This window comes from Tenrec ecaudatus, chromosome 7 (assembly GCF_050624435.1).
Source record: "Tenrec ecaudatus isolate mTenEca1 chromosome 7, mTenEca1.hap1, whole genome shotgun sequence".
In the NCBI taxonomy this organism is placed as follows: Eukaryota; Metazoa; Chordata; class Mammalia; order Afrosoricida; family Tenrecidae; genus Tenrec; species Tenrec ecaudatus.
Window position 1 is genome coordinate 110,405,010 of NC_134536.1, and position 144,179 is coordinate 110,549,188.

General features: G+C 38.7%; 1 protein-coding gene, 1 non-coding gene and 2 pseudogenes across 7 annotated transcripts; 1 reads left to right on the plus strand and 3 right to left on the minus strand.

The window, feature by feature from the left end:
• Nucleotides 1-722: 722 nt before the first annotated feature.
• LOC142453849 (U1 spliceosomal RNA) lies at nucleotides 723-885 on the minus strand. The gene has a single exon (XR_012785433.1). It is a non-coding gene; the product is annotated as a U1 spliceosomal RNA (small nuclear RNA).
• A 20,414-nt stretch (nucleotides 886-21,299) lies between these two features.
• PHF3 (PHD finger protein 3) lies at nucleotides 21,300-113,401 on the minus strand. Of its 6 annotated transcripts, none has more exons than XM_075554926.1 (16): nucleotides 113,054-113,401; nucleotides 101,293-101,561; nucleotides 62,323-62,484; nucleotides 56,664-58,410; nucleotides 51,190-51,499; nucleotides 43,546-43,729; nucleotides 41,542-41,692; nucleotides 41,302-41,458; nucleotides 39,469-39,585; nucleotides 36,312-36,443; nucleotides 35,633-35,768; nucleotides 32,205-32,400; nucleotides 31,550-31,697; nucleotides 28,240-28,329; nucleotides 23,891-24,086; nucleotides 21,300-23,670 (listed from the first exon to the last, which is right to left on the minus strand). In XM_075554926.1, exons 2-16 carry the CDS (start codon nucleotides 101,534-101,536, stop codon nucleotides 21,563-21,565), a joined length of 6,078 nt encoding a protein of 2,025 aa, XP_075411041.1. In that variant the 5' UTR covers nucleotides 101,537-101,561; nucleotides 113,054-113,401; the 3' UTR covers nucleotides 21,300-21,562. The 6 variants fall into 6 exon arrangements, with proteins under 6 accessions (XP_075411041.1, XP_075411044.1, XP_075411043.1 ...); XM_075554929.1 differs by lacking the exon at nucleotides 113,054-113,401 and adding an exon at nucleotides 76,617-76,661 and having other exon boundaries at nucleotides 101,293-101,384; XM_075554928.1 differs by lacking the exon at nucleotides 101,293-101,561.
• A 3,263-nt stretch (nucleotides 113,402-116,664) lies between these two features.
• LOC142452452 (RNA transcription, translation and transport factor protein-like) lies at nucleotides 116,665-118,706 on the plus strand (annotated as a pseudogene).
• Nucleotides 118,707-119,786: 1,080 nt separating this feature from the next.
• Nucleotides 119,787-120,174, minus strand: LOC142452883 (ubiquitin-like FUBI-ribosomal protein eS30 fusion protein pseudogene; annotated as a pseudogene).
• Between the last annotated feature and the right edge of the window lie 24,005 nt (nucleotides 120,175-144,179).

Consider the following 144,179-nt stretch of genomic DNA (forward strand, 5'->3'; position numbering starts at 1 on the left):
ACCAAGAGATGAGTCCATAGAACAACTGAGTCATGACGTTGTTTGCCGGCTTCCCCTTGTACATTTTCAGGTGCTCTGGGCTCTGTGGAAATGCAGCAACTAGCACACATACTTTTTCATAGGACAAAAGCAGCTGAACTTCAATCTCTACTCATTTCTCCACCTCTGACCCTATGCCAATAATAAATAGGAGCATGCTTACATACGCACTACTGCTCTGGGTTATAACTTAAACTTTCCTGAGCATCAGGTTTCTCGTGTGTGAAATAGGAATTAAAGAATCTCAGGCTTCGGTGTATTTTTGTCTAAACTTTGAGGAAAGTTCTTCTCCTTGTCAAATCTTAAATTAATTAGCACGATGAAAAACTCTCAAAGACAGACATCTAGGAGCGGCGTTTCTACAACAAAGTCCTTTCCCAGCCCTACAGAATCAGCTGGAGACAGAGTGTGGGAATAGTGCCCAATGTGACCCCATCACGCTGGGGCAAAACACTAAGGGCATGCAATGGAATGGCAAGGGGAGCAAAGTCATGAACTCTCAGAGAAATACCAAAAATAGACTTTGGAGACAGAGTGTGGCACCCCATCAGACTCAACTGGTAAATACTCATAAAGACCACAAACAGACCTGGAACTATTTATAGGCTTTTCCATTATTGCCAGTGGCTTTCTTTTTGTTACTGCTATTTTGTTTTGGGTTTGTTTGTTGTTGTTGTTTTCTTCAGGGCAAAGTGTGAAAACAGTCCCCCACTACCACAAACTATGCAGTCGAGTCTCCCACATGTGGGGAAATCGCAGCGGTCAACACATCGGAGTGCAGTGGATGAGCCCCGCCCTGGGAAAACCATCTTCCTGATCATGGTGTCTCCCCTGCCGGGTAAGTATATGTATAGGATTTTTTGTTGTTGTTTTTATTGTTTTGTTGGTTTTGACTTCCTTTGTTGTTTTATTTAGCTTTATCTGGTTTTTGCACTTACTAATGTCTCTGCATGTCTCTCTAGATAAGAGAGGCAGGATAAATAACTCGGCGATGAAAGGAACAGGACCAATGGCTCCGGGGGAATGAGGGAGAAAGGAAGGGGGGAGAAAGGAAGGGGGGTGCTGGGAGCCAACCCAGAGACAAGGGAAAACAAGTGAACTAAAATCAATGAAAAGAAGGTTGTAGGATGCCTAGTAAGAGCAATGTAGCGGCGGGGAATTACTAAACCCGAATAGAGGCTGATCATGATGGTGGGACAAGAGAGAAGTAAAAGGAAATAGAGGAAAGAACCAGAAGCCAAAGGACATTTATTTAGATATAAATACAGGCATGGAGGACATGTGTGTGTGTGTGTGTGTGTGTGTGTGTGTGTAAACAAGAGGGGAATAGAACTTTGTACTCATATCTATATGTTAAGAATTAAAGTTACAGATGGATATTGGGCCTTGACTCAAGTACTCCCTCAACATAAGAACATTTTGTTCTAACAATCCGGTATTCTGTGATGCTCACCTTCCTGGCATGATCACTGAAGACAAAGGGGTGCATAAGCAAATGTGGTGAAGAAAGGTGATAGTGCCCGGCTATCAAAAGATATAGCATCTGGGGTCTTAAAGCCTTGAAGATAAAGAAGCGGCCATCTAGCTCAGAAACAACAAATTCCACATGGAAGAAACACACCAGCCTGTGTGATCATGAGGTATCGATAGAATCAGGGATCAGGCATCTAAGACCAGGAATAAAACCACACCCTAGGGGGTGAGGGGGGCATGGAGTGGAGACTCAATGCCCATCTGTAGACAACTGGACATCTCACAGAGGGGTCACAGGGAAAAGATGTGCCAGTCAGGGTGCAGTGTAGCACCGATGAGACGCACAACTTTCCTCTAGTTCTTTGGTGCTTCCCTTCCCCCACTATTATGACCTCAATTCTACCTTACAAATTGGTTTATACCAAAACATGCACAGATAAGAGCCTACAACACTGGGAATCCAGGATAGAAAAACCCTTCGGGGCCAACAAGGAGAGTAGAGATACCAGATGGATTAGGAGAGGGTAGGAGGAAAAAGAGGGAATCTATCACAAGGATCAACCTATAACCCCCTCCCAGTGGGATGAATCATGGAGAAGTCAGTGAGGGGCAGTGGAGGACGATGTAAGATATGAAAATAATAATCTATAACTTATCAAGGGTGAGGGAGGGAGGGAGGGGAGGAGAGGGTGGATGAAGAAATGGGGAACTGATATGAGGGGGTCAAGTGGGAAGGAAATGCTTTAAAAATGATGGTGACAAATGTGCAAATGTACTTGACACACTGGATGAACTCTTGGTTATGATAAGAGATGTGAAAGTCCCCAATAAAAGTAAGGGAAGGGGGAAAAAAGAATCAGTAAAGTAGTCTAAACATACCATCCCCACCTTCCACACTAAAAGTTGCCAATGGATCATACCTAAGGTATGGAAAAATAATGTATGAAAGTAGCCAAGAGGTTGAGGTCTTAATTCAGGTTGAATGTCATTTCTTACTGCCTGAAAAGGAAGACCTTAGACTGAGACCTAAAAAATGATCAAAAAGTTATGGGACACTGACGAATCATACAACATTCCTCTCTAGTTCTTTTTTTTAAAACCATGTTATTAGGGACTCGTGCAACTCTTTTCACAATCCGTACATACATTATTTGCGTCCAGCACATTCGTACATATGTTGCCATCATCATTCTCAAAACACCTGCTTTCTATTTTAGCCCTTGGTATCAGCTCCTCATTTTCCCCTCTCTCCCCGCTCCCCACTCTCCCTGAACCCTTGATAATTTATAAATTATAATTATTTTATCGTATCTTACACCAGCCGATGTCTCCCTCAACCACTTCTCCTCTGTCTGTCCCCCAGGGAGGAGATTATATGTAGACTTTGTTATCTGTTCCCCCTTTCTCCCTCACCTTCCCTCCATCCTTCCGATATCGCCACTCTCACCACTGATCCTGAAGGGTTCATCTGTCCTGGATTCCCTGTATTTACAGTTCCCATCCGTGCCAGTGTACATCCTCCGGTCCAGCTGGATATGTAAGGTTGAATTGGGATCATGATAGTTGGGGGGAGGAAGCATTTAAGAACTAGAGGAAAATTGTATATTTCATTGTTGCTACACTGCACTCTGGCTGGCTTGTCACCTCCCCATAGCCCTTCTGCAAGGGGATGTCCAATTTCCTGGATCCCCACTCTGCACTCCCCCTCATTCACAATGCTATGATTTTTTTTCATTATATACTTCTATATTGTTTGAATTTTTAAAATACTGTTGCATTATTTTCAAATTAAGAGAAGAAAAATAATAGTAAAAAGTGGTCAATAGAGATACAAATGGAGATCTGAGGAGATATCCTGCTATATCTTTCAAAACCAGTGAGATCTTAAATGAAAAGATTCGCAGTGTTTATATCTGGGACAAACTACAGTGTTATCTAGTTACTTAAAACCTCATGCAATTCAGCTTCCCTTTAGATTAGGGAAGACGGTAAAGAAAATGAAGGAGTTACTCCAGGCACATACATGTCCTCAGGCTGCGGTAGAATGCAAAGAGCAGAGAGCAGCGTAGCTGCATGGAGCATCTTGTTGGGGACGGCAGGATCCATGGCTCTGACCAGCAGCAGCATTCCTTCTGTGTCCAACATCGTCTTGATTCCAAACTTGTTCATAAAAGCTTTCAAGCAGCGAATGGTTTCATGCTTGGTACGGCTATCATCGTTTCCCGCATTCTCTTCTTTCTCATCATGAGCTCGTTTAAGGATGTCTAACAAGGAAGCCAAGCCCTCAGCACCCAACTGACACGGTTGTTGTTGAGAGAGACACGAAGAGACTCCAGACAGCTGAGCAGAGACATATCCCGCACGCCTGACTGCAACCTCTGAATGTACATCATGGCCGACCTAGAGCTCTCCTTCTGGCTCTTGCCAGCCTTGGAGGTGTGCAAGTACTGGGACGCCATCTCCCTCTTGGTGGTAATGTCTTTCTCCCGCAAAGGCTGCTGTTTCTCCTCATTCAGGTTCATGTCCAGCAGCATCTGTTAAAAGAGAACCAGCACTTGCTCGTCTGAAACATCTTGCAATGACTGTGCTGTGGGATCATCTCCACATGAGGCCGAAGAATTTCTATGAGCAGAATTGGACGATTCCTTTTCCTTCTTTTTCTTATGCAGGTAAATCTCTCCAGAAATTTATTGGATTTGCCGCTGTCACCACCCACCGTAGGCAGCTCGTCAGGGCTCTGGCCCTTCTTGTCTTAGATGCCGCGGCAGGCCCGCCGGGAGGCTCCATGTCCTGGTTAGCGCTGGCTGGTGATGCCGCGCCTACACCGCTCCGCGCCAGCAGCCACCGCTACCGCCACCCAGCAGCTTCTAGTCCTGCTGCCTTGCCCTGCCTCGTTAGCATGCCAGGCTGAGCGCGCCTCATGAATATACAACGACGCCTAGTTCTCGCCTGCCTCAATTTTTTCGGGGGGGAGGGGGCGGGGTGGGGTGGTCTTTGATGCCTGATACCTGATCCCTTCGAGACTAGTCATCTCACAGGCTGGTGTGCTTCTTCCATGTGGGCTTTGTTGTTTCTCAGTTAGATGGCCCCTTGTTCATCTTCCAGCCTATAGGACCCCAGATTCTATATATTTTTGACAGCTGGGCACCATCAGCTTTCTTCACCACATTTGCCTATGCACCCGCTTTGTCTTCAGCGTTCGTGTCGGGGTAGGCTGGTGTGCTTCTTCCATGTGGGCTTTGTTGTTTCTTAGCTAGATGGCCGCCTGATTGTCTTCAAGCCTTTAAGACCCCTGATGCTATATCATTTGATAGCTGGGCACCATCAGCTTTCACCACTTTTGCTTATGCACCTGCTAGGTCCTCAGCAATCAAGTCGGGACAGGCTGGTGTGCTTTTTCCATGTGGGTTTTGTTGTCTCTCAGCTAGATTGCTGCTTGTTTATCTTCAGGGTTTTTTTTTAACATTTTATTAGCTCATACAACTCTTATCACAATCCATACATATACATGCATCAATTGTATAAAGCACATCTGTACATTCTTTGCCCTAATCATTTTTTCCCCCTTCAGGTCTTTAAGACTTCAGGTGCTATATATTTTGGTAGCCGGGCACCATCAGCTTCCTTCACCACATTTGCTTGTGCACCCATTGTGTTCAGCGATTATGCCAGGCAGGTAAGCATCTCAGACTGCCGAATTGTTAGAATAAAGTGTTCTTATGGTGAGGGAGTGAGGGAGTACTTGTGGATGGGCCCATTGTCCATCTGTTTTCTTAATACTCAGCCTATAAATATATATGTACATAGATCAATTTCCCCTTCATTGTATATATTTACATCTTTATATGCATGTATTTAAATCTCTGTGACTACCCTTTGCCTCCTAGCTCTTTCCTCTATTTCTTTGTACTTTCCCCTTGTCCCACTATCATGTTCTACCTTCATTTGGGTTTTAGGAATTCCTCTGGGTTACATTGTCCTTGATCCAGCCCTGCTAGACCTCCCACACCCTCCTTGACACTGATTTTGGATCACTTATTATTCCCTGCTAGACCTCCCACACCCTCCTTGACACTGATTTTGGATCACTTATTATTCCCTTGTCCCTTATTAACACCCTCTTCCTTTCCCCCGCCTCCCCTGCCCCCATGTCCCCTCGGAACTGTCATCCCGTCGTTCTCTCTTCTGGCTGTTTATCCTGCCTATCCCTTCCAGGTAGACATGCTATGTACCATCACAAGACTGAGTACAATGAAGCAACAACAAAAAATAGAACAATAGATACTATAACAACAACACATGCACGAATACACACATAAATATATGGATAGTTCAGGGTCTGTTTGTTTTCCTTCATGGGTGCTTTCCAGTCAAGTCTGATGGGGTGTCATGACCTGGCACCACCTCTATCCCAGGGGATTTCATTGCTCTGCTCCCCCCGCTGCTCTGCTGCATGCCCCATAGGCTGGCTTTGGTGTGGTGAGCTCATGCCAGGTACAATTCCCACCGCGTGTCTCTAGTGTTGTCCCCAATGGTGCTATGGGTCAATGAGGAACACTGTGTCCCATGGTGGGGCGCCAACCCTGTGGTCATCTCTTTGCATTGCTGTTCTTAGCAGGAACATTGTCCTCAGGGCTTGGTGAGCCAGGATGTACTTCACTCTTTTTTGTTTTTTTTTCCCTATCCCCCCTCATTGGCTTCTGTGTGCTCTGACCAGACCAGTCCCTCTCTTCTCCTCTTCTTGAGCTGTAGCTTCAGTGCTGTCCTCTGAAGTGAATTCTTCTTGGGGGGAGGGTGGTGCTGTACACTTAGCTGGTGATGGGGCCGTTCCCTCAAGCCTATCGGTTCCCTGCTTCATGTCAGTGTGTTGTGTTCTTGTCGTGGAGCTCCAGGCTTAAGTATGGTCTCTCTTTCCCTGTGGAGACACAATCAACACCCTCCCCCTGTGTGGGCTAGTGCCCTGTTCCCCCGGCTACCCATACCTTTTCCCCTCCTCTCTAGTTCTTTAATGCTTCTTCCCCACCACTATCATGACCCCAGCTCTACCTTGCAAATCTGCCTAGACCAGAGCATGCACACTGGTACAGATAAGAGCTCTGAACACACAGAGTCCAGGACAGATAAAACCCTCAGGTACAATAGTGGAAGTAGTGATACCATGAGGGAAGGGGGAAAGTTGGGGGAGAGAGGGGGAATCGGTCGCAATGATCAACATATACCACACCCCCAAAGGGTGAAGAACAACAGAAACATGGGTGAAAGGAGACAGAGTACTGTGTTAAACATGAAAATAATCATTTATAATTTATCAAGGGTTCATGAGGGTATTAGGGGGACAGGGAGGGAAAAAATGAGGAGCTGATACCAAGGGCTCAAGCAGAAAGAAAAGGCTTTGAGAATGATAATGGCAACATATGTACAAATGTGCTTAACACAATGGATGTATGTGTTGTGATGAGAGATGTAAGAGCCCCAATAAAAAGGTTTTTTTTTAAGTTATGGGAATTGTTCAAGATCGCTTCAGAATCTAGTATACAAAAGATTACAAAGCATGTCTGAAGAGCAACCATGGAATTTTCATTAAGTTTACCTAAGAATTTACTCTTTGTCCTTGGTTTCTGAGTAATAACCCCTACGGACCTTAGGCGTCCCAGAGGTTGGATTATCTTCTACAAGTTTCCCAGACAACACTAGAGGATTTATGCTAAAAAGCTTACTCGGGTGACAGTTGACCAGCCAAATGACCACCAGGAGCTATCAGTCCCACCTCAGGAGAGGTAGTTGATTGAATCAACTATGATTTACAATGCAAAGGCTCTCTCTAACAGAGCTCCCGGAGGTCCATGGTGGGTGAAAGACTCGTGAATGGATAAGTCATCTCTTTGGGGAATGTTGGGAGTCTTCCATATCTGTAATAAAACTGTAACCATAAGTATAGCACTTTGTGACTTCTGAGATTCACTGTACTGAATTATCAAGCCTGATACAGTGGGAGCCAAGAGACCAGAAGTGAGGGGGGCTGAAAACCATTCAGGCTATGACTAACATGCTGGGCGGGCAGAGGACACTGGTGAATTTGTAGCTGGCAGATCAGAAATGAGGTTGTTGTGGGGACTCTCAAGCATCTGGCTGGTGTACAAGGCCTTGAGCAGACTTGGCAGTCTTGAAGACTGTGTTCTTGAATGTGTGAGATCTGACCTAGTTCCATGAGATTAGGGTCACAGGAGGAAATGATACATCTGCAGCTGGTGTCAGAGTAGAAACAGAACAGAATTTAATTGATTTGATGGATCCTTACAGTTTGGGGAGAAGTGAAAAGTAGGAATTTTATATTTTTCACTAAGCAGACTACTTCTTGATTGACCCTTACCAATCAAGTATAAAAGGATTGTGGTAGGAGGCAATACCCGGACTCCTGTTACAGTCCCAATAACATATAAGGGACGTTTCTCTGCACTGCGGCAGGCATTGCGGGAGAGAGGAGGCTTTCTGCTTCCGTAAAGGGTTCAAGTCTCAGAACCCATAGAGGCCGCTCTCCCTTGACCTGTGGGGTAGTTCTGGGTCAGAAATGACGGTGGCAATGAGTGGGTTTTTTGAGTGGCCTGCATCACCTTTTATTTTACAAGCTATTAAAAGGAGAGAGAAAGGAACAGAGAAAGAGGTACCTCAGTACCACCAGGAAAGATTTGAGTGGGGAGTGCGTCCTTTGGACCTGGGGCCCTGCACTGAGAATCTCCGGGATCCAGGGGGAAGTGGTGCCAGAACACAGGGAAGTCTCTTTGGAATGCCAGGTCCACCGATGTGGAAAAAGACAAGGATGCTCCCTCTGAGCTGACACAGAGGAAACTTTTCGCTCGAGTTGTCACCCTGAATTTGAGGAGCCATGGTGGCATGGTGGTTACTCACGAGGCTAATAACTAAAAGGTCAGCAGTTTGAAAACACCAACCACTCCACAGGACCTTCTACTCCTGTAAAGTGTTGCAGTTTCCGAAACTCACAGAGGCCGTTCTGCCCTGTCCTACAAGGTCACTAGGAGTCAGCATCCACTCAATGGCAGTGAGCTTGTTTCCTTCTGGGTTTTAGCTTCCTAAACTATGAAGGAAGCCAGCCATTTCTGCTGATGAACACTATCCACTTGTGGTATATGGGTTATAGCAGCAATAGAAAACTAAGACACTGCTAGAAAATTAAACTAGAAGGCTGGAGCTCAGACAAGAGGTTTAGACCAAGATATACATAAGAAACTTCCAGTAGAAATAAAAGAAGAGAGGTGAGAACTTAGGAAGCTCTAAATGATTATTAAAACATTGGAGACTGTGACAGGTAAATACTGCTAAAGAGGTAAGATGGGAAATGAGGACAAATGACCTATAAGAACTACAAACAACTTAGATTAATGAGGGAACTTCTAAAAAAGTATGGCACTTAAATATTATGCAAATATATAGGCAAAATATCTTAACATCAAAGATATTTTTTTGATTGAAAAAGCAACTTGGGTACACTAAGCATGTATGTGCTTAACCCATTGCCATTGAGTCGATTCCTACTCAGCTGCTCTCTAAGACCCAGTGAACGTGAACGTGCCTGAAAGACCTTCGCAGGCTGTGCTGTCATACCAGGGGCAGACGCTACAGCTTTTTCCCATTGAACTGCTGACCTTTTGGTGCTGAGCCACTAAACCAGTAGGACTCCTTGTGTATGCATGTCTTATGTAAAAATAAGTCAGGTATTAAATGTACACACATTAAGTATATGAATCAAAAAATAAACTCTGACCATATATACAGCTAATTGTTAACAGTGGTTCTTGGGAACTGAGAGAAAAAAGAACAGTGAAATTTCACTTATTGGAATGTCTCGTAATGTGCATGTATTCTTTCATTAGTATTTCCATCAGTCATGGTCTGAGCACTTTTCTTAAAATACACTTTAATTCAATATTTATAAAAATGTGATGCAAGCAATGTTTTTCTTGTTTGTGTTTGTGGGTTTTATTGTTGTTTGGTTGGTTTTGTCGTTCTTGTTGGTGTTTGTTTTTGTTTTATTTGACCTCCAAAGTAAACCAGAGTTGTTTATAATGCTTGGACAAGCAGATGGATTCTGGGCTCCCAACTAATTCTACCCCCAATCCAAGTACAGTCCGTTCTTTCACTATGCCCTGCTCCATACTGTATCAGGAAGAGATCACTGAAGATAAAGGTGCTACTGCAAAGTGTGAAGAAAGCAGATGGTGCCTGTCTATCCATTGGAATAATGTCTGGGGTCTTAAGGGGTTGTATTCAAACAAGCAGCCATCTCAGTGAGGCATCTACTAAGCCCACAGGAAGAAGCACAACCAGCCAGTGTGATACAAAGATGACCATGAAAAATCCAAGTATGAAGAAGGGGGAAAATATCAGAGCTTCAATTGGATGACAGTGGGAACCCCAAACCCATCTGCAGAGCATCTGGTCCAAATACGCCTCTTGCAGATCTCCTCCGGGCAGTCGAGGGACCCCAACAGTTTCGTTATCAGAGATTATTTGGCCAGTTTTACTTGACAACGGATTACTTCACAACTTGGCCAGTTGTCCTCCCTCTAACTCGATTTGTTCCAAGCTGAAATATTTATCACTTATTTCACGACAGAAATTTCTTCTCTGGCTTTTTCAATATTGTGGGTAGTCTTTTCTTTCTTACTCTTTTTATCTTTATAATTTTTCTTCTGTTTTTTTTGTTTTTAATTGTTTATGTTAAGTTTCCCAGTTTATGAAGTACAAAAGGAGTGATCTAGACAGTAACCGATGCAATGGTTTACGGGGTCAAGGGTGGCTGGGGAGGAGGGAAATTGAGAATCAAATAATGAATGTGGGAGGGGGGACGGAGCACTAGTACTGATTATGCTGTATACACAACTGTTTTTTAAAGCGACTCAACTATGGAAGTTATAATATGTGAATTTTACATCAAGAAAATTACTGAAAAAAAGGTAACCAAATTCGATCAATTATTACCATGGGTGGAGGAGGAAGAGTTTTTGCTTAAGGGACATTGAGTTTATGTTAATGGTGGTGGGAAAATTCAGAAAGGGATATCAATTGTGGTTGTACCACACAAAGAGTATAATCAGTGGCACTGAATGATACATGTAGAAGTTGTTAAATTAGAGATGTTTGTTGTGTATATTTTTGCCACAATTGAAAAATAATACACTAATAACAATGAGTACAAGGAAGGAGAAATGTTCTAAAACTGATTGTGGTATGATTGCACAACTCTCCTTGACATGATTGAATTACTGAATTGTATGATATGTGAATGAAGTGTCACTAAAACCGGTTTTTATAAACATGGCTCAAGGACATCTATGTCAGAGTATCTGGGGTGTTTATTTTAAATATTATTCCTGGGCCCCATCCGAGCTTTAATAAATCAGCCCCTAGGGGGATGGGACATGAAAGTTTACAGACTTAGCAACCATACCAGGGGGTTCCAACTTCTACCTCTGTGAACTGTACTAAGTCAAAGTGAACGAAAGAAGATGCTTAAAAATCACCTAATACCAGCACATCGTGAATTAATACTCACTAGCTGCTTCTCAGTCTAAAAGTGAAAGACAACAGTTAGAATAGGCCTCTCCTAGTTTTAAACTCAAGACATGTGATGAATCAGCATACACTCAAGAAGCTGCGCATGATAACGTTGATAGAACTGATAAATGTCCCATAAAAAGAAAGCTGCTAAGTGACTTTTCATTCTTTTTCTCACACTTCCCATTAAGTGAGCTGTACCCAACAAACAGTGTCCGAGTGATTAGACCTGAGGATAGTGATGTGGTTACAATCCATGTCAAAATGAATTGTCTTATGCTTACTATGGATGGGGGATCCTAAAAGTTATCATTTTCTGTGTAGGAATGGAGCTAAATTATTGTTATCACTGAAAACATATGTAGCCTAAATATTCTCTGGAACTTGAATCAGAAATATAGGAGCTGAAAATTAAAGATGTCTACTTTCCACTATTTGCGTTCTCTCTTCAAAGGCATTATTAATGTCAGACATTCCTATGGATCCTATGTCTAACTAAATACATGTCAGATGTTTGTACCATAAAGTACCAGCCCAAGTATTATGGGGTCCAGGTATTATGAAACATACACATAGAATTTTCATAACAAAAAGCCTGGATCTAGTGGGACTTGGGAACACAAGTAGATTGAGGTGCAGAGTTACGAAGGCTCAGTTTATTCACCTAGAAGCAAATCATTGAAGATAAAAGGTATGCTCTAAATCTAAAATTATGTGGGTAGTTTGTTGCATTCATGAGAATACAGTTTTTTGATTCAGCAGATGATTCAGAGTTTTGTTGTTGTGTTTGGCTCTTCAGCTTTATCCATAAGTGACCCTTCTTTCAGAAGCAATGAATCCTGGATGTCTTTTGCTTCTCTCCTTATTCAAAAGAAGACACATATTCGATTACAATTCCAGCCTATTTTTGAAAATGGCATTCTGTTTTATGTGGCCCAACATTTAAAAGCACAATCAGGTAAGGCTGGCAGAACCTTTGTTTGTAGGTGGGGGAAAAAATCCAACCAATTTCTAGTAGTCTATTTAAAGGAATGTGTAATGGTGTTTGTTTGTTGTCTAGTCATCTCACCTATAAAATATGTAAACACAGGATTATTTTAATATTCTAGTATCACTTCAAGTGTATGTCTATGAATTTAGATTCCCTAAATAGAAGTGCTAATAAAATAGAAGATTGCTGGAATTCAAGCTAGCAAAATCTCTATATAGTATACACTCAACTTTATTAAAATAACACATCCATACACCATGCCCTCAAATCAACTTTGCTTCCTCCCAGTGTTGTCAGAAGAGAACTGTCTTCCACAGGGCTCTCATGGCCTTGTGGAAGCAGATCATCAAGCTATTTCCCCACGTCCCTCTTGTTGGGTTAAAAGCTACCAAGGCTTAATCATTTTCCCCATCTAGGAACTCTCTACTAAACAGCATAAAACCTCATAAAAGAAGCTGAACCCATGCATGAAAGCCCTACATCCAAAGGACAAAATGTGCATTTATAAATAAAGAAAAGTCATAACTTCATATTTTATGTAGCTCCATCTACTTTTATAACTCAAAAATATCTAAATTTCTGCCATAAAATGGCATTCTAAAGATCCATGTTATATTTGCCTATAAAAAAGGACACATGTATTATAAAATAAAATGAGATTAAAATATCTATGTAGGACAACCCAGTTTTAAACACTAATTTTTGAGTTTTTATTATGACTCTTAATTTTCACTTGCATAATACTTTTCTCCAGAATTATGACAAAGACATTTGTATATACAATACCATTACATTTATATTGCAGAATATATATGTATATTTAATTTTACATTTGGGTTTACTCTCATTTTGTTTCTAAGAACATGAAATGTTGGTATTTATAAATAATCAAATCCATTTATAGTTTCTTATAATAAAAAAATGATACCCTGATTTCCATATGCTCATGAAGTCTTAATACTCTACCAACTAAAGAGGTTAAGGAAATAGATAAAAATTGTTTCATCACAATGTACTGTGGAAATACTTTCAAAAAATAGTTTGAAAGAGAAAACATGATTCAACTACAAAATATACTTTAGAAGGAATTCATTCATGAGATTTAATAGTTATACATTCACATTAACTTAAAATCTTCCAATGAAATGGCAATTAAAGGACTTTGAAGAGAAATTTTCTGTTTATTAATCATGAAACCTTAAATGACAAGCCACCTAAACTCTGTTTTATTTTCTTCACTTCAAAGCAAGATCTCTTCCATGATAAGAGCAAAAATATCAAGAGATCTTTAGGATTGTGATTAGTTAGGAATGTCATACTGTAACTTACAATTACTGGACACATATTTGTGGTTATGTGTATAAAATATAAAGTTTATGTTCAATATATATAAAGCTCATAGTTAAATATAAAGCATACATAGAAGGGCAGGGAGACATTTTCTTATGTTGACTAGTCAATTATGTGTATATTTTAGTTCATACTATTAATTTTCTGTTTTGCTGCCATTAGGTGTTATTTACAGACATGAATATTGATTTATTAATTTCATGACATGGTTGATAGTGCATTGAAATTCATGTAAATAAATCATGAATGCTTTTAAAAATACTTAAAAAGGTAAGCCTTTTATTTTTAGACTAAGATTAAAGTAAAGGTAAAAGGCATGTCTTTCAGTTTTCAATCAAATGATGTAACCACTTTATTACAGCTTAATGGAAGCCTGTTTATTTTAAGTCACATAAAATAGAGGCAACTGATATGTACTTTGTACTTTCCCAAAGAGCAATGTCTGAGGTAAACATTAACAAAGTCTTCATAACCCATCCATTGCCTGGAGGAGCTACTAGTAAAAAATGCCCAAAGACTTCATTAAAAAAAAAAAAAGCCTACTGAGCTAATTTATTCAAAAACCAGTGTCAAAGACTGCAAAATAGGTTATCATTAGCCAATTAAGTTTTCATATGCAGCTAGCCAAATTCTTAATTAAAACACTTTATCTCATTTGAAATTTTCAGTAACTAAAAACGGAAACAAAATGATTATTTTACAATTGTTGCAGTTCATTTTAGATCTCTTGATGCTGGAAAGCGACTTTCAAGAGATGGTGAGTTTCTGGTCCCTATTTATCTTAATATAAAACCATTATTTAACATCTAAAGGAGTTCTGGTGGCAATGGCTACGCGCTGAGCTAACTGCAACGTCAGCAGTTGGAAACCAGCAGGCACTCCATGGGATAAAGACAGGGCTTTCTACTCTGGTAAAGAGTTACAGGTTCAGAGGGCAGTTCGACAGTGTCTCTCTGAGTCGGAATTCACAGGATGGCAGTGAGTCAGTGTGGTTTAACATCATCAGGAGCCCTAGCCATGCGGTAGTTACATGTTCAGCGGCTCGCCAAAAAGCCGGGGTTCAAACTCGCCAGCAGCTCCAGGGGAGATGTGGCAGCCAGCGCCTGTGAGGGCACTCTGTACAGCCTTAGAAACCCTACGGAGCCAGTGCTATGCTGCCTTCGGCGTTGTTCCATGATCAGAGCTATCCTGCAGTCATCTGCATAGGATTTTAATTCTCTCATGAAGGTGTAAGAGAAAGGTCATCCCCACTGACACTAAAACGCCTTGCTCCTTTCTTTTCTAGAGAGGCGTGCATAAAAATCCTATTTTCTTAGTCCCTTGGAACCACCAGGTGTGTACAATGTGTGTGACCCATGACAAGGCAGGGGACGAGTGCACAGTGGTAGCACCTCAGGAGGGAGGGAACGAGGCCTCTGCCATGGTGAGACAGGCCTTCAAGCGCCAAGGTGAATTCACCTGCGCCCATTTCCTTTCAGGGATCTTCTCCTCCCCCGCCCGGCCCTGGTCAGCTACCCGCTAGTGGGAGTGCTAAGACCCGCACCGAGCACACCACACCGAGTTCCTGGGAAGAAACACCTGGACGATGAGAACCTGCTTACACAGCTACAAGTGATTTTAGCTTTCAAGGCCGTAAAACTAACAAAATAGAAACAAAAACCCCAAACCCACTGCCACCGACTCCATTCTGACTCACAGCCACCCTGCGCATAGAACTGCTCCACTGGGCTTCTGGGGCTTGAATCTACAGATTGCCTTCCCTCCGCAGTGGTTTCTCAAGCACTGTTCTAGGCTCTGAGGCTAAAACGTTGGGCCAAATCAGATACAAAACCTATCCTCATGAACCCTACAAGAGAAGAGGAAAAGGCCAATTTTAATTACACAATCACAGAAGTAATGACAGAGAGCATTACCAAACAAAACAAAACACCTCACGCCAGCAATTCCAACTCAAAATGAACCTCTAGAACACAGGACATCTGCCTCTTTGGGTTTCCCAGACTTTCATTTTTGTTTTTTAAAGCTGTTTCATTGACAGAAAATGCTTGGACCTCACAACTCAATGGTTTAACTGTATTTTTTAAACGTGTGCGTGAAACCTTAACTATTTCCAGGAGCAGACAGCCGCCCTCATCTGCAGACCTTAAGGTTAACGACTAGTGCTTAGCCCAATATACTACCATGGCTCCAAATAAGAGAATTTTTGCAGTAGAAATTCTCTGTGTGAAAAACGACCATGAGACAACCATCTGTATGAGCTCACTCACTCTGCTCAAGTGGAATTGAGAAGTCTAAGAATATGGAGCTGGAGCGGGAGGAGATGAACCAGTCAGGGGACGATATAGCAACGAGGAAACATACAAGTTTGCTCTAGTTCCTAAATACTTATCTCCCCCGCCCCCATCATGATCCGAATCCTCCCTTGCAAGTCTGGCTAGAGAGGAGGATGTTCACTGGTACAGATAGGAACTGCAAATACAGGGAACCCAGGGTGGATCATCCCTTCAGGACCAGTGGTGAGTGTGGTGATACCGGGAGGGTGGGGTAGAAAAGGAAACTGATCACAAGGATCTACATAAACCCCCTTCCTGGAGCACAAACAACAGAAAAGTGGGTGAAGGGAGCCGTGGCATAGTGTCAGACATGAAAAAACAATAATTTATACATCATTAAGAGGTTGTGAGGGAGGGGGGACAGGGAGAGAAGAATAAAAATGAACTGATACCAAGGGCTCAAGTAGAAACAAAATGTTTTGAGAACAATGACAAGAAATGTACAAATATGCTTGACACAATGGATGGATGGATTGTGATGAGTTGTATGAGTCCCCAATAAAATGGTTTAAAAAATAAAATAAAAAGAATATAGAGCTGACAAGCCTTTCTACTAGTCTAGAAAATTCTGGTGTGGATTACAAAGGAGAGTAAAAAAGTGGGATACCACTTGCAGTAGGCAGATGAGACAGGAAAGTGAAGGGTGGAAGAAATCTTCCTGGATAAGAGATTTTTATTAGCTGCCACAGTGTGAAACACTGGATAATTCAAGTAAGATCTTTAATCTTATATTGAAAATTCGCATTGGGCTCAAGACACTCTCCCCCCCCAATAAAAATGTATCCAAATAGCCAGAAAGGGGAAGGTTTTTAAATGAAATCACATTTTACTGTTTTCACTAATGCTTGTTTTCTTTCTCAACAGGTGATTTTTTTGTGTATTTCTCTAGTAAATCATTCTGTTCAACTTCGCTACAATCTTGCTGATAGATCTAACATTCTTGAAACACTCCAAAAAGTAACTATTAATGTAAGTATTTGGCATGTGATTAAGGCAGGAAGAACTGGTGCCAAGGCTACTGGGATCTGGATGGAACAAATGTTAACAGGAAAAGCCCCCACTAAGATGAGTTCCCTGGACACAAATACAGATTTCTATATTGGAGGAGTACCATCCGTAATTTTGTGAAGCCCATGGCAATGGCAAATGAACCTGTAGGTTGCCTAGGGTGTATTCGAGAAGTTATCATAAATAACCAGGAATTACAATTAGGAGCAAAAGGTGGGACAAATGTAGGTGACTATGATGGGACAGGCTGTGGGTACAATGTGTGCAAAAATCGGGGTGAATGTGTAGTACATGGCACGCCCTTTTCTTGCAGGTGTTTGTCACCATGGACTGAAAATACCTGTGAGCAATCTGTGCACTGGTTGAAGAACCACCTGTGTCTCCAGCAACCTCTGTGTGCCTGACAAATTATTTTCTTACACTTGTTTGTATTCTTTGGGTTGGAAGGTAAGATATTGTGAAAACATCTCATTTTCAATAGCAAAATTTATAGGAAATTCTTACATTAAGTACATGGATCCACTTTACAGAAGGAGAAACCTTCAATCCGTTAAGATAGCCTTCAATTTTAGTAGCAGTGCAACAGAAGGCTTACTTTTATGGATGGGAAAAACTCAAAGTGAAGAAAATGATTTTCTGGCAATGGGTCTCCAAAATCAGACCCTGAAGATGGCAGCTAGCCTACGACAGATCGCCGCTGTCTCCAATCTACAGCAACCGTGCCTTCTCTTTCAGCAAATGGCACCAAATAACCGTAAGTCAAAACCATACTTAGCAAGGCCCATTTATATGGGAAATTAATGCCGTCTGAGGATACTGACCCACGCAAAAATTTTACTGCTTTAAACTATGAGGGTGTTACTTATCTAGGGGGCTTTGAATATGGTCGAAGGGTAGATAGTTACTCAACAGATCTTTAAATGAAATTTTGTTGGCAAAATTAAGGACCTTGTCTTTTTCCAAGATTCAAGAAAAATTGAGTTAGTTAAATCAGAAGGATACAATGTTTTCAATGGAGATGAACACAATTAGGTTACAGAAGCTAACAGTGTCAGTTTGGATATTCCCAAAATATATATGGAAGTATGATTATTTTAATAGTTATTTAGTAAGTTATTTACTATGAAAGATTTACTAGAAATATTTACAAGACATCTCGTTTGTTCTTACCTGATAGTATAAATGCTAAGAACAGCTTTTTGATAAACTTACAAAATTTAGCTGAAGAAAAAGTTTTGTTTTCCTTAAATTTATCAGTAAATATGTTGACTCTTAAGTTTTAACTCCCGAGTTTAATGCTTATTCATCTGTAAATGTTTTGAAATAAAATTGAGATGGGATTTAGTGAGACAAAAAAAAACCAAGTAAGTTATTAACCATAGAAAAATAAGGAGTGAAAGGTGACAATATAAATTACTTGGCTCAGTTATGACTATTTACATGATTTTATTGAATTTGAATATGGACGTATCACTAAAAAATGAATAATTTGGGAAAGGAACGGCGAAGGGAGTGTGGGCTTGAGAGCTAAATTCTCATCTTTCAATACAGTATTTGTGATTTTTTAAAGAAGCATATGCTTGTTGTTTAGAAATATGAAGACAAATGTCCTAAGGCTGTCCAAAAGAATTAAAAGGGGGTTGCCTCTGGGGAGAAAATAAAGGAGACGTTTTTGTTATTAACCTTGTAGAGTTAAACCATATATAACTGATCATATATTTTATATTTTCCATTTACATTTAAGTTCAAGTTAAGACATTGTAAAACGATGCATAAAAAGTATCAAGTGATGCCATTAGAAATTTTTGGTCTAGCCTGATACAATGGATCTATGGATTAGGATGAGTGGTATGAGCCCCCAATAAAATGATTTTAAAAATTGATCTAAAAATATATGTACTTTTAAAAGCTTAACTTGAGAAAGTACAATTTGCGCAAACCAGTTACTAATATAAATATGAATGGCACATACGAACCCCACCCATGATAGCAGATTGGAAGATAGGCTTGGAAAAGGGAAGGGATTATAAACCAAGAAGTGTTGGTGGACTCTAGAAGGTAGAAGTCAAGAAAATGGAATTCTCATTTCAGATCCATGTCAGACTTAGAATCTACACAATTTAAATAATGTATTGTTGTTTTAAGCACTAAGCTTGTGCTAATTTAATACAGCAGGAAAACAAATAAGATGGTTAATACAAACTATGCACATCCATGATACAAAAGCAAATGGTTATCTTGCTCACTTGGCAGGGGAAGGTGTCTGCTCACTAAAGAGCTTTGGAGAAGTTGGTGGGATAGGGAGAAGAGGGTTGTTAAGGGTATCTATACAAAAGCAGACTTATGCTTCTTTTTCTCAAGTCATGGAACACAATGGTCAAGAACATCGGCTTAAGGGAATAAATAGATCAGGATTCCAGCTCCCTCAATAGCAGTTTAATTTGGGGCAATTTTCTATTTTTTGTACCAGATTCCTCAGTTCTAAGACTTCAACTTCCTAGCTAAGCAAGATTTATGTAAAGCACTCAGTACAAGGTAAGGCCTGCCGCTTTCTTATTGCCACAAATATTACATTGGGGTGAACTTGTATGGACACTATGTACTATATTATACTCAACAGAGGTTGAATCTTAAAATGGTCCCATATTTTAAAAGACAGAATTTTTTTAAAGAATGTTTTCCTTAAAACAGGAACTACTGAAAGATGAACTTCATTTAATTCATGTCTGTGTAATGCTAGCTATAGGTGAAACTTAAAGACTGACTCTGGATCTACTCATTAATTGATCATTTTCTCTTTCTTAACAAGGAAGCCTTGAGTCAATATGCCCAGTCTTTCATCTCCCGTTTATCAGAACTTAACGGTCTAGTATTCACTAGCCCTGTAACCCCCAGGCAATGGTCATCCTTAAAAAAGTTTGTTTATCTACCTAGCTTAATAGCTTATCAAGATCTAATTATACAAAGAAAAAAAATTAAATTAAGCATGATGGTATCTATAAACAGTTACCATCTGACATCAAAATTCCTCTCATCTTTACTTGTACCGTGCAAAAGAAATCTGATGCTTGATCAATCCCCCAACCACGTAAATCAATGAAAGCAGTATTACTGACTACATATTTGAAATTAAGACACTAATATTCTCTTATATAACCCTGGCAATTAATTTCTTCATGACTGTGAAAAGACGGCTGACTGACCTTAGGTTTTGTTTGTGGATAAACTTTTATTCTAAATTACGATCCAAAAGAAAAGGAGATCAGAGTTAAGCAAACTTTATTGGTATATAAGTTCTGTTTCAGAACTTCTATAATTAACTCTGTAGTTGTTTTTTTTTTTTTTTTTAAAAAGAGGTATCTCAAGTTGTTGCAAATTAGACAAAACATCTGTTTTCCGCTTCTTCCTTCCAGTGAGAATAGGAAGACTAATTCTGTTTCAAGCCTTATTTTCAAACTCTATATTTTAAACCATTTAGGAAGGCAATCTTAATTTTGTGGCATTATATATATTTTTCTTCCTTAGTACAGTTAAGTAGAAATACTAGTTTCTCGCTATCTCTCTCTTTTTAGTTCCAAGTTTGGTAACTGTAATTTTAAATTATAGCAATCAATACAGATGTTTTCTGTTGGGTGTAAATCTATTTAAATCTGGATTGGTAATAGTCTATGTGCTTTCAATTTCAAACAAACTTAGCATATGAAACTGTACAGTCATCCTAGAAGCAGATTAGGGTTAATTACATATTTTACAAAGTTTCACAACATATTTCTCTTAAGTAAGAGCTCTGTGGTCTTATAATGACTAGCAAGTGTATCAAACTCTGGTGATGTACAAGGTCTCAGAAGCATGTCTATTAAGTGGACTATAGATGAACAGTTCTTTATTAACAGTTCTCTTACTTCAAAGGCCTATAATTAAGATTTTTTTAAGTACTTGTTTTCCTCCTCAATTAATATTGGATACAAATAGCTAGGCTTATACACTACTGGCTGAGTTAGATAACAACAATGTCTGACGGAACTTAAGCGCTTTAAAAAAATTATTTTACTACTGAATTTTAAACCACACACACAAAATAGGTGAGAAAGTCTTTTATCATATTTGGAATCAAAATATCCCTTAAAATATTTACATTTTACAGTATAAAGGATAGCAAAACACAAGATCATGTACAAGCTCAAGTATTCAAGTTTCTGACAAGCCAAAAAAGGAAATTAATCGCCTACTACAAAGCTGTAGCATATGGTAATAAAGCGCCTTCAATGAGTGCCGATTAGAGCAATACATGTACTCCTTAGACTTCTGATTCTTGGTCAAACTGGCTCAACTAAATAATTAGTATAATCTGATTATGAAGTTGCTTGGCTTTCATACTTCCTCTCGAATTTTTATTTTTTAAAACAGTGCAATTTAAAACAAACTTACAGAGCACACACTACTCTCAAATTAGTCATTATATAAAGGACATTCACTAGAGGCAGTAAATATATATCCATAGTTAACCATATTTATCAATTACAGAATAAAACTAAAATTTCTAAGCCTTTATTGCATATTAAACAAATCTCTGAATATACAGCAATGTAAAACTTTAAAAAATATTAAATCCCTACAACTAGAGACCGTTGGTATGAAGAAAGGATGGTACGCACTGGCACAGAACGCCCTGCCAACAGACTGTTTTTCTCCAAACCACAGATACGAACAATTTTAAAGATGGCACAATCCTAGCAGGCATCCTCAGAAAGTTTTTAAGATACATTTAATGTAATCTTGACACCACCTGCTTATTTTACCTTTTGCTTTTAGCTCTGTCAGTGTGGTCCCTGTCCTTGTGGGACCTGTCCCGATCTTTCTCACCTTCCCTATGTTTGCTTTTCTCCCGCTCTTTGTCCTTTTCGTGGTCTTCGCTCTTAGGTTTATCTGGCTTCTTTTCTACATTCCTGCTCTCTCTGCTTGCTTTTCCATCCGCCCCGCGGTCACCATGTGATAACCGTGCCCTCTCCTTATGCCCTTCCTCCCTGCCTTTTCTGTCCCTGTCTTTGTCTTGGCCTCGGTCTCGGCGTCTATGCCTCTCTGAATCCGGCTCCCACTCCTTTTCATTCCGCTCTCTTCTCAAGTGGTGCGAATCACTATGAAACCTCTGGCGATCCCCCTTGCCCCTACTAAAGGCCCTGTCCAGCTGGTCTGGTCTACCCCATGGGTCACTATGGCGTCTTTCTGGTCTCCGACTGTCTTTAACTTGGTAAAAAGTTTGTGGGCCTATAAACCTTGTAGCTTGTGAAAGGGGGCCCAACATACGCTGTGGCTGCCCTGACAGATGAACAACAGGTGGCCAGGGAACCATGGGGTTTTGAGGAAAGCCAAAGCCTGGAGGAGGAAGTAATGGGGGTGGCAAGTGTGGTGGAAATCCAAACATACTCTGTGGCGGAAAGTGAGGAGGTCCTGGAAATGGGAACGCAGGGGGACTAGACTTGAGATGCTGAAGACTGGGCTGCTGGGGCCTTACGGGTGAAAAGTTTACGTTTGTTCTGGGGCTGGTGCTTCGAGAGGTAAAGGTGATGCTTTTAGAAGGAAATTCTGATTGACATGTGCTTCCAACTTCATAGTGAGTCGTCGCTGCTGCTGATCCTCTTCGCAACGGGTGCACAGTTTCAATATTTTGCATTAAAATGTCCTCCTGTAAAGGTTTTGTTTGTTCCGTTTGAGAAGTGTGTTCGTTTTCTACTGAAGATGAGTTTTGTGGAGCACTTGAATTATCACTGTGCTGACCACAGGCGGTTTTCTCTACAGAAGGCAACTTTTCCTCAATACTGGTTTCCTCGGTTAAGTGCTCCTTTTGTGGCAGGCCAAGCAGGGGGTGTTTTTCTCCATTCGGGCCACTATCGCCATCTTTGTTTTCTGTGGAACTTAACTGCTGAGTGCGTCCTGCTGCTTGCCTAGGATCCCTTTTCAGGTTGATAAACTGTGGGGACTTCGTTGTGCTAGCAATAAGGCTGTCACTGCAACTCACACTACCATCCGCGTTCCCTTTGCCTACATTCGACCTACCTGGAGAGCCAGAATCTGAAGTCCCGTTATCTTGTGAAGTCTTCTCTGGCTCTTGCAGCAGCTGGCTCTTTAATGTCCTCTCTTTACTCTCCACAGTTTCCTCTTGTTTGGACTGAATTGATAAATTTGCTAAGAATGCTTCTGTAGAAATATCTGGTGGTTTACCTCTCAGACTGAGACTCATTAGAGGTCCTGGAGAGGTGGGAGAGGGCCCTACTACTGATATTTCTTCTTCTACTGCTACTTCTGTAGCTTCAGAATGATTATCTATGGTGACCTTTACCTCCTTGGCTTCATCATCAGGTACTTCCACTTTATCTATGTTTTCTGCTTTGGAATTGGTTTGCTCATTTATAAATGGAATTTCCTTAATAATATTTTGTTCCATCATTGGCTGAGCCTGTTCATACACTTGACCAGTAGAGCCCAAGAGGCTTTGAAGTATATCATCCACAGGAAGAGGTTTATTTGCTAATTCCAGAGTGGAAGGTTGACTTTCCCAGCCAATCAATACCCCAGGAAGAAATCTTAAAGGTTTGGGCGGCTCCTGTTTGGTGATTTCCAGTAATGGCTCCACGGCTGTTGGGAGGTCTTCCTGAAGAGTAGGCTGAGGCTTGTTTCTCTGCTTGTGTAATACAGTTGTAAAGGAATTGAAAAAGTCATTTTCTTCCTCTGGTGCTTCTTCTGGAGAAACTTCCATTTTACATTTTTTATCAGGTGGCAATGCTGCTGGGCCATTTTCAGAAGCCTCGGCTGGGTGGCTAGTGCTAGCACCAGCACTATGCTGCCGCTTCAGTTTCTGACGAATAATCAAGCCCAACAGTAGATTAGGTCTATGCAGTTCAAGCCCTGGAAAAAACCAAAACCATCAATTAATAGTTCTTTTCATCATAATAACACAGGGACAAGTCAGCATCTAGCTTACTACAGACTATCTCAAATAGGTACGTGTCCCAGTCAAGCCACCTATGGGCCTGGACCTCAAAAAGGCAAACAGAATAAATTTGTCACTTAGGTCCCACCACCCACTTTACATAAATCATTCAGTATCATTAAAATGTACACCTACCAGGTCCATCAAAAGGCACAAGAGGGTGTGGAATTTTATCCGTGGCACCCAAAGGAATAAGGTACATATCCTTAACCTGCTTCATGTTGTTAGCAGCTACTCCATAGCGCTTTCTGCTACTGAAGTACGCAAACAGCAAAGTGTAAGAAATTTGATCTTCTTCAGTTACTGGTGTAAAGCGAACCACACAAATTTCCTATTCAAGAAAAATTACAAATGGCTATTTAAAAATAGGTTAAAGTAGCATCTATCCAGTCTCCTAATAATGGTTATTACCAAACATCGATATGGAAAGAACACGACCCTTAGAGAAAGAGCTTTAAGATTTAATCCTCTGGTGGATGTTTTTCTTCCTATGAAGGTTTCCCATAAGATACTGAGGCTCAGAGATGACAAAGTCAATGAAACCCGAGACTTCTGACAGCTGTACTATAACCTCGTGTCCAAGGCTGCAAGCTCCACCGGGCGGCCATCCCCTGTGCTCCTGGCACACTGGCATCTAATAGCACTCCCCTCCCAACTCACCCATACATGCACACACCGACACACAAAGCCCTATTGATAATCTACCTTACTAGGACTACTTTTAGGTAATAGAGGGGCTTGGTGAAAAGATTTCCAATGAACGGAGGCCACAGTTTTATAAAATGATTTGGCTTGCTCAGGAACTGTTTCGGTTCCCTCTAAGTTTTTCACTTTATTTCAAAGAGAGACGCCATCCCTAAGTTGTTACTAATTTCATAGTGTAAGAAATAAATGCTTTTGCATGAAGGTGTACAATTAAGTGAGGGAAGGTTGTTGGATTTGTTTATAATTGATGCAGGATCCAAAAGTAAGCATATGAATGTGCTCTGGCTTTCATAAAAGCTCCATCATCTAAATTCCCCACCTTTAGATTAAAAAATTTGTAAAGCATAAGATGCACATATACATATATATATAATGATTATTATAGGTTTCAAATCAGTTGAAGATGGAGGCATACTATAAAGTATTGGGCGGTACCTATGGGTATATTCAAGAATGATTTCCAGAATGTTCAAGAGTATTCTTTCTCATTTCCATTAACAATTAGATGTGGTAACTCCTTTTTAGTAGTGCTTCAAGTATATTTATATTCTAACACTGTCTTAATTTAAAAATCTAAAATATACATTGGGGTTAAAACTAATCATATTTTGGATGATTCCATAAAGGACTGCTACTATTCTGACAGCAAGTGGAATTTGACGCATAGCAATCCCATAGGATAAAGTGAACTTCCCCAAAGGGTTCCTAAGGTTATAATATTTACATAATCCAATAGATTGCCTCATCTTTCTCCTACAGAAGGAGTGGTCCAAGTTGATAACCTTTCCGTTAGTAGCCTTTCAGTTAGTAGCTTAGAGCTTAAACACTGTACCACTAGGGCTATTAAAGAAAAACTCTGAAAACCCAGGAGCAACCCTATAGAACAAAAGGAAGTGCCCCTGCGGCTTTCTGAGGCTGTAATCTTTACAGGAGGAGACACCTTCATCTTTCCCCCAGGGAGTGGCCGGTGGGTTTGATACATCGTCACTGTGCACCAAAACCAAACCAAACTCATGGCCATCAAGTTGGGAGTGACACAGAGCAACCCGAGAGGACACGGTAGAGCTGCCCCTGTTGACTTTGTTTCTCCCTGAGCACTGCTAGTGGTTTCAAACTGACAACGTGGGGAGTGCAGCCTATGAATCATCACGACACCATAAGGGATCCTCCTACCATGCCACCAGGGCTACTAAAAAAACAAAAAACTAGAGGATTCTATTTTAGAGAAGGTCGAAAATTAACATTCAGAGTTTCAAAGTTTATTGAATAGCTATCCATCACTTAATGTCTATGACACGATCCATGAAACAGCACATTCTATGACTTGGAAATTGGGCAAGCACTATTATGTAAAGGAATACCCAGTTTACAAATGAGCTCCATTCCTAATTCTCTTCAAGTCAAATGTGTACGTAAGTCCAAACAGGTCAAGTCTATATCTACCGTGAGGCGTTAGTCAAACGTTTGTTTAGAATAAGGGTGGGTCCAAAAGTATTGCTACCAAACCAGAGCACCGCATTTTTCTGGATCTACCTTCCACCTAGGTCTATACATTTCTAAAGGTGGTGTTCTCGTTCTCAAATCCTTCCCTGAAGAATTCTTCATCCTTCAATTCACACGAAGTCAAAATGGCAATTATTGTTATCCTCAAGGAGCTCAACTTTGCTCCATTTAAGTGTTGGGTTCTAGGAACAGAAGAATCTCTATCAGGCACTAGGGTAGATGTGCGTTATAACGTGTCTCATAGTCTAGGGAAAGTTCTTGCTACCCTCAAAGAATGAGCAAGTATACTGTCATGATGGAAAAACATTTCTCAATGGAATTCATTGACTTTTTTTTTTCGCTCTAACGTAGTTTTCCATTTTCTTGAAATGTATTCCTTTTAAGTCCTGTGATAGTCCTATGTCCTTGAGAAAAATCCGTTAAGACTACCTCTTTAACACCCTCCCCCCCAAAAAAATAGTTTCCAAAACCTAAGCTGATTTCTCTTCCTTGAATTTAACAAGTCCACAGGTTAGCGCAGAAGCTTTAACTGGATCTTGCTCTCTAGATTGTATTTATGATTCAGTCCATAACATTATCGTCATTAACTTCAATTTGTTTAAGAGGGAAAGTAAACTGATCTTTGTGCAACCTTTCTGGCAGCCATCAAGTCAAAAGCTTGAGAAGCCAAGTTCATGTGTTTAAAATTAAAAATGCTAAACCATGTGAGATCTCCACTTCAGCAGCTATCATTTCTCCACTTCAGCAGCTATCATTTCAATGGCAATCCTACAATTGTCTTCCTCCAGTTTCTGGACATCGGGCAGTAGGTTCATTCTTCAACACTGACAATCCTCCTTCTCATGGCTCATCCTTAAGGTCTACCTGACCATCCTCAAAACCTCTGATCCATCTAAAACCTGCTATTCTACGGGGGCAATGTTCCCAAAACTTGTTTCAAAGTTTGGGAAAATGTTCACTTTTGTTAAAATTCAATTAGTAACACTGAATACAGATTTTTTTTCTTTTCTTATTTTCTTGAAGGGAATCAAGTAAGATTAAGGCCAGAGTACTTTTGAAAGAACTTGTCTGTAGATATGCACTGAGTGTAAAGCCTTTTTGAACATGTTTTGTTAGACTTAAACCTCTGCAGGCAAGGGGAAAAATGGAACTCTAATAGCAACATTGTTGTACTTTACTTTGTATAGTACAAGGGGTCTTCAAAAAGTTTATGGACCAATTCTATCACCTTTAAATTTCATTTTCCATGAACTTGAAATCTACCTGTATACAGTATACCTTTATATGCACAGAAACATTAAAGAAATATTTACATATACCTAAAACACCTTTAGATAATACATTAATATGAGATTTGACACTGTATCACAAAATAACATCTATTTTTACTATATGCCATTATATGTAGATCAAATTTTCAATACAATCAGTTTCACAAGGTTTGAGACTATAGATACTTATTAGTATGTCCTTATTTATAAGCACTGCCCAAACAAACATCATATAGGCCATGATTGTAATATACTAGGTACTTTGGGGGAGGGTGTGAAAATTACTTCTTTTAATAATTTAATTTTCTATGGCTAAGTTCTTGCCAATGTAAGTTACAAAAATTAAGATAATGACTACAATTTCTAGGTCTTTCCCTTAAAACAACTAGACCTGCGTTTCTCAGTTTTCCCCCCACTGTGTGGATGTCAGTTTTGATGTTTTGATTGATTTGGGCAACACTTTGGGAAATAGCAAAATTAGCAACAGATGGAGCCTGGTATCTCTGGATGATCTTGTAGAACAGCTGTGTAAACACCCACACCCACAATGACTAGCCTATCTCACCTAAGAAAATAATTGATTTCTACGTAATTTTAGGGTTTCTTTATTGTAGTTGCTTAACCTACCTGTGTGCTAACCAAAATAACTCTCTATAAGTGAGGAAAGGCAAAACTCCAGAGCCATTTTCACTATTTAAAGCATTCCTTCTAAAACACTGATATAAACCATAGAGAAAGAATACCCAAAATAAAGTGAATACTGGTCCCCCCCACAAGATTTAGTGAACAACTTTATTCAGTTTTGTGAGGCATATCATTTATTTTAGAATCAGTGTTGATTCTAACCACTGGATTATTCTATAATCTATTATAAAAGATTATAGAATAAGTTATAAAATAATCTATTAATAATAAAGTTCCCTTCCACAAGGGAACTTGAACCAAACTGAATGGTTTGTTTCAAACATTCTCATGTGCCTGTAAAGTGAAAAAAGTTCTCCTTACCTTGGTTCCTGATGCTTTAATTTTTTCCACATAATCCCAAACTGTCTGGGGTGATATCCTGCCACCTACTTGAATACTATCTGGCAGATCCTGTGGTTTAAAAAAAAAAAAAGCAATCACGTATACAGAATATACTTACTACAATTCATACAACCTTAGCTGTTAAGAAAAATATTAGCAAGTAAATCAAACAATGTAATACAATACCAGGATAACCATTAGGTTTTACCTCAAGTGTCAGATTCAATTGACTGAGTATGTGTGCCCAGAATACAGCTATTAAGAAAAGTCTGAAATCATAAGAGGTTCTTAGCAGGAGACAGGTACAAAAAGGGAAGCAGCAGTAAGCATAACACATTTAACAATTCAGGATGGGCGTTCTCTCTCATCAACAGCTAGATTTCAGAGGTTAGAAAATTTAATTGGAATGCAATATTGCACAGAAAAGGCATTAATATGTAAAATATTTCTAAAGCAGTCTTTCTGAAATAAAAAAGTATATATAACACCAATTCAGGATTGTAGCTAAGAACATTTAAATTTTCACCAATCTGTTCCTGTTTTCCTCATGAAGTATGAGAAAAATCATCAGCAGTACCATTAAATAACATCAAATTAGATTATTTACTTAAATATTGGTTTCTTTAAATATTTTACGCATCTTATGAGGCAACTAATTACCTATGCCGCTTTAACTTCGGTCTATACTAGATTTCACAAGAATGGGTGAGCATCAGCCCACACATCAATACACGAGGAAGACCTGTATAACAATAAAAAGCCTTCCTGGTGGGCTAACACTGAAAACCATACAAAAGTCCATCTTTAATGTTTACGTTTGTACTTAGAGAAAATTTCATCTATGAAGACTCGAATTTTTAAAAATGTTTTATTGTGCTTTAGGTGGAAGCTCGGCAAATTAGGGTCCCATTTGATCCGTTTTACATTGATTATATTTTCTCAATATGTAACGATTCTGCTTATTTCTATTCTGTTTCTTCTATTTTCATTCATCTAACTTTCCTGATCCTTCTTCCTTTCTCATCTTTACCTATGGGTAATGCTGTCTGGTCTCGAGTACTCACTGATGCCACTTTTTGTTTTATAAGCCTATCTATCATTAAGATGAAAGGTGGCCTCTGTGAGTGGCTTCAGCTCCTAGTTGAAAGGGCATCAGGGCGAGAGTCTCAAGGATTTCATCAATTTTTAATTCTCTGACACAGTGAGGGACATGTTACAAACCATGGGACATGTGGGGACAATTTTCAAAATCTGTTGAATTCATAATGTAATTAAGCTCTTTTAGAATCAATGTTAGTATTTTAATTATGAATTTTACTATTTAACCATATTTTCCTACTACATCCTGGCCCACCAGGCCTTGAGGATGATGATCCCAATTAGAGCAGCCAGTCCACAGAGAGGACCACATGGCTGGCCCCACCATGAGACATGACGCCCCTCACTGACCCATAGCCCTACAGGGGACACCAGACACAGTGTGGGAATTGCACCCCATCTGATACTGCCACACAGAGGCAAAACACTAAAGGGGTGCAACAGAACAGCAAGGGAATGGAGAGGCGAGGTCCCCGGGAAATGCTGAAAGTGGACTTTGGGGCCAGGGTGTGATGCCCCAATAGATTGGATTAGAAAACACTCCCAAAGGCCAACAAACAATCCTTGAACTAACTACAAGCTTTTCTTTTGTGTTTTGTTTTGTTGTATATTGTTGCTTGATTTTGCTTTGTCTTATTTTTGTGCATGTTATTATCTCCGCTGGTCTGTCTAAATAAGATAGGCTGGATGAACAATCTGGAGAAAACAATGGGACTGACAGTTCTGGGGGGACATGGGAGAGGGGGAGGTGGGGGGAAAGGTAGTGGTATTAACAAACCCAGGGACAAAGGAAAAAGTGATCCAAATTGGTGGTGAGGAGGGTGTAGGAGGCCTGGTAGGGCATGATCAAGGGTAATGAGGAATTGCTGAAACCCTGGTCGGGACTGAGCATGATAGTGAGACAGGAGGAAAGTCAAGGGAAATAGAGGAAAGAGCTGCGAGGCAAAGAGAATTTATAGAGGTCTAGATACAGACATGTATATATGCAAGTATATTTATATGAGAGGATGGGGAAACAGATCTATGTGCATATATTTATAGGTTTAGCATTAAGGTAGCAGAAGGACATTGGGCCTCCACTCAAGTACTCCCTCAATGCAAGAATACTTTCTTCTATTAAATTGGTATTCTATGATGCTCACCTTCCCGACACAACAGCTGAAGACAAAGCGGGAGAATAAGCAAATGTGGTGAAGAAAGCTGATGGTGCCTGGCTATCAAAAGATATAGTGTCTGGGGTCTTAAAGGCTTGAAGGTAAACAAGTGCTATAGTTTATTAACGGTTTATTTCTTGAATTATATATCTATCTTTATAAATATATTTATATATAATTACTAGCAATCTGGTTTGTCTCTCTAGAGAACCCTGTCCAATACAACAAGCGACCATCTAGCTCACAAGCAACAAAGCCCACATGGAAGAAGTACATCAGCCTGTATGATCACAAGGTGTCGAAGGGATCAGGTATCATCCGAACAAAAAATCTTACCATAGTGAATAGGGGGGGTGGCGGGGTGGGGGAGTACGGAGTTAAGACCCAAAGCCCATTTGTAGGCCACTGGAGATCCCCTTGCAGAGGGGTCTCGGGGAGGAGACAAGCCAGACAGGGTGCGATGTAGCAACGATGAAAAATACAACTTTCCTTTAGTTCCTAAATGCTTTCTCCCCCTAATCCCCCCCAGTATTATGAGCCCAATTCTACCTTGCAAGTCTGGCTAGACCAGAGGGTAGACACTGGTACAGATAGGAACCAGAAACACAGGGCCAGGGCAGATGCTGATACTGAGAGCATAGAGGAAGGGTGGGTTGGAAAGGGGTAACCGAGTACAAGGATCTACATGTGACCTCCTCCCTGGGGTATAGAAAACAGAAAAGTGGGTGAAGGGAAACATCAGACAGGGTAAGTTATGACAAAATAATTATAAATTATCATGGGTTCATAAGGGAGGGAAGAGTGGGGAGGGAGGGGAAAAAACGAGGACCTGATGCCAGGGGCTTAAGTAGAGAGCAAATGTTTTGAGAATAATGAGGGCAATGAATGTACAAATGTGCTTTACACAACTGATGTATGTATGGATTGTGATGAGTTGTATGAACCCGTAATAAAATGATTAAAAAATGTATATTCCTCCACCTACTCTGTTTTAAAAGCTCACATACCAAGGGACAAAGGGTGGAAATTCACAGTACCTCTGTCAAGTACTCAGGGGAGCCTGATACAGGGTAAGCTTTGGTGACAAATTTTGCCACAGAAGGCATGTTGATGAAACCTTTCCAGATGAAGTTCAAACGAGCCAGGAATGTAGACTCAACCTCAACAGTCCCAGGCATCTCAAGCCTAGAAAATGACATCCAACATTAGCAGATCTCCAGTTATTTCTTTTTAGCATGTCAAGAAAGTCAAAGTACATATAGGTTACTGATTAAGGAGACTACGTTTTCTTGTTACAAAATCATACTCATATTTACCTACATATGTTGTACACAGTTATCCTGCTTGGTTTAGGCAGACTATGGCCCACAGAATGAAGGCCATTTTTCTTTAATAATTCAAGTTTCCTTGCCTTTTGGAATCAGTATAATCAAAAACCGTTTTAAAAGTAATGTCTCTATATATTCAACATTCTTTTCTTTTTTTTTAAAGATCGCTCTCCTCCCACGAAGACGACCGGCCAAGCCCATATTCAACATTCTAAATGGACGTTCAAGTCATTCTTTTCCCCCACGTAGTTTACAGGAAGTATGGTTACTTTCCCAAAGAGATATGTCACTTGTCTGTTTTTTTACAGTTCTCAAAGTTCAACTCGATAAAAGATCTATAAAAGACTATTATAGAAAAAATTACCGTGGAACGGGAGAGAATGCTGATATTGGAGACTCTTGGTTCTCGTCTTCAAAGAATTCAGAAGCCAAAATATTTGAGGTTGAAGACAACGCATCTGCTATACTTTCGGCTTCATTGTCTGAATGCTTACGTGATACTCCAACAACTACTTTCACCTTTTTTGGAGAAAGATCATCTATAGGAGGTGCCATTCGGCCTAAAAACAGAATACACCAAAATAAAACATTTCCGAAAACTGCAATTTCTATTTGATAAATCTTGACTTCCCAAAGTTATTCTTAGGTCTCTTTTTTTATTTTTGAGTAACCATGTATTTTTATTCTCATTATTGCTTTTAAGGAGTTATAGTAAACCAGTGTTTAAGAATCCACAGGGAATTGACTATAGTGTCCTTACCGCGCCCCCAGCCCTCTTTTTAGACACACAAAAACCTAATTTAACTGAAATGCAATTTATTCTACAAATACTCATGTTCTCGTTTCACATCATTATATAAATATTCTTGTCTAAATACAATACAGCCACAGGCAAATCTGTACTGTGGTTGTTTGTTCCTATCGAATCCGACGTGTGAAGACAGCCATGTGTGCAGAGCAAAGCTGCTCCCGAAGGTGACCTCTGGTAACAGGCTATCAGGAAAGTTCTCTGAGGTTCCTCTGGGTGGGTTTGAACCAACAACCTTTCAGTAAGTAGTTACATACTTAACCATCTGTCCCAGGATCCCTAAATATGAAATAAGTAGCCTAATTTCCCTTTTTCTAATCTGAAGCACCACTTGTCTGTCAGTCTGTCGTACTGTTGTAGCTTGTGTGTTGCTGTGATGCTGGTATTCAGCAGAGCTTTCAGGCTAAAAACAGACTACAAAGTAGACTACTGTCCAATTCAGAGGAATTAGCCACTGAAAACCCTGCGAATAACAGTGAGACACCGTAAGATAAATAGTACCCAAAAATGAGCCCCTGAAGTCTGAAAGCACTCAAAATCTGACGACTTTGAGCTGCATTCTCAAAATAGAATCCACAATAATCACAAGGATGGTGTAAAGTCTTTGGGACCTTCCTTCACTGATGGGCACAACTCAAAATGAGGAGAAATAGTTGTGTCTATTTCTCACAGAAACTTGGAATGTTTGAAATAAACATCTAGAAAAGCTGGAAGTCATCAAAAATGAAGCAGAACACATAAAGGTCCATATCCTACGCATTAGTAAACTGAACAAACTGCTATGGGCCACTTTGAATCAGACCATCATGTAGTGTACCATGTCAGAATGACAGATTCAAGAGAATGGCATTACATTCATCTTCAAAAAGGGCATCACACGCTATGCATTGCCTTAAGTATCAGAATTCCATAACACATGATTGTGCTCATGGAGATCTTAAACAGGGATCAAGAGGCAGTTGTGTAAAGAGAATAAGGGAATACTGCCTGGTTTAAAATCACGAAACATGTGCATCCAGGCTGTATCCTCCTCTCACCACACTTTTTCAATCTGTATGCTGAGCAAATAATCTGAGAAGCTGGACTATGTGCAGAATTCGGCAACAGGAAGAAGCCTGGTTAACAACCTTCACTATGCAGATGATACAACCAAGCTTACTACAAGTGGAAGGTTTTGAAGTACTTGCTAATGAAGATCAAGTATTGCAGCCTTCAGTATGTATTACAACCTAACGTAAAACAGAACAAAATCCTCACAACTGAACCAACGGGTAACATCATGATAAAAAAAAGATTGACGTTGTTAAGGATTTTGTCTTGCTTCAATCCACAATCGATACTTATGGAAGCAGCAGTCAAGAGGTCAAAAGATGGACTGCATTGGGTAATGTGCTATACAATCAATTTACTAAAATATTGTCATAAATGATTATGGTTACGTGAAAACAATTTTGGGGATTATCATCAGCTATTTCTTTCACAGGAAAATTCCTTAATTTATAGTATTTTACTCTTTTAGCATGATGATAAAGGGAAGTTTATCAATTGATACATCCTTTTTTTTAATACCATAGCACAGCAATCTAAACTCTTAATCAATAGTACCTAACTTATGTATCTCAAAGCTTCTACTAATTCATATTTCCATTACTATCACTCTAATTAAAATTATCAATCTCCTACTTAGGTTACTGGAAAGGCCTCTTCTATCAATGAAAATAAGTCAAAAAGTATTGCTATAAAAATCGCAAATATATATTAAACAAAAATATCAAAACGTGAATCTATCTATTGACTTTGATATATGTGTTTTCGGCTTATATACTTCTTAAGGCTGTGTTTTCCATCTCTGTAATCTTTTCCCCAAAGAATTCTGCACTCTTTCATTCACATATCACATAAAAACAGCAATTTTGGCATTCTCAAGTTACTCAAATTATTTTTTTATATGTTCTTTATATTCTGGGAATAAAAGGTAGTGTGAAGGAACATGATCAGGGCTGTAGGGTAGATAGGGTATTAGATAGGGTATTTTTTCCCAGTGAAATGCTTATAGGCCAGCCCTTCTTACCCTTGAATGAGCAGGCACACTATCATGATGAAAAAAATCCCCTGGTTTCACTTTTCATGGCCTTTTCTCTCCATTGTAGTATTCAAATTTCTTTTAAAACTTCATAATAATCCTGTGTCCTTCAAAAAAAAATCTATCAAGATTGTCGCTTTAGAATCCTCCTAAAATAGTCACCAGAACCCTCTCAGCTGGCATCAGAGAACTCCTGGGCCCTTTGTTCTGAAGGCACCCTAAGGAGACTGAGACAAGTGCATTACTAGGGCTTGTCTGTAGTCCTCCAGTAACTGTAGGGGTATGTCGAAGCACGCTTTGTTTGAAATAAACTCAAACATGCATAAGCTGGAATCCTGGTCCCAATACTTCTTGACTTACTCTCACATAATCTATATTCAAAGACGCAAGATTTTCATAAAATTTTAATTTCATGTTATTTGTAATTTTACCTGCTAAAAACCCTTTAATTTAGTCATTATTAACTGCTCTTAGATAAAATATCGAAATCTTTTAACATGGGCTACAGAATTAAGACTTTGAGTTTTTTATTTTAATTTACTATCAGTACATGAAGTAATATTTTAGATCATGATATATTAAATAACTACAAACACTCTTATGTATGTATGTGCTTACAAAAACAGAGGGGGAACCCATTCTAGTTACTATGAATGCCATGAACTTGAAATGAATTCAGAAAGAGGAAAGGTACATGATTCAGCTGAGGAGATAAAGATTAAAATCTGTATTATTGTACAGCCATTTTCCCCACAAACTTCATGTTTTGATTCATTAATAATGACCCCTATAAAACCAATACAAGAGAAACAAAAATCTACTTACACATATTGGTATACAAAGACAAGTGTTTCACTTTCACAATAAAGTCAACATTTTAGGAAGAAAAAATTCCCAATACCTATGCAAATTTTGCAGTTAAGATCAAAAAGATGCTGTCTATGTTGGCTGGTGGTATCTTTTGACATGGAGTCAATGTCCTCTTTTTGCTTTTCAGGTTCCTCTATTTTCTCCAATGACTTACTGGCTGTAGACTCCTAGCAAAAATAAAAAAAGTGTGAAAATTAGTTTTAGCTGATAAAAGTTGGCCTTAGTTCACAGCCACTTTGAACCATGGCCAGACTGCTCCATTAATAGGCTTTTACTATTTCCTCAAAAACAAATGCTACCTACTGGGACTTAAAACAAAATCTCAACATACTCCTCATTCTCCAAGGCTTCTGACAAGTTATTTTCTCATTGATATTTGAAAATAAGACACATCCTCACCTGCTCTCAAACTGTAGTCTGCATAAAAAGCACTCAAAAGATTTCTAAAATTCTTGAAGTCAATGGGAGACCCCAGTAATCTGTATTTTACAAGTGTTTAGCAAGTATGTGTGCAACATTCTATATACTGCCTTGTATGCAATTTCCATACAGAGAAACTATATTCTAAACATATTTTTAAAAATAAACCAATGAAACAGTCTATCTTAAAATAAATGTACTTACAACTTTTTCTTTAAGAACCCTAATCAATCTTGTCTGAATCTTCATGAATAAAGCACTACAGCATGACATTTGATTTTGGTTTTCACCTGAATCTCCATGGCAGCTTCTTGCTCTTTCATCGGGGCATCACTCTCAATTTCTATTTCACCTTTGTGAGTTATTTTTGTGATTGGTCGTCTTTCAACTTCTCTCTGCTCTTTCTCAATCATCTCAATGGTCTAACAGGAAACAAATAAATAAAATCTCGCAATTTATAATATGCATTTCCATATGTATAACTAAATATTGACAGCTTACCTGAAAGCGGGAGAATGTGAACTTTTTTCTTTCATTTTTAGCTTATCTTTTGTACCACAAACAACTACTGCGTACTTGTAGATGACAGAAACTGCTTTTGGTGACGGGACCCTATATCCTAGCCTCGGGAAGCTGACACATACATTAGCAAGAGATGAATAAAGTGCAATTTAATTTTTAAAGCGATGAAACACATAGTATTTATATCTTAAACTTTATTTTCTGATTTAGTACTTTAGAGGTGTCACAAAGGCAAGAGATATATTCTGCTCTTATGCTCCTAAAATAAAAGGTATTATATACTTAAATATTAAAAATAAGGTAGTTCTGTGTCAGTCATTTCCTGATTTAGTTTGCGTAGTGGTAATAATTCATATTTGAACAAGTTCAACAATAAAACAAAAAAACAAAGGAAGTCTAGCAAGAAATAGTAAAGGGCAGCTGAAAGATAATGGAATAAACAGGGATATAATTTATTTTCCATTTGTTAAATATCAAGGAGACTTGGTAGCATTATGAGTTAGGTGTACATGTGTTAACCTCAAGGTTGGCAGTTCAAATCCCCCAGCCACTCGTTCCATGGGAGAAAGAGGAGCCTGTCTTTTCCCATAAAGATTTACAGTCTCAGAAAGCCTCTGAGTCAGAACTGACTGTTTGGCAGTAAGTGGGTTAAGCAGCAATCATTCTCTAAAGAAAGAAATGAAGTACAACATAGGTTCCCAAAGTTATTTGGGCTACCACCTCTTTTTAGTAAAAAAAAAAATTACTCAGCACTCCTCTGGCACTTTTGTGCTATATATAGCCCATAATCCAAAATGAAGTGTAGGTATCTGTTTTTGGATCTCCCCTGAACCATTCCAGTGGGTGGTACAGCCCATTTTGGGCAACAGTAAACTAAAAGAAGTACAAGTTAGATGTGTATGCAAACAAGCAACCATCCAAGTGAGGCATCAACTAAGCCTACATGGAAGTGACACACCTGCCTGTAGGATGCAAGTATGATAAATAATAAAATCCAAATCCGAAGAAGGGAAAGGTATCAGAGATTATATTGTGAACACTCAATTTGCAGAAAGCTATGGAGGACAGTGGGAGCCTAAAAGTAACCTGCAAGGTCCCTATTGTCGTCAGTCATTTCTTTTTCTTGCTTAAAAAAAAAAAAATGCTATTTTCAGGGGATTTTTTTTTCTCGGCATGTTTTCCAGCATATGAAGCAAAGGATGGACAGATGGATCGAGAAAATAATTGGCGTAATGGCTTATTGGGTATAATAGAGAAAATAATTGGTGTAATGGCTTATTAGGCCGAGGGTTTGGCAGGAATTGGGGGGCAAATAATGGATACAGGTGAGTGGGGGATGTTCTAAATAACCCGAGGGTAGTGATGTATATATAACTCTTTTAAAATATGACTGAACTATGGTAATATATGTGGTATGCATCTCAATAAAACTATTGGAAAGGAAAAAAGAAGTACACGCTAGTCTTCAGTGTAGATGAGCCTTGTAGCCATAGTTTCAAAGCAGAGCTGAGACATGTACCTATTTAGGGTACAGAGGCAAACAAAGGTGATTGCGGCTACTTTCAAAATAAAAGGGGGAAGAAAATTATACAAGGTGAGGTGACAAAATACGTGAACACCTTGCTTCAAACGACAGAGCCCCCAGCACAGTAGCACCAAACTGCTAACCACATTTAGAGCTTCAAGCTCAACTGCTCTGCAAGATAAAGAGTTAGTCTCAGAAATCCTACACAAGTCACGAGGGCTCAGAGTCAACTATATGGCTATGGTCTAGGAGCTTCAAGTTACACTCAGCACGGGATCTACATGAAGACTGGTGTTGATTAAGATCTCAGGTAATAAAATTATTGGATAATATGACTATCTCACTATCATATCTAAGCAGGGGTTCTAAAAAGCTGATGGAAAAATGGAAGTAAAAGATCATGGGAATTTCCCACAACTTTTTGAACTCCTTTCTTACAAGTGACTGTGGTAGAACAAAATAGAAGGGATTGGTCCATTTTAGTTGCCAATAAGGATAAGCCATCTTTGAAGCAAGACCAATTGGAAGATCAGACACCAGCTTAGCATGGTCAAGATCTCCGTTTGCTGGGCTGAAGGGGCAGAGGTAAAGAAGAAGGTACTACAGAGTCCACAGCAACGAGGTCATGAGACAGAATAAAAGATGAGTGCCCAGACTGAGATTGTGAGGGCTGGCTTCCTGGCCAATGAGGCAGAAGCCACGAGATCAAGTGGCTGAAAGGTCAAAATCAGAGAAACTTTACTACTGGTTGAGGAGAGGCGCTGCTGTGGATCAATGAAAGTGTTCTTACTGATCACTGATCCCAACTTTGGTAGCTTGTTAACTTCCCTAATAAACACACAAACAAAAACCAAACTCATTTTCACTGAATCTATGTCAATTCATCAGAGTAACCCTATAGGACAGGGTAGAACCACCCCTGTGAATTGCAGGCTCTTTACGGGAGTAGAAAAACCCATCTTTTTCCTGAGAGCAGCTGGAGGTTTTGAACTACAGACCTGGTACTTAGCAAGCTAACACTTAACAACTACGCCACCAGGGTACCTACTAATTGCCCTAATTGTGAGTTAGGTCTGAGTTCTGTGTGGTCACTGCAATTACCAAAAAGAAAATTGTAGTTATTGCCCCCATCCTTCTAATTTATAAAATATGACAAGACATGAGGTGATCTGACAATGGAAGGAATCAGACAAAAGCTATGCAGATACAGAAATATGAAAGACAAAAATTTAAGAATTAGATGGCTAAAAGTTAACTATTAAAAAAAGTTAACCAACAGCACAAAATAAAGCCTGTGTTCTTGGGCAAACTGTGATGAATTATCTCTGCATAAAATCCACCCTCTAACTTAAAAAGATGGGTTTTGATATAGTCAAACACATATGTGCAGATAACCTTACATGTCTGTTTTCTCTTCGTCTCCAAGCAGCCAACTCTTTAGAAGCGAGTTCTTCTGGACTCATTCTTATAAGATGATCAGGCGTTACTTCTCCTTTTAGTACTTTCTTAAATAATATCTGTAAAGGTTCAAAATGGGAAAGAAGGAGAAAGACTTTTTTAAAGAGGGGGCTCTACTTTAGAGGAAATTATAATAATAGTTAAGTTTAAAACCAGATTTATATTTGGTTAATATTTTATATGTAAGGTTTTTTTAAAGTTCATGAAAAAACACATTATCTTTTCATTTCATTTTTCTATAAACTTTTTGACCCCTTATATTATCTATTACACAAAGAAATGACAGCACTGTAACATGGAATTTGTCATCTGAGGGAGAAAAGAATATATACTTCACCCAAAACAAAAACAAACAAAAAGCACAATGGAAAAGCATGTACAGTGGAGCCATTATAATTACGCAAAAATTTTGCTAAGTGTAAGACTCTGATCAGCACCATAAGCTATCTGTAGTACAGCAAGGTATTGCAAGAAGAAAAAAGCTTTACTAAATGTAATGTCTTATATATTTCTAAGATTTTATATGTTCGAATTCTGATGGGCTTGAAGGGGATTCTAGAGCAACGAGCCAACTGTAAGAAAGAAACCTAATCAGGCATCTAAGACCAAGAACAAATTCATGCCCAATGTGAATGCGGAATGGGGAAGGGGTGCTGGAGTAGAGACCCAATGCCCATTTGTAGACAATTGGACATCCCCTCAAAGAGGGGTCACAGGGAAGAGATGAGCCAGTCAGGGTGAAGTACAGCACCAATGAAACACACAACTTTCCTCTGGTGCTTCCCCCCACTATCTTGACCTCAATTCTACCTTACAAATCGGATTATACCAGAACATGCACAGATAAGAGCCCCCAACACAGGGAATCCGGGATAGATAGACCCCTCGGGGCCAATAAGGAGAGTAGAGATACCAGGAGGATTAGGGGAGTGTGGGAGAAGCAAGGGGGGAATTGATTACAAAGATCAATCCATATATAACCTGCCTCCCAGGGGGACAAATAACGGAGCAGTGGGTGAGGAGCAACAGAGGACCATATAAGATATGAAAATAATAATCTATAACTTATCAAGGGTTCGTGAAGGAGGGTGGGGGAAGAAATGGCGAGCTGTTATCAGGGGCTCAAGTGGGAAGCGAACGCTTTCAAAATGATGATGGCAGCATGTGTAAATATGCTGAATGTATGGATTGTGTTAAAAGATGTGAGAGCCCCCAATAAAAGTTAATAAAAAAATAAACCTAAATTAAGTCTTTGTTTATTGAAAAAAGTTCCCAAACTATTTAATCATGAAGTACCTAGACTTCCTGGGCTATAATGGCAAGTATTGTACAATATGCATTTTGCTTAAGTTGCTGTTTTTAAGAATCGAGTTGACTCCCATGAGAGTAGCAAATCCATGCACAAGAGAACACAATGCTGCCTGATTCTGCTGCCATCCTCACAACTGTTAGTTTAAGCTCACTGTTGCAGTCACTGTGTCAATCAAACTCAGTGAGGGCCTTCCTCTTTTCCACTGACCCTCTACTTTTACCAAGTAGGTCGCTCTCTAGGGGCTGGAGCTCTCCTGTTAATTTTTTTTATAAATGAACTGTCCATAAACTCAAAAAAATTACCTCATATTGCACCAATGTTCTACATTCAAAAAAGTTATTTCTACATTTTTCACCACAAGAAATAAATTGCAGATCAATTATATTGCATTCTTAGATCACTTCATATTCTAAACATTTTGAAGTGTAAATATCCATAGGTATGACCAAAAGAAAAAACTTACATTGTTTTTGGGATCTTTCAGATTAAACATCAAACTTCTATATTTGTTCTTATATTTAGCATCTGTGTCCCGAAAAAAAGAGAAAAGTTCTTTTTCAATTTTTGTGGCAACTTTTGCAGCCTTTTCCTCTGGTACCTTCAAATTTGAGTCTGTAAGTCTTAAAATTGAAACAATTCAATTATTTTTCAAACACTTGAAGAACATATTACTTTTCAATCTTAAACAATAATAATCTGTTACCTCTTCATAAGGATGTCTTTGAGGGAATGCCTTACACTTTGTCTGATCTGATCTGCAGAAGGTTTGGAAGCAGGACCAGCAGCTGAATGCACATTAGGCACGCCCCCTTTATCAACCTTCTTCTTTTTTATCTCTGGCTTCTCATGAGCACCTATTTTAAAGGAATGTCAAGCTAATGAAATTGTTTATTACAAGTAATTTTTCATTAAACTGCAAAGTTATAATCAAAATTGACTGCCTGAAAGTCACAAGAAATAAAATAGGAACCATTTCATATTAACATTTCCTTGACACTTAAATTTTAATTATAATATATATAGACAAAATAAAAATCATGACTAATGGCCCTGAATCTATGTGTGTGCCATATATACTCATGTATAAGCAGAGTTTTCCAGCACATTTTTAATGCAGTTTTTGTGGTAAAATTAGGTGCCTCGGTTGATATTCGGGTCGACTTATACTTGAGTATATACAGTACTTTTTTCTCGTTTTAGATAACAGCATTCATAGTGCTCAAGAGGTTATTATTTATTTATGTGTATTTATTAACTTTTTAAAAGTTATTTAGAAATTTCTTCTTAACCTTAGTTGGGCAGATTAATTTAAGGACTTTACTAATACACCAAAATGAATGAGTCTTTTATAGTTTACTTGTGCTTGATGTGATTATTAGGTTCAGTAATAACCTTTTCTATTGATTTTTTTACTTCTCAGTTGTTAATTCCTAAGCATCTTTGAAATCTCATCATCAAGCATGAAACTACTCTCACTTTTAAGTATCATACTATCTCATTAATCTAGGATTCTTTCATCCCCCAATTTTTATATCTACCATTTTACTATCTTTATGTCCTCATTTACCTAAATATCCAACTTAAATTGGATAGTTTAACACTAGCACCATTTCCACGTATAGTTTAACACCTTTAAGTGCATCTACTTTAAACATTTGTATTGGCAAAACCAGAGTTTTCATTCGTCACACAAATAGCCTACAAACAGCTGAAGTTGACCAGGAATGAAAGACAGTTGCTGGCATATTTCACTTGTAATACATAACCACAGCACTCAAATAGGAATCTCATTCTGCTGTCCGAATCTTGTTATATTTGCATAATAAATTTGTCTTCCTATTTTCCAGGAAACCTATTCCACACTTTCTCCTCTGCTCTTAAGCCAACAATACTTCCTTCTCCAACTTTAACCTCATTTGATTTTCTCACCTCATATTACACTGAGAAAATTGAAACTGTAAGCTATTACACCTACTCAACATCAAATCTATTAAATATTACCTCTGCCTTTCCTCCTACTACATACAATGGGATTTCAAAAAGTTTGTGGAAAACTTCTATTTTCAATTCTATTTCCACGAATTTTCAAAAGACCTTCCTGTTAAAATGGGTAAACCATCCCCACTGACCCCCAAATGACCATATGTACTGCATCTAATTCCACTGGTGTCTTCATGATACATTTTGCTCTTCAACTATTAATTCTTTCCTACCTCATAAAGTTCTCCACCTTAACCGAATAACCCCTATCAGTTTTTATAAGTTATAGCATCTCCTTAAAAATTTTTTTTAATTTCTTGACTATATTCACCATAATCTTTCTCTTCCCCTAAACACCAAAACTCCTTTAAGAGTTTTATCGGACATCAGTACCTGAAGTTCCTCCTCTGCCCTTCTTTTGTAAGACACTCAAATTGGCTTGTTTTCCGACTGATGGTCAAAACCACTCGAGTCAACCCACTCCATTTGCTGTCATAGATTACCAATCTGTGCTCAACAGATGACTTGGTTCATCGTGTCTCTGCTTTCTGAAATTTCACCAGTGAGTTTTCAGAATTTAAAGCAACAGTTTTTAATTTCAAGTAAGGTCAAACACCTAAATAATTATTACTGCCATTAAAAAATCATCATTTTTTTCATTTCTCAAATATATGACATAAAATGTAAATACATTACTTATATGATCATTTATTTTAGTCTCAACTACCTGGTTTCGAAGTTTTTTCTCCTGTGCAAATAACAGTAGTAGATTCTTTTGCTACTTTTTCACTTTTTTCTTCTGAGGATTTCCGAGATAAAACTGGTTGCCCCATCTTTCGAACAGGGGCTAGCTGCCATTTTTGAATTTCACTATCTCTACATTCTGATGAGTTTTTGCTTTCACCAGATTCCTGGAAAACAGTACGTCATTCATTAGAATAAAAATCATTAAGCTATCTTTAAAATATAAACCAAGCTTCATGAGTTATGGATGAAAAATATTAAACTTATATTAAAACCTATTAAGACACCAATATTTTATTCTGTCTAACAATTGTTTAAAGACTTTTTAAAGGATGTATGAAAATAACTTAATTATCAGCAGAAAGATTTGCCCTTTTATTCAAAACTCATTTGTTAAGCAAGCACCTTATTTTCTGCAGGACCGTACTTGACACAGATAGAGACCTCAACAAATGCTCAACATAAACTCAAGGGATTAAAAAAGACTTTTGAAAAGCAAGTTTCAAAAGCTACAACCTGAAAAGTGTCAATAAGATTTTCAACAGTTCATCATCAAAAATATGTGGAAAGCAATTCAAAGAAAGCGTATTCTCATTTTCTTTTCTGTTACTAAGTAGATAGAAGCACTTTTCAAAATACTAACGATGTTAATATTATTATAGGATCTTTTTGGCAAGATGAAGACAACTGAGTTGAAAGAAAATAAACTTGGTGCCACTGAGTAGATTCTGACTCAGCATGAGCCTATAGGGCAGAGTAGAACTGTTCCTGTGGGTTTTACATACTACATCTTCACAGGAGTGAAGAGTCTCATCTCCGTCAGAACAGCTGGTGGTTTCAAACTGATGATACACAGCCCAACACATACCTACTCTGCCACCACACTCCCTACTGACAATAAAAAAATAGTCTAAATGTTCAAGAAATTATATGTAAAGTGATGATTAAGGATAAATAAATGATGAGGGATGCTAAAAGCTTTCTTAGAGGGACTCTCAGATCCATATCATCAATTAACTTAAAGCTAACCCAAACAACAGATAAGAGCAATATCAAGCACTAGAAGGGCAGAATCAGATCCTCAAAAACTCATTGAAGACAGAAAAGGTTGGAAGGCCAAGGATTTTGCAAACTGGAACTTAGCCCAATAGATTTTTCTATAAAGTGTCTGGGAAAAATCGGGTTATAAAAAACAAGCAAATTATGAAGAAAACAAACTAATGCCCTTCAAATGGAATTACCCTACTTATTAATTCCTGAGACTTTAGCAAGAAAGTTTCAAGTGTGAAAATATCTGCTCAAACTTAAGAACTTTCCAACAACTACAACTGCTAGAAAATTAAGACGTACCCATTGTCTTCAAATACAATCTAGGTCATCATCAATTAGTGGAAATAATATGTAGAGTATTAACAAATCAAAAATGGTTAGACCAAATTATATGGAAGGCTCCTTCCAATTTCAAAATTCATGTTCTTTGTCTTTTAGATTATAAGACAAGTATGTCAACATGTATTTGTTACCACTGTGTTTCCTTCCCAGTATTAACTGTTATAATCAATGTAACTACATGAGGGGGAGTGCAGAGTGGGGACCCAGGGCCCACCTGGGGAAAATTGGACATCACCTTGCAGAAGGGCTGTGGGGAGGTGAGGAACCAGTCAGAGTGCAGTGTAACAATGATGAAACATAATTGTCCTCTAGTTCTTGAATGCGTCCTCTCCACCACTATCATGATCCCAATTCTACCTTACATAACCAGCTGGACCAGAAGATGTACATTAGCATGGATAGGAACTGGAAATATGGGGAATCCAGGGCAGATGAGCCCCTCAGGAACTTTGGTGAGAGTAGCGATATCGGGAGGGTAGACGGAGGATGAGGGATAAAGGGGAAACAGATGACAAGGTCTACATGTAACCTCCTCCATGGAGGACAGACAGCGGAGAACTGGGTGAGGGAGACGTCGAACGGCATAAGATATGATAAAATGGTAATTATTTATAAATTATCAAGGGTTCACGGGGAGGAGGGAAAGGGTAGGGAGGGGAAAAATGAGGAGCTGATCCAAGAGCTCAAGTAGAAAGCAGGTGTTTTGGGAATGATGATGGCAACATATGTATGAATGTGCTGGACACAAATGATGTACGTACGGATTGTGAAGAGAGTTGTATGAGCCCCTCACAAAATGATTTAAAAATAAATAAATAAATAAAATCATGAATAAGCAGCACACAATCAAAATACAATTCCATGAAATGTTTACTCTTTATACTTCTCTCTTATTGAAAAATTTCACTGCCGTCTAGTCGATTCCAACACATAACACCTTTATACAGGGTTTCCGAAGCCATAAATCTTTACGGGAGCAGACAGCCTCATCCTGCTCCTGTAGAGCAACTTGTGGTCAGCAGTTCAATGCTTTCCCCACAGTACCTCCAGTGCTGTTTTAGAATCTAAATATCTTGAAATGTCTATTTAAAAGACATTTCTTAAAAGTACTTAAAAAATATAAAGCCAGGTAATACAGGCAATTTTAAGAGTTCACATTTTAAGAAACAAATTATGAGATGAAGGCACAAGGCAAATACTGGAATATAGCTCAAAAGAATTAATATTACTATTTTCTAATCGTTTTCTTAGTGGTTCATACAACTCGTATCACAATCCATACATACATCAATTGTGTAAAGCGCATTTGTACATTCATTGCCCTCATCCTTCTCAAAACATTTGCTCTCCACGTAAGTCCCTGGCATCAGGTTCTCATTTTTTCCCCTCCCTTCTCAAAACATTTGCTCTCCACGTAAGCCCCTGGCATCAGGTTCTCATTTTTTCCCCTCCCTGATGAACCCTTGGTAATTTTTAAATTATTATTTTGTCATATCTTGCCCTGTCCGACATCTCCCTTTACCCACTTTTGTTTTCCATCCCCCAGGGAGGAGGTCACATGTAGATCCTTGTAATCGGTTTCCCCTTTCCAACCAACCCTCCCTCTATGTCCCCAGTATTGCCACTGACACCACTGGTCCTTAAGGGATCATCTGTCCTAGAATCCTTGTGTTTTGGTCCTGAAGGGATCATCTGCCCTGGATTCCCTGTGTTTCCGATTCCTATCTGTACCGGTGTCCATCCTCTGGTCTAGCCAGACTTTCAAGGTAGAATTGGGATAATAGTGGGGGGGGGGGCGAGAGGGAGGGGAAGGAAGCATTTAGGAACTGGAGTAAAGCTATATTCTTCATCGGTGCTACATCGCACCCTGACTGACTCATCTCCTCCCGAAACCCCTCTGCAAGGGGATCTCTGGTGGCCGACAAATGGGCTTTGGGTCTCCACTCTGCACTTCCCTTCATTCACTATGGTAAGATTTTTTGCTCTGATGATGCCTGATACCTGATCCCTTCAATCATCTCATGATTGCTGGTATGCTTCATTGCTTCTGAGCTAGATGGCTGCTAGTTTACCTTCAAGCCTTTAAGACCCCCAAATGCTGTAACTTTTGATAGCGGGGCACCATCAGCTTACTTCACCACATTTGTTTATGCACCCATTTGTCTTCAGCGATCGTATCATGGAGGTGAGCACACAATGATGATTTTTTGTTCTTTGATGCCTGATAACTGATCCCTTCGGCATCTCATGATCACACAGGCTGGTGTGCTTCTTTCATGTGGGCTCTGTTGCTTCTGAGCTAGATGGCCGCTTGTTAACCTTCAAGCCTTTAAGATCCCAGATGCTGTATCTTTTGATAAGCGGGCAACATCAGCTTTCTTCACCACATTTGCTTATTCACCTGCTTTGTCTTCAGCGTTTGTGTTGGGAAGGTGAGCATCATAGAATGCCAATTTAATAGAAGAAAGTATTCTTGCATTGAGGGAGTGCTTGAGTGAAGGCCTAATGTCTTTCTGCTACCTTAATAGTAAACCTATAAATATATGCCCATAGATCTATTTCCCCATCCTCATATATAAATATATTTGCATATGTACATGCCTTTATGTAGATCTCTATAAATGCCCTTTGCCTCCCAGCTCTTTCCTCCATTTCCCTTGACTTTCCTCCTGTCCCACCATGCTCAGTCCCCACCAGGGTAATATTACTATTCTTTACACAGGGTAAATAATCCACCCACTTGAAAATAATCGTGCAAACTGGATTGAAACAGACTAAAATTTTTTTTGAAAATTTATCAGTCCAGCAACTCCCTCTACTAGGTATAGATCCTAAAGATTTAAGAGCTGTGATACACACAAGTATATACACACCATGTTCAGTGCATTATTTACAATAACAAAACAATTTAAATAATCCAAATGCTCATATAAGGGTCAAAGTTCTAAAAATTTCTTATATATAAGAAATTTCTTATATCAAACACTTCAGGTAATGAGTTAGTGCTTAGGGACTTAGAAACGGACTTGGGGGTTTAGAAAATAGTCTTAGAGGGTATCTAGGTCAATTAGTAAAAATAATCCCACAAAAATAATGTTCTACATTCTACTCTGGATGTGGTGAGTGGGTTCTAAAGAGCTGGTGAGTAGTTCCTGCCATCAAGTTAATTCTGACTCATGGTGACCCTACAAGGCAGGGCAAAGCTGTCCCTGTGGATTTCTAAAACTTTCTACTGTTCTTTGCTCATTTGGAGCAAAGAAAATCAAAGACTAAAGGAAATAATCAGTCCAGGAGATTAATGACAATCTCCACTTTGCTGAGGCCAGAAGAACTCTATGATGCCCAGCTACCACTACTAATTACTCAGATCAAGACCGTAATAGAAAGTGCTAAACAGCGGGAAGGAGAAAAAAAAAGGACAAAATTAAAAACTGTAAAATGACCAGATGTATAAGTCTGACAATAAGTACCTCCAAGACTGTGGCCTGTAGACACCTTCAAGCCTGAAAATGAGCCCACATCAAGGAAAAGCTCTCCACTAACCTAAAGACGGCATTATTCCACACAGCCCGTGACCATGTGCTTCTCAAACAACCAACCACAGGAGACCACAGGGAAGGATTTGTCCAAAAGCAAAATTCAGAAGGCAGGAAAGGCCAGGAAAGAACAGTGAATGGGACAGAGTACCCTCGGAGGCAGTGGGAAGAGAGCTAGAAACACTGCGGGGATGACAGCCAATGCTATAAAGCAAAAAACAAAACAAAAACCCCTAAACTCACTGCCATCAAGTAAATTCTGACTCATGAGTTTCTGAGACTTCAACTTTTTTTTTTTAATCATTTTATTGGGGGCTCATACAACTCATCACAATCCATATATACATCCATTGTGTCAAGCACATTTGTACATTTGTTGCTATCATTCTCAAAACATTTGCTTTCTACTTGAACCCTTGCTATCAGCTCATTTTTCCTTCCCTCTCTGCTCACCCTACCCTCACGAACCCTTGATAATTTATAAATTATTTTTTCATGTCTTACACTGTTTGACATCTCCCTTCACCCACTTTTCTTTAGTCTGTCCCCCAGGGAGGGGGTTATATGTAGTTCATTGTTATCAGTTCCCCCTTTCTACCCCAGCTTCCCTCCACTCTCCTGGTATCGCCACTCTCACCATTGGTTCCGAAGGGCTCATCTCTCCTGGATTCCTTGTGTTTCCAGTTCCTATCTTTACCAGTGTACATCCTCTGGTCTAGCCAGACTTGTAAGGTAGAATTGGGATCATGATAGTGGGGGTGAGGTAGCATTTAGGAACTAGAGGAAAGTTGTAGGTTTCAACGTTGCTACACTGTACCCTGACTGGCTCCTCTCCTCCCTGTGACCCTTCTTGTAAGGGGATGTCCTGTTAAGTTGCTTACAGATGGGCTTTGGCTCCCCATTCCACACTTCCCCTCATTCTCAATATGATTTTTTTTTGTTCTGTGATGCCTGATACCTGATCCCTTCAACATCTCATGATCACACATGCTAGTGTGTGGTTGCTTCACAGCTACATGGCCACTTGTTTACCTTCAAGCCTTCAAGATCCCAGATGTTAAATCTTTTGAAAGCCAGACACCATCAGCCTTCTTCACATTTGCTTATGCACCCACTTTGTCTTTGGCAATCATGTCAGGAAGGAATTATGGAATGCCAGTTTAATATAATAAAGTATTCTTGCATTGAAGGAGTACTTGAGTCGAGACCCAATGTCCACCTGAGACCTTAATACTAAACCTATAAATATATGCACATAGATCTATTTCCCCATTGTCATCTATATATTTACATATAGATGCCTGTATTTAGACCTCTATAAATACTTTTGCCTCCTAGCTCCTTCCTCTATTTCCTTTTACTTTTCTCTTGTCCAACTATCATGCTCAGCCTTTATTTGGGTTTCAGTAATTCCTCTTGGTCACATTGCCCTTGATCAAGCTCTTATCAGGCCTCTTACGCCCTCCTTGCCACTGATTTTGGATCACTTGTTGTTCCCTTGTCCCTGAGTTTGTTAACACCACATCCTTTTCCCCCACCTCACCCTCTCCCATGTCCTCCCGAAACAGTCCATCCCGTTATTTTCTCCTCTGGATTGTTTATCCAGCCATCTTATCTAGATCGACCTGCAGAGATAATAATATGCACAAAAGCAAGACAGCAAAACAAAACAGTAACAGAAAAAAACAAGGACAAAAAAAGAAAAGCCTGTAAATAGTTCAAGGTCTGTTTTACGACCTTTCGGAGTGTTTTCCGGTCGAGTCTGATGGGGTGCCAAGCCTTGGCCTCAACGTCTAATTTTGTTCCTCCCTAAAGACTTCCTTGCTCTGCTCCTTTTGCTGTTCTTTTGCAGACCCCTAGTGTTTTCCTTGGTGTGGGGGGGTCAGATCAGGCACAATTCCCACAGTGTTGTCCCCTGTAGGGCTATGGGTCAGTCAGGGATGCTGTCTCGTAGTGGGGCCAGCCATATTGTCCTCTCTGTGAATTGGTTGCTCTGAGCAGGGATATTGTCCTCAATGATTGGTGGGCCAGGATGTGCTCCACTCTCTCTTCCTCCCCCTTCATTTGCTGCTATGTGCTCTGATCAAACATGCCCCTCCCTGAGCTGTAGCTTCAGTGCTGTCCTCTGAAGTATATTCTTCGGGGGGGAAGGAGGGCTGTCCACATAGTTGGGAAAAGGGCCAGTCCCTCAGACCTCTCTACTGGTTCTCTCCTTCATGCTGGGCTATGACTGCAACTCATCTTTCCCCCAAGATTGGCTGATGGTTTCAAACTGCCAACTTGCTGTTTGGTATCCCAATTTGTAACCACTATGCCATCAGGACTCCTATACGACAATCAAATGTGTGTAATTTGCTGAATAGAAAATCTCAGCAAACCTTCACCTACACTGCAATTTAAAAAACCATCCGCAAGTTCAATTAGAGTATGACTACAAGATCATACACACACATCCCACACAGAAAATTAAAAAATAAAAAAAAAAATCAGTGCAAACCAAGTAAGACTTGAATAATCTGAACTTGTTATCACCTTGTTTCACCAAGGGATTTTGACAAGAATTTAAAGTAAACCATCATTCATTTTTATGGAAATAATTCAAAAGTATACACTTTAACAGTGAAAGCTAAATAAAAATGTCAACATTCGGTCATCTCATATTATTCTTAAATGGCAAAAGGCGGCATTCATGAACTTACCCGTTTTAAAATTTTGGCCTTATGCTTCACTGCATCATCTATATACTTGTTCTTCTCATGTGCTGAGGTGTGCTTTGAAAGTCCAAGCTTTTCATGTTCCATTGCTTTATCTTCACTATGAGTTTCAACTTTAGCCTGGTTTTCCAAAAGATCTGGATCTAAGAGTTCAGTCTTTTTATCTTCTTCAGCACAACATTTCACACACACATATTCCTTGTCTTCCTCTCCCATTTGTTGTGCTTGGGAAAGGCTTAATCCAACACAATCACCATGGAACCAGTCGTCACATCTCCCACAGCCAACCATAAACCTGGGGGAGGATAAAAAGATCATTAGATTTGACACAGTCTTTAAAAAGACAACTGTCTCTAATATAAAAAAAATTTCCAATCAATACTTGATTTTCCGATCGTCTACATATTCTGCATAATTATTTCATAATTCACTGAGCAAGGTTTCAATGATAAAAACTACCCCGTTATTTCCCCTCTAGTCTAAGAAAATACAGGATAAATAAGTCAAACAAAAAACCACAGGGATGAAAATAAATGACGACCCGGCATGAATATTTTTTCATGAGATGTCTGATGATTTATAACTTGATCACAATCCATGTAAGTTACAAGAGTGTCACACAAATGTGAAATTATACACAAAAGTGGAGAATTCAACAAACCATAATAAATGACTAAAATAGCAAAAAACATAAGAAAACTAGCAAACTATTCACCAAACAGTTCAAACTACACAATTATTTTCTAAGCTCAAAATATTCTGATTGAGGAATTCAGATTCTATTAGTCTCTCTTTTATATACCATTGAGTGTGAATAATGTCTTAGTATTGACCATGTGTGTATATTTTCCAAATATAGATCAGCATAATTTCTTAGCATGAAGATATTTTCAGGTTGAATATTCTTAATCAGTAAAACCTCAATTCCCCTTACTGCATTTTGTCGAAGAGTCAATTTCACTAACCAAAAGCAATTAATACAAAGGTGTAGGACTTTCTTACGTTCAAAATATTTTCTTAAGAGAATCAGGGATTGTTTTTGAATGAAAAATCAAGCAATAATGTCCACTTGAAAATCCCTCTTAAAAACTTTTAAGGAAAACTGTACATCTTGCCTAATATTAAAAATGCTAATATTTTCACTATTCATTCGTAGGGATAGCAATTCAAAGTATATCCCAAAGACTGATACAAGTGTTGGTATATGTATTCCTTAATAAAGGAGCCTTCACCACTGGTAATTTACATGCATAAGCAATGTTAAAGCTCCTTTAAAAAAACCTATGGGCCAGTAGGAAGATGTTATGGCCCAAACTCCTGAAATGTACTAAAGATCTCTCTTAATAGCAAACTCTAAGAAACTGGACCACTTGGGATTTAATCCTTACGTGGTCTTAAAAGGTGTACCCTGCACTGTATCCCTCAATAGCAGTAATGTGTGTCTGCTGTGTACTAAATCACTGCAGTGCATTGAGTACACTTGGCTTCACCATACCTACAATTCCTCTTTACTGTCATGCATTTAACTTTATAAATCTACCTCTCTCCAGTAGTTAAAAAAAAAATTCCAACTCTCTACACATTTTGGATCCACACGGGAATATTTGTAAAAGAGTAGGTTTGAGCTCTTTGTTCTGTTCCTAACTTCTCAGTGATATATAAAGATTTGAATCATGCATGCTGTAAAGTGCTTGCTATTCAGGTTGCAAATTAACAAGAATTGCTAATTCTTGAGAGCAACTAATGTCTTAGAAATACTGAAGGTATGCTATAGAACATCTGCATACATTACTTCTTCAAAGGAAGTTTACAGCTTATAAACCTACAGCAATGCTTTTGCCCCAAAGCCAAGTCAGTCAAATTATAAGACATCATGAAGACTTTTCAAATATTCATTTGACCAAAGAATGATTTTGAGCGTGAAATATGTCAGTTAATCACACCTCATTCCAAGCTTTTGAAATGTCTGGCTCAAACTTCAGACTCTGAAAAGTAGATCTCTAGTACTATCTACAGATTCCTTAGATTTCATGTAAGAGATATGGCAAACAACTTTGAAATCCAAGAAAAAACTATAAGCTGCATGTCTATGTTGTATGGAGTTCCACTCTTGATGAATTAATTATAATAGTATGAATCAGTTAAATGAAGAGTTCCACATTTTTGCTTTCTTCTCTTGATGTTACATGTTCATACACAAAATACTAAAAATAAAAATACTGACCTAAGACCACTAAGGACAATTCATTTTAATTACTAATCTTAACTTTGTACAAGTCAAAAAATACTTAGAAAACTTTAAATTCCCTCCAAGTAAACTAGAGGCAACATTGAATACTTTTCTGAGCAATTTCTTTGTAGTTGGCTATTATAGCTCTTACAAGATCTGCCTTCAATTTTAGTGTCCTTTAAATGACAGTATAAACCCCATGTTATCGTAAACATGTACATATTTTTCTGAGATCAAAGAATTCTATTCCACACATTATCTTTTTAGTGTTACTAACAATCTAAATCTTCAAGAAAAATTTTCCAGACTTTTTAAATCTTGTGAAAAAACAATTCTAGAATAATCCCTTCTCAGTAAAAGGACTGAGTATAAAACTATTAATTCATTTTAGTAGGAAGGCTTGTTTTATTAATTTCATCTCAATATGCTAATCCTCTATAATGTAGTTAAGAAATTATTGCAAACCCCAAAGACACAAAGTCTTTTGGAAAGGCAAGTAAATAATGGAAATATAAGAAGTTACGAAGTATATGACAGGAAATCCAAGGCTTATTCCTTTCAAAATGTTAAATGGTTTATTTCTTTTTAAGTTCAAAGAGAAACCTCTTTTTAAGAAGGATTAGATGTTTTATAAAGTTGAAATGAGAACAACTACATAGAAGAGTGATACAATTTATAAGTCATACCTATTGTCTTTTATTAAATGATTATCATCAAATATAACATGTGGCCATGATATGAATAAAACTTATAAAATAGCTTTCGATTGGAAGTACATACAAGTAAGTTAACCTCAACTGAAACACATGTAAAGTGTTCGCATGTTAAAGTAGCTTTTCAGAAGAAAAGCTGTCCCAAAAGTAGGATTGTCTTGACTACCAAATAGTTTTAATGTGGGTAGTGCAAGAGATCAAAGAATGGAAATTATTTCCACATAATCCTCTGCCTGTAAATTTATAGTCTCATACATGATGTAAAATAGGAAACCCCATGCTACATATGAAGTACATTTTAAAGGTAAATTCTACGTATCTTTAAGAAAAATGCTGTCAAAGAGAGTGATGGATAGGTAGTATGTAAAGAAAAAAAGGCAGTTCTTTAGGCTTCTTTATTAACAAAAGTTATATAATATTAAATGTTGCTTCCAAACCTGAACAATTGTATTTTTACATATAACCCAAGTCAATTAACAGTTTGAACTAATACACCTAACATTACAATTTCCAGACGAGCACCAAAAAAACTTAAAATTTCATCGAAGATCCCCATGGGAGGCACTGAGACGGGTGAGCCAGTCAGTGGCAGTGGTCAATTCCTCGTCTTGACTATGGAACAGACAATGGGTCAAAGAAAATGAGACATAATGCTTCATTGTCATTTTAAGAAAATCATTGATGTTGTAATGCCAGTCACCATTAAAATGCCTGAGCAAAATCCTGATAACCTGATGTTCAGATTATGAAGGTGCTTCAAAAACTGAATAGGAAAGATGTGTTTTTCCACACTCAAGGTCTCTCACATGTTTATCTACCAAGTGCCACAGAATAACCTATATGAACATAATCTTCAAATCTATGCCAGTTTAAGAGTCCATTCACTTTAACACTCTTACTTCTCTGACTTAAATGTGTGTTTTAGAAATCTCTGGCAAAGAAAACTGAACTCAAACTCACTGCCACCGAGTCAATTTTGACTCACAGTGATCCTAGAGGACAGAATGTAACTACTCTTGTGGGTAGCTAAGACTGTACCTCTTTGCCTCATCTTTCTCCCACGGAGTGGCTAATAGTGTCAAATTGCTGTCCATGTGATTAGCAGGCCAACCAATGTGTCAGCCCACTACCCCACCAGGGCTGTCTGAAATGAACACTGAAACGCACTTCAAAACGTAATTGTCAGGCTAGGTCCCACATTAGAGTACTGAAGAAAGCTTTTCAAATCAAAGGCCATCAGGATTTCAAGAGGGCAGACGTCACTGTTTTCTTTTCAATAAATTCAATCGCTTCCAACTCATATAGACCTTACATGACAGAGTAAAACTGTCCCTGAGGTTTTACAATACTGTTAAGTCTTTATAGGAGCAGTAAGCCTCATCTTATATTCTAACAAGTCAAATTTTATAAAATTTGGAATATAGTCTGTAACCTCTAACACTAAAAATAAGCGATGGGTTGAATCACAGAAAAAATTGACATGAAATTTAGTTTTTGTTATGATAGAGCAGTCCCAGTATTTCCCATCCATTCCACCACGGCAACAAGGGCCTCGTGAAAAGGTTGCGCAGACTTTACTAACAGAACTCCCTACAGAGTTTTATTTCCATGTAATCTTGCAGTGCTTATAGAAGTCACTCTAACTTTGATATAAGAATGGTATTATAATATACAAGTTATAATGTTCATTTATCATATGAGTGTTGATAGAAGCTCCAACAGCAATCTGAACACATGAACAGGATAAGCTTGTAGCTGCAATCTCCACTTCTTCTGTTTTTAAAAAGCATGCAAATAAAGGAAAACAAAAAAATACAATGGGGAAGAAAAGGTGAAGGAAAATGTCATAAATTATAAAACACTGAGCCCTACAGACAAATAAGTAAGGGTACTAATTAAAACTTTATAAAGACTAGAAAATTTGATAAAACTTTAAAGATGAGAATTAACAAGAAATCTTTGAAATAAGTATTCAAAGAGAAACAATGTTCTCCCTCTGTCCACGTCACATACAAATTTCATTTGTTATCTGACAATCGACTTAGCTATCAAATTCCAAAGTCCACTTTGATATGAAGTGGTGGCATCAAATCATAATAAATATGCTTCACTTAAAAAAAATTTCCATTACAGCCTTCACTATAATTCGAGCCCCTTCCAAAAGAACAAAATAATTTTTTAAAAATCTCCATCTGTAACTCAAACTACGTTTCGTGTAGCAAAAAGTTTGGTTTTTCAGATGCAATGACTAAATTACTGTGTAACTGGTTACAATGACATTTCCATATATGCCAGCTGATGGTCAAAACTATGGTTTGTAAAATGTTCTACAATGCTATGTTTGTAAATTCAGTAGCTCCATCTTTCTAGCCTTTATCCAGGATTGATGAAGAGGAGTCTGTTTATCTTTGTTTGGAAAACAGTTCTCACAATAACCACACACCCCCCCTCACCCCAAAAAGCAATCTCTTAAATGTACACATATCACACACATACACACACACACACACACACACCTGTTGCCATGTGGTTTTTTGCAAAACCCACACTGCTTGCTGGGAGTCCACATATATTTGCTTTCAAATGAGGAGCTATGCTCTGAGCCTTCTCTTTTTACAGTAGCTATATTATCTGGAATGAACAAAGGTGGCTCATCCAAAGAAAAACTTTTGCTGCTTCTTCTTTGGCGGGGTTGTAGATTTTTCTCACTTTTTTTTAGTTTCAGCTTATCTTCCTCCTTAAAATGCTCTACGCCTGCAGATTCATGCTCTTCCTTCACATGACTATTGGTTTTCATTGTTGGGACCTGCTGTTGGGGCTTATGACACTGCTTCTGGCTGAAATGTAATAAGTGCCCAGTTTGTGCTGGATGATGAGGTTCTTTAGTGCAAGTGGGGTGACCATGAGGCTTATCACTCAAAGACTGTGCTATGGGTTTAGACATCAGTACTAAATGTTGATCCTGAGATGTTTTCTTAAATACCAAATGAGCTTGATTTTTGACAGATCTAGCCCCAGAACTGCTACTCAGAATCTTTAAATCTTTATTATCTTGTTTTTTTCTCACTTTGGCTGGTCTATGAAAATTTTGCTGAGATTCTGGTTCATCAGCATTTCGTTTCACACTTTTAACGTTAATTTTGCTTTTGTTATGCATTATTTCAAGCTTTGTTGCAACTATTTTCTTCGGAGTATCTGTGGTCATGTTTTGCTTAGGATGAATTGCAGGTTTCATGTGTTTGGATTTGTTTTTTGACTCTGCATAAGAAACACTGCTTGACTGGCCGTTTCCATCATCCTGAAGGTCTGTTATTTCATGGGGCTCCATTTTAATACTTTCAGCATGCAGTTGTAAATTTTGGTCAGGAGCATCACATAAAGTATTACTTTCTGGTTCGAAAACAGTAGTATCAACCACCTCTAAGTTTGATTTATTCAATTCAGCACTCTGTGACTGGTTATCATCGGATTCTATGTCTTTACAAGGACCAAGTGGTTCCATTTTGTTTCTTAGGACATTCATAGCTTTATCAGTAATTTCTACAGTGTCCTTTAATTCCAAATTACATTCAGTTGCCTCACCAACAGAAGCTGACAAACCTCCAAGGCTCTTTTTGATTTTATTTGGATTTGGATAAGCAGTATCACCAAAAGCTACAGGTTCCTCAACAATCTGGTCACCTCCATGGGATTTTACTGTCCCCTTTGATTCCTGTTCAATTGTTCCCTTTGTTCTCATCGCTTCAACAATAATATTGTCTATTCTATCTGAAACTGAGTCATGCTCTTCATGCTCTTCTTTATCTGAAAACTTAAATAACGGGCTGCCAACAGGCTTGATTTTACATTCCATCGGAGCTTCAGTTTTCTTTTCTTCAATACTGGCGCAAGCCTCTGAAAGAAGTGGACAATTTAATTCATGAGGTGGCACGCTTGCTTCTCCCTGATTACTACACTTATTATGAGAATCTAGTTCAGCTTCATCCTTCATTTCAAGACAAGATGACACTGAAGAATGACATGAAGACACCAATACTGCTGGTACCACTTCCATTTGTCCAATATGCCGGCTGCTCCTTCTCTCTTTATGATACTCGATGTTTGGTGATGTACAGACTTCTTCTTTACTCTGACACCTTTCTGGTTGTCTTACCCCTGCTTTAGGGGAAGAGACAGTCTTCCCAGATGCTTTTTTTGTGCTATTTAAAGGTGCTGCATTTGAACGCTTGGCAATAGTGCTTTGTCGCAAACTTCTTACTTGTTCTATCACAAGGGAAAAAAAATAAAAATAACTTAGCTATTTTGTCATGTGTTTTTACTTCAATACAAATTAGAGCATACCATTTCCTTATTCTGAACTATTATAAATAAGTTTTTCTCATTTCAATAAAAATTTATTGAATGTACTGAATAACTCGTGGTGGTGATTGATATGTATATGTTATAATCTATATTTATCTATGTTCTCTGAATGGTGTCAAGGGGGAGAAATTCTCTAAAATCTAAACTGATATATTTTACTAACAAAATAAATTTTCATTCAAGTCTCTTTTTAATAAAAGGCTGCCATAAAATAAGTAAAATTAGATTCCATAATAATTGATGCCAATCTTAAGTAAGATTGTTATAGTTTTAGTTATTAAATATTGTTAAATATGCAAAGCCAAACAAGGTCAGGAGGCACTTAATCTAAACTAAAAGTACCAAATCTTACACAGAACCTGCATAAATTTAGAGGTGCAGCTTCGAAAGAACTCTTAATTACTTTATGTCACCATTTTATCATTCAAGCTGAAAGAGTAAAAATTAAGTATACACTAGACTATCACATACAAATCATCCAAAAAGAAACTCTTACAGAGCTTTAAGAACATGATCATAAAATAGGTACAGAAATAATTTAAATATACTTTCTACCTTTAACAACACTCCTTAGCAAAGAGTATTAAATGTTGGCTTTCCTCCATTTCCCATCCTGATACATATCTGACAGGGCTTCAAAAGGCTTACGGGAAAAATGCCATTAAAAGATAAAGAATTTTTTTCCCACAAACTTCATAAAGCCCCCCTGATACTCTAGGAGGAGGAAAAACAAAGAGTGAAAAAAGAATTGGAATAAATAAGACCTAAATAAGTCACAAAATAGAAAATGCCTGTAACCCCAAAATAGTAAATATGAAGAAGTTGGACAGCTAGGCACATCTAACCTCTCTGACTCACTTCTATTGAGATTATAAATTTTTTTAATTAAAGGCCCCTACCTATCCATGAAAAACCCTTATATGTCACAAATTAAGAACATTTCCCTCATTTGCCATTTATTATGAGAAGGCACCATAAAGCCTCATATGCCTGGAGTCGTTCCACAAAATGCTTAAAAATATAATTAATAACAGCCATCATTTTACTCTCATAAGTGTCCGCGTTTGGACAATAAATTCAAAGGCCAATTTAATCTTAAGGATGCATTCTAATTCCTCCAGAAATTAGTTGTCTCTGGTCGTTAGATAAGAAATAACCAACTTTTTAAATTTAGTGAATTTTGAACTGTTTATCACTTACTCAGCTAACAGTATTTTTAAAGTATATAAAATTTAAATGAAGATTATCAATATTAGATGACCTTTAAAGCTTTTAATAAAGCATGTAATAATTCCCAGTTCTACTTTACCCTGAAATAAAATAACAAGGATTTTTAACACTTCCTACCTGATTGCAAAACTAATAAAAAACTTATTTAAGTAGGTTTTTTTTCCCCAACAGTAATTAACTTATTAAGGAAAAGGTAAAGTCACATTTTATCATTTGAATATTTCTGCATTGTTTGACATCTAATTTGTATGGGTTCAAATTTATCAATATTATCACTGTATTTATTTGGCAAAGTAAAAAGTAGATACCAAACGCATCTATGTTTTTCAGTCCTAAAATCTCTACTGAAGCTACAGGAAAGAAATATTTTTCATAGAAATATTTTTTTTTCCAAAAAGAACAAGAGAAGAAAGCAACGACCAACTTTGGAAGTCAAACAAGAGATCATTAAGAAGTAATTGATCTAAGAGAAACAACTGACACAAACACTAATTAAGAAGTGTAAGGTAAGCACACCAACATCATGAACACAAGAAACTTCTCAAAAGACTTAAAAGTTGGTGGCCACAAAAGCAAGAATGAAAACAGATGGTTAAAATGAAGGTGGTTTTAAAGTAGCTAAATCCCCAGGTCCTTTCACTTCTTAAACACCATCCTTCCTTAACATTAGTCTAAGACTACTAGATGCTTATTCTCTAGAGAGACTAAGACAAGGCTCCTGGGCTAGTTCAGAACCTCAAGCACAGTAGAGAACAGCAGTGAAGTATAGTGAACTTAAGTGAACTGGCGTACTGTTAGCTGAGATGTCCCCAGACAGATTTCCTCAATGAACCCCAGAATAAGTAACTTATCATTCATTTAATAGCATCCTAATGAGCCTAAGGGAATACAATATTGGAGATACAGAGGTTCCTCCCCAAAAGACAGTACAATCAGGTTAACATACTGTGAAGAGTTGACATAACCCAAATCTTAGAGATTTGTAATTCTTGTAGTGCCTACATTTAAACATGAGCTAACAAAGAATCAAGCATTTTGGGGAAGTTTTTAACATGAACTATGGAAGCCAGTAGCGATTCAATAGAAAGGGGGGGGAAAAGTGGGTGGCCTCATAAAAAAAACAGAAACAAAGTATGCAACATGAAAGATAAATTATTAGGGAAATAAACACTTTTAAAATACCATGAGCATTTTTAAGAAAGAGGATACTGCATCTACGAAGAAGTACAAGAAATTACAAAACACAGAACTATTCTCAATAGAAAACACCTATACACTAGAAATGTAAGGTCTGATAGGTAGAGAATAAAAAGAAATTTTCTGCAGCTACAGTAAAAAGATGCAAAATGGGCAATTATAGAAAATGGGAAGACAGTTCGTTTTCTCTAAATAATGAAGTCCCCGCAAAGAAATATATAAAATATAAGGCAAATCATCAAAGAAATAATCCAAGCTTCCCAGAATAAAACAATAACCGTTTTCACACTAAAAGGGTCTAGAACATACCAGTCTAATTTGCAAAATAATGTCCAAACTTGGACATATTATCGTGAACTATCAAAAGCACAGGAAATGAAAACAATACAATAAATCTACAGGGATAAAAAATAAAGGAATAACACCAATGTTAGAAGAATGTGCTAGACTACCACCGTCAAATTTCTAAAGGAAAATTTTCAAATTTGAGTTCTACATCCAGCTAGACTGTGTTTTTAGCGTGAGCTAGATTAACTACACTTTCAGGAAAGTTTCACTGTTTCTCAGGAAGTTACTAAATGAGGCATGCCAGCAAACTGAAGGAATTAAACAAAGAAAATACAAATAGAAAATACTGCGAAACACAAAGAACACCATAGTATAAATTCCTCAGAAAAATGGTAAAGGAGCTCTCAAGAAAACATTTATTTACCAGGCTTACTAGACTCCCATCAACCACACTGAGAAAATCAGAAGCCCCTAAGGCTTCTTCAGTAAAATGAAATGGACAGAATAAGTGATATGCATAAACTGTTTGCAAGAAAACTGAGACAACTGGCAAAGGCATTTAAGGGTAATTACTACTATGTACTTAGAAAACTAAGCAAATGGAAAATAAAAGCAGTACATACAGTCAAAATATAAACTACTAATTAAAGTATCCATTAGAAGGGAAAATGTAATTTTACAGGAGGAAGATGAAAGAAGAAAAGAATGCTAAATTCTCATCATCCAGTGTGGGAAGTCAGAGATAAATGCCTAAGTCAGAATAACAAAAACAACATATGGATATTACTTAAAATTATGGATTCAAGTATTTTAAAAAAGAGCTAGAAGATTTAACCATGGCTTTCTCAAGAAGGAAAAATGGAAGTGGTACTAGAAATTTATTTAGTCTAACAAATCTTGTAGAACTAGCCCAATGTTTAAATTATATCAATTGAAATATTTATCACACTAAGGTACTGCCATAATTTCTAAAATGAATTACTATCAATAATGCCCAGACTAGCAAATATCAAATATATCTTCTGCTCAGAAAACTTACAACCTAACACATCTGTCCCTACACCTGATTTTCTAGCTGGACCTCTTCAGAGGGATTACCTTGTGCCATTAAACGAGGTGATTTTCTTGGTGATCTTACTGAATTTTCTTCTACTTTGTCCCTCAAATTCCTGTTAGGTAAAATCAGTTCTTCTTCATCAATGGTATCATTGCCACTTTCTTTAACAACTCCTTCATCCATAATATCGTCAAGACCAACAACTGGGGGGAAAAAACAATAAACAAAAACAAAAAAATTAATTTTTGAAAATACTGAGGGAATGTTAAATATTTAAAAGTGGTACAGAAAAAAATTAAATCCATTTTGAAGTAATAAACAGCTGCCCTGAAAATCTATGTCTATTTCTAATAGAATGTGATGATACCGCCACTACACCAAGCTCCCAATCAATTCAAACTTATAATCCTCTATATTATAGGTGAGTTGGAGAAGAGATTAGCTATAGTATTTCTTCGTTAGACCTCAAATATCACTCTCAGTCACTCTTTTTGCTAACGTCATAAGCAATCATTTCCCAATATTGATTATAAGCATACAAAATAATTCAGTATTTTGAAACACCTATGGGATCCTAAGAGACTTAATGCTAACCGTAGATAAGACTTCTGAATGACAGCATAAAAAAAGAGCACGAGACATAATTTCTCTCTCCCTAAATGCTAACAAAAATGTTTACTACAGCTATATAATTGAAATATCAACTTAATCAAAGAAGCAATGGCCACATATTTAATTTAGGGGACGGTCGAGACAAGTGGAGAGAATTAGGAGACGTCGAAACATATAGAGTATTATATTATCATTGGGTTTGTTTTTGTAACCACCAATCAACCAACATTAACAAGCAATTCTAAAAGTACAATTAAATGAAGTCTTGTAAAGAAATATTTTTTTACTAAATAGCATGTATGTTAGATGATGAGGAATCTTACTTATCAAAGAATACCGTATATACTCATGTAAAAGCCGGGTTTTTCAGCACATATTTTATGCAGTTTTTGTGGTACAAATAGGTGCCTCAGTGGATATTTGGGTCAGCTAATACTCGAGCATATACAGTAATACAAGTATATATGGAAATGATGTGGGGAGGAGCAAAGAGTGTGCATGTGTATGTATATATATAATTTTATCTAGAACATACTTATATTTTAGATACATTATTTCAATAAAATATAATTTTCTTCATTTATATTAGCATATCATTTGTAAATAGATTATCAGAGAAAGTCAAGCTTTGGGCCAAAGGGAAAAGTAGGAATTGAAATTCAGGCCCTGTTCTGCTCTCCAAGTGATGTATTTGGGTATAGGGACTCGGTCACATAAAGAAAATGTTATCTTTTTCTACATTCCAGTAAAGCACTGTGCAACCAATAGCAGTCTGAGGATGGCATCGCTGAAGTAACAAAAACCAAAATACAGGAATGGGTTGAGTATTGGGGGCTAGAGTCGAGTAAGGGAAGAAGGGGAGGACAACATATAGATCAATGAGGTGTCAGGGAAAATTAACTTGTGTCCTTTTGGTCAGAAGGATTTTTTCTCTGAATGAGAAGGAAATACTGTAAACACAAGGGTGGTGTAATCTAACTTACTACAAGTGCTGTAGAAACTCCAAGAAGCAGAGTCAGAAAGGTTAGGTAATAAGCATACAGCAATGATTCAGCTAAGAGATGCTAGTGGCTAAAACTACTACATGAGTGAAGGCAAGTCTGTGGACTGTGTCACTGTAAGTTGAGGTCCATTTAAGACCACAGGATTGAAATTCACATCTCTTGAGCTGAGGAATGACAGTTGGTGACCTGCCTTGTTATTTGCTACCTGTGCTGGGATAGCCTAGCTCTCTCTACAGAGGACTACCTGGTGGCCCTCAAGACTTGAAGGAGACTGCCAGTGTCTCACAACTCTCATGGAAGTGAGTTGCACTGAGCCATTTGTGCTGCTTTATAATTTAACTGTTCATTTCTTGTGTTGTACATCTATCTTTATATATAAATAAAAGATTATTAGCACTCTGGTTTTGTCTCTAGAGAACCCTAACACAGATACCAATCTATAAATTCCTCTTCAGGCTCATGAAACACATGCAGTGAGGCCGAGTACAGGAAGATCACAGGCTAGTAGGTGGGGAGTCTTATGGATTCAGTGGCGTTGTAAGCATCTCAGAACTGGCAGGGGTCTCCATGTGGCTCTTCCAGCTCCGGGCACTAGTGCAGTTCCATGTGTCTTATTAGCTGCAATGTCTCCCACGGGTGAGCCTGTGACCCACCTCCAACAAACTATCTCCTTAGCTCCTCCAAAAGAGGTCATCAAACTATAACCTGATTTGACAGACTAGACTCCATCCCTTCCCTCTAAATCCTTTCAAATGGACAACAGATTATGTTAACTACCACACTGACTTCCTGGCATAAACTAGTGAGTGTTTCCAGCACTGTATTGGCTTTGTGAAACATTTCAATTGATATTCCATCAGTTTGTGGGAGTCTCTTTTTTTTAACACGTTCAGTGCAGCTTAAGATTCTTCCATTGATTCAGTGGTTCTCAACCTTCCTAATGCGATGCCCCTTTAATACAGTTCATGTCGTGGTGGCCCCCCCAACCATAAAATTATTTTCATTGCTACTTCATAACTGTAATTTTGCTGTTATGAATCAGGCGACCCCTATGAAAATGTTGTTCAATCAGCAAAAGGCCGCGACCCACAGGTTGAGAACAACTGCTTCAGTGCCATCAGTGTTTGATCAAATATAACCTGAAATGGCTGAATGATGACCAATTCTTTCTGAATATTTTGTTGATTCTTCCAGCATCACTGAAATTGTTGTCATATAATCTTCCAATATTACAACTCAAGGTTTGAATTCTTTAATTCTTTCGCTTGAGTTGGGTATGTTCTTCCTTTGGTTCTAACTCCAGATCTCTGAATTATTTCCATCACATTACTTTGCCTTCTTCAGCTGTCTTTTGAAAAACTGTTTAGTATTATCATTTCTCCTATTTGCTTTTGTTGCTCTACATCCAAAAGCAAGTTTCAGAATCTCTTTAGACAACTACTTTGGTATTTTCTTATTTTGTCTCCTTAATGACCATTTGCTTCCGTCATGTATGATGTTCCTAATGTCATCCCCAGGTCCTTTGGGCTTCTGTCACAAGCATTCACTGCATTCAATCTGTTAGGGTTGGTCTCTATGCTGATGTGGAATATACAAAGGTCTTATTTTGTTGGTTCTTTTAGGTCTGCTTTAATTTTCTTCAGCTTCAACTTGAATTTGCCTTATGAGCAATTGATGGTGTGTCCTGTGGTTGACCTCTAGGCCTTGTTTTGGTTAATATTGAGCTTCTCCAGTGTCTCTTCCCACAGATAGTTAATTTTATTCCTGTGTATTCCATTTAGTCAGATCCAAGTGCATAGCCCCCATTTATATTTTTTCAAAAAGGATATATGCGGTGAAATTATTGGTCTTACAAAATATGTCATGTAATCAATCTCCTCCTTCAATTTTTATCACAACTGTATTTTCCAAGTACTGATCTTTTCTTTTGCATTTTAATCACTCGTAATTATTAATGAATCATGCTACTTTTAAATCCATTTCAGAATGAATAAATTGGTGGAATTCTTTAATCAAATCACTAGCTTTAATGGTTGATAAATCTGAATAGTACTAATAATCCTTGTAGGCACATAGACATTATCCTATCATGGATAACATTGTACTTCAAGAAAGAGCTTGAGAATGACTGGGGCAGGGAATGTGAGGATGTGCTTTATACAATTGATGTATGTATATGTATGGATTGTGATAAGAGTTGCATGAGTCCCTAATAAAATGTAAAAAAAGAGGAGGAAAAAAAGAAAATGATTAGGGCAAAGAATGTACAGATGTGCTTTATACAATTGATGTATGTATATGTATGGACTATGATAAGAGTTGTATGAGCCCCTAAAAAATTGCTTTAAAAAAAGGGAAAAAAAAAGATTTGCAGCCTCATAAACCGTACACGCCTTGGGGGATTGGTATATTAATAAAATAAAATAACTATGAAGTCCTGCAAAAAAAAAAGAAAGAGCTTGAAATATTCTTTTTCAACATGAATGTGATGTCATTCTTCACAGATTTTTTCATTCCTGGCATTATAATCCATATGATTGTTTAATTCAAGATGAGCAATACCACTCCATTTCAGCCTACGATATAGGTTTCTATACATTTCTTCTTTGACAACTTTCACTTTTCCTAGATTCAGTGCTTTTATAATTACAATTCATGCTGTTCTAAGTCCAAGTTCTAATTACTAATGATGTTTTTAGCTGCTTCTCATTTTGAGTTGTGCTTTATCAATAGGTGCAGCTCCCCCACGTTCTTCCATCCGCATCATGAATGTCAACTCAGCAGCTAGCTTGTTCCCAGTCCAATTTTGAGTGCCTTCCAACCTTAGGGGCTCACCTTCTGGCACTGTATCAAACAAAGAGCCATGCTTGCTCAGAAGAATTTTGGTGGCTAATGTCTCATAAATGGATTGCAACTCTTTATTCTTACTCTATTATTAGTCTGCTAGGTTCACGGAAATATGTTTATCATGGGTGATTCTGGTGGTATTTGAAATACTGGTAGTATAGCATTCACAGCAATATGCAAGCCACCCACAGCATGCCAACTGACAGACAAGTCGTGGAAATTTTGCTGAAGATAATTCAAAATACAAATGGTGCAGTACATCAAGAGGAAGCTGCCAGAAACTCAAGCTAGATTCAGAAAAGGACATGCACAAGAGATCCTCACTAGTGATATCAGCTGGATCTTGGCAACAGCAGAGAATGCCAGAAGGATGTTTACTTATGTTTTATTGGCTATGTAAATGCTTTGACTATGAAGATCATAAAAACTGTAGATGACATTGTAAAGAACAAGAATCCAAGAATACTTCACTATGCTCATGAGTTACCTGCACACAGGCATTCAAACAGAACAATGAGATATCACCTGGTTAAAATCAGGAAAGGTGTGTTTACCATATTTACTCAATTTACATGCTTAGCACATAATCTGAGAAACTAGACTATATAAATAAAACTGTTGCATCAGGATTGGACACAATTATTTTCGATGAAATTCAGGAGAATTTGGAACACTTACTGATGAAAATCAAAGACTACAACTTTGAGTGTGGATTACAACTTAACATTAAAAAAATAATTAAAATGCTTACAATTAGATCAATAAACATTATGATAAACAGTGAAAAAAATCAAGGTTATCCAAGATTTCATTTTATTTGAATGAATAATCAAGGCAAATGTAAACAGAGTCAATAAATCAAATGATGCATTTCACTGTGAAAATGTGGCTTACAAAACCTCCTTCAAAATGTCAAAGAATAAATATGTCACACTGAGGACTACTGTTATCTGACCAGAGCCATTGTACTTTCAATCACACCATGGCGTGAGAAAGTTGTACAATGAATAAGGAAGTTTAGAACAGCACTGATGTATTTGAATTATGGTATTGGAAAAGAATATTCAGACACCATGGATTACCAGAAGAACAAACAATCCGGTCTTGCGGTTTGGCCAGAATGGTCCTCAGAAACAAGGATGACAAGACTTCATATACTTTAGAAATGCTATCTGGAAGAGGACACACTTGGTAGAAAATAGTGAAAAAGATTCTCAGTGAGATGATTGACACAGTCACTTCAGCAATAGGCTCAAATATAACAAATGTTAGAATGGCACAAGACTAGATGTTTCTTCCTGTTGTGTTTTGAGTAGCTATGAATTAGAAGTGACGAGGACAACTAACAACAATGTGAAGGATGTGTGCATGCTACGTGTTTAAGGACTGCTTGTGGTTTTGTTTGTTTTTATTTCTTTTAGCACTCTATGATCCCATAGTTTATTTACACAATCCAATATATATTCGTAATAATTAGGTGAAACACTGTCAACATGAATGTTAACATATAAAGTGCAAGTCTGGGGGATACTACAACTACTCATTAATAGTCAACTGTCTTAATCTGACAGAAGGCCTGCCTACTCATTTGCTGTTTTCTCTTTTGGAATGCACCTGGCTTATCCACAATCTCTAGTCATTGTTACTCTTTAATATGACCTCTATAGAGATGCTTACCCTGACTAACCTACCTCAAATAAATCAAGACACTTTCTCCTCCAAATTACCATATATTCTATGGCATTACACTTTACTAGTAAGCTAGATGAGCGCAGGGACCCTTTCTCATACATCATTATATTTTCCAAAACTGATGAACAGTCTGACTGATATATGATATGGATATAATAATTATATGAATAGTGCCAATATAAGCAAATCACTACTCTCCAAAGAAAATTTTTGAAACCATAACTGCTATAATTCTATTTAGTAAAAATTATGCTACCACAGATGGACAATAGGCCTTCACTCAAGTACTCACTCCCTCAATGCAAGGCTGTCCATGATGCTCACCTTCCCGACACGATTGCTAAAGACAAAGTGGGTACATAACAAATGTGAAGAAAACTGACGGAGCCCGGCTATCAAAAGATATATAGCATCTAGTGGCTTACTGACTTGAAGGTAAATAAGCAACCATCTAGCTCAGAAGCAACAAAGCCACATGGAAGAAGCACACCAGCCTGTGTGGTCATGAGGAGCCGAAGGGATTAATTACCAGGCATCAAAGAACAAAAAATCCTACCATTGTGTGCTTACCTCCCAGATATGATCACTGCAGACAGAGGGGTGCATAAGCAAATGTGGTGAAGAAAGCTATAGCATCTGGGATCTTAAAGGCTTGAAGGTAAATAAGCAACCCAACCATCTAGCTCAGAAGCAACCAAGCCCACATAGAAGAAGCACAACAGCCTGTGTGATCACGAGGTGCTGAAGGGATCAGGTATGAGGCATCAAAGAACAAAAATTCTTATCATTGTCAATGAGGGGTAGTGTGGAGTAGTGACCCAAAGCCCATCTGTAGGCAACTAGACATCTGCAATGTAGCAACGATGAAACATACAACTTTCCCCTAGTTCCTAAATGCTTCCTTCCCCCCCACTATCATGATCCCAATTCTACCTTACAAATCCGGCTACACCAGAGGATGTACACTGGTACAGATAGGAACTGGAAACACAGGGAATCCATGACAGATGATCCCTTCAGGACCAGTAGTGAGAGTAGCAATACTGGGAGGGAGGAGGGAGGACGGGATAGAGAGGGGGAACCGATTATAAGGATGTCCATATAACCTCCTCCCTGGGGAACGGACAGTGGAATAGTTGGTGAAGGGAGACGTCGGACAATATAAGATATGACAAAATAATAATTTATAAATTATTAAGGGTCTGTGACAGAGGGGGGAGCAGGGAGGGGAGTAAATGAGGAGCTGATGCCAGGGGCTTACAAGGAGAGCAAATGTTTTGAGAATGAGGGTAATGAATGTGCAAATATGCTTTATACAAATGATGTATGTATGGATTGTGATGAGTTGTATGAGCTCCCAATAAAATTATTTTTAAAAATCATGCTACCATCAAACAATAGGTTAGTACACACACAGACACACACAAACTCTATTTTTTCTCTTCAAGCTCTCTTTTAAAAGGGAGTTTACCATTAACTTTCATATTACAATGAATAGGCTTCCAATTAGGCATACTGTTCTATAAAACTGCATTCACTTTTACTCAAATATAAGAAAAAACTAATTAAGTTTTAAAAGATCGCATACTTTTCAGTTAAGAAATGCTTAAGCTGTTAACATTCCTAATCTATAACAGCAGCCCAGGAAAAACTGTTAATAGTCTTATACATATGATTAAAAAGGTAAACTTTGTGAGAATAAAAAGTTTTATTGATTTTCCTCTCTTAAGTATCCCCTAAGTGCCTAAAACAGCAGCTTAAACATACTGCTCATTCATAAACACCGCTTGGATGAATATAATGAATGAATGCATGAATGAATGAATGAATTATAAAGTCTCTAAGAGACTTAAGAGGCTCCATGTCCAAATGAACACTGACCATTAGAAATAGAATAAAATGCCTCTACCCCATCAGAGGGTTCGGAGAGGAATTGTATTCTGATTGCTAAAGGTAACTTTCTGATTAGTGTTCATTTGGGCATGGAACTTTTAAATCTCTTGAGACAGAAATTGGGAATCATAGGGTTTTATATTCATTCATGGATTGGTTCATTCAAGCAGTGCTTAAGAGTAAGCAGTATACGTTTCAGCTGACGTTTATGGCACTTCGGGGATACTTCAAAGAAGGAGCCCAAAGGTATAGTAGCTGCGAGTTGGGCCACAATCTGCAAGGTCAGCAGTGTGAAACCACCATTCCCTCCATGAGAAAAACAGGGCTCCTTCTACTCTGGCAAAGTTACAGTCTCAAAAATTCAAAGGGGAAAGTTCTACCCTGTCCTATAGGGTCATTATGAGTGGGCATCAACTCATTGGCAGTGAGCATCCCCCATCCCCACAGTTGCAGAACTGAGTTAAAATGCTAACACAGTAGATACAGAAAGCACTGATTTGACAAAAATGCATGATATGGCACAACCAACCAAACAAAAAATTATTCACTCAGAAAGTGAAAGTTAATACAACATTCAGGGTGTGTTCCTAGAAACTAAAGCCTCTTTAGGTGTATAATTGATAAAATCACTATCTGGCCTACAGGTCATAAGCAACAATAAGGAAAAATGAATTAATATTCATGTACGAAGGGGTTTCAAATGGTTCATGAAAAAAGTTCATTCTCTTTCATTCCATTTTTCCATGAACTTTTGAAGCCCCCTCCTATTTAGCCTTAAGATGCCTGTATATACAGTGAAAAATAGTACTAAATCCCATTGCATAACATAGGCTCGCTGTTAGTGTCAGTCGCCATCGGATTCCATCAAGACCCCATGTGTGCTGAGTAGAACTAGGATTTTCAAGGCTATGCCCTTTCAGAAGCACATCAGCAGGCCAGTCTTTCAAGATTCCTTTGCATGAGTTCAAATTGTTAACCTTTCAGCCAGTAGTTCAGTATTTAACCATTTACATCACCCAGGGACTCCAATGTAGGCTTCAAAACCAAAAGCCAATTCACTGGCGTCCTGTCAATTCTGACTCCTAACGGCCCTAGAAGACAGAGTGGAGTGACCACATAGGTTCTTCCAAGGTGTACAGTTTTATGAAAGCAGATTGACACATTTTCTTCCCAAGGAGCAACAGGTTGGTTTGGATCTGTGGTAGATACATAATTTAATGTCAACTTGAAGATATATAAAAATATAATGGTGGCATTCAACCTGTCAATCAGGTCATAACCTGATGGGAGTCTACTTGTGGGCATGGCCTTCTCATAATGGACGGCCCTGGGAACCTCCCCTTCTCTGTCTTCACCTTCCTGCTGGCTGACCTTGATCGCTGCCAGAGCCCTGTGATTTGTCCATTGCTATTGGGTCCAAATGATTCTGCACCCACTAACCTGTGAGCTTCTGCATGATCACCATTGCATGTGATTGTGTTTTGAGTCTGATGATGGACCTATGAACTAGGATGGACTTGAGTTGGACTGGGCTGGTATGTTTTCTTGATATATAATCACTGCTTGATATAAAGCTCTTTCTTACACATGTGACTGTCACTGGATTTGTTTCTCTATTTAACCCAGCCTATCACAGAATTGCTGACCTTTCTGTTTTCAACTGAGCACTTACACTGAGCCACCAAGCACTCCTCCTTTCTAATGTGGGTTTAGAGGTCAGTAAATACTTGTTTTTTTCTTTTAATAAATTTATCTGGAGTCTTACAAGCTATTGAACTGTGATCCTTTATCAAATTCATTTAAGATCCTAATTTCTAGAAACTTTTCCTAGTCCTGGTGGCATAAAGGGTTACATGTTGGTCTGCAAAACACAAGGTCAACAGTTCAAAATCATCATCAGCTCAGTGGGAGAAAAGATGGGACAGTTTTCTAAATAAACAGTTATAGCCTTGGAAACACCCGGAGGCAGTTCTACCTTGTCCTATGTGGTTGCTGAGTCAGATTTGACTCAATGGCAGTGAGTTTGGTTTGCTTTTCATTTCGTTTGTTTGTTTTTTTTTGGGGGGGGGGGGGGTTCCTTCAAAAATTATCAAGCAACTAGCTGCTCTGAGGTGAAAAGGGGGGAAATATTTTTCTTTTATCATCTGTCCATGTGTTTTACACCCGCGCACGTGCCTCTATTCATAAGAGTATACCTGTTACTGTTATTTTATGTATTTCCTGATGTTTCAATTAGAAAGCTGGAAAATCTAAACTAGATGTTTGAGAAAATTATCCAGTAAGTCTAATAGCATTATTATCCAGAAAAATAAACGACTAAAATTTTTCCCAAGTGTTTCTCTCAAAAGAGCCAAACTCAGCTACAGAAAGAAGACTATACATCTTTATGGGAACAGACAGCTTCATCTTTTCTCAAAGAGCAGCTGGTGGGTTTGAACAAATGACTGTGGTTAGTAGCCCAATGCCTTACCCACAGCATGACCACAGTCCTTAAGTTTGCCTCAGGCCCAGTTGATGTAGGTATCAGAAACACTACCAGCTAAAATAGTATCTGTGGACATTACTAATAAACATCACCAATAAGAGAGGCCCTCCTATCAACAAGAAAGAACTAGGAATAGAAAAACTCTTCCTTTTTACTGTGGTCCTGCACTGAGAAGCTCCTGTAACAGAGGAAGACTGATGCCAACATCTATGGGAATGATGTCCAGGGAAAGGAGACAACGCTTTACTCCCATGCACTGTGAGCCAACAGAGATAGAAAGCCGTCTCCTAGAGCTGGTGCGTAAATTGTAATTCTAGCCCCCTAACCTGAGAGAATAAATCTTTGGGCGGGAGGGATCACTGATAGATTTAATTTCCAAGATATAGTTTTTTTATGACTAAATTAAAACAAATGTATTCTGTGAATGAAAAAGAGAAATCAGTTAAGTATTTTAAGAAGCATTCTACCTCTATCACAGCAATCTAAGTACTGCATATGCTTGTGTATAAGCAGAGTTTTTCAGTGCATTTTTAATGCAGTTTTTGTGGTAAAATTAGGTGCCTCGGCTGATATTTGGGTCGGCTTATACTCGAGTATATATAGTAATGAGTAAAATCTTGAAAAATTATATATCTAAACAATTACACATGAAAAACTTAGGTGTTGAGTAAAAGGAAAAATTAGTTGAACACAATACATATTTTTAAAGTTCATGAATCCATTATAACAACGAAAAAAGAGAGATTAAGAAAAACATTTTCCACCATTGGTATGAGATGTGATTATTTTGCCATCTCCTAACTCTGAGAACCTATATGAAATGTTAATTCTTTCCCCTTAAACTGCCTCTTCAGTAGGAAGTGTGGTGCAGCATAACTAGGTAATGAGGAAAAACTTTTCTCTACCAGAAGAATGCCAGCAAATAAAACAAAAGATCCAAACTTGCCATATAGTCCACTTTGACTCAGAATGGCCCAAAGAGTGTTTCTGAGCCTGTAAATATAGAAGCCAAAAGTCACACCTTTCTCCTGCGGCGCAGCTGGTGGGTTTGAATTGTCTGTTCTGTGGTCAGAGTCCAACACAAAATAATCTACTACGTCACCAAAATACAAACAAAAAGCTCACTCCCATCGAAGTAGATTCCCACTCAGAGCAACCTACAGAAAAACCCCTGTGGGGTACCAAGATTCTAAATCTTTATTGCAATCCATCAAAAACCCCTGTGGGGTACCAAGATTCTAAATCTTTATTGCAATCCATCGCCTTTCTTTCTCACACAAAGCTACTGGAGGATTCAACCCACCGATGACCTCATGGTTAGCAGGTCACTATGTAATCCACTACACCACACCACCAGAGCTCCTAAAAGAAAGACAGAATTCCAAAATCATCACTGTGCTACTGTATTAAAAACGGATTCCAGCAAATACCATCATAGGCATGAAACAATCAGAGAAATGGCTGTTGAGGCCCTACATATTTTCATGTTATAAATGTTACTTCCGTGTAAATTATGTGCTATTCTCAATCCAAGTATGCATCACCTAAACAATCATGATATATTTTGTGAAATAAAACAGTACATGCTTTGGATTTTAAGAACATAATTATTAAGACCGTAGGAGACTCCTCTTTCTAGCCAACCTCATAACCACTTTTGCTGGTGCTGGAGTTGCTAGCAGAGGAAGGCAAGACAAATCAGCCAGAGCAAAAAGAGAGCAGGACAGGAGCAGAGTCAAACCTGCCTTACCCACTGTTTCACTTGCCTGAATAGAAGGAGCAGGCTGGCCCCACCGCTCCTACCACTCACTGCTTGCCTACTGGACCAAGCCCAAGAACCCTCACACCTCAAAGTTGTATCTTCTCCCTCACTGGGCCTATATCTCACCAGTGCTGCAAGATTCTGGGTTTAGGGTATTTAAAACCATTAGGGGAAAATAATAATAATGTTGTTTTCCTTTTACAAAACAACACATACAGCCTTAGTTGGACATTATCCTAAATGGATGCTAAGCAATACACACCTGTAAATTTAGGGAAAAGATATGTAGCTATAATCACCTTAACCTTGAACTAATTTAACAGTCTTCTAAAATAATACAATATTAAATAGTTCACTTGACCTGTAAATTATTACAAAAATGTTTAACCTGAATCGAATCAAGGCTTTATTTTTTTAAATATTTTATTGGGAGCTCTTACATATATCATAACATTCCATCAATCACATAAAGCAGTATTGTACAATTGCTACCACAGTCAGTTTTCTAATCAAGGCTTTAAATCTAACTTTTGATTTGTAGAAATTAAAAGGAATACAAGAACAGATTACTTGATAATAGAAAGAATTTTTAAAATCCAAAACTCAGCACAACCCGTGACATTCGATATTATCATGGGATAAAAAATATAACTACAATACTTCCTCCTTGACTGGTCCTTTGCTTGAACGATGCAGACAAAAACAGCATGTGGAGGGCAATAATAAAATATGAATATGGACTGGATATAGATATTATTAAGTACAGCTATATTATTGCTATCATTAGTCATTTTTCAGGAGATACATGCTGGACACGGGTGGACTGAATATAAGAATTGGCAAATGGATGTAGCAAATATAGAAACAAAAATTTAAACAGTTATATCATGATAGTGAAAGTCTATATGTATTCTTTTGGTTAGTATGCTTTTGAATGATTTCAAAATATTTCAGGGGACCTAAAAAAAAAAAACACCTTAAAATACAAAGTACTCTCAATTACATACCCAAACAGCATATATTTGATTCACAGTCTAGCCTGGTACCACAATGAATTTATTTTGTTGAGCTACCAAGTCACAGGTCTTTAGTTCAAAGGCAGCAGTCACTCAATGGAAGAAACACAAGATTATCTGCTCCCATAAACATCTGCAGCCTCAGAAACCCTATGGATTTTTACTGTCCTATATGATTGCTGTGTCATAACTAACTCAGTGGCAGTGGGCTTGTTTGGGTGATTTTGGTTTCTTCCAAAACAGATATAAAAGTGACAAAATAAAAAACAAACAAAAGGTGACAAAGTGGCTTAAAAATTATCTGCCCTGTAAATCCTCACCTATCACACACACAAATTTTTAAGTATATATGACACAAAGTAAAAAAGGGAAAAAATTAAGGGAAGGCAAAAAGGAAGAGTGGGAGTAAATGAAAACGAAGACAAATTTAGGATGATGTTAGCATTCAAAATGAGTCATAGCATTTACATTTACCAAGAGTTCTCTAATTTCAAGACGTTTACATGTCAAAAGTATAGCAGGTATTCAGGAAACCCTATGTGGTGCAAGCAATTACATACACAGCTAATAATCAAGAGGTTGGAGGTTCTAGTCCAGCCAGGTACCTAAGAAGCCTGGTGATATAAGTTCTGAAAAATTAGCCACTGAAAATCCTATAAAGCATTATTCTATTATGATACACTTTGGGTTATCCAAAGTCAGAAATGACCCAATGGAGGCTAGCCTTTACCAGGTATTCAAAAAAACCAATGAGGGGGTAGAGGGCAAGAGGCACTTATGGAAAAAACTAGTCAGTATGTATTAAAAAGGTACTGTCTCTAAATAACATACTTCATCATTTCAACAGCTTTCATGATGAGTTTAAGAATTTATATAAGCTTGTTACCTATAAGTCCCTTAAGAAACGATATAGATTTAAAGGAGCTATTCAAGATAATCAATCTTGTGTCCAGAAAAATATATGTATTATTTATATTAACATATAAAATGGAAAACAAATTAAGCTTTGCCAATATTTACTCACTCAGATGCAAGTATCCTTGTTGGATTCACATCAGTCACAACTCATCTAAAGAACAGAAAGATTTTGAGAAAACAGTAGGATTCCATAATGTGGAAGAGATGGCAGTATTTCCCTTAAATTGTCTGCCTTAAGCATTTACATTGTTACAGCACATCAAAAATACAGTTCACGTTATATTAATTTAAAAAACAGCCTATTTATGTCAACTTTAATGAAAATAGAAACTACTATTAAAATCTATCATATAAAGTCTTCAACTAATGGAGAACAAAGCCCTTAAAGAGCTATTATACGTAAGGATGAGTTACTTACGAGCCAAGTGTTGTAAAATATTCAGGCACGTATATTAAACGTTAACTATCAGTGGTTTATTTTTAAAAATAGGCACAAATTGTCTGATCCTACTAGATAAAGATGACGTTTTATCAGGCGGACCACCATGAGTTGGAGTCAACTTAAAGACAACTTTTTAAATAAAGTATTTATACCTTTATTGCTATAAGTATGCTAATAACAAAACAGATGTTTAGAAATCTTTCTCGCACTAAGTGATTATAGCTAATAATCACACCACACCAGTAAGTATCTGGACACTTTAGAATTTATAAACAGAATTCAGCATGTTTAATTTTTTCTCAAAATATTGTTTAATTTTTAAATTAATTTACAAATGTTAATTTTTTTAATGAAACAACTTTCTACTTGTTTAAAATAACTGTAACAGAAAAAAAAGATGCTTAAACTGAAAATCTGTGTAATTGATAGGATTGAAATACTAAAATTATGAATTCATTAATAGATTAAATTTTTACATGTGATTAAATTTTTATATTGTTTTTGAGAATATACACAGCAAAAATAACACAATTCATCAATTTCTACATGAAACTCCAGTAAAGAGTTGTGCAAATACTCTCACCCTCCTTTTCTAAGTAGTCCATCCTCCACACCCCCACCTTTTTAATCTAAGCTTTTGAGATGCCATTGTCCATCCTGGTCCCCTTTAGTCAAATCTTAAAAAGAGCACATGCTCAAGACATTTTCTAGTAGTTAGGTTAAACTACTGCTTGGCTTTAAGCCTTCAAGGGGTATTGCATAGTTTAAAGTCAGAGGATTATCTAGCACACAGCAGTAAGAGCTCAGGGGTTCATCCTGCCTCCGTGGCTCCAGAAAGCATAGATTCCATGAGAACCTGAAACCCTCTTCTATACTGTCCCTCTTTTGATGAGGACTTTTCTTTAGACTCTTTAATCAAGATATTTAAAAATGGTAACCAGGCACTAGTTAATTCTGGGGTCCTAGACAACTGCTGTGCTATGGAGAATCATTTGAAAACTGAAAAATCCGATCTATTATTTCACAACAAACTAGAAGATAGAATAGAAGCACTAAACAAATTATCAGTACAATCAAGTGGTATGTCCCATGAATCCAGTCTTGGATCTTCAAACTAAGGAACTAAATCCCATGGGGTATTAGGATATACATAAGCAGTCTCCGTGGTTTTGTTGGTGGTGGTGGTTTTGGTCAGTTAGAAATTTATCACACTTTGGTCAATTCAACATTTTATAAGTGTATAATTTATTGAAAACCACTGCAATATTTGCTGCATAACCTTACCCTAAATTAATGTTTTTCTCATCACTATAAACTGAAATTCAGTATTCCATAAAAAAGTCCCCCGTTTTTCCCTCATCCTCACTCTACGCCTGGTAAGTACTAATAAACAATGGTTTCTACACATTTGCCTTTTTTAAAAAAATGTTTAATAAGCGATATCATATATTATTTGTCCTTTGCAAGTGACTTATTTCACTCAGCGAGTCTTCAACATAATCCATACCAAGACTTAAGTTCTCTTGAGCATATTGCATACCCAAACTTCAGTTGTCTTACTGGAAGAGTAGCATTCCAGCTGTCTGTTCTACATTTTGCTTATCTACACTCACCCACTGATGGCCATTTAGCTGCTTTCCACCTTTTGACTATTGTGAATGGTGCTGCGATGAACACTGGAGAGCACCTATCTGTCTGAGTCTCTGCTTTCATGTCTCTTAGGAATATACCTTAAGTATTGTAGTAGGGTCTTGTACTGGGTCTTGTAGTCGGGTCTGTTTTCAGTATTTTGGGGGTTTATTGCTTTGTTTTGCACAAAAGTTGTTATATGTAACTTTAATGAGTTATCGTTCTCGGCTATGTGACAGATATTAAAGTCAAGTACTGGAGAAAAAAATATTCAACGTAGGGCTAAATGTGTAAAAAGTTGTGATATCAGGAAAAGCCAAAATTTTCAAACAGAATGAAATATATCCAGCCATGGACATGAGTGCAGCCTCCCTTCAGGATGACTGCTTCCGTGCACCCTGTAACCTCAGTCAGCAGTTCTCCAGCATTCATCGCATGCTTGGTAATGCCATGTGATTTGTCCTTCATGTTTTAAAAATAAAATAATTATATCACGTGGCACATGAAATAGAAAAATGTAACTACCGATAAGAGGGGGAGAAGTGGTATAGAGAATTTCTTGGATATTACTCAAGATAAATTATAAATACGAGCTCTGAAACCTAGCACTCATCATAACCACTAAGAAATTATACAAAAAATACAAACACACACACAAAAAAAGGAAATGGAAGCAAACAAGTTCCATACAGCAAACCAACAAAACACAAAAAAGCAAGCAGTACTAAAGAGCAAAGACAAAGAAAGCTTTAAAAAAACACACAAAAAGTAACAAAATGGTAGGTGTAATCTCTAAGCAGTTGTTAAAATGAATGGACTAAATGCTCCAATCAAAAGGCAGAGTGGCAGAATAGATTGTGCTTGTTTTTCTTTTAAGTTATCCAGCTATGTATATTTTTAAAAGATAAACCTTAAATCCAAGACCACAAAAAGGTTTAAAGCCAAAGGAGAAGAAACATTCCATACAAATAACTCCCCAAAAGCTGAGGTGACAACCTTAATATCAAAATAAATGTGAATAAAAATCCATTTAAAGAAATACGTACAGGTATTATATAGTGAGCTGTTACCATTGAGTTGATTCAGACTCATAGAACCCCCATCTAGGGTTACTTCTGTAAACATTTATGGAAGCAGATACCCTCGTCTTTCTCCTGCAGACCAGCTGAGATTTACTTGCCACTAACAGGTCAACTCCTAACCTACCAGGCTCCATAGTGATCAAAGTGCCATTTAATCAAGAAGTCTGAAGAATAAAAAATATACCTGAACCCAACATATAAAACAAACATTAATAGAACTGAGGAGAGAAACAGTAGTATAAAAATAGCTGGAGACTCCAATACACCAGAATCAATTATTAGAATATCTAGAAAAAGACTAACAAGAAAATAAGAGAACTTCAATACTATAAATCACAGATTTAATATACATACAAGGCTGCTTCAGAAAGTAAAAGGCAATGGATTTTCCATGAATTGTTTGAAGAACCTTCACATACATATTAAACACTATACCTCAATACCTCAAAACAGCTTCAGTACACACAGATCAATTTCTAAGATATAACATTATTTCAGGTTACCAAACAAGCCTTAAGACTGGAAAATTGATAAATTTTAAATGATTTAAAATTATTTTCTGACTACCATGGAGTAAAGCTAAAATTCTTGAAGAAAAAAATGTTGAAAAACTCACAAACACATGGACATTGAACAGCACACTGTTGAATTACCAGTGAGTTGAGTAAGTCAAAAGAAAGTTCCAGAATTTCTTAATCACATGAAAACTAAAGCATGATATACCAAAACATAGGGTGCAGCAAAGGCAATACTCAAACAGAAACCTATAGCAATATATGCATAAATAAAAAGATGTCAAGTTATCAGCTCCTTTTGACAACTCCAGGAACTAAAAAGAAAAGGGCAAACAAAGCCTACACCTACCAGAAGAAAATAAATAACAATAAGAGCAGAAGAAAAATAATAGTGAATAAAACCAGAAGTTGGTTCTGTGAAAAGATCAATAAAGCTAGCAAACTTTTGAGCTAGACCAGTGGTTCTGAAACTTCTTAATGTTGCAACCCTTTAATACAGTTCCTCATGTGTGGTGACCCCCACTAATCGTAAAATTATTTTCGTTGCTACTTCATAACTGTAATTTTGCTACTGTTATGAATCAGGCAACCCTTGTAAAAGGATTGTTTGACCCCCCCCCCCAAAAGGGGTCACGGACCACAGGTTGAGAACCGCTGAGCTAGACAAAGAAAAGATGCAAATAACCAAACTGAATTATGAGAGAAATTGTGTACTATTGGCTAAATTAACAAAAATATCAATAAAGTACCTTATACCCCAGAGAGATGATAATGTTCTCTAACATAAAATGCCAATGTCTCCAAAGTGAACCAGACATACATAAACCATAGCTATATGAATTAATTTGAGGGTCGCACACTTAATTCTAGCCCCACCCTAACAACAATTAGTTTTTATGACATGGGTCTACTTGATACTCGTCCTCATGAAGAGAGAGATCACTATAGCAAAGTGTGGTGAGGATATTAGATGGTGTCCAGCTATCACAAAGAATAGTATCTGGGGTCTTAACGGCTTATCTTCAAACACACCAGCTTGTCTTACTTAAGCAATGTAAACAATAGATGTAATCCAAATCCAAAGGAGGGAATGGTCTCAGAGCTTAAATTCTGAACATCCAGCTTGCAGACTGCTAAATGACAGTGCAAGCCCAAAATCCATTTAGAGGGTTCACACGCAGATTAAACCTTAAGTGAATACCCTTTGGCCATAGTTGCGGGATTTGAATGGCCTGTTACCAGACAATAAGTTTTTTTTTCCTAACCCTAGACAATAAGTATTTTGGAAACAGAGTAGATATACCTCAAAATTCAATACCATCAAGTCAATGCTGGACTCAGCAAATGACGCGATAATAGGACAGGACAGAGCAGGCCCCGTGGGTTTCTAATAGTATAAAACCCCGTCTTTCTCTCAGAGTGGTAGTTTCAAACTGCTGACCTGCTGCTGTACATCCCAGGCCAACACATAACAACTATGTCACAGGTGCTTCTTTAGGTTAAAATGTAACATCTTGTTTGATCCCCCTTTTGGCCCATGCAAGGAAAGTTTCATAGGTTTAAAGGGGGGAGAGGAATATAGGGGATTAACTGTTCAATGAATTCCCTCTGAACAAAGACCACGGGTGTGAATAACCTTGCCACCATGTATAGCACATTGGAAAATTGATTATGGCAAATAAAATTTAAAACTTGATCTCCCTTTTGACTCATTTTAAAATTGTTCTGGTTTTTAATATTTTCTGCATTCTTTTCAATTGAGGTTTCTAATTTACTTTGTTATTGGTGTTAGTTTATTTCTGTTTTTCATATGAAATCCAGGTTGAAAGAATCTAGAAAGACAGTAACTAGATTAATGGTTTCTTGGGATATAACTCGGGAGGGGGAATGGGAAGCTAATAATAAGAGTACAAGAAAGCAAATCTTCTAAAATTTACTGTGTTAGTGACTATACAACTCTTATACTGAATTGTATATGTGGATTGTGTACCAATAAAACTTTTTTTGTTTTTAAGTGAAAACCTTATTAAATGACTTCAGAAACAAGGAATTATGCCAAAATATTATGAACAACTATATGGCAACAACCTGGATAACCTGGGTGAAATGAGCAAATTCTTAGAAGCATGCAACTAAAATTACTCCAAAGGGTCTGTTGAAACAATTTCGTTTACTAGAGTTAATTAATCAAATAGAATACTTAGGGCCTACCAATATAATCAAGTACATGAAGGACTTATACAAAACACTTAAGTACTTGGGAAAATGTTCCATGTTCATGGATTCAAAGACAGTATTATTTTAAGATGTTAATACTATCCAAAGCAATCTATAGATTCAACACAATCCACATCAAAATTCTAACAGCCTTCTTTACAGAAATAAGAAAATCATTCTTAACTGTGTATGAAATCACAGAAACCTTGATCAAGTAGAACAACGTTGACTGAGAACAAAATAGGAGGCTTCACATTTCCTGATTTTAAAACACAATATACAGCAACAGTAATGAAAACATTCTAGTAACAGTACAACAGATCTGGAGACCAATGAAATGGAATTGAGTGTCCAGAAATAAACCTATACATCTGTAGTGCTAAGGCCATGCAATAGCAAAAGAAAAGACTCTTCAATAAATGGAGCCAGGAAATTGGGTTTCTACACATAGAAAAATGAAAAGCGAGCCATGCACACTACATACAAACACAAAATATATTAAGTATTTAAATGTACAAACTAAAACCATAAAATTCTTCAAAAAACCAAGGACAACACAATAAAAAAGTAGAAGACCTGGATAGGTATTTCACCAAAGAGGGCATTTAAATGTTCATCAAACACATGAAAAGCTTCTTAATGTAATTAACCATCAGAAATATAAATCAAAACCACAATGATAGGTCATTTTACTTCCACTGGAGCAGCTAAGATTTTCTAATTAATAAAAAATATATGAAATAACAATATTGGCAATGGTATGAGGAAAACAAATCCATTGTTTGTGGAAATGCAAAATGATAGTCGTTATGGGAAACAGAGTGACAATTCCTAAAAATATTTTAAAAGAATAACCATATGATCCATTACTTTTACTCCTAGGTACAAACTCAAAAGACGTATAGAAACTTGCATACCAATATTCCTTGTAGCATTATTCACAATAGCCAAAAGGTGTAAACAGTCTAAAGGGCTATCAACAGATAAATGGATACAACAGGTGGAACAACAAAATGTAATACATACATACAATTGAATACCATTCCATCAGTTCAAGAAATTAATACAGGCTCCAATATAGATGAAATGTTCAGACATTATTTTGAGCAAAATATGATAAAGGGGAAAATATTAAATTACTTCACCTACACTAAAGTGGCTATTACTAAGTGAAAGAAGTCAAAGAGGGTTTGCAGTGGTAGAAAATTGTACTAATAGTAGTATTGAACAATTATTGTTAATTCCTATCAATAATGTACACTTGTAAAAAGCTGAATTAGCAAAAGTTGTATCATAGAGATATTTACAACGGAATATATGAGTGTGTGAATGTGTGAGTGTGTGTGTGTATGTGTGTGTGTGTGTGCGCGCGCGCTCATGCGCATGGGAAATAAGGCTGCTTACAAAGAATTAAACACCTCATGAAACTTGGTTCCTTGGTTTCAGGTTTGAGAGTCACGGTTTCATGGGAATTATATTTAACTAGCCTAATACTACATGTTAAGCTTCTGTTCTACCTCCTAGGTTACTTTGTAGTACCTGTGGTCTTAAAAGCTTTCAAACAGCCATCAAAAGGAACAAGTGGTCTCTATTCACCTGAAGTAACAAGAAGGAAGATAGTCCGGAAAGGAAGATAGTATGGAATGTGTGAATTATGAATTATCTCCATGAACAAATGCTTCCTCTGTCAGGATTCCAGAAGAACTGGATGGTGCCTGGCTACCTTGTGGATCTTTTTAATCAGAACCCCCAGAAGAATTCTGAAAATGCAGAACAGAATTTTAAACCTCATAGACTATACTTTCTGGAGCCAGAGAGGGTAAATGATTTCCTTAACTTCCTGAGATAATCTGTAAACCTTAAACCGAAAACGTAAAATCAAAACTAAATTCATTGCCATCTAGTCAATTCCAACTCATATCATCCCCATAGCAATCTTGAAGTCTGATTATTAAAATGATTTAGCTTAACTAGTGAAAAATGACATATAACGGAGTGGGAAGAGAGGGGAAAAAATAAGGACCTGATGTCAGGGGTTTAAGTAGAGAGCAAATGTTTTGAGAATGAGGAGGGCAATGAAATGTTCAAATGTGCTTTACACAATTGATGTATGTATGGATTGTGAAAAGAGTTGTATGAGCCCTGAATTTAAAAAAAAGAAAAAAAATGACATGAGATCAAAGTAACAACAGCAACTTGAGAGAGGGTTTAAGAATCTTAGGGAGCATTAAGTTTGTTACTTAGGAAAGAACAACTCAGAAAAGGACAGCACAACTTTAAGAATACATTGAATTATACATGCAGGAACTGTGGAATTAAGTTTATATTCTCAGCAACAAAAGTAATACAATTAGAAAAAAGTGTAACTAAGCATTTTTATTTATAGCCCATAATTTTTACATATGTACTCTTTCATGTAAGGAGCGTTAATATATTAATATAGAATAAGTACATACATACTTGTATACCTAGTATTGGTACAATCTTTAAAATATCTTACCAATAAGCATATTATAAGCCACCACCAAAAGTCTGGCGACCAAACATGGTGGCACTATTGGTGACGACAATGTCAGCCGTTTAAACTCTTCCTGCGGAGATTTCAAAGTCACTCATTTAATGAGTAGGATTCATCTTAATGGTAGTGGGTTGGGTTACATTTTCTTAATGTAATGAAACCTCAGATACACAAAAGTAGCAAAGGTGACACTCATACCCAAGGGTCATCAAACAATACAAAAAACTATAAATTTTCCTCAAAATGTTTTAACAATGGGTGTATGACCACAATCCACAATAAACGTGAATTTTACAAACTAAGGTTGACATTCCACTAATTAGGAAGAAAGCAAACATACAGTCTAGAACAGTCTAGTGAAGTAAGATCAGCTCTAAAACCTGCCAAGTATTCAAATCTCTCAAGATGAGTTCATGTAGCAAGAAAAAATAATACTAATTCCAGGCTTCCTAGAACAACTAAAAAATACTAATTCCAGGCTTCCTAGAACAACTACAGAAACTCTGAGATGGCTGTTTGTTACCTAGTCATTCTTCCAAATTCATTACAATTCTTGTATTCCAGCTGGGTAAACGGTCACCCAAAATAAACACACTTTTCAACCTCCTTTACTCCCAAATGTAGCCATTATGAAAATTATGGCCATTGTGATTAAGCAAAAATCTTAAAGGCAACTGTAAGGATATAATCTTAAAGCCAGGAGACATGTATTCTCTTTCCCCTTTAACTAATCAGAATCCACATTCGACAGCTGGGCAGCTATCTCAAATGACAAGATGCACTTCAAAATAGTGTCTATATAAGCAACTGTAAGAAAAAATGAAGTTTGGGTCTCTGGCATTGTGGAGTTCCACACCAGCTTGTCGTCATTTCTAATCTATTACATTACAAAATATATATTTATTATTTTCTACCATTGATTTCTAGGGCTTTAACTCCCAATTGAACCCAATTCTAATGAAAACCAAGGCCAAAATTTTTAAGGTAAGAGAATTTAGAAGAGGGAAAGAAGTTCTGGGGTCAGTCATTCAAGATGTTGAGGAAATGGGCAGTCATGCCAAGGATATGATTCAGGTTTCCTACTTCTCCAATAGCAGGGTTCTACCACTTCTTAAAAATTATAAAGTCAGCCCATGTGGCTAACAGGCACAGGCGCATGCACACACATGCACACACACGCGCGCGCACATGCACACACACAAGAAAGGTGATACAGGGATAGCAACAACAAAAAACTGATCACCATCACGTCAACCCTCTTAGTAACCCTACAAAACAGGGTAGAACTGCCCCAGTGAATTTCCTAAACTATAACTGTTTACGGGAGTAGAAAGCCCCATCTTCCTCCCTTGGAGCACGCTGGTGGTTTTCCAACTGCAGACTTTGTGAATCGCAGCCCAACATGTAAGCACTAAGTCACAGGGCTACTCAATAGGGCCCTAAAAAAGATCCCGCTCCTGGGTAGTAGCTAGTCTCAACCTCTATTTAAAAAAAAAAAAATCAACCACTCTCATCAAATCAGGATGCACTTATCTTTTCTAAATCAGAATTCCTCTCCAGTTAAAATTCTCAAAATAAAGCAGTGTAATCCACTCCTAGTTATGTACCTTCCCTAAACCATGTGACATTACATGCACACCTGTGTACATTAACAGTGACAAAAAGATGGGTGCAACATAAGATGAGTCCAACAGATAAATGCTATATACATACACACAATAAAGACTACTAAGCCACAAAAAAAATAAGTTCATGAATCACCATCCTATGTGGATGAACCTGGATAGCATTATGTGGAACAAAGTAAGATAAAAGAATAAATACAGTATGATCTCAATTTTATGAAATAACAGACAGGTAAATATATAGAGATCAATAATTAGTAGTATTTAACCAGTTTTATTTTCAGGAGTGTTTATGGTCATGGAAAAGGTTGCACTGAAAGTGGATGAAGTTTGCACAGCTCGACTATATAATTGACAGCACTAAGTTACACTCAATAAAAAGGATGGATTGGCAAGATGGTATGTTATATATGATTTTGCAACAATGAACATAGACAAATTAAGAGTTAGATATGCTTATACTTCTCAGAAATAACCATTCACATAACGGGATTAGTTTTCTTGGTTTGAAAATAGGGTCAACTTCTTAAAGGGGTGGTTCTCAACCTGTGGGTTGAGACCCCTTTGGGGGTCAAAGGACTCTTTCACAGGGGTCCCCCGATTCATAACAGTAGCAAAATTATAGTTACGAAGAACCAACAAAAATAATTTAATGGTTGAGGGGTCACCACAACCTGAGGAACTGTTATTAAAGGGTCACGGCACGAGGAAGGTTGAGAACCATGTCTTAAAGAATAATTCAGTTGACGGGCATAAAGTAATTCTAAAAGCTTATGTCCTACCTCCTAGTTGATGAACAGTGTCTAGAGTCTTAAAACCGCACAAGCAGTGTCTAAGATACGACTACTGGGCTGTATTCGCCTGGTGTGAAAAAAGAAGGAAACCCTAGAATCTGGGAATTTCTTAATTACTTTTACTATATCATATACGATGATAAATATATATATATATGTACATAGATATAAAACCACACACCAGTTTTAGCGTCAGAAAGTTTTTTTATTCCAAGACATTTCCTTGTATTTAAGAACACTAATTTTTGGTTGTTTTTGGTAACTTAGCATGTTTTTATCTCACGATGATTATTAAAAATCTGTAAGGCAAAGCAGTGTTCTACCTGCAGCATTTTATTTACCATCTTAATTCCTGTACCCCATCCTATCTAGTTCTACTTTTTCCTTTGACTGCGTTCTTTTCTTTAGTCAAAATGTATTGAATGCCTACCACAAGGAGGCTTCAAAAAGCTCCTGGTATGGCTGAGCATTAGTCTAAAGCAAAACACATGGGAAACATCCATGAACAACATATACAGTGCATCTAGATTAGCTACTGATCTCAAACAGCGCAGCTAATATTTTTAATGTTTAAATATTTTTAATAATTAAAGTGCTTAGGAATAAGTTCATGAATCCTTTATGGAATAACACCTATTGTTAAAAAAAACTATGAAGACTCTTGGATTTTACTCTTACAAACTAAGAGCCACTCTGATTGTTCCATGGGTGCTGGCAGAGACGGCTAGCTGGGTCAGACACGGGGCACTGACATTGGCGCCACAGCCAGCAGCAAGAGCATGCTATGCTATTTTGTAGGACTCTGGTTCCATAGGGGCAACGTAAACGCCTATTCAGACAGTGGGATGGAATATAGGAAAGGAACACTGAATATGGAGTAATTTATTGCTTTTATACTGGGCAATACCAAGCAAGTTTGTTCTTTGTCTAAGGCATGGGTGAGAAGCATGCATTACTTTACCTTTCAAGGTTGTTTGTTGTAAACACAACACTGACAAACTGCCTCAGTAAGGAGTCCCCAAGTGATGCAAATGGCTAATGCGCTCAGCTGTTAACAGATAAGTTAAGTGTTCAAGTTCACCAAGAGGCTTCTCCAAAAGACAGCTAATTCTGAAAAGTCAGCCACCCAAAACCCTTTGTAGTATATTCCTTCTCTCACACATCAGGGGCCTCTGACCCAGAAATGACTAAAGGTAACTGGGTTATTTTACTCCTTTCTTACTTTTTAAAAGAAGTAGTATTCTCACCCCGCCAGGCTCCTCCACCCACCCAGAAGAATGCACTACAGAGAAGAACACTCAAGATACAGCTCCGGGAGAGGAGCGCATCAGATCAGAGCACACGGGAGCAAACGATGAAGGAATGAGAAAGAGTAGAACAAATCCTGGTTCACCAATCCCCAAGGACAATATTCCTGCTAAGAGCAGTCGATGCAGAGAGAACCATAGGGCCAGTCTCACCATCAAACAAAATGTCCCTCACTGACCCATAGCGCTTAGAGGGACCAACCACACTGGAGGCACAGTGCAGGAATTTTGCCCAAGTTGACCCTACCATATCCAGCTGAAACACTAAGGGCATGCAATAAAGCAGCAAGGCGATAAGAGTAATGAAGTGCCCACTGAAAACAAAAAATTTTTACTCTGGAGCCAGGACATGTCACCCCATCAAACTCTACTGGAAAAAAAAACGCTCATAAAAGTCAACAAACAGAACTGGAGCTATGTATCGGCTTGTCTTTTTGTTGTTATTATTTCTTTTGTTTTGTTTTTGTGCTTATTACTGTTTTTGCATGACTACCTAGATAAGATAGGTGGGATAAACAATCCAGAGGAAAAAACAACTGGACCAATGGTTGGGTGGAGGGGGTGGTGGGGTGGAGACATGGGAGAGGGGGAGGGGGGAAAGGGAGTGTCAACAAACCCAGGGACAAAGAAACAACAAGTGATCTAAAATTTGAGGCAAGGAGGGTATAAGAGAACTGGTAGGCTTTGATCAGTAAAATGTAACCAAAAGAAATTATTGGAACCCGAATAAAGGTCAAACATGATAGTGGGACAAAAGGAAATAGAGGAAAGAACTAGGAGGCAAAAAAACATTTATAGAGGTGTAATACAAGTATTAGAAATATATGGAAATATATTTATATGCAATAATAGGAAAATATAGCTAAATACATATATTTATGTTAAGAATTAAGGTAGCATATGGATATTAGGCCTCCACTCAAGTACTCCCTCAATGCCACAAGATCACTTTGTTCTAGTAACCTGACTTGCTGTGACACCTTACCAACGAGATCCCAGAAGACATAAACAAATGTGGTGAAGTGAGCTGATAGTGTCCAGCTATCAAAAGATACAGCATCTGGGGTCTTAAAGGCTTGAAGATAAACAAACAGCCATCTAACTGAGAAGCAACAAAGTCCACATGGAAGAAGCACATCAGCCTGTGTGATCATGAGGTGTCAATGGGATCAGGTTATCAGTCATTTAAGACCCAGAACAAAAAATCCTATCAATGTGAATGAGGGGCGTGGGGGGCAGAGAGGAGACCCAAAGCCCATCTGTAGACAAAACAGAAGGGTCACAAGGAAGAGACCAGCCAATCAGGGTGCAGTATAGCACTGATGAAACATACAACTTTCCGCTAGTTCAGTGGTTCTCAACCTTCCTAATGCCGCGACCTTTTAATACAGTTCCTCATGTTGTGGTAACCCCCAAACACAAAATTATTTTTGTTGCTACTTCATAACTGTAATTTTGCGACTGTTATGAATCGGACCAACCCCTGTGAAAGGGTCATTTGACCCCCAAAGGGGTCGCAAACAGCTTGACAACCTGCTCTAGTTCTTTAATGCTTCCTCTTCCTCCTCCCCACCCCTATCATAACTCCAATTCCACCTTACAAATCTGCCAAGACCAAAGCATGTACACTGGTACAGAAAAGGGCTCCCAATATAAGGAATCCAGGACATATAAACCCCTCGGGACCAATCATGAGAGTAGCAGTACCAGGAGAGGAAGGGGAAGGTGGGGGGAGAAAGAGGGACCCAATCACAATGATCTACCTATAACCCCTCCCAGGGAGACAGAAAACAGAAAAGTGGGTGTAAGACATGAAAAAATAGCAATAATTTATAAATTATCAGGGGTCTATTAGGGAGGGTGGGTGGGAAATATGAACTGATACCAAGAGTTTAAGTAGAAAGAAAATGTTTTGAAAAGGATGATGGTTACATATGCACAAATGTACTTGACACAATGGATTGATGGATGGATTATGATTAGAGCTTTAAGAGCCCCAAATGATTAATTTTTAAAAGTATTATTAACATAACCAGTATGAATGTCCAGGGACACTCAATATTTCTCGAGTGGACCTCCCCTAACAAGTTAAATGAAACAACTTAGTGTTAGCATACATAGAAAAATCAGAAAACAAATTGTTTTTCTACACTAAGCTTCATGAAAAGACAACAAATTTTGCTTAATTCAACATGGTATCCATATCCCCAGTCAGGCAAGTTACCTGGCACAAAAGAGGCACTCAATAAAGAAGGAAAACCAGCATTTTTAACAAAGTTTCTTCAAGTTAACGATTATTTTCCAAACAATTTTTCAAGTGTAATATGTGGGAAAAGAATAAAGATCTGTTTTCTTATATCTAATTGAATACCATCTTAAATCAACTTTACCCAAAAGCTACATTTTTACCTGCTGACACTAATTAAAGACATCTTTAAAGCACCTTTCTAGTATTCACAATTGACTAAATCCCTGGCCTATGACTGTCTCCCTCAAAAACTCCTCAGTCTAATATAACTATTCCCAGCATTCATAAATCTTCCCTTCAAACACATTCTTTGATAAGGAAAATATCTCCCTTGTTCTGTTAAGAAATGTTTTTTAAAGCCTCTTCATCTTAATTTCACTGACCACTAAGTCAAACAAAAAGTTGAGAACTAGTTTAAAACACTTCTGAAACCAATGTGCCTGAAAGCAGTAAGACAAAATCTATTCCAGTTCAACTTTAAACTTACTGATCTTGGGAAATTAGAAACTTCAGCTTACTCAAGAACATAATGGAATTCAATAATAGTATCTACAGCTCTTAAAGGTAAAGATGTAATAAGATAATGCCGGCAAAGAACTTTTGCAGTTTTGGGCATATTAAAATCCACGCTATTACCTATTTCATCAACTTCTTTGACATATAATTCATTTTAAGAAAGGAAATCTCTACAAATCATTGTTGAGATTTTTACAAACTGCCTTTGCAGGCAAAATCTCTCATTAAATCAATTTTCTCAAAGGTTCTGATATTAAAACTAATTTAATAACTATATATGCTAGTATTAATAGGTCAAAGATTAATTTACCAGGTTGAAAGCTTTGTAGCTTTATTAGAATTTTGTTAATAGTTTTATCAGTAACACATAACTAGGAATTAAGATTACTACTCATATTGAAGAGATATTAAAAAGGAAATTATTACAAACTGACGAAGACATAAAGAATTAACCAGGTAAAACTCAACACTGACGATTGTAATATAATAATGGGCATATCTTCAAAATCCTTAGGAAATACTATCAGGTATTTTATCCTAAATTTTATACTATATTGGTGGAAGCCCCAGGAGTATACCCTTAGTCGTCCTTCAAGATTGGAAGGGAACTCACCACCAAGGCTCAATTTCTAGCCATATAATAGGTCTTTAGGAGGGCAATAGTCCTAAAGGGGAACTAAACAGCCATATGAGATTAAAAGGACAGCACGTACCCAAGGTCCAAGTTCAGAAAGGTAAGGAAAGGAGGAATGAAAGCGGACAGGGTAGGAGGGAAATGAGATAAGTGTTATATTGTGGAGACTGCAATCAATGATCTGAAACAAAATGTTTAATTTGTTGATGGAAAACTGATCTGCTCTGAAAAATAAACCTTCACCCAATTCAAAATTAAAAGGCAAAATAAAAAGCGATCCTATCACTAACCACCATTGTTCATATAAAGTATTTCTTAAAAGATAATTTTATACCACTTACAAAAGAGTCCTAATGGCTTCAAGTTAAATAAATTGGTTGAAAAATTAAATGCTGACAGCTGCGAATCCATCCAGCAGTCCTACAGGAGAGAGATTTATTCATCTGTCCCAACAAGGAGTTACTCAAAAACTCACTGTTAATACTGACTCAAAACGACCATGCAGGGCAGGGAAAGAACTGCCTTTGTGGGTTTCCAATCCAAGACTGCTACTCTTTTCAATAGAAAGCCTCATCTTTCTCCAGCAAAGCCAAGCTGGTGGCTTCAAACTGCTGACGTTGCAGTTAGCAGTGTAACACATCTCTAAACACCACCACCATTCCTTAGAAAACCCGATAGGACACTTCTAGTCTGTCACACAAGGTCAGTATTGAGGGGAAATCAACCCAAAGGCACTTTAACACCTTTGGGGAAAATGAAGAAAGAACAGCACTGAATTAATGATTAATGAAACAAAGCATGAAAAAGCCACAGGTTGAGTCAAAAGAAGCTGAAGCTGTGTAGCCAGGCAGCCTGGCCAATAAACTTTTTGAGTATGAGAAACAGAGGAAAGATTGAAGTTGTCAAAGATTTCATCTCACTTGGATCCAATCAAAGCTCATGGAAGCAGCAGTGAAAAGATCAAATAACGACTCATTGCATAATACCTCTTTAAATTGCTGACAGACAAAAGTCCTAACTTTAAGGACTAAGGTACAATTGATCCAAGCCTTGGTATTTTCATTGACTTCCCATGCACATGGAAATTGGACACTGAATAAAGATTTAAGAACAATCAACACATTTGAATTATGGTGCTGGCAAAGGATCTAGGAAGTATCGTGGAATACCAAAAGAACAAATAAATCTGTCTTGGAAGAAGTACAACCACAATGCTCCTTAGAAGCAAGGATGGCAAGACTTGGTCGCACATACTTTAGACCAGTCCCTGGAGAAAGACATCCTGCTGGTAAAGGAGAGGAGCAGCGAAAAAGAGGAAGGACCTCAACAAGATGGACGGACACAGTGGCTACAAAATTGGGCTCAAACACAGAAACAGTAAGGATGTCACTGGACTGGGCAGTGTTTCGTTCTGCACCTAACAACAAATAAAAACATCTAAAGTAGTAAGCAGTGCTTGAAATAAGAAATTAAGTAAATACTCAATAAATCAACCTTTCTCCCCTCAGTCTAGTGCCAAATAAAAACTACAGCTAAACACTGAAGCGTAAGCAAGAGAATACTTCTTAGCCTCACACTGAAACGGAATAAGACAGTCCTTACCTAATAATAACGTGCTTAACTTACTAATCATGAGGTTCCCTAAAAATTGTGAAGATTAGCTCATTCACCCCACAGTAAAACTTGAGTTGTTGTTTTGTACCTCTGCGTGGAATCCAACCCACAGCAGCCCTGGATGACTGAGGTTTCCCAAGAGCAGATCACCAGGCTAAGTGGGTTTGAACTATCAGCCAACCCCTCAACCACTAGGACACAAGGGCTCATTGAAACTTTACATAATTGTCCTATTTTTAAACACCACTAGTCAAAAACAATTAGACATTAAGAGCGAGCAAGGCTGCACCACTATGGGAAATATCGAGATGAACAAATAGAAAAATAAGCTGTAAATGAAACAAAGAAAATTCCAACTATGGAAGAAACTCTTAACATATCCATATGGCAGTAGAATGTTACTTAAAAATGAAATGACTGAAAAGAGTACAAGAAAAGTTCTTAGAATAGTAACATAATTGTCAAAATTAAATTTTACAATCGGAAAGATATGGGCAATGAATCACCATAAGGAGATATACAGAAAAAATGGAAAAAGCAGGAAAAAAATTATAAAACATGAGAAATTATTCAACCAGAAAGGCCAGCATCTGACTAAAAGTTTCCAGAAAGAAACAAAAAAGAAAAATTTTCCAGACCTGAAGGAATCCCTCTTAAAAGTGAAAAGGTTCACCTGATGCAAGGGGCTTAAGTGGAGAACAAATGCTTTGAGAATGATTGGGGCAGGGAATGTATGGATGTGCTTTATACAATTGATGTATGTATATGTATGGATGGTGATAAGAGTTGTATGGGTCCCTAATAAAATGTAAAAAAAGAAAAGAGGAGAAAAAAATGATTAGGGCAGGGACTGTACAGATGTGCTTTATACAATTGATGTAAGTATATGTATGAGCTGTGATAAGAATTGTATGAGCCCTAATTGTTAAAATTTAAAAAAAAATTTTTTTAAATGATTAGGGCAAAGAATGTACAGATGTGTTTTATACAATTGATGTATGTATATGTATGGATTGTGATAAGAGTTGTATGAGCCCCTAATAAAATGTTTTTTAATTTAAAAAAATAAATAAATAAAAATGAAAAAGAAAAAGTGAAAAGGTTCACCAAGTTCCTAACAAAAATAAATGCAAGTCTAAAGCCAGAAATGTCACTATAAAAGTTCAGAACACTTAAAAGATATGGAGAAGATCCTAAAAGCTCGGATGCAAGGCCATTTAGCAATCCAGCAAGATTTGTCTAAGAACTGGGTGAATCATCAGCAATATCAGATGCTGGAAGACTAAGAACAAATGCTTTCTTCCAAGATACACAAATGTTGGGATATTCAAGTCCTTGCACCAAGTAATGCTTACTCAATGCTACCATACAGTGGCTTTCTGACTGTAATTCTGTACAAGAACAGAACGCCTCATTTTTCTCCTGAGGAGTGACAGGTTTCAAACGGCTGACCTTGTGGTTAGTAGTCGAAAGCATAACCACTTTCTATGCCTTCAAGCTCACTGTCATCAAGTCAATGCTAACTCATAGTGACCTTATACGCTAAGGTAGAATTGCCCCTGTTTGAGTTTTCAAAACTCTAACTCTTTGGAGGAGCAGGAAGCTCCATCTTTCTCGCTAGGATTTGCTGGTTTCTAACTGCTTGCCTTGAGATTAGAAGCCAAATGCATAACCACTACACCACCAGGGCTCCTACTACACCATCAGGGCTCAACAGGCACATATGAAGACATTCAGCATCATTAGAGAAATGTAACTAAAAAACACAAGTCAGATGTCACTTCAGATCCACCATGGCTGGTGAAGATGAAGAGAAACTGGAACCCTTGGTGTCTCTAGATGGAATGGAAAATAGTGCATCCACTGTAGAAAACAGTTTGGCAGTTTCACAAAATTAAGCACAGAATTGCCATCGGACTAAGCAATTCCATACTTAGCTATTTACCCAAAAGACTTAAAAAGTATAGGCTCAAAGATAACTGTCCACCAATGTTCACAGCAGCATAATTGGCAGAAGTCAAAAACTAAAAAACAAAACACCTCACTGCCATCAAGTCAATACCAACTCACAGCAACCCCAAGGACAGAGTACAACTACCGTGTAGGTTTCCACGCCTGTGAATCTTTCCAAAAGCAGAAAGCCTCATCTTCCTCCCACATGTGGGAACAATTGAAGTGTCAATTAACAGATAAATGAGCCCTGGTGATAATGTGGGCTAAGCATTCAAATCCACCAGTAGCTCCTCAGGAGAAAAATGAGGCTACATGCTCCCATAATGATAACAAGTTTCATAAGTCCTATTTAGGGTACCTATGAGTCAGAATTGACTGAATGGCAATGGATTGGGGGAAAAGGAGGTTTGTAAAAAAAATAAACAGATAAACAAAACGTGGCATATCTAAACAAGGGTAAAATATCCAGTTGTAAAGAGAAATAAAGTTTGGGTGCATGCTACAACAAAGATGAATCTTGAAAACATGGTAAGTGAAATACGTTGGCTATATGAAGATAAATATGATACCTTTTATAAGAAAATACAGAACAGGTAAATGCAAAGAGAAAAACATTTAGTGGCTGTACAATCATTGGGGAAAAATATATGGAACTACTTAAGAGTAACTGGCAATGGAAATTCCACACAACCCAGCACATACTCTGCATACACCCCCCTAAGCAGTAAGAGACATGAACAGATGTATCCTCTTCCATAGTTCATTCCACGTTCATTTCACAATTCACAAGAGCAAGAAGCTGTAAACAATCTAAATAACCATCAAGAGAAGAACAGGTAAGAAACTCTGGTACAGACACACAATGGAATACTATACATCCTTTAAAAAGAAGCAAAACCATGAAACACCTCATGACATGGATGGCCCTGGAATCCATTATGCTGAGTGAAACGAGTAGCCAATCACAAAAAGTCAAAGGCTGTATGAGACCACTACTAAAAAAAACAAACACCAAGACAAAGATAAGAATCTCTTCTCAAACCATCTAATCTTCTATTTGTTTCCCCAGAAATGAGCTAGTAATACCTACCTAGAGCTCACCAAACCATGATCCTTCCTTATTTCTTCTACATCTTAAAAATCACTTTGACAGGGGAGACGTAAATTCAACTGGGACTGTTTCCCACGATGCAGAGAAAGGGAAAAAAAACAAATCAATTCCTGCTATATAACGACAGTCTAGGGCAGCAGTTCACAACCTGTGGGTCATGACTCCTTGGGGGGGGGGTGTCAAACGACCCTTTCACAGGGGTCGCCTGATTCTTAACAGGAACAAAATTACAGTTATGAAGTAGTAACGAAAATAATTTTATGGTTGGGGGTCACAGCACGAGGAACTGTATTAAAGGGTTGCAGCATTAGGACGGTTGAGAACCACTGGCCTAGGGTCATCCCAAATTAATGGAAACGCCTACAAAAGTGATCAGTGAACCATACACAAAACCCAGGTCAAGAGGTGTCGAGGTGGAGAACATGTGTCCCAAATGAAGGAGACTAGGCTTCATTCAGTCAGTGGATGACCGAAGTAGGTACACATGCCATTGGGGAAAATATAGACCACCACTGGGAGAATAATCTCAGAATTACTATAATGCCCCATGAGGATAATTTATTACATCCTTCAATAAATTAACGTCTTTAAAGTGAACCTAAAACACATATTAAACATAAGTATAGGAATGTATTTTGAGCATGTACTTAATCATAACCCTAATCTAAAAACATTTCTTATGGCATAGCTCTACTCAATACCTAAACTATGAAGTGATCACTGAAGATAACGGTGCTAAGTATAGTGAAGAAAGCAGACAGTAATCGACTGTGAGAAAAAAATAGCATCTGGAGTTCTAAAGTCATGTCTAAAAACATGCAGTCATCCAAGTGGGGCATCAGCTAAACCCACATGGAAGCAGCACACCAGCCTGTGTAACCCCAAAATTCTAAGTAATAAAATCCAACCCAGAAAATAGTACAAAAGACTAAATTCTGAACACCTGGTGTGCAGAAGACAGAGTGGCAATGAAAGCCAAAAACCCATTCACAGGATCCCCTGTGATTTAATCCCCCATGTGAATTAAATCTCTGGCTCCTCTAACTATGGACCAAAGATGGGAAAGGCCTTGTTATCGATGAGTACAATGCAGGGTGGATTATACTGTAGTTGTAGTTTGGTCAAAATATGACACCTGGTCATTGATCTCCTTCTTGATCCAATGTACAAATGTTTTTAATATTTTCTGCTTTGTTTTTTTGTTTTGTTTTTTCTGCTCTGTTTTTTAATGAGGTTTTTTTCTTTTGCCCCCATTTCATGTTCATTGTTGGGTCGTTTGTATTTTGTCTTGATTTCGTGTGTTTTTCTCTATATGAAACCCAGGAAAAGTAAACCTATAGAGACAACTGTTGATTCACCGGGGCATATGATACAGGAGACTGGTAGGAAACGTAGCTGTCAATGTAAAAGATTATCTTTGTAAAATGAAAATATTCAGTCAAGACACTAATAAAGCCAGTAAACACAGCTTCACTGATTTTGAGCATATTCCTCAAATGGTATACACAACAATATGTTTGGTACCTTATACCTAATACTTGAAAAAAATATTCTTTCCTAACTTACAAATAGGCTAACAGAATTTTTTTTCAGAATACCAATAACAGGCTTCATCATCCAAATCAAACATTTCCCCAACACATATAATACAATGTTTTTTCTCTCTCACTGAAGTTTAGAAAAGAAAAAAGTAACGATGTATTAGTGATGTATTACTTACTGGGTATATGTATAAACCACACTAAAACATGACAAATACAGAAAGAAATACTGTAGAATTATAAGCATTCAAAGAAAATATCGGAAATCTACAAGTTATTTCTCATAATGAAAGTTAGCAGTCTAACTTCTGTACATCTGACAAATGTCAAAAGTAATTTTCTTTGTTTTCTATTTTTATAATTTTCAAAGGTACAATTTTTGGAGGTAAATTAAATGCAATATAAGCTATTCAACTCTGTCATCCAAAAAATTGGCCTTTAACAACTACAGCAAATCAAACTAATTCAGAACAGCAAAGAACAAGGCACAGCAGTTATTCTGTTAATTTTAGGAAAAGTCAGGGTTACAAAACATTACACATCTATATAGGCTTAACTGCCTTGACATGTACAAGCACCGTTGTTTCCCAGCTAAGTTTCAGTCAAGACAGTAAAATTTTATAGAGCCAGATACAAACTTCTGGCAAAGATCTATGTGTTATTTGTTTGGTTGGTTGTTTAAAAGCAAAAAGTCGGATAGTTTATGTTACAAAAGTTGGCCACTTTATAAATAGTAGTTATAAAGAAGTATCTTCTTTGCAACTCTCTCAAGTCTAAAATTATTTGAAAATAAAGTTAACACATGCTTTTTCAAATATGTTCTCCACTCTGCCATCATTAGAAAATATTACTTAGGCTTTTTAATGACTCCACCATCTCAAAGGGCAAACATTACTTCCAAGCATCAAGACAAATCTCCTGCCTGAAGCCACAATGAAATACAAACATTTCAGCAGCAGCGCTTTATTGCTATCTTGTTTCTCCCATAAGAGCCCCTTAAATGTATATGCACTACACATTTATAACAAAAACAATTCTACCACAAAAGCAAGATAAGAGAATGGTAGCAATTTAGATTTTAATGTAAGGGAATTCAGAAAATAATTCTTATCGTCTTTTTTAAAAACTTAAGTTTGCGAACTAATATAACTTAAACAACCATGAATAAATAACTCTTTTTAAGTACTCCAGTAATGGTGCTCTAAGTCTTCTATTAGCAAAAGAAATTTCCACCAAAACCGAGGAGACTTTTCATATTCACAGAAATCAATTTTTTCTTTTTTTAAAAAAAGGACAGCAGGTAGGAAGTCTTGTATTGCTAAAGGGCTGGAATTTTGTAAGATATCTAGTGAGATGAGATCTGTGCCAATTCTAGGTCCAGCAAAAACATCCTTGTGGGTAACTGTATTTCCAACAAGAAGCTTATAAATTAAGTGTTTGTGCTGAATTTGGACTAAACCAGAACTGCACATTACCAAAAACAATCAAAGTTTTTAACAATATAAAATAGACCTACTGTACTGACATAGGCACCAGTCAAAAACTTGAACAATGCATACATGAAACAAAATTTTCAAAGCTTTAAAACATTTAGAATACAACAAAAAAACAATGTAAAGCTACGCAATAACACAACACAATGTATTTAATTCACCTATACCATTACCAAACAATTCAAAAGACCTCAGTGAAGTTGTGAAAGTAAAAGAATTCCTAATAGCTCAAAGTATTGAGGTCTTCCAGTAGAATAATCAGACAAATTTAAGGTTGCAGAGCACAACACCTACTTCAACTTTAATTATAAGGGGGCTCCAAAACTTTCATGGAAAAATTATTTAAATTATTTTAAAAATTAAATTATTTAAAAATTTTTTAAAACTTTTGAAGCTCCCTTGTATCACTATGTAAATTTTGTAATATTAAGTAGAACATATGAAAATAAAATTTAAGACACAGAAAAAAATTGTAGAGCAAGACAAGTCTAGAGGCATTGAAAAAACCCCATTACCACAAAAACCTGTAAACTATTCTAGGGAACAGTAGGGAAAAGTCTTACTCCTCTACATTAAAGCTGATTTTCCTTGATCTAATTTTAGTTTACAGAATAGCTAATTTCCCATAGTTTAGAGAAAATTTTCTTTGCTTTATAAAAGAAAACCTACATGTTGTTCCATGGAGGAATGCCCTATTGGTATAGTTCCAAAGCAATTTCTCATTAAAAAGCACTCACTCCTACAATAAGTTACTATTCCCAATCTTTTAGCTACTTATATATCCTAGACTACAACTAGCTGTCCAATGGGAATAAAATGCAAGTGACATATATAATTTAAAATTTTCAAATAACCACTTTAAAATGGGCAAAAATCCTTGCTACTAAAAATACTCAAATTTTATTTCAATATATATATTTTTTAATTGATAGTTTACATTCTTTTTAATAGTAAGTTTCCAAAATCCAATTTGCATTTTAGAGCACATCTCAATTTTAGCTAACCACATGTCAAGTACTCAATATCTATATGTGGTTAGTTGTTACTATCATGGACACCAGAGGTCTAGAGTTATTTGTTTGCAATTTGAGACACATTTCACAAAATACCTAAGGATTTGAAATGGGAGCAAACAATACATTAAATGTGAAAGACTGGGAAGGATACTGAGAATGTGTAAGTCACACAATTGAGTAACAAAAGTCCCAATTTGTTACATAAGCCTAGTTGCCAAGGAGAAAACCAATTTATACTTATTGTCATAATTATCAGCAGTGCCTCTTTAATTATTTCTCAAAAGTACTGCACTTGGTATAATAAATTATATGGCCATCCTATCTCTAACATTCTGGAAGCTAATGCCACATCCCTTGGAAGAAAACTAGCTTCAACTTTAATTATGATGCCTAGAGTAAAGCAGTCCTAAACGCCAAGGGAAAATCCTAGATACACTATCCTTGTCATCATTCAAAAAAAAAAACCTGCTGAAAATTCGCTTTATTTTAAATCGTAGACTAAAAAAAAAAAAAAAAGTAAGAATTACCTGTTGAACAAGCCATCTGGACATTGGGATCATTGCTATCCAAAACAGGCAAACAGAACTGGTTACTTGCAGATCCTAGCATAGGATCCTTATCGCTGAGCATGTTCTTCAGCGAGTCCTCTAAGACATTTTGACTTGAACTAAAATCCTCACAGACTTCATTCTCCAGGTTGGATCCTAGAAATAGGGCATCATCTAAGTGTTCAGTAGGAATTAAATGATTAAATGTATCAACTATATCCATGAAGACTTCTGTGTGTCTTTCAGCCCTATAGAAAGACAAAAAAAATACCATAAGAAATAAAGCTATCAATTGAAAATCACCTAAAACCAAATTATTTTAATAATTTTGAGTCTAAGAACACACTTAAGGTATTTGAGTGGCTATTAGAAAAAAAAATCCTCACTGTTTTTAGAAAACACATTTGGAAATGTAAAACAAATCTTTACTAAATGTTTCTTCATCATGCATGTAGAATATTATTTTACCAATGATGTTATTAAATGTTTACTTGGTTCATTTTTATTTTTAGGGAAAAAAAGCTACATATATCGTCCATTAATTTAATACCTTTGAAAGAAAAATATGGTTTAAATAATAAAAAACATGTTTTTAACCATAACTTTTTCATAAATTATGAATTAGACAATGCTTTTACAAGTCCATATAAAAGAGCTAAAAATCAAAATCATTTAAGATACTGTCTCATCTATTAAAACTGTTAAGTAGACTTATTTATAAAACATTTAAATTATTTTTAAAAGATACAGACAAAAAGTTTTCTCGTGCAGTTAAGGGAGGTAAATAGAAAGACATTCAACAAATCAGACCAACAAAACGGCACATGTACACAGGTTTGTAAAAATTAAGTTACCAGGGTTACTGAAAATCAAAACAGTTCATGTCCATTCACTACCAAAATTTTCCCAAAGAAACTGGCCTTCAATTCTTTCCCCTCTAAGTATGGGGGAAGGGGAAGTTCAAAGATTACCATTTACTAATTATCTAGTATTTGTTAGCACTGTGCTAATAATAAACATTTTACTTATATATATTACTTATAACCTGAAGAAGAAAAAGTACACTATCAACTTCATTCCAATTCAAAATGTCCCTACAGGACAGAGAAAAGCTGTCCCCACAGGATTTCCAAGACTATACTATTTGCAGAAGCAAACGACATCTTTTCCCCTCAGAGAGCTGGTGCGTTCAAACAGTTGACATTTCATTTAACACTTAATCACTGAACTACCAGGGCTCCTTTTAGAGCAATTCGTTATTGTTATTGTTGGGTGCCATCGAGCTGGTTCCAACTCATAATGAACCATGTACAGCAGAACAATGGACCACCCGGTCCTGTGCCATCTTCCCGATTGTTATGTTTCAGCCCATTGTTGTAGCTACGGTGTCAATCTATCTTGTGCAGGACCTTCTCTTTTGCTGCCCCTCCACTTTACCAAGCATGATAGCATTCTCCATGGACTGGTCTCTCCTGAAAACATGTCCAAAGTACGTGAGACAGTATCTCGCCATCCTTGCCTCTAAGGAGCATTCTGGTTGTACTTCTTCCCAGACAGATCAATTTGTTCTTTTGGCAGTCCATGATACTTTCAATATTTTTCACCAGCACCATAGTACAAATGCATCGATTCGTCTTGAGTCTTCTTTATTCATTATCTGCCACGTTTATAAGGCCAGTGAAAACACATAGCTTTGATAGGCGCAACTAGTCCTCAAAGTAACATCCTTGCTTTACAACACTTTTAAAGAGGCCTTCTGCAACAGATTAACCTAACGCAATGCGTTGTTTGGTATCTTGACTATAGCTTCCATGAGGATTAATTGTGGATCCAAAGATGAATTCCTTGACAACTTCAATCTTTTATTCATTTATCATGAGTTGTGAGAATTTTTGTTTTCTTTACACCGAGTTGTAATTCAGAGGGCTACAATCCTTGATCTTCCTCAGCAAATGCTGCTATCCTCCCCACTTTCTCAGCAAGCTAGGTGTTGTCATCTGCATATCATAGGTATTATAGCATTCAGTCTTCAACAATAAATTGGTTCTATTAATATTGCTTACAAAGAACACACTATACTTAAAAGTGTTTTAATACTTTCTGCAAGGTCATGAGTGGATATATCTGCCCAAAAAATCATTAAGCTATCCTTATTAACATAATTTATTATGTCTCAATTGATAAATTTAGAAGCAAGTATGATGTGACTTCTCGGATACTTTGTCCATGTTACCAGGAAAGACTAGTTCCCGGACCAAGGGCTGGTAAAAGATCGGGTAAACAGAGGGTCAGTGAAAAAGAGGCAGACCCCGATGAGACAGGTTGACAAAGCAGTTGTACTACAATGAGCTCAAACATAGCGATTCTGAGGGTGGCAGAGGACCAAGGAGGGGTTCCTTCTGTCGGACTTATGACTCTGTTACCATGAGTCAGAACTAGAGCATCGAACAACAATTAAATTATTTTTAACTTTCCTTCAGCCTCAGGAAAATTAATTCCCTTCTGAATAAATCATAAGAGCTTCAGCACCTCTCCTCAAATTTGACAAATTACATTGTATACTAATAAACCTGGAAATAAAAATGTTCACTATTTTACTCACTTGTTATTTTGTATGCATTTCCTAATAACAACATTAACAGCAATATTGATTAATTGCTCACAACTCTCTGATCTTAGTACCTAAGAATCCAAGATCAAACCTACTGTCAGGAGGATTTAGACTCATAGCAACCCTATGGGACAAAGTAGAACTGCTTTGTCGTACGGTTTTCAAGACACCAAATCATTATACAACAGCCTGATCTTTCTTTCAAGGTGCTGCCGAACAAGGTTGAACCCCTTGCTGTTAGCAGTCCATGCTTAACCCACTTTGCCACCTGAGCTCCTAAGAACTTAAAGGTTCAATTCTATTTCACCATTTCTTCAACAGACTGAATCTACTCAATGGCAACTGCTCTAAATGTTTTATGTTGTTTTTCACCCAAGAATTTCACTAAAACTTTTTAGTTCCAAGATAATCAGTAAATTATAGTTATTAAGTAGTTCACCAATTTAAAAAAACTGTTTACAAATTAAGAACTACCAACAAATTAAGTCATCTAGATGTGCTGGAATACAAAGTTTATTCCCAACCTAAACTATCTCAGATTCAGAGTTTCAGCCTACCTAATAATAACCATAAAACCCACTGTCATGAAGTGGACTCTGACTCAGAGACACTGTAGGGCAAAGAACTTCTCCCTAGGGTTTTACAGTAGCTAGCAGATTGGGATGCATAGCTAACTAACTATGAACTATGCAGGTCACTAGAACTCCTATGTATCAATTATTAACCTCGTCCAGAAAACAAAAATATATTCCATCGGAAGAAATTTTAACTTTTCGTACAAAAAAATTGTATGCTGAATCTAGTTATTTCCCTAACAACACAAGGCTGGCAAATTCTACAAACTCTTCAAACCAACTTCTCAAGGTGCGCATTCAAGTGGTGGAAACATTGAGAACATTCAGAAGTTACATCACACAGATGGAGATCACAAAGCAGTCATGAATTCTGACTCATAAAGACCTTATATGGAGTTTCAGACACTAAATCTTTAAGGGAACAGACAGCCTTCAATTTCTCCCGTGGAGCAGCTGGTGGGTTTGATGAGCAGCTGACCTTGCAATTAGTGGCCCAATGCTTCCCTGACATTGGCACCAGGGCTCACCCATTTCAAAAATTTATTGTAATGAATGATAGTTTTTTTCTTTCCCCAATACTATTAGTGAAAACAAAATGGGTGAACCAAATTTTCCAGAACTATTTATTCATGAAAACCAGAGTTATAGGGGTGACTTATTAGCGTTCCTTTCATTTAAATTAGTATTATCCTTTAATAGACATGAAACAAATAGAAGGACTAGGTTTAACAAAATTACATTTCTTTAAAAATACTTTTTTTTTTAAATTTAGTCAACAAATGTAAACTAAGCTGCTACTATTCGTTCAAACACTTTTAGCAAGGCCACTTAAGACTGGGAATCTTCCAAGACGTGAGTATAAAGCATCCCAAATGTATGGGTCCAAAGATGATGATTTCCAAATGATGCATCACAAGACTAGGGTTTTGTAACAGATATTGTCAGAGAATATGTTATAAATTAATGAGTGATTTTTTCATAGTTCTTTTTTCCCCATTATTTTAATGGGGGCTCGTATAACTTATCACAATCCATACATATATCCATTGTGTCAAGAACATTTGTTGCCCATCATCACTGTCAAACATTTTCTTTCTACTTGAGCCCATGGAAATAGCACATTTTCCCGCTCTCTCCCTCAAGAACCCTTGATAATTTTAAATTATTATTTTTTCTTGTCTTACATTGTCCAATGTCTCCCTTCACCCACTTTTCTGTTGTCCACAGTTCTAAGTGGCTCAGGGGGAAATTCCATAAGAAGAATGCCAAAAATGATAGTATACAGCTATCCAAGACTGTCATGAAAGAAACATTTATTGAAGGTACAGTGTAATTTTTTAAGTTTCAGACTTCAAGAAATTAAGGTCAAAAGTAAAATAATAAAAATTCTCCATCCTAAATTGGAAAACAAATGTTCCATCTATCAACTCACTTAAACATTAACATACTAATGCAGCAACCTGGATATCCTGGATGGACTGTAAAACATAAAATTGGCATTGGTGGAAAAAATGTCAAATCAAAATCAAGTCAGAGGCTTAGTTAAAAGAAATGTACTCATGTTAATCGTAGTTTTGATGAAGGAACTGAAATTATGTCAGGTGTTAGCAATCAGGAATACTGGGTGAGGGGTCATCCAGGAGCTATTTGTACTCTCTATGCAACTTTTCTGTAAATCTAGTTGTTCCAAAATAAAAAAGGCTAAAAGGAGCAAAACAGAACACTAATTTCAAATAGACTGTTCTGTTATTACTAATAATATGGATGGACAAATATAATCAGATCTAATTAAGTCTAATTAAGGAGGGAAATTAAGGGCTGATTCAATATATTCATTAACTATACAGACTGCTGATTGGAACAAATTTCTGGTTCTTACACTGAAATTTTATTAAAATATGAAATAAATGTAGTAATTAAAATATAATAAATCTCCCCATGGTTTATTTTAAATGGCTATTCATATGTATAAATTCAAGTAAATCAATACCAATAATTTGGGAACACATATTAAAGTCATAAACTGTTCCTGAGTTTAGCATCTCATCTCATGTTTACTCAGTAAAACGTTTCCAGCTAAATCAGAGAACTAGAGGATCTGCATAAATCAAAACTGCTTCCTTATTTCACACATTACTAGAAATCTACTACAAATGTATTAAAGACATTAGGGAAACAAACCAGTCTCAAATTCAAGGAATTCACAATCCAACACAGAATATGCACATAAAAACAAATATAACTTGCAAACAACACAACAAATGTGAAAGTATCATGCTGAAGGGCTACAAACAGCACCTGTAGTACCACAGAAGAAGGTGAACCTCGGGAGACCAAGAAAGGCTAAGCAAGCTATGAGCTGAATCCAAAAGATGCAGAGGACATTCCAGGCAGAGAACCTCATGTGCTAATTACAAAGCTTTAGTTCTGTTTGACCATTTATAAGGATTCAGAATACAATCTGAAGAAGAAAAAAACTATTAGTATTAACATTCAGAATACAACTTACTACTGAATGTTACCCATCTTAGAACACTTATTTCATCTGAACTTTCAAAATAGTAAAATTTTGACAAATTTTATTTCCGACAGAACACTAATTAAGCCAGGATACATCACTTTCTAAATATTTTAAGGATGAATACACACCAAACCCACTGCCATGGAGTCCATCAACTCACAGTCACCCTAACAGTCAGAATAAGAACAGCTTCTTAGCACTTATCTGAGACAAGTCTTTATGGAGCTGATGAGTGTGTTGTTAGCAGCCTAATGCCTAACCCACTGTGCTAACATGTCTCCCTCCTTCAGGTATGAGCACAAACCAAACTCACTGCCATCCAGCCAATGCTAGCTCACAGCAACATCCTGTGGGTTTCTGAGACTGGAACTGTTGATGGAAGTAGACAGCTAAGTCTCTCTTCTGCAGAGCTGCTGGTAACTTTGGACTGCAGAACATGCTCATCGCAGCCCAACTCATAATTGCTACTCGACCAGGGCTCTTGCCAAGTATGAATAGCATGCAAAATAAATTTATAAGTATTACTAGCAAAAATTTTTTTAACTAAACATCTATAAAAGCCTACTTTGAGAGCAAGTAAAAATTGCCTATCAAAAAATTGCCTATCAAATGTGCTTGACACATGGATGTATATATGGATTGTGACAACTTGTACAAGCCCCCAATAAAATGATTTTTCTTAAAAATTGCATATCACAAGTTTTCAAGCACATCTTCAAAACTACATAATTTGTTACTAATTTCCTTTTTAAGAAAATAACCACATATAAGCTTAATAATAAATCATTAAAGCTATAGTAAGGTTACCCATGGATTCCCACACTAGTGTGACCAACAGCCCCTTTTCAGGAAAAAAAATTATTCAGTGCCCTCTAAGAACTAAAAAATTATATACCATAGTTCAGAATAAAGTATCTGCTCTTGCCACCCCCCTCCCCCCAATATTGTTCCAGCACAAAGTGGTATCGGCCACTTTGGGACTATCCTATGCTGAAGCTTTCTCTCAAGTAGTTTACATTCTGTGTATATGCCGCGCTTAAGTGTGTGTGACAGAAAATGTGTGTGCTTGTGTGTGTAGAAGACAAAAATAGACATTACATTTGTAGAAATTATATAAATCTCTACAAAATTATAAAAATTCTTCATGTTATAAAGATTATAAGTTCTATGAATAAAACTACACAGTAATAATTGAACACGGTAATAAATAGTGACAGTGATTGGGAGAGGGTAGTGGGAGGTAGTCCAGACATAATAAAATATAAGATATTATTGTGCTCTAACTTCATACCAAGCACCATTCTATAAGCTTTATAACAGCAGTTTACAACCCCGAGTAATTTTTTTCTTTGACTGTCTGGAGACATTTGGGGCAAGTGTCAAAATTGGAAAGGATGCTACTGCATCTAGTAAACAGAGGGCCAGGTAGGTACCCTACTAAACATCCTAAAATTGTTAGGACAGCCCCAAAGCAAAGAAACATGTGGCCCTAAATAGTACCAGCAAAGAGAGACATTATTTATCTTCTCCCAAAACCAGTTACCTTATACTCACTTTCAACTCAAGAAGGCCTCATGTATGTCAGAATAGAACTGTGCTATACATGGACTGATTTTTCATAAGTGGCCCCAGCCATTTATTCTCAACTGAGTAGACTTAACCCTCCCACCTTAATTTGCAGCGGAGAATATTAATCATTTCTATCTTCCAACCATCCGGTGGTAGAAGTCAGGTTGGCCCAAACTCAGGACTATGTGGTTTTCAATGGTTGTGAATTTTTCAGAATTAGATCACCAAGTCTTTCTTCCAAGGTACTGAGTGGATTTGAACCACTAACACTTCACTTCCCAACTGAGAGCTTAAGCCTTTGTGTCACCTAAGGACTCCTTAATCTTAACGCTTTATGATAGCTTCCATTGTGTTTATATGTGTGTGTATACATATTTTTTTAATTGAGGAAGCAAAGAGATTAAATCTCTTGCTATGGTACTTGGTATAACTGAAACTTAAATCTAAAAAAAATCTCATGAGTCAATGTGCTTATCACACATCTTTCTATAAAATTAAATTCATTAAATTTCTATTTTGTGTCAGGCACTGTGCAAAACAACAAATACGCATGTCCTTTAATCCTCACAATTATATAGTGAGTCAAGCACTTTTATCCTCAATTCACAAGAGAGGGGTTATGGCTTATAAAGTTATACCCAATATTACAGATTCAGAAAGTAATAGGGCTGGGATTCAATGTTACAAAATACAATGCTACAGAGTAATGCAACCTAGTCAACAACTTGCTCTACATACCCATTTCAAATGTTTCGATTTCATTAGTTAGAATTTAGTGGCAGGACTTCATAAAAGAAAGCAAAGACCACAACTCCTTTTCTGAATTTATCAGGTACAGGGAGTATATAAGATACCAATGTGTCTGTTGTATGAAAAGTTGACCACAGCAGATTTTTAAAACCCAGAAAAAAAACTTATCAAGTTGAGTTGAAACTGGATACAGATTACATTAACCAACACTACTAAGAAATAGTTCATTTCAAGGTTTATACCTATTATCTGCTGACATTAAGGAAGCTTCTAGAGTTTTGATAAACCATAAAAACTACCTCAATACAACCACGGTCTTAAAAAAAAAAAAATCTAAACTCACTGCGATAGCAACCATGTAGGAAATGGAAAAGCCGCTCCTGTGAGTTTTCACAGGGATGGTGTTTTTAGACTGCAGACCTGCGAGTAGCTGCCCCGTGAGAAATCACACTACCAGGGCTCCTACACTGCCTAGGCAATACAACTTGAAAATATACCGAGCACAACCAAGTGCTAAGCCCTGTAAGAAGTATAACACAAACATTATTCTCACTCGTTCCTCGCAACAGTCCTGTGAATTAGATGCTATCATTATTCCTCTTTTACAGGTGAGCAAACTAAAGTCCAGATATTTAGGTAATTTGCCCAAGGACACATATACAATTTACCTAAGAGCAAAATCTGGACATAGGCAGTGATTTCTGGACTTGGAATTTTTATACTACGATACCTTATGCATTCTACTTGCATAGCACATTTACTTTTACGGTCTTAGTCTACTGAAAACAAGATGACAAACTTTTCTTCCAAAATAAAGCAGAAAATAAACATTTACCCACTCTGTATACAAAGAGAGATAAACAGGCATTACTCTCAATATGTGTAAGCAGCAACACCATTTTGATGGATAAGGCAAGTTAATGACTACAAACTTTGCAACATTTTCAGAGTCTGCAATACTTTAGAGTTTGGAATATTTACATGTGGTCAATTCACACAAATTATAAGTGAATTAAAATTATTAAGTTGATTCTTTCTGCTCAATCTACTGTAACATTTAAAACTTTCTCTAATACAATTAATTACCAACATATTAAAACTTTTGGATCTTTAATTTTTTATACCACTTGACTTTTATTATTTCTCTTGATCCATTATTCACTGTACTAAAGGCCAAAAATTTCAATCCTGACCTGTCAAAAATGCTCTAAATTAACAGTACAATTCAGTGGAATCTCACATCTACACAATTGGCAATTCTTGTAAGTCCTTTTTTAATTCTTGAAAAGCCTTCCCCTTCTAATTTTCATACACTGATTTACCATCTCATGTCTGAATTTTATTTCCTCGTGTAAACTACATTGCCATCCAGTCAAAACTGAAATAGCAACTGACTCTCATATTTTGATCAAACCAACACTCTCAGTACTTCTCCATGTATAATCTAGCAGAAGCTATCAAAGGATGTTCCTTACTAGTTTAAAAACTGTTACCATTTACAAAACTGTAACAACATCTATCATAAAGGTGTACCATCCATCAAGTAATTTTTGTAGTTAAAAAGTACCTATGCTTCTGAAAAGACACTACAGGGTACTCAGGAGGTGCACCAAAGCGAAATAGAACCCAAAGCATACTGTTCTCCAAAAGAAATTCAGGCACTTGCCAGAAAAAAATCCTTAAATGTGAATGAATGAAAATAGATACCAATACTCTAGGAATTCTAAGTTTCCTGACACTGCGTGGTAGTTATAGGCAATTCATAACCTCAGAGGTTGATCAATAAAATAAACCTCATGATCACGTTTAAACGTGACTGTCTAGTACACAAAGGATCAGCGTAGTTAAAGTTAGGGGTACTTCACAAACAGCCCAGATAACTAGATTCAGTCTGGTACGGAAGTCGGAGTGCTGAAGATAACAAATGTTCATTCCTTTCCCAAATCAAGCAGCACAAACAGTACTGTAAAGTACATTTCATGCTTTTCAACAAATAGACCTAAAAAGCATGCAATACACAAGAAAAAATGGTTTTCTCAACTCATTTGTTAACCTTCTGACAAGTCACATGTACAGCTATAAAATGATGATTAAAATCTAAGATTGTGATTCTGTATACTTAAAAAGTGTCACAGACTTTAACTGAGTACAAATCTTTCTGCTGCCAAGGAATGGTGTGTAGCTTAGAGAGTCTAAGAGCCATCGAAAGGTATCCCCCACCCAACACAAACATACACCTTTAATTACATCACAGAAAGATGGAGTACATATTTGAAAAGAATGATGATGGTGATGACAGTGGTTAACACTAATCACTATAAGGCCCATAAACAAAATAGAAGTAATTCATCTAAATGGTAGCATATAGTTAAAAATAATGATATTCACACAACTTTTGTGCTCTGTAATAAAGATGAAACTCAAAGACTGTTGCAAAGATTTTCTGATTCTTTGACTCACAAGTCAGCTTCTTTTTCACAATAACCAATACACTATGCAAGAACCAAAAAATGGTAAAAATTATTAATAAGGCAGGCGTCGTTTTTTAAATACCTCAAGCAACCAATATGTAAGTAGAAAAACAAATTCAACTCGAAAATAGTCACTAGATAGTAACATAATAAACAATGTACTCTTTTAAGTACTCTCCAAGCAGTTTACTGGTTTTGTTGTTGTTTCGATTAAAAACAAAGTTGTAAACTTTGTATTGGAAAACAGCTCAATTATCAATGCTTTTTAAATTAAGTATCTCAAATCATAGCGTTGACGCCATTTACACTAAAAATTATCCATCATCAGTGCTTAGGAATGATGCCTCAATAACACCAATAACCACCTAATGAAATTAGTCTCTCGAATGAGTCTCTGGAAAATGACATTTAAGAACCCAAAGATGGGAAAAGGTCACCTGAGCGGGCAATACAATGCTAGGGGAAGAAAGGACACTGAACTGTACGCGGTACCAACATCCTCTCCTCTTCCCCCTCCTCCTCCCCACCCCCACCCCCACCCCCGACGTGTCAGGTGATCGGTTATTTAGCACCATTAACACGCACGTAGCGACAAGTGGTTCATTAAATTACATGTATTCTCGGAAAGCGCGACTCTAGCTAGGCTTCTCATTTCAAACTGTGCAAAAGGAGTCGCCAGTTTGGTCCCCAGCACAAAAGCGCGCGGTCGCGGGAGGATGGATGAAGCGCCAACTCCTCCGCCCCAAAAGCGGAGGCCGGGCTCAACCTAGCGACCGAGGCCAGCGCCCGCTCCCCAGGACCAGCCCCCCACCCCCACCCGGAGAGGAGGCCCCAAGGGCGGGGTTGCGAGGGCCACGGCCAAGGCCTTCTCGGCGGCACACGCCTGGCCCCCGGGCCTGTGTGGCCGCGCGGCGGCAGCGGGGCACACTCCCCCGGAGGGCCGGGAGCAGAAGCCGGGGGGGGGGGGAGGCTGCGGGCCGGCCTCGCAGGCGGGCGACGGCGCCGCCGGGCTCCCTCCGCACCCTGCGGTCGAAGCGTTCCCCGCTGGCTGAGGCGCGGCCGGGGGAGGCCGAGGACGTTGCGCAACAGGCCCGAGGAGCGCAATCCCCGTTGCGCGGGAGACGGGAGCGCGGCGTCCGCCGAGGAAGGGGCGGGGAGGCCCGCGGAGAGGCCGTGCGAGGGGGAGCGGTGGGGGAGGGGAGTGCTGCCCGTCTCCCTGGCCGCGGCCGCAGCCGCCACTCACCCAGCTCCGCCAGACGAGCGCTACCACTGGCAGCAGGAGGAAGATGGTGGCCGTGGCCGCCGCCGCCGCCGTCGCGGAGGAGGAGGAGGAGGAGGGGGTCCGGAGGGTGCCGCGGCGAGGGGGTACGTGCAGGACGTCGGCGTCGCTGCCACAGCCTCTTTTCCTCCCAGGGCCGAGCGGCCGCGGCTGCTGGCCACCCTATTTCTGGCTTCCGCGCCGGCCTCCTCGTCCTCGTTGCAGCCGCCGCGGTCCAGGGCCTGAGGGTCGCTCGCCTCGTGAGGGCCGTGCGGCGGCGGCGCGAGACCCCGCAGCCATAAGCGTGCGGAGGGGGCTGGAGCGTGGCCGCGTCACGTGACCCCACTGTTTACCGTTCCGGGGGCCGGGGCCTGCGCCGCCGCCGCGCCTGCGCACTGCGGGGCCTCCCGGGCCGCGCCGCGCCGCGCCGCCGCCGATCCGGGCCCGCCACGCTCCCCGGCGCGGCCGCGCCCCGCCCTGCTCTCCGAGGGAGCTGGCGGCGCCCGCCGGCCTCCGGCTTTCCCCGGCCGAGTGGCAGGCTCCAGGTTCGGCCGTAGATGCCTTTGGCTAGACTATGCCCCCTCCGATTTAATACTGAATGTCATTTTCATGGAGAAAACGGCTCTCCACTCACCTCCCAGGTGCTCAATCGATGCTCTGAGGATGTTTTCCAGAAAGGTGGATAAGCTGCTTCACCTGAGCCCCCCTCGCCGCCGTCACGGTATTGTCTTTGGTCCACGTCAGAACTAAGGTCCGATACCGCTCCCTCCCCGCCCGTGCCTCTCCTGGATCCAGAGTCTAAGCCGGTCTCAAAGCAATTTGACCCTAACCTGGAGCATACCCTAAGGCCTTTCAAAGACTCCTAAATTCCTTTGCCAAATTTCCCTCATCTCCTTCCGTCAAAACAACATACTGAAACTTCTGTCCTGTATAAAAACCCACTTGGAATACACACACACCCCACCCCCCAAAAAAACATACTAGAGTAAGTCAGAAAGTATTGCTATAAAAGTCATAGCAACTTTTATTAAACAAACATACTAAAATGGGAAGCTATTATTGTGCATTCTCCTTTCAGCTCTATACACTCCTGGAGGCTGTGTTTCTACACCTTAACCTTTCCCTGAGAAATTCCGCACTCTCAAGATTTATACCAAATCGAATGAGAGTTTTAGCGTGCTTGAGGGACTCAATTTGCATTCCTTTTAAATTATCTTAGAATTTCGGGAACAACAACAACAAAAAAACACTGAAAGGACAACCAACGCGAGTAGTGTTGGGTGGAGAAAATAAACTTTCCCAACTGATACTCTCATGAGCAGAGATTGTGGATCCTAGCAGATAAGAGCTTCACTCTGTCTCTGTTGATAACGATGTTGCCCACTGATCCAGTTGTGAAGATTTTGGTCATCTTTGTATTGAGATGTAAATCCATACTGAAGGCTGCAATCTTGATTTTCATCAGCAAGTGCCTTAACTTTTCACCTTAAGCAAACATGGTTGTGTTATCTGTTGGTTGGAGGTTTTTAATAAGCCATCCTCCAACCCTTGGTGCTGCATTCTTAGAGTGCAGCTTCCCGAATTATTTGTCAGCATAGATCCAATACGGCCAGAGCGCACAACCCTGACCCACAACTTTCCTGATTTAAACCATGGAGTAGTCCCTTGATCTGTGTGCAAGTTCCTCGTGAGCACAATGAAGTGTTCTGGAATTCCTATTTGTCTTTCTCTTGTCTCTGTGCTATTTAAAACTTAATTTGTGTCTATAATTTCATTTGACATTTGGGATTTCCAACAATTGACATGATGGGAAACAAAACCTCCTTCGCACAACTTTCCTAGCCTTATTCTCACCAATACTGTTTTCATTTGTCCTAAAACTTCATAATGAGCCCCTGTGATCATTCTGTATCTTTTGAGAAAACCTCCTTAGAGTACCTTGGTAGTTCCAATAGAGCAGTCATCAGAACCTTCTGAGCTGACCTCCCTGCTTTGAATTGAATTGGCCCAGCAAATTACCTCAAGGTTAATACTAAGGTCGGTCAAAGGTATTGCTACTCATGCTCCAGTTCACACATTCCCCCAACCCTGTTTTTAAAGAAAGATAAAGCTTTCTGCTCCTATAAAGACTTAGTCCTCAGAAGCCCAGAGCAGCAGATTGACTTTGTCCTGTAGAGTGGCTAGGAGATGAAATCAGCTCAGCGGCAGTGAAAAAGGGGAGTGGGCAAGTGCATTACTGAGAGAACATGTCTGTTGGCATCCACCAGTCACAGAGGCATATTTAAACATGATTTGTTTGAAATAAACCCATGCATGTATGAACTAGAACATGAGTACCAACACTTTTGACTGATCCTAGTACTTACCCATGGAGTCGACACCTGAGACCATCACCAAGCCAAATGTTGCCAGCTCATGTGTTTCTCCGTGCTCTTTGAGTCCATTGTTGAGGCTTTTATGCTGATCCATTTCACTGTTTCCTTCATTTCAATAACCCTCTACCAACGATGATGTTCTTTTTTAGTGACTGGTCTTTCCTGGTCACGTGTCCAAAGAAAGGAGAAGTATCACACCTACACTTCTAAGGATTGTTCTGGTCGTTTTCTTCAAAAGTAGATAATTAAAACAGATATGGATATGAGAATCTAGCCATCTATTAAACCGAGCATTAAATAAATCTGCTAAAGCGTAAAACAACGTTACTCATTAAATTTTGTTTGCAATGTGATTTTTCAAAATAAATACATTATGGTAGCAATTAATGGGTGTTATTTTTATTTTTAATAATTTAATGTTTACATTTTTTCTTAAGTTTAACTTTGAAGACAGTCAAGGCAGCATGATGGGTTTGCCATCAACTACTAATTATACTCTGAAACACATGGGAATGCGGGGAGATGAATCAACTCCACCAACAATGTGGATTCTTTTGTATTCCTGTTTGTTAATATCAATAGATAATAGCTCATTAAAAAAAATTTTTAAGCTCTTAGGACTTCCTCCATAAAATTTAAGAGGATATAGAGGTGCTAAGGAGCCCTGGTAGCACACAGTTAAACACACAGCTGTTCATGGAAAGGTAGGAGGTTCAAACCCACCAGCAGCTCCACAGGAGAAGACTTGATGACTTACCCCTGTAGTACTATAGCGCATGTGAATCTACTCCTACAGAATAGAACTGTGAGTCAGAATGGACTCAAAGTACCCACCCCGAACAATAGAGGTCCTAAAACCAAGAACGTTTCAGAACTGCAGCTCTAGGTTAGATACTTGAACAGCTTGGACCGACCATACCGCAGCACTGTGATGTTCAAAGACATCTGCAGCAAAGAGATGTTGAGACTTAAATCTATCTGCAGCGCCCAACAATGGGTTGTGTTTTGGTTCTGGTTAAAAGAACGATAGCACTTCCTAAGCCTCTATTATGAGGCCTGCTCTCTTGAAACTTTTATTTGTTTATATAAGCCTCATACCAACTGCATGCAGTTCATATACTAGGATCTGTGCAGGGTAGACAAATTGTTCATGAACATGTGCTGATGATCTGTTCTTTCCTTGCTCCATCTTCTGATGTGTTAAGCATTCTTAATGCAAAAATGCCCTTTGGTATATGGAAGTTTGGATTATTTTAGAATCCCACCTCCTGCCTTGAATTATCATTCTGAAGAGATTTGTTTTAAAAACTTATTTTTAAAAAATTTTAAGTTTAATGTTTTTGTTTTTTAGAAAGGAAAAACAAAATGAATAATCAAAAACCATTGTTTTCATTTGAGATATCTAAGGTAAATTTTTAAGATTAAATTAATGGACTGGACCTCAATGCAAACTTTTTAAAAGCATAAAAACATGATTATAAATAAAATGCAACTATGTAGAAAATCCATATAGTATAGAGCTTTATATCATTTCAGGGAATTTTAGTAAATTTCAGGAAAAACAAAATGGAGGTTTAAAGAAAATATAAAGACCAAAAACCTGTCACATTTACAAAAAGATTTCTAATCCTAAAAGAATTTAACAATTTTGCTAAAGAACATGTTTAGATCTTATTATTTTGAATAGGTCCACGTTTGTCGATTAATGTTTTGCATCTTCCAAAGATAAACACAAGTTATCCATCTTCTTTCCAATTCATGAAAAGTTTATTAGAAAAAATAATCTGACTGTCATTTAGTCAATTTTGACCCATGACGGCTCCCTGAGAGAGTTAGCGCTGCTCCTTTTGGTGTCCAAGGGCATGAATCTTGGCAGGAGCAGAAAGGCTCTTCGTTCTGAGGTGGCACTGGTAGATTCAAACTCAGACCTGCATTAGCAGCTCATTGGGTGGCCCACTATGCCACCTTGGCATACACACGCACACACACACATTATGTGTAAGTATATATATTAGTAATATTGTAATATGGAATAATATTGGCAAAAGGCTAAAATGGTACACAGGGCCGTGCCATATCACAGGTGCCGCCCACTCTTGCTCCCCTCTCCTTACCTGCCTGCAGCCCAGGGACCACTGCCAGGAGCCAGGCCTTTTCAACTGCAAAGATGAAAACCATTCAGAAATGTTATTGTTTGGTTGGAAGACCAGAAAATGAGACAGTACAAGATTGAAGATAGTGAGAATTTAAGAAACATCCACAGCAGCAATTGCCCCAAGTTCTTTGAAAAGTATCACAGACATTAACTGACTTTTCAAGATTCAAGGTCAATAGGAAGCAATTTACTGGCTTCTTGGCTTAGCTATCAGACTCAAAGATGGAGTTAATGCCGAAAAATACCAGTACATATTACGTGATAATGCAAAAAAATGCTGATAACAAAACTAAAAATGCAATGCCACTGACCAACTAGAACGTAATGACCTTGATTGCAAGGCTTTGGCTAACATTCTTCGGATTCAGCACCATGCTGAGAACCTGGTAATGCTAAAGGCGATCGGATTTTGGTTCAGCTGCGGGTACTAAAGCTCAACAAACAAAAGAGGGCTTGCATACAGCTGTTAACCAGCGCTTCTCAACCTGTGGATCACGACCCCTTTGGAGATTGCCTAAGACCATTGGAAAACACAAATTCTGATGGTGTTAGGAACCTAGATGCGGCTCTGTCCTCTCCAGGCGGGTCCGCCCACTTTCAGACACACCCACACAGGAGTACCCGGCGTGAAGACTGTTAACAATGCTACACCATGCTTCAAGACAAAATTTCATTTATTTGTCATTAAAAATAAATATTTCACAACATATAATACATATTGTTTTCTTGATGCATCACTGCGTTTAATGATGGTCAATTTGTAACAATGATAATACATCCTGCCTATCAGATATTTACATCATGATTCATAACAGTAGCAAAATTACAGTTATGAAGAAGCAACGAACATAATGTTATGGTTGGGGGGTCACCCCCACATGCGGAAGTCTATGAACGGGTCGCCGCATGAGGAAGGTTGGGAACCGCTGCTTTAGAGCGCACAGTCTTGGTTTTGACATGGGGATGCAGTTCTTGATGTAGCCGCTCCGATTTTTCCATTGCTGCAGATAGAAGAACTCAGCTACGGACAAAAGTCAATGAAGCTACAGTCGGCATCTAGTCAATTATTGCAGATCCAAAGACAGACCACAGGCTGGCAAACCTATAGGGTTTCAGTTTCTCACCGACTTAGCACAATTGGAGACTGTACACTTCTGGCATGTATTTGGAAATCAACTGTCACATTTTCAAGGGAAGAATCCCAGAAAATAGATTGTGTTCTAGAGATTTACACTCATTGCTTATTTTTCTTTAATAAAGTTCAGGGCCGTGGAAAATAAATCAAAGTGTACACAAGACACTTTTAATTAAAAGACCTATTAGAAATCAGATTATATCGATAACATTGAAAACTGTAAAAATTAACTTTTAAAAACAATTACCTGCCATCGATTGACTCAATACAGACGGGTAAGTGGCCGTCTCACGTGAGTTTCTGAGACTGGAGGAGAAAGTCTCATCCTGCTCCATAGAGCTGCTGATTCTGAAGTGCCGACCATGCGGTTAGCAGCACTTACATGCATACCTGCTACACCAGCAGCGCTCTGGAATTAACACGGGGACCACAAGTGTAGTGGGAAAACAAGAAGGTAAAGAACTGACAATAAATTTGTAATTGACTATAAACGTCACTGATACATTGGTCCATATATCACACCACTAAAGTAATGATGGAAAAATTGAATTAACTACCATGAAGAGAAGATTGATAAAAAATATTCAATTTAATTGAGTTTCTGTGTAAAATACTTTCTACACAAACACATTTTATGCTAGTTTAGAATAAACCTAAATGCCTTTATTCTTAAACATGGTATCGAAACAAACAATATCCTGAACTCGTCTGTCTTGTTGGATTTTATTCTAAAAAAATAAAGTGCTGAAGTTTCATCATGCATAATCTCATTTAGTTTATTGCAAGGTAGTCATGCCAAGACACACAAAGAAGACAACAAAACATTCATTTAGGACAAAATAATATTACTCCAATAAGTCCAACTCTTTAGATTTCAAGTGTTTGCCTTTAATAAGTAAGCTCAGGAGGAAGACCTAACCTTGAAGTACAAGGTCAGTGATGCCAGGAAAAATTTTGTCTTTGTTTCTGTCAGAGCTTTACTTGTTTGTTTTTGTTTTTTTTTTGGCCTGGGGCTACATGGCTTTGTTAGAGCAAGCCAGGGTTACAAAGGATTTAGGAGTTGCCATTAGGTCCCCTCTTCTTGCCAAAGGTGGACACGACATTGACAAACACCAGTTGTACTGCATCCGTCGCTTGGTCCGGCCAGTCTCCTGTTTAGCCACCTTGGGAGTATGAGCTCTCACTTTCCCAGGATGAGCCAGGGAACCATGGACTTTGCCTCCAGGCACTTGCGGCCAGTTCCTTCGAGAGGAGTCAGGGTCTCCAGCCCACACTGGGTCAGGGTAGCCCCAACCTCCAGAGGCTATCCTCCCAGAAGCAGAACCTGGTCTTCAAGGTCAAGACCCTCCAGGGACGCTACATGGGCCTGGGTTTGAGCGACTGTCTGCAGGCTGGTCACTTTGAGAGTGTGTAACTCCTGGGCTTGAACAAAGAGCTGCATAACGGCATCTGAAAGGTAGCACCTTCTCTGGATACCTCTGCCAGAGCTTTTATCCTCGGAAAATGTTCAAATTTAACGAGGCATTTTGCCTCTGCCTTCTCTTATTGAGTGAACCAAAATCCAAGGTTTATATATGATTTTATTTGGACTAACAGATCAAAGCTAAGTGGTGCCATTTCTTACAAAAGCTACCGTATGTTACACCCATTCTTCAAAGTCAGAGATTAGCTGAATGTTGCATCTTTTCCAGATGAGAGATTAAGGAAGTTGATTATAGTTTAGTTATATCTCAAGGCCAATATATAAAGATTTAGCTATGCATTTCTTTTGTCACAGCATGCAGGTACAAAGCCACCTTAAAGAGGCTGTTGATAAGTCATCTAAATTCATATTATGTGTGACTTAAACAGACATCATTTGGGGGAATTGCAGAAGCTTACATAACATCATTTTATGAAGGTCATCACTGAAGCTAGAGACAGCCCAGAACGCATTTTTATATTGTCAGGCTTGCTCCCATCCCTTCTTTACCGAATGCCTCCATAAAGATTGCTCTTCGTCACTCACGTTTTCAGCATTAAAAATCATGGGTAAATGGAAGGGCATGCCTCACCCATGACACAGGATAAATCATTTGTGTAGCATTCATGACTCCCAGGATTGTTCAGAGGTTGAGCCAGGAGATAAGCACTCAGCTAACGAAAGCTGTCCTACAAGCCAGGACTGTGCCTGACACAGCACAAGGTTTTTCAGATTTCACACACTCTATAGACAAGAGAAACAAAGCAATCCAGGGCACAGAGTTTGAACCAAATCTATCATTGACTATCATTTCCTTTCTCTTTCTAAAGCCCCAATGTCATTCATGTATACATCTTGATCGCTTATTCTTTCTACTGTGAATCCCAGTGGGATTCAGAAATAAAAGGCACCATCTCTGTCCTCAAGAAGCTAGGACAGGTGGGAAAGATGACAGAGGGGACAATTGCATTGCAGCCGCTGTATGCTGTGACAGCAGCATAGAACACATGTATTCATGGCTTTTCTAGCAGAAAAATGCCATTAAGATAAAAGAAGAGACCTTACAAATCCAGCTGGACTGAAGGATGTACATGGGTACACATAGGAACTGGAAACACAGGGAGTCCAGGACAGATGAACCCTTCAGGACCAGTGGTGAGAGTGGCGATACTGGGAGGGTGGAGGGAAGGTGAGGGAGAAAGGGGCAACAAATTACAAGGCTCTACATATAACCTCCTCCCTGGGGGATGGACAGCGGAGAAGTGGGTGGAGGGAGAAGTCAGGGGCTCAAGCAGAAAACAAATGTTTTGAGGACGATGTGGGAAACAAATGTACAAAAGAGCTTGACACAATGGATGGATGGATGGATGGATGGATGGATGGATGGATGGATGGATGGATGGATGGATGGATGGATGGATGGATTGTATAAGAGTTGTATGAGCCCCCCCAATCAAATGATTTTTTTTAAGAGTTAAAAGAAGAGAAGTGTCAGGGGACGTAGTGTGTTTGAGGAATTTCAACTGGCAGCCAATGCACGGCTGGAGAATGCTGAAGCTATCTGTGAAGATGTGGAGCCTCAGAATCCCTATGCAGGGGCTCCATGAGTTAGAATCAACTCAATGGCAGTGGGTTGCGGTTGGGATGGTGTATTAGACAGGGTTCTCTAGAGAGATAAACCAGATTGCTGATAATTATATATATACTTATATATTTATAAAGATAGATATATAATACAAGAAATGAACAGTTAAATTATAAAGCAGTACAAATGACTCAGTGCGACTCACTCCTGTGAGAGATCTGTGAGACACTGGCAGTCCTTCAAGTCTTGAGGGTTGCCAGGTAGTCCTCTGTAGAGAGAGCTAGTCTATTCCAGTACAGGCAGTAAACAGCAAGGCAGGTCACCAACTGTCAGCCAGGACACCAACCATCAGTCCCCAACTCCAGGGATGTACATTCCAATTCTCTGGCGAGGCAAGTCTTAAAGGGACCTCAAATTACAGTGACACAGTTCACAAGTTAGGTGTCCCACAGGTAGTGTAGCTTGCAAATTGAGGCACAGAACAAGCAAGGCAGCCACACACTGGTTCGATGATCAAAGAGCGAGAGACAAGAAAGGCAAACCTCACTGAACCATTTATCTCTCCACCCTTCAATTAATCCCACGTGTTTATCGGCCAGGCTGGCACAGTAACCTATCTCATGTGATTATATATGTATTTATATTTTCAACCCTCTGACTAAAATTTAACTTCTAATAAATTTATAAGAACATTGGAGTCTGGGAATACTAAGATTTGTTTCCAAAGTGAGATTATATTATATATGCTTCTTTATTTTGCTTTTTAAAATCAACAACATATAGCAAAAATCTCTCCATGTTAATCCTATAGCTATGAAACAACATTTTAAATGCTGTAGAGAATTCTATTGTATAAATGTATGATACTATAGTTAAACAGTTTTCTGTTTCTGGATATTTAGAAGTTTTCTACTTAACTAGTTATAATGAAGCCTGATGGCACAGTAGTTAAGTTCTCTGCTACAAACTGAAAGGTTAGCAGTTTAAAGCCACCACTTGTCCCAAGGAAGAAAGATTGGTAGTTTGCTTCTGTAAAAATCATAGCCTTGGAAACCTGAAAGGCAGGTCTGTGTTGTATAGGCAGCGATGAGTCTGAATTCACTCCATGTCCAAGGATTTTGTTTGTGGTTATTGAGTTATTAGAAAACCTGCATGAGCAGATAAATGCCAAATACCAGCCATTATCCCTGTAGGAAATCTCTAGAATCTGACCTTCTCCTGGACTGTAACATTGTATTAATCTCTCTCCAAATCTCATCCCATTCGATCTATTTATCCTAAACCAGTACACAATCTTTCTCAAAGGTCAAAGCTAATGTAGAAATGTCACTCCTCTGTTTAAGACCTTTTAAAAGTTCCAAAACTAACTAGAGAATAGATAACCCAATATCTAATCCCTAAGCATGATTTACAACTCATACAGGATCAGATCTCAATTTGCCAGCATCATTTTTTTACTTCCAACCAGAAAACCCCTCATAATTCAGCAAAGATGTTTAGCATTTGCCTTCTTTCATGCTTCTGTGCATGGTCCTCCCTCAGCCAGAAAGCACTTTGCTTCCCTAAGTGTCCATCAAACACCCTAACCTCTTTGTAAAAAAGCATCCTGTCTCTGTCCTAAAGCAGAGAAGCTCATTCCTCACTTTGTATTATGGAACTTATTAGGCTGCTCTCTTTTCTGTTAATATTTAAGTTCTTGGGGGGATTGAGATGCAATTGTATTTCTTTGTCCCCAGCAAAAAGCTCATTGTGTGATATATCTGGTTAGTATTGCCCCACAGAGCACTGCTATTTTACAACATTAGTTGACTCTGAAATATTTTTCCTTAAACACATGTATGTCTAAAGAAACCCATTATAGTGCACATGTGTGCACATGTTTGCATTGGTTTGTGCATTGTGTAACCACAGCCCCTTTGGGAAAGCTACCTCTGAGAAGACTGAATTTGTGAACCTTTAACCATCGCGCAGTTATGAAAATCCCTCGGTACGTGGCTTCTGCTCTGTTCGCCATTATGTTCTGCAAACACTGTGGCCCTCTTTGCTGGCTTTTTGTTTTAATATTTTAGGTGATTGGGAACAGATTTTGAATCACAGTGTCTGATCTGACAAAGGATGTGCCATTGATAGAGATGGTCCTGCTACAAAGAAACGAAGTGCATTAAGCTCAATATTAAAAGATAAACTGGTCTGAAACTCCCTCCATGGAAATGGAAGCAATGGGTAGTGATCACCATCTGGATATGAAAGCAGAGACAAGGTGGGTAGCCGTTATATTGAGAGTGTGGCTGAGAAGGGAAGCGAAAAATAAAGCACTTGCTGGAGGACCCAGTGATCTGCCTGCCCATAGAAGAGTTGTTTGTGTATTTGGTGAATTTGCAGGTTTGTATACTAGCAATCTACCTTTGGAGGTTGGCCTTTGTTCTGGACTGAATCGAATCACCCAATGTGTTGCAAATCCTAACCTCTATAGATGTGTTCACAATCCCATTTGGGAATGGATTATGTTAGTGAGGCAGTGTTAATCTCAGGTATGTCTTAAATCAACCTCTCTTGAGGTATAAAAGAGATTAAGGGAGCAAATGATCCAGCAGAAATGGGAGGAGATAGATGCCACGCTGCAAGAAGAAACAAAGTGTTCCCAGAAGCGAGACAGAGAGAAAGCCTTTCTTTCCCTAGTGCTGGTGCACTGAATCGGACCTCTAGCCTCCTAAATTGTGAGAAAATAAATTTATCTTTATTAAAGTCATCCACTTGTAGCGCCTTTATTTGAGCAGTATTAGACAACTAAGAAAATCTAGCATCAATATAAAGAGATTCTCCCTAGATTAACAGTGGGGATGCAGTTAAGACTCGATTTGTTGTTTTTTTCCTAATGATTAAAAATAAGTGAGGGGGGCAGGGGTGTTGAAATATCTGAGGAAAAAGGAGAAGATGTAAAGTCGAGAACCCCAAGAGTAGAAAAGCAAACTTGCTGAGGAAAATGCAGTAGGCTTTGTAGGTGATGTGGGAGGCCCCTTTCGGAATCCCTAAGCGGTGCAAATAGTTTGTGAGTTTGAATTCATCTCGAGATGCCTTGGAAGACAGGCTTGGTCATCTGCTCCTTGTGATTATAACTTAAAATGAAGTCAATTGGCTTGATAGCGTGACTTCTCCCATGACAGTCAGCTCCGTGGGTTCAGGCAAGAAGAACTTATGTTCTCTCAGCACCAGGAAATTAATGGCAAAAAAAATTTTTTAACTCGGTGCCATGGAGTCAATTCCAACTCCTAGCGACCCTGTAGGCGGTGCAGGATGACTTCACAGGACTTCAAAGCCTATAAATCGTTATGGGTGCAGACTGCCTCGTCTTCCTCCCACGGAAGAATAGCGGGTGTGAATTCCCCAAACTTTTGGCTAGCAGCCCATTGCTTAGTCCACTGTCCTCCCAGGCTCTCCAGGGAACAATGCACCTCGTTTCTTTCCCTAGAAATGGCTTTAGAACCTATCAAAAATTTGGTGTTTTGTTGGCTCCTCAAGAAGAGTCCTCAGCTTTTGCGCCCAAGAGAGACATGACCTTCAAACCAGCCCTCCCCTTTATTATTGAGACTTTCTGAGAACAGGAGTGATTTGGTAGGCAAGGACCGCAAATGAGAGAAATTGCCGTAGAACAAGAAAACACTGAGCTCATGTGAAACTCACTTCAAATGCAGGCCACGTGCCTAACCCAAAAGCTCAGGCACTAATACTCCTTACAGAATGGATCTTTTACTTTCAGCTGAGATCCTTAGAGAACCTAAGTATACGTATAGCTAAGTTTGTAAGTATAAATCCAGCTGGCGGCTGTGGTACTACTGAAAAGATTAACCGTTCTCTCTTCTCCAGTAGTAACTGATGAAAGCGAAGATGCTTATTTTCTACATTTGGTCAATGCTTTTGGTGCATTGAAAATTATGGTAATTCTGTGCCCTCCTCCGAGATGTTTCTGAATATCTTCAGAAGCGATCTCAAGATTGCTGCCGCCTTCCCTATAAAGATGCAGTTATAGCCAAATCCAGAACATGGAAAATTGCGGCCCAGTGAGCCAGTTCCTGCAACAAAGAATGACTTTTTTTTTTAAAAAAAGGGAGAAGAACAAAAAAGGAGGGGTGTTGTTATTGTGAACAGATACTTAGAAGCTGCATGAAACAAATGTAACCTATTGATCTTCTTTGGATTCTGATATGAGCAGCCGCACTAAAAAAGGAATGTCAGTGCCCATGAACCACACACCCTCCTCTTTATAGGTATACCTTGAAAACTACTTTGACAGAGGGGCCCGCAGTTGTACTGGGATCAGATTCTCAAGAGTGGGGTAAAGGAAAATGATCACTTAGTAGGTGTCATGACAAAAGGGGATGAGGTATCCCCTAATCAGCAGCCATTCAAACCAGAATAAGTGATACTGATGGAAAATCAGGTCAAGAAAGGAGAAGGCAAGGGCATTTCTGTTGGTAGAAAAAAAGGGAGAACCAACTTCCCAATGAGAAAAAAATGACTAACAATATTTTTATGGACTCCAAGGGAAGAGTGTGCCTGGTGGTAGTCTCCTAATAGAGTACATGGGTCCAGGTTTCTGGACACACCTGGGGACCTAGGCCATGGGCCACAGAATACTGGAACACTGAACCCTAGACTTTCGAGGTGCACAACATACTCCAAAGGCCACACCAGAGGGACATAATATGGAAACCCCATCAGGTAAGCTGAGTTCGGTCTCAAACACACCTGTACCCCTAGGACTTGAGGTCAAAATGACACGGAATGTGAGGAAGCAGAGGACAGCTATACCAAGAGTATAGATCTGCCGGCAGGCAGACTAACATTCACTTACTACTTCAATGCCTGACTTGATTTATTAAGATATGTGTTACTCTGGCAGATTTGTGTCTGACATTGTCATTGGATATTATTATAAGTTTTGCTTGACCATCAAATCCCAGTGTTTGTGTAAACACTCTCTATTCATGTAAGGACAATCTGTGCAAGTCAATAATCCACGGAATCCATGTATTATGATGTGTAGTTAGCCTATGCTTGTTTAATCTCCTATTCCCAACAGTGTTTTAACTACATTACCATGGACTAAATCCATGACACTGTAAACAGAAGGACCAGAGAGATGATAGATAGGATTCTCTACCACAAAGCAATAACAATGTCTCTAAGGTGAATCAGAGGCAGATAGAAAGCATACATTTAGGAATGAATTTGGGGCTTCAACTTAATCTTAGCTCCATTCTAAGAACACTTAGTTTTTACAATGTGACCCTGCTCCAGGCTCGCCTTTATGAAGGAAATGTTGAAGGTGTGGGCGTTAGAGCACAGTGTGGTGAAGAAATTGGATGGTGCCCACCTATCAGAAAGACTAGTGAAAGCAAATCTTAAAGGCTTGCTTTCAAACAAGCAGTCTGTGAATGAGATGTCAACTAAGCCCACATGGAAGAAGTACACCAACATCCAAGGAGTGGAAAAGATAGCATCTATATCCTAAGGAGGGAATTGTATCAGAGTTTAAATTGTGAAATTCCAATTGGCAGAAGGTTGTGGTTGGTAGCGGGAGCTCAGAATTTTCACTCCTAGGCACATACCCCAAAGATTTGAAAGCACGGGCTCAGGTACTTGTACATTAATATTCATTGAAGTATTATCCATAATGGCCAAAAAGAAGAAACAAGTGTCCATTAGCATATGAATGAGTGAACAAAATGTGCCACACAGATGCAATAGAATGTTATTCAGATATATAGATAAAGTTATGATATATACTAGGCCATGGATGAATGTTGAAAACATGGTAGATATGCTAGTTAAAAAATCTGGTGTCCAATCTGAGGATTAGAGTGGAGGGGTAGAATCTAGCCTGTCAATCAGGATATAGTCAATGAGGTCTCTGTGTGGGTATGGCCATCTCTAGAGGATTCTGTGTTTCCTCCTTGGAGGTGGGAGATACCTTCTCTCTGCTTCCTCCCTTGGAGACTCTCTACTGACAAGGCTCACTTCCCATGAGACATTTCTGAGGAGAAGCTACATGAAGCTACCCTTAGGAAGTCAGAGTTTGGAGCTAAAGGAACCATATGGAGACCCCTGTCAGAGCTGAGATGCTTACAATGCCAATGGATCCACAAGATTTCCAACACACTGGCCTGTGATCTTCCTGCACTCAGCATGTACTTTGTGAGTCTGAAGAGGAATCTGTAGATTGGTATAAGACATATGGCTAATATAAGATTTATGGGTTGATCTGGACTGGGCTGGGATGTTTTCTCAATATTCAATTTTTTCTCAATATTCAACTGCTCTTGTATACAAACCTCTTTCTTTTTTTCCCCTCATTAAATTTTTTTTCTTTTAATAATTTTATTGGGGGCTCACACAATTCTTCACTTGATCTTAGCCAAAAGGCCGAGAAGCGATCATACAACTCTTATCATAATCCATACATCATCAATTGTGTAAAGCACATTTGTACATTCATTGTCCTCATCATTCTCAAAACATTTTCTCTCCACATAAACCCCTGGCATCAGATCCTGATTTTTCCCCCTCCCTCCCTGCTTCCCCCTCCCTCATGAACACTTGATAGTTTATAAATTATTTTGTCATATCTTACACTGTCCATCATCTCCCTTCACCCACTTTTCTGTTGTCCATCCCCCAGGAAGGAGGTTATATGTAGATCCTTATAATTGGTTCCCCCTCTCTACCCCACCCTCTCTTGACCCTCTCAGTATCGCCACTCTCACCACTGGTCCTGATGGGATCTTCTGTCCTGGATTCCCTGTGTTTCCAGTTCAAATCTGTACCAGTGTAGATCCTCTGGTCTAGCCGGATTTGTAAGGTAGAATTGGGATCATGATAGTGGGGGGAGGAAGCATTTAGGAACTAGTTACTAGAGGAAAGTTGTATATTTCATCATTGCTACACTGCTCCCTGACTGTTGTCTCCTCCCTGTGACCCTTCTGTAAGGGGATGTTCAGTTGCCTACAGATGGGCTTTGAGTCCCCAGTGTGCACTCCCCCTCATTCACAATGATATATATTTTTTGTTCTTTGATGCCTGATATGTCATCCCTCTGACACCTTGTGATCACACAGGCTGGTGTGCTTCTTCCATGTGCTCTTTGTTGCTTCTGAGCTAGATGGCCGCTTATTTATCTTCAAGCCTTTAAGACCCTAGATGCGATATCTTTTGATAGCCAGGCACCATAGGCTTTCACCACATTTGCTTGTGCACCCGCTTTGTTTTCATGATAGTGTTGGGAAGGTGAGCATCATGGAATGCCAGTTTAATAGAACAGAGTGTTCTTGCATTGAGGGAGTACTTAAGTGGAGGCCCAATATCCATTTGCTATCTTAATACTGAACCTATAAATATGCACATAGATCTCTTTCCCCAGCCTCATATATAAAGGCATATATATATATATATATACACACACACATATGTACATGCCTATATTTGCCTCTTAGCTCTTTCCTCTATTTCCTTTGACTTTCCTCTTGTCCCACTATCATGCTCAGCATTCATTTGGGTTACAGTAATTCCTCTCGGTTACATTACCCTTGATGACGTTCTATCAGGCCTACTACACCCTCTTTACCACCGATTTGGATCACTTGTTGTTCCTTTGTCCCTGGGTTTGTTAACACCACTTCCTTTCCCCCATCTCCCCCTCTCCCATGTCCCCCCAGAACTGTTAGCCCCATTGTTTTCTCCTCCAGATTGTTCATCCAGCCCATCTTATTTAGACAGACCAGTAAACTTTGTTTTAATGGGTCTTAAAAAACTGTGACAAATTTTTGATCAAGTTGTTTTCCATTTAAAAAGTACTGATTTTAAAAACTAACAACTTAAAACTGCCACACACAAAAAAGAAACATATGGTCCACAAACATTCTTTTCCTCCTGAAAGTTTTATGATGCATTGTTATTATCAACCAGTCTTTTACTATGAAACTTAAATTGCCAATTGAGACAAACAGCGCTGAGACTGTTCTTCCACCCCTGATTAAGAATGGAGTGGCAGGTGTGATGAGCAATGTTCATTCAGGCTTCTGTGCCTTCAGAGCAGACTTAGTGACCATCTTCCAAATTCTTGCCAGAATGTGAGCATTCATCTCTTTGAGCTCAGCAAACTTGCAAGCGATGTGTGCAGTGTGACAACCCAGCACAGGTGCGTATCCAGCACTGATCTGGCCTGGATGGTTCAGGATGATCACCTGAGCAGTGAAGCCAGCTGCTTTAAACATCTTTTAACACACTTATGAGTACGTATGAATTTGTTTCTCTAGTCTACCCAGACTAACACAATAGGTGAAATAAGTCAGACAATGACAGGCAAACACTGTTTTGCGCCCCGTTCTATGAGATACCTACTATAGGTGAATGCATAGAGACAGAAAGGAGAGGAGAAAGAAAGGGGAAGTATTGCTTAAAGGGTACAGTTTCTATCTGGGGTGATGGAAATTTTTTATAATGGTGATGATTTTGTACACACATACAACATTTGCTTCTTTATTACCTAAAATAATTCAATGAAATGATAAAAATGCTGAACTTTTCAAAAATTAGCGTTTATATATTTATCTCTAAGGAGCCCTGCTATCACAATAGTTAAGTACTCATCGCCTAACAGAAATATCTAATCTGAGCCTGCCAGCGGCCTCACATCAAACCAGACCTGACCATCTGTTTTCATAATGCTTGCAACCCACAATACCCTACGGTTCAGTTCTACCTGGTCCTATCCGCTTGTTAGGAGTCAGAATATAAGCAATAACAGCATGCTTATCATTTAGACAAATCTGTAGAGAAATGGAAATTGTCTTTGAATGTTTAATCTACTCCATAGATAGTGTTGCTTTAACTAAAGAAAGATACATGTTAATGTTTCATAATTAAACTACTATTGTTCTTAGAAAAAAAACAAGTAACTATTGCTCTCACACACATACACATCTGCAGATATAAAGCGACAGATCGCTCTTCACAGCCAGTGCCAAGTGATAGATATCTCTTGGGTCAACTAGCAAAATCACTGTAAGACCCAGATCAAGAGAAAGCCCCACCACAAGAAGCGCAAGTCTGAGCTGGGACGCCCGGCTGCCAAACCCAACATTAGCCGCCGCCAAGTCAGCAGTGTTGTGGAGAGTCCGGTCCAGCAGGCAAGCTTCCTGTGCGGATCACTTTGTGTCCAGGCCAGTGTGGCCGAGCAGAGGGCTGTGCACTAGAAGAGAAGTAGCTGGAGTTCTACCTGAAGAAAATAAAGCTCGAAAAGACAAATCAATCAAAGGTAAAGAAATATCATGAAATCTGTTTGTGATTTTAAAATAAAAAAATTAAAAAGACAAATAAATCTTCCCATCCTAGCACATGTATTAAAGGTGTTTATTCAGAGAGAGAGAGTGTGTTGTTTCCAATGCATTTTCATTAACCATTTAATTTAGGCAAACATGTTTGTTCCTAGTTTTGATCCATAAATGTGGCAGTGATGCATGTGTTGATTCAAAGCATAACGTTGTGTCTTAATTCCCATCGCCTCCGTTTTCCTTACGCGCATACTAGGTCCAGAACTTTACTTGGAATGAGTGACGGATCTTTATGTCAGGTAACACACGAGAGATGTGGCCCACTCTTGGGACATCAGTTTGGCTACCTCCTCGTGAGCGAATGAACTCCTTTCACAGGCAATCCCTGTCATTAGCAAGTCCTGCTATGCTCATGTGTAACACTGTGAAAGTTCCTTTCATTGTAGCTGTACTCCATATTTAATAATAGTCTTTTCTTTCCCAGTTTTTCTAAAGGAACATGGAGAGGCAGTCCCAAAATCTAAGTTTGGAAGATTGATGTTTTTTGTTTTGGGGGTGTTTTTTTGTACGTTGATGTTTTGCTTGAAATTTTTCCTCACCAGAAGTAAAAAAATTCTTGGGAGATCTTTTTTCCCTGTGAAGTTTCATAATACAAATGGAAAAAAATAACTGAAAATCAAATACAATTCTTGAAGATTATTCTATTTGCTGTTATGAATTCAAGTACACTATAAGACTGTTTTAAAGTTCTACAAATATTGTATAAAGGAGTCCCTGCATGGTAAAACAATTAAGTCTCTATGAGAAACCAAAGGTAGACAGGTGACACATGCCCAGATACACCTCAGAAGACCGGTCTAGAGATCTGCTTCCAAAAGACTACTGACATGAAAACCCTATGTAACACTGTTGTGTGCACCATGTGTCTTTAGCTGAGTCCCCTAGAGAAGCAAAACCAGTGACACATATATGTATAGATGAAAAGAAATTTATATCAAGAAAATGGCTCACACTGCTATAGACATAGACCAGCCCTGGCAGGTTCCAAGCCATGGTAGGTTCCCGTGGGTCAGATGCTAAGCCGGAGGCTTCTCCTGACAAGAGTAGCTTCTGGTGATTGATTGAATACAAGATTGGCAGGAAGACCACAGACTGGTGACTGCAGAGGCAGTCAAATCGAAGGCCAGCAGGCCAGGATTATTACTGGGAAGATGAATGAATCCAAGGCCGGAAAGTCAAATGGCAAGCAGTTGATGGCTCCCAGAATCAGCAGGTGACAGGGCAGGCTGTTAGCTTATCTCCATGGAGCCAGAGGTCAATGAATCAGGTACAGGATCCAGAGCCAAACAAAAGTAAGATTTTCCACAATGTCCACTTATAGAGTCCACATCCTCAAGAAAACTTCCTTTCCATTGTATTAGGGCTGTGACCTGAATAAGGGGTTGCAGTCAACCCTAATTTCCTTACAACTGCATGGCTACTCAGAATGGATCCCGTTATGGAGTCGATTATGCTGTTTTAGGTCACATCATGGGCAGTTACTGGGCTTAAGCTGTCAAAGGGCTGAGACTCCTGGCCATTCCTCATTGACAGGAAACCTGACACCACACCTGGGGTCAGCATGGGTTAAAACAGACTGGACAGCAACTAATAATAACAGAGCAAACTTTCTCTTTGGGAAAACAACAGCAAGGACCTGTCCACTGATTATTTTAAGGTGATTAATCACATATCAAAATACATCTACACAACACATTTAGTTTATATTATCAACACACTAAGGTTATTGCTTAGAGCAGTAACCTATGTGCTCAGAGAATCACTGACTATGCATGCACATGCTTTCAGCTATTGAGGTAAAGTCACAGCTGAATTGAAGGTTTGGACCGATTACCAAGGCAGAAGCTGGACTACAAAGTGGGGGCAGTACACTGGGTGAGATTTATGCAAGTTCAAGGAGTCTCACTGGGAGAAGAGACAAATCTACAAGAGAGTTAAGAAAACCCTCCTCTTGCTAAAAAAGTGTTTGTGAGTTTAGCATGCAAGGAATTAAATTGAATCCACCCATTAAGACAAAGTCTAAGAGTCTGAATTTGGAATCATAGTCAAATTGGATTATGTTTATAGCACCAGAATTTTTCAACTGCAGCAGCAGGTTTTAGGAAATCCACACCTGGGTAAATGGCAGATAATCTAGACTGGAGACTCTGAGTTCTCAAACAGGAGAGTACATCACTGAGAGGGCAGGTGCATGGGGAAGGCCTGATCCCTAAGAAAGAGTGGTTTATGCAAAGCTATGACGAGGTCCCCTCTGGACAGGTAGACAACCCTGTCAGAGGGATGAGGTTGCTGATGGGAAAGTCAAGTCAGACGTGGGGAAGGGGAGAAGACACGTGGTGTAGAACACAAGGTAGGAAAAGGGAGAGAACCAACCTCCAAGTGGGAGTAAAATGACTAAAATCAGGGGGATAATTAAGGGGGAAATATCCCTGATGATAGGCACCACATAAGCCACATTGACCTAAGATTCTGGACACCTCCTGGTCAAGTGCCATAGAACACTGGGCGTTCCTGGATCTGTGGGGCACACATGTCCCAAGGGCCACACCAGAGAGATCCAATACTGAAACTCCATGAGGTGAACTAAACTCTACCTCAGCCGCACTTATTTTTTGGTGTGTGTGTTTTTGTTATGTTTACCTCAGACACACTTGTAACCTGAGGGCTTAAGACTAAAAATTCATGGTATCTGAGGAAGTGGAAGGCCACAATACCAAGAGCATTGAACTGTCAGTTACCAGACAGTCATTGACTTACTACATCAATGCCCCAAATGCTGTATAAATATATACATATTATTGCAGCAAACCTGTGATTCACAGGTTTGAATATTGTTGTAAGTTTTCCATGAGAATCAACTCCCATTGTTTCTGTAGTGTCCAACCCCAAAAGGATTCATTCTGTACAATGTGAATAATTCAGGTATTGCTGTGGCATCTGGGTACTTTAGAGAAACAAATCCACAGAAACTCACGTATAAGAGAGAGTTTTTATAAAGGTTAAGTGCACATCAAGAAAACATCCCAACCCAGTGCTCCCCAAGACCACAAGTTCAACATTAACCCATTAACCCATATGTCCGACACCAATCCACAAAGTCCTCCTCCATCTCACAAAACATACATTATGACTCCAACTGCAGGAAGAAAGCCGAGTCAGTGAATGTGTAAGCATCTCAGCTCTGGTAGGGATCTCCACACGGCTGCTCCAGCAGGCAGGGCTGCATCAGGGTATGTCCATGCAGCTTCACTCAGAGGATGTCTCATAGGGAGTCTTGCAAGATGAAGCAGGGAACTGGCTAAGGCAGCTGCACCCTGGTCCAACCATCAGAAAGCAAGAGACCTCAGAACTAGAAAGGCAAGGGTCATGGAGTCATTTATCCCTCCGCCTTTCAATTAACCCCACATGTGTTTATCGGCCAGGTTGGCACAATAAACTTTAACTACCTCAATTGCGATATATAGTTAGCCTGTGTGGCAATTAGATAATCTCCTGTCAACTTGATTGAAGAGGTGGACTCTAGCTGTTAGGAGCTCGAGGCAGAAACCAGGGGTTGTTCCTGTACATTCCAAGGTCCCCCTCCCTCCCCCCTTATAGGAAGTTGGGAGCTGATAAAGGCTAGAGGGCATGCACAAATTCAGACCCTTCAGACAGGAAGCCTGTACACCTGGGAGGCCCCAATGTACGCCAGGTGAGCTTAATTCAACCAATTGGCTCAATTAGTACCGTCAACCACGCCTCCCAGCAGAGGGCCCTCAAAAGCCAGAACCTGGAGTCCACGGCCCTCTGTTCCAGCTGCTCCTCTCTCTTTTCCAGTTCTGTTCCCACAGTTTTCAAAATTAGTACCAGGGGCTACTCAATGACAACATTAACAGAAGATCTTTATGCTCCAGGGAGATGATCAATAAGACCATGAATAAGGCAGCAGCGAGTTCCCTGACCTAACTCACCTAACTCGTTGGGTCTCAGAACCGCCCAGGGGCTCCTGCTCCCATCCCTTTCTCTGTTCTCCCTTCCCTCCCGGGAGTTCTTTTCCTGCCTCAATAAAATCTTTCTAAAAAAAAGAAAAATTAATAAGGAGGCTTCTAAAGGGAGCCAAAGGCAGATTTCAACAAACGAAATGACACCAATCCAGGAATGGGTTTTAGACTCACACTGAATCCTAGTTCCTACATCACAGCCCTGCTTGATACTCACCCTCAGAAAGGGAACACAGAAGATATGGGGGGAAATTAAAAAATAAAAAAAAAGAAGCTATGGGAAAGCGTGGTGAAGAAATTAGATGGTGCCCGGCTAGCAGGTAAAATAGGATCTGGGGTCTTAAAGGCCTGTTTCCAAACATGCAGCCATCTAACTGCAATGTCTACTAAGTCCACATGGAAGAAGCACTCCAATATCAATGACCAGAGGACTGCAAATCATGTCATCTGAATTCAAAGGAGAAAATAGTATCTGGGCCCAAATTGTGGGATTCTGGCTTGCAGAAGGCTATGGCTGACAGTGGGAGCCCAAGGTACATTTGTGAGATCTAAACAAGAAATACGTCTCTGGTGAATTCCCTCCAGACAGACCTAAAGGAGGGATGAAAATAAACTGGTTACCAAACAGAGTCCATTGAAAAGATGCCTGTCATAGATTTAAATGGTAAACCTGACTTGATCAGGAAAAAACCAGGGTCCATGACCCCTCCCTCGGGTAGGGGCGCCTGCTCGAGGCCCCAGTTTCCCAGCAGCCTCATGGCATGTGCTAGCACTGCAGCGACCTGAAGGCACTGAGCTATCATGACTTCTATGTTGTTTTGTTTTTCAGATTGGGATCGGCAGGTCAGTGACACAGGGAAACCCACTTTGGTTGATTCTATCTAATTGGGATAGATTTGACCCAGGAGATGCTGGAGCAACAGAAGTGCCAAAAGTTGGTGCAGATGCCTGAAGGAGTTCCCCTAGAAGAGATGGTTGCTGGGGCTAGTGCTACATTTTACAATAGGGAGCCGGAAGGGTGGGCTCAGGAGAAGGAGAGAAGGAAGGACATTAGGCATGCTGGCTGCACTTGCTAACTGCCTGTCAACTGCCTTCCAGGGTCCCCAGACCTGTGACCAAAGTGCCAAGTGCTATGTGTTTCAGGAATTGGACCACTGGACAGGGAACTGCCCTACCCACAATAGGCCAGCCCAAGGGCCTATGCTAACCGGCAAGCTAGCTGGCCACCACGGTCTCCCTTGTCCTAAGGCAAATGAGCAAGAGGGAGAGCCCCTCAGGCCAGTGAGCAGCTGCTCACTGAAGATTGGCCCAGCCAGCAAAGCAGCAGGAGAACTGTAGCAGGTCTGGAAGCTCGGGTGACCAATCAATGGGCCAGCAAGGTCAGTGGATGTCCTCCTAGATACTGGGGTTGCCTGTCCTGTCCTCACCTTCTTCCCTGGACTCTGGGCACCATTCACAGGTGTCACTGGGGAAGCTGTTGCACCCAGACCCCACAGAGCTGGAGCATACAGACAAGCACCCCTGAGAGCTGTTGGGGGGGGGGGGGTGTGTTTCTCTGCCACCCAGGACAGAGAAGTGCTCTACAGAGAACCCTACCTCAGACCCATGACAGCCTTTAAGCCAGTGAATGCTTTTACCCGGTGCCGCCTGTGTTTAAAGTGAACTAGCACCCATGCCTGTCAGTCCTAAGATTTCTTTTCTAAACTTTACATGACACTAACTCCCACCTCCATGGGCACTGCCATCTCACAGCCTCACCCCTGTCTCACCTACACGGTACATCTGTTTGCTTCTTCCAGACGTTCTCAGGGTACCAATGTCTCTGAACTAAATGTGCCAGCTTCAGGACCATCAGATCCTGAATCTCCTGAACCTCATCCATCGTGGGCCCTGAGTGGACAGCCCCTTCCAACAGAGTAGGAAGGGTGTGGACCCAAAGCCCCACTCCGCCCCTTTTGCCAGCAGGAAGCAGCTAGAGATGTCGTCGCCCAGTACCCCAAAGATTTGGGTCCATACCTCTTCAGTGGAGAAGTTTCAGGTAGCCAGAGTAGGGACTAAGTTGTCTGCTGCGCATGCTCCAAATTCAGGCTCTCAGCCAGGAAGGAGCGGTACACCTACGTGGGCAGTACACCTGGACTGGCCCCATCTAGGCAAGGTGGGCTTAATTCAGCCAATGGGGTCAACCAGTACCGTCGACCATGCCTCCCGACGGGGTTCCTGAAAAGCCAGAAACTTTGAGACCGCTACCCTCTCTCCCAGCAGCTCCTACACAGTTCAGGGAGGCCGGGCTGTGGTCCCGCACAGTTGTGCCGTGGTCTCTCTATGGCTTGTGTTCAGTTTACTATAATGCTTGAAACTGCTACTATCCTGTATTTAAAAACCCACTTGGATCACATACCAGGCTTCAGTGTGAATTCTTTCTTGTGCAAAGCCAAGGACCAAGGTATTTCTCACCCGAGAAACCTAACAACTGCAAATAGAATAAGGGTTCTTGGGACATACAGTAGGGGAGGCTGGGGGGTGGGGCGAAGGGAGATGATATCAAGGAGTTCAAGAAGAAAGAGAATGTTTTGAAACTGTGTTCGAAATTATACAATACTGCTTGATGTGACTGAACTATGGAATGATATGATATCTGTATTACTTCCTAATAAAAAAGATATTAGGGAAAAAAAAGGAGTGGTTCATACAACTTTGTCCTAGTAATCTAGGAATCAAGGTTTATGCCACAGATTCATGTACTAGGGCTTTAGGGTGTCAAGGTCAAAGCCAAAGTAGGAGCAAGGCTGACCTTGATGAACTGTTACATAACTGCTATGGAATGCCATTCTGATAAGCCTTTAGGCTAGCAAGAAGACTAACAGAGAAAAGAAGCATCATGTGATGGAAATTGTTTTCAAATATTGTATAAATATCATCATGTTTAATTGTCACAATTACACAACAAGATTGTTAGTCTCATTTGAATGTAATGAAAAATTAAGTAACTGGCCCAGTGCTTTGTCCTGTAAATCATGGAGTTGAGATTTGAACGTAGCTTTCTGCCTCCTAAACTCATACTTTTTCCTCAAAACTTTCTCCTTTGATCAAGTGTGCTTCCCTCTGTATCTAAACACATGGTCTGCATCCAGTCTTTTAGTTTCCCTCCTTGTTTCAGTGTCAGAGAGCTTCTTCCCCCTGTCCAAAGCTGGTCTTTCCAAATTTGGGTTCCAAGCCCTCACCTCAAGTCCTCAGAGATCTAACTTCAGCCCTCTCTCCTTTCTGTTTTTTTTCCCACCACTTATTTCTATGACTCTTTATCTTCTGAAATTAAACATAATCAACCTGACCTGATCCCACCACACCGAGGCATATCACTGGGGGAGTGCAGCGGAACAGCAAGGGAATGGAGTGGCAAGATCCCCAGGGAATGCTGAAAGTGGACTTTGGGGCCAGGGCGTGGTGCCCCAACAGACTGGACTGGAAAACGCTCCTAAGGGCCAGCAAACGATCCCTGAACTAACTACAAGCTTTTCTCTTGTGAACTGTTTTGTTCTGTTCTTTGTCAGTGGTTTGTTTTTGTTATTTTGTTGTCTGGTTGTATACTGTTGCTTTGTTTTCCTCTGTCTAGTTTTCGTGCAGGTTAGTGACTTCACAGGTCTGTCTGAATAGGACAGGCTGGATGAACTATCTGGAGGAAAAACAACGGGACCGACAGTTCCGGGGGGACTTGGGGTGGGGGGGTAGGGAGGGGTAAGGAAGTGGTGTTAACAAACCCAGGGACAAGGGAAAAACATGGGACCCCAAATAGTAGAGAAGGGGGAGTGGCAGGCCTGGTGGGAAATGATCAAGGGTAAGGTTGCTTAGAGAAGAGGTATACTCTAGCCCAGGTGGCAATGAAGCATGGTAGTGGGGCAGGAGGAAAGTCAAGGGAGATGGAGGAAAGAGCTAGGAGTCAAAGGGCATTCATGGAGGTCTAGACAAAGACATGTACATGCAAATATATATAGGAGGATGGGGAAATAGATCTATGTGTCTATATTTATAGGTCAAGTATTAAGGTGGCGGAAGGACCTTGGGCCTCTACTCAAACACTCCCTCAATGCATGAATACCTTCTTTTATTAAATTGGAACTCTATGATGCTCACTCTCCCAACACAACGGCTGGAGCCAAAGTGGGTGAACAAGTAAATGTGGTGAAGAAAGCTGATGGTGCCCGGCTATCAAAAGAGATAGTGACTGGGGTCTTAAAGGCTTGAAGATAAACAAGCGGCCATCTAGCTCAGAAGCAACAAAGTCCACATGGAAGAACACACCAGCCTGTGTGATCGAGTGGTCCCAAAGGGATCAGTTACCAGGCATCAAAGAACAAAAAATCATATCATTGACTGCACACCTCCATGATAGGATCGCTGAAGACAAATGGGTGCATAAGCAAATGTGGTGAAGAAAGCTGATGGTGCCCGGCTATCAAAAGAGATAGTGTCTGGGGTCTTAAAGGCTTGAAGGTGAACAAGTGGCCATCTAGCTCAGAAGCAAATAAGCCCACATGGAAGAAGCACACCGGCCAGTGCGATCACGAGGTGCCCAAGGGACCAGGTATAAGGCATCATGAAAAAAAAAAGATATAAGTGTGTGTATGTATGTGTATATATGTGTATCTGTATATATGTATGTATATGTATGTATATATATATATATATATCTCATATTAAATGAAGGGGGAAGTGCAGAGTGGAGACCCAAGGCCCAAGTTTCGACCAATGGAGATCCCCTCATAGAGGGGTTTAGGAGAGGAGATGGGTTAATTAGGGTGTGAGGTAGTATCGATGAAGAACACAGCTTTCCCCCAGATCCTGGATGCTTCCTCCCCCCAACTACCATGATCCGAATTCTACCTTGCAGGGCTGGATAGGACAGAGGCTGTACACTGGTGCATATGAGGGTTGGAGGTACAGGGAATCCAGGGTGGATGATACCTTCAGGACCAAGGGTGTGAGGGACGATGCTGGGAGAGTGGAGGGTGAGTGGGTTGGAAAGGGGGAACTGATTACAAGGATCCACATATGACCTCTTCCCTGGGAGAGGGACAGCAGAGAAGGCGGGAAGGGAGACTCCGGATAGGGCAAGATATGACAAAATAACGATGTATAAATTACCAAGGGCACATGAGGGAGGGGGGAATGGGGAGGGAGGGGAAAAAAAAAGAGGACCTGATGCAAGGGGCTTAAGTGGAGAGCAAATGCCTTGAGAATGATTGGGGCAGGGAATGTATGGATGTGCTTTATACAATTGATGTATGTATATGTATGGATTGTGGTAAGAGTTGTATGAGTCCCTAATAAAATGTAAAAGAAGAAAAGAGAAAAAAATGATTAGGGCAAAGACTGTACAGATGTGCTTTATACAATTGATGTATGTATATGTATGAACTGTGAAAAGAATTGTATGAGCCCCAATAAATTGTTAAAAGAAAAAAAAGAAAAAAAAAAACAACTCTTATAAAAGGAACATGTTTCTTGGTTTAAAAGCAAACACCTGAATGTAAGCTATGAAGTAAAATGATTTTAATCCCTTCACTGTCCTCTCACTTTAAATGTCACTTCTCTAAGTTAACACTAATCATTCAATATCCATCCTTATATATATATGTGTGTATATATATATATGTATATGTTGTTTTGTGGTAACCAGTCTGCTCTTTTTTTAAAAAAAAAATCATTTTATTGGGGTCTCTTTCAACTCTTATCACAATCCATACATCCATCCATTGTGTCAAGCACATTTGTGCATATGTTGACATGATCATTTTCAAAACATTTTCTTCCTACTTGAGCCCTTGGTATCAGCTAATTTCTCCCCCCCCCCTTCCTTCATGAACCCTTGATAATTTATAATTTTTTCCATGTCTTTATGAGAGCAGAAAGCCTTGTTTCTCCCTTGGCTGTACTATTAAACTGCTGACATTGTGGTTAGTAACCCAATTCATAGCCTCACCCCTCCCCCAGGGCTCCTTAGCCAAAAGGGAGACCTATAAGGTAAACCAAGGCACCACCTAGGCCTATCCTTAGGAGATTCTTTAGGACAATCAACCAAGTGAGCCCAAAGAGCAGCCTTGCAAGAAATAAAGCCCAGGAGGTGGACAGAAAAGAAAGGCAAATGGAAACAATAAATGGAGAGAAAGTGAGCAGAGTGCTGTTACACTGTGGGATCATAATCAATGCAAAAAGGAAAGCTTGTAGAGTATTGAATAGAACCAATTTGCTCTTACACTATCACTCAAATCACAATAGAGAAAAAGGAAAACAAGGGAGACCCTCAGTGCGATGAATTGCCAGGGGCTACAACAAGGGGCTCAGCCTAACCAGGATGGTGAGGCTGGCACAGGAAGGCACCATTTTCACTCTGGGATCACTGAGTCAGCACTGACTCAACCATACCCACCAACAAAAACAACAAAGTGAGGTTATTTGAGATGGATTTGTTGGAGAACCATCTGGTTTATGGATTGGCAAATTTTTGAGATGGAAGAGCCAATCCTGTCCTCAACAACGTAAGAATTATTTGAGAGCAATAAATGCATATTTACAAACAAATGAAATCACCATTTTCTGAATAATATCCTTTACACGTTTTCAATTTTAGTTCAGGGTCACATGTACATGCTTTAAAAGCCGGATATGGCTCAAGAGCGGCTGTTTGCTGACCTCACCTTGGGGGTCCTTCTAAACTCCCTCCTTAGGACCAAAGGGAACAACTAGAAGCCCTGTTTACTGGTAGGGATAAAAGTAGACACTATTTTTTTTAATTTTAATAAATCATTTTACTGGGGGTTCTTACAGCTCTTATAACAATACATACATCCATTGTGTCAAGAACACTTGTACATGTGTTGCATCATTTTCAAAACATTTTCTTTTTACTTGAGCCCTTGGTATCAGCTTTTTTTCTCATCCCTGACACACCCTCCCACCTTCATGAACCATTGATAAATTATAAATTATTATTATTTTCATATCTTAAACTGTTCGCGGTCTCCCCTTACCCATGTTTCTGTTGTTCATCATGCAAGGTGGGGTGAGGGGGTATACTTCAATCCTTGTAACCAGTTCCCCCTTTCTCCCTCCACCTTCCCCCCACTCTCATGGTATTGCTACTCCCATTATTGTTCCAGAGGGGTTTATCTGTCTTGGGTTCTATGTGTACAGAGTTATTATCAGTACCAGTGTACAGACTCTGGTCTAGCTGGATTTGTAAGGTAGAACTGGGGTCATAAGAGGGTGGGGGAGGAGGAGGAGGAGGCTTTAAAGAACTAGAGGAATATTGTCTGTTTCATCAGTGTTATACTGTACCCTGACTGGCTCATCCCTTGTGACCCTTCTGTGAGGGGTTGTCCAATTGTCTAAAGATGGGCTTTGGGTCTCCACTCCTACCCACCTCATTTGCAGTGATATGTTGGTTTTGGGACTTCTGGTGGCTGACACCTGATCCCGTAGATACCTCGTGATCACACAGGCTGGTGTGCTTCTTCCATGCAGGCTTTGTTGCTTCCTAACTAGATGTCTGCTTGTTTATCTTCATGGGTAGAGGCTATTTTAAAGAACTCCCTCTCACCAAACCAAACTCATTTCCAACAAGTTGATTACAACTCACAGTGACCATATAGGACCGAGGAGAACTTCCCCTGCAAGCTGCGGAGACTATAACGATCTTTACAGGAATAGACTCCTCCTCCTGAGGAGGAGCTGGTGATTTTGACTGCTAACCTGTGGTTCACATCCCAGCACATAACCACTACACCACCATGCTTCTCCCAAAGAACTTCCTAGAGAGACCCAAATCTTCTATAATCAGTACTAGTTACCATGGACTTGAATTTTTGGGCCCTATGAGTCAGAATTGACTCAATGGCAGAGCTGGGGGGTTGGGCCCTTCAGTGAGGATCTTTGTTGGCACAGTGGGTTGAGCTGTAGGCTACTTAGTCCAAGCTCAGTGGTTAAAAACCACCCCATTCTTTGAAAGAAAGATATAGTGGTCTACTTCTGTCAAGATGTGCATCCTTGGAAACCTTGGGCAATCCTATAGGGTCACTATTAATTGGGATGAATTTGGTCTCTATAGGCAGTGGATTTGAATTTTGCTCCTTACAATGACCTTCTGAGCACAACTTTATTGCACACGACGTGAAGGAAGAATGGAAATTGGTCTGGAAAGGTTAATAAATCACTACCTGAAGGACCTCCTAAATTTATCTCAAGAAGCCATCTTAGGAAAAGACAGGAGAAGGTAGTAGAGCCTGAGAAAGCAGAGGAGCTTTGTGCAGAGCAGTTTCACAGAGTCAAGAACAATTGATGGAACAGGACTACGAGTTTTGAGGCTAAAATAATACATTTATGAGTCACTTATTGTACTTACTCCTTTAATTTTCAGCTTAAAGAGTTGAAGGCATTAAGAAATTCCATTTTTATGAATATATTTACTCTATTGTTGATTCTGGTCATTTATCTGTTTTAAATACACCCTTTTCTTTTTCATCTCCATGATAATCGCTTAAAGAAAAAACCTTGCCACTTTTAACAAATATCCAGGTCCTACCACAGGTTTAAAAAATTTAGTAACAATGAAGACATATACTTTTACTTTAACTGATAGTTAATTTCACCCTTTTAATATTTCTTTTAGAGTAAAATGATAACCAAAACCTATTTCATAAATCTGACCGTTGTATTGCTTGGGGCATATTTCTCATTTGTTTATTCCCTGTGGTTGTCAGGGGCCATCAAGTAGCTTCCGATTCATACTGGCTGTCGATGTAGCTGAATGAAACACAATCTGGTCCTATGCTATTCTTCCACTGTAAGCCCATGTTGCAGTCGCTGCGGCAGACCATCGTGTTGAGAGTATTCTTTTTCGATGCCCTTCTGCTGTACTTGTATGAGGTACTTTTCCAGGGACTGGACTCTACTGATAACTTGTCCACGAAGCACATGAGATGAAGGCTTGCCATCTAAGGGACATTCTGACTATCCTTCTTTCAAAGCAGATCTGTT

Bases quoted from the DNA above. Each gene is read 5' to 3' on its own strand.
- PHF3 (XM_075554926.1), bottom strand. From the start codon at position 101,536: ATGGATATAGTTGATACATTTAATCATTTAATTCCTACTGAACACTTA. The intron at 32,401-35,632 runs GTATTGGGAATT...TTCTGTTTTTAG, and splicing joins TAACTGCAAAATTTGCATAG to GCCGAATGGCACCTCCTATA. The intron at 23,671-23,890 runs GTAGGTGTACAT...GGTTTTTTCCAG, and splicing joins TGTGCCTTTTGATGGACCTG to GGCTTGAACTGCATAGACCT.